The sequence below is a fragment of the Hyperolius riggenbachi genome, chromosome 11 (genome assembly GCF_040937935.1).
Source record: "Hyperolius riggenbachi isolate aHypRig1 chromosome 11, aHypRig1.pri, whole genome shotgun sequence".
NCBI classification, from domain to species: domain Eukaryota; kingdom Metazoa; phylum Chordata; class Amphibia; order Anura; family Hyperoliidae; genus Hyperolius; species Hyperolius riggenbachi.
The window spans coordinates 4663877-4785772 of record NC_090656.1 but is presented as its reverse complement, the minus strand read 5'-3'; the positions used below and the strand labels follow the sequence as shown (position 1 = coordinate 4785772).

The 121896-nt window shown below is 47.1% G+C and overlaps 2 protein-coding genes across 5 annotated transcripts in view; both read left to right on the top strand.

Moving 5' to 3' along the window:
- Window positions 1-282: 282 nt before the first annotated feature.
- On the top strand, window positions 283-70591 carry EXOC3L1 (exocyst complex component 3 like 1). The gene is made up of 13 exons (XM_068261074.1): window positions 283-357; window positions 5688-5842; window positions 11452-11671; window positions 21598-22306; window positions 24336-24453; window positions 26058-26183; window positions 39008-39108; window positions 43709-43819; window positions 48955-49096; window positions 51874-51996; window positions 54769-54924; window positions 55838-55962; window positions 70279-70591. Exons 1-13 carry the CDS (start codon window positions 345-347, stop codon window positions 70463-70465), a joined length of 2286 nt encoding a protein of 761 aa, XP_068117175.1. The 5' UTR covers window positions 283-344; the 3' UTR covers window positions 70466-70591.
- Window positions 70592-95776: 25185 nt separating this feature from the next.
- The window catches only part of MATCAP1 (microtubule associated tyrosine carboxypeptidase 1), a 38187-nt gene continuing 12067 nt past the window's right edge, over window positions 95777-121896 (top strand). Inside the window, exons 1-5 of one of the 4 annotated variants that reach the window (XM_068261239.1) lie at window positions 95777-95897; window positions 107408-107954; window positions 111778-111921; window positions 114954-115086; window positions 116425-116730. In XM_068261239.1, the coding sequence (XP_068117340.1) occupies window positions 107448-107954; window positions 111778-111921; window positions 114954-115086; window positions 116425-116730 (1090 nt within the window). In that variant the 5' untranslated portion in view covers window positions 95777-95897; window positions 107408-107447. Of the gene's footprint in view, window positions 95911-95945; window positions 96066-107407; window positions 107955-111777; window positions 111922-114953; window positions 115087-116424; window positions 116739-121896 lie in introns of those variants that run through there. The other 3 variants (XM_068261238.1, XM_068261241.1, XM_068261240.1) reach the window with 3 other exon arrangements.

The window sequence follows — 121896 nt, the reverse complement described above, 5'->3', positions numbered from 1 at the left end:
GTATCATCACACCTGATTCCCTCCCCTCTGAAGATGGGCCTTGTAGTGACACACTATACTTTATTCTTATCCATCCCTCTTGTTGTACCAAAGGTTATAACTGCACTAGAATTACTTCTGGAGCTGGCAGCACACTATTGATATGATAACTGCTCCTCTCTCTCCTGCAGATAGCGTCGGCTCCGGGATAAGTTTCACGCTTTAATGTAAGTGTGTGGATGGAGTAGTCCATTAGTTCCCCCCACACCCCCCTGCACATCCTGTCATCTCTGCAGAGGATGTTGTGCTGGATATAGCTGGGGAACACTCCCTTCCCTTGCTAGTCAGGCTGGGAGAAGCTGAGGATGGCAGCGGAGGGTAAGTGACTTATTACTGTAACCTTACTGTATGAGCTGTCACTCTGCTAGTTATGATGTCATTGTCATGTCACACTGTGGGGTGTGTTGTCACTGTACGACTGACATGTCATTCTGAGGAGTGTGATGTCACTGCTACAACTCTCACTGACCACTTAACATTGTGAGCTGTGATGTCATATCACAGAAATATGATGTCGCTGTTATACACATGTCACAGCTTGAGTCACAATCTGTGTCACTGCTATACACAGATTATGTCACAGCCTGGGGTGTGATGTCACTGTTATACACAGATATGTCACAGCCTGGGGTGTGATGTCACTGTTATACACCGATATGTCACAGCCTGGGGTGTGATCTCATTGTTATACACCGATATGTCACAGCCTGGGGTGTGATGTCACTGTTATACACCGATATGTTACAGCCTGGGGTGTGATGTCACTGTTATACACCGATATGTCACAACCTGGGGTGTGACGTCACTTCCGTATACAGATACTGTATGTCGCAGCATGGACTGTGATGTCACTGTTATGCACAAATATGTCACAGCATGCGGCGTGATGTCACTGCCATGCAGATATGTCACAGCTTGGGGTGTGATGTCACTGTAATGCAGAGATATGTCACAGCTTGGGGTGTGATGTTATACACAGATACAGTTGTGTTCAAAATTATTCAACTTGAAATTGAGGGTTTTGGCCAGCTTTACATTGATTTTGATCATTTCAGACATGTAATAATAAATGTTATGTTATATTTGTCTGACTTACAAGTGCCTCTTTGATTTAATTGTAAACAAGATGACTGAAATTATCAAAATCAATGTCAAACTGGCCAAAACACTCAATTTCAATGGGTGTTGAATCATTTTGAACTCAAATGTATGTAACAGCTTGGGGTGTGATGTCACTGCCATACACAGATATGTAACAACAACAACAACAACAACAAATAACATTTGTAAAGCGCTTTTCTCCCGTGGGACTCAAAGCGCATAAGCATGGCTCCGACCATCGTGGTACAGAGGAAGAATTTTATAAATCTGGAAATGCCAGGCTAAACAGGTGGCTTTTCAGTCTGGATTTGAATAGCTCCAGGGATGGTGCTGTCTTTACTGGGTGTGGTAGGGAGTTCCAAAGAGTAGGGGCAGCATGACAGAAGGCTCTGTCTCCAGATTTTTTGAGGTGCACTCTGGGAGTGACCAAGTTTATAGAACTTGCTGATCTGAGGTTGTGAGAGGTGTGGTGCAGCTTCAGCAAGTCCTTCATGTATCCAGGGCCCAGATTGTGCAGGGACAGCAGGGGGGTGTGATGTCACTGTTACACATGGATATGACCGAGCATGAACTGTGGTATCTGTGATAAATGCCCAGGTATTAAGCTCCGTACACACGCTAGGCTGCAGTCCTTGGAAACAATAAACGATGGGTGGGCTGAGAATCCTTTTTTTAAAAAGTGTCCAAACAACGGTACGAGACAGCGATTGTCATCCATGTAGTCGGAACCACCCTCAGTCATTCGTATCGAACGATAACAAGCGATTCATTCAAACTCGTGTTCAGAACTCGCACTTCCAGGTCATTTTCGCACTTTCGGTAACGATTAGACCAGAAGACCATTGTTGTGTTGTACCTGAATTTAAAATCCTTACTCTCGCCTACAAAGCTCTCCACAACATAGCTCCTTCCTATATAAATCGGCTTTTTTCCAGATACCATCCTACACGCAATCTCCACTCTACTAACGATATCCTTCTGTCTTCTTCCCTGATCACGTCTTCCCACTCCCGATTACAAGACTTCTCTCGATCCTCTCCCCTCCTCTGGAACACTCTCCCTCAACACATCCACCACTCACCCACACTTACTATTTTTAGGCGCAATCTGAAAACTCACCTCTTCAGGCAAGCATACTCTCCTACCTAGGACTCTGCCCACTAACCACCATTTACACCACTCCTCACACAGCTTCCCTTACATAATGTCCTATCCTATACCTTATATGTTTACTGTAAGGCCTTTTGGCCAGGGCTCTCTTCCTGTGTAATGGGTGTACACACCTCCCACCCCTGTGTAAATATATGTAGTTAATTTGTTCTCTGCATCAGCTGTTATCCACTCTTGTATTGTATTGAGGGCTGGTTCACACTAAGGGCGTTTTCGGCCTCTTTTCAAGCGCAGGTGATTATCAAAATCGCCCACAAAACGCTTGTGCAATGATTCTCTATGGGAAGGTTCATATCAGTGCCTGTACCATTTTGGGGGCGATTTTGCTCTAATGGAAGGTATAAGAAGAGCGCTAAACGCTCACAAAATCACTTTATGCGGCGATTGCGTTCGCGCTTTCATGAATAAATACATTGTATTTATTCATTTCCGGGGCAAAGAGTTCACTTCCTGATTTGCGTCAGGGAGTGAATAAACAAATCGCTCTACAAAAGCGCTTTAGAAAAGTGCTTGATAAAATTCAGAGAGCGCAGGTGAGCACCGGGATGCGCTAAAAAATTGCGCACAAAATCGCAAAACTCTTGCTTTTGCGATTTCGATTTTAGATGGCGAAAATTTTTAATTTTAAATATTTTACATTTTAATTTAAAATATGTGCAGACATAGACAAATAAGAAGTATGTTTTTTTTTTTTTTTTTGTAAAATGAGCCATAAATTACTTTTCTTCTATGTTGCTGTCACTTACAGTAGGTTGTAGAAATCTGACAGAAGCGACAGGTTTTAGACTAGTCCATCTCTTCATAGGGGATTCTCAGCAAGGCTTTTATTCTTTATAAGATATTCCCTAAAATGATTTAAAGAGGAACTCCAGTGAAAATAATGTAATAAAAAAAGTGCTTCATTTTTACAATAATTAGGTTTAGTCAGTGTTTGCAGATTGTCAAATCTTTTAAATCCCAAATTTACATTCTGACATTTATCACATGGTGACATTTTTACTGTTGGCAGGTTATGTAGCTGCTGCATGCTTTTTTGGCAGTTGGAAACAGCTGTAAACCGATATTTCCCACAATGCAACAAGGTTCACAGACAGGAAACTGCCAGGAGTACCACGGTCCTCAGTTTCTTGTGGGAGGGGCTTCAACACAATATCAGTCATACAGTGCCCCCTGATGGTCTGTGAGAAGGAATAGATTTTTCATGTAAAAGGGGATATCAGCTACTGATCGGAGTTTCTCTTTAAACAATGATGCTGGCCAGCTTTCCTGCTCGCTACACAGTTTTTTGGCAGTTGAACAGAGCGACTGTCATTCACTAAGTGCTTTTGAAAATAAATCCCTGAGAATCCCCCATGAAGAGATGGACTAGTCCAAAACCTGTTGCTTCTGTCAGATTTCTACTACTTACTGTAAGTGACAGCAACATAGGAGAAAAGTCATTTATGGCTCATTATACTCTGGAAAAAAAACATACTCCTTAGTTGTATGTTTGCACATATTTTAAATTTTAAAATTTTTCACCATAGTGCCCCTTTAATTGCTTTAGTGTGCATTTTTTGAGCCATAGGAAAATTTGAGCATTACTTTGAAAATCAGTTTTCTTTCCGTTTTAACTGAGAGCAACTGATTAAGGCCTCTTTCACAGTGCAACGTTAAAGTCGCACGTTAGAAAATGTTTTAACGCGGACTAACGCCCAGCAATACAAAGTCTGTGCGACATTCACAGGGCACACGTTGCGTTGTGTGTAACAGTAAGCGTTTTTAGAAAGTGCTGCATGCTGTGCGTTATACACGTTATTAGCTGCGGTGGGCTGTTTGCACATGCTCAGTAATGACCTGGAAGCATACTTGTCATTGCCTGTATGCCTACTGTATGCGACCATAACAGGGCATAGAGTTGTGTTGTGTGTAACGTGTAGTGTTATTAGAAAGTGCAGCATGCTGTGCGTTATACACGTTATTAGCTGCGGTGGACTGTTTGCACATGCTCAGTAATGACCTGGAAGCATACTTGTCATTGCCTGTATGCCCTACTGTATGCGACCATAACAGGGCATAGAGTTGTGTTGTGTGTAACGTGTAGTGTTATTAGAAAGTGCTGCATGCTGTGTGTTATACACGTTATTAGCTGCGGTGGACTGTCTGCACATGCTCAGTAGTGACCTGGAAGCATACTTGTCATTGCCTGTATGCCTACTGTATGCGACCATAACAGGGCATAGAGTTGTGTTGTGTGTAACGTGTAGCGTTATTAGAAAGTGCTGCATGCTGTGCGTTATACACGTTATTAGCTGCGTTGGACTGTTTGCACATGCTCAGTAATGACCTGGAAGCATACTTGTCATTGCCTGTATGCCCTACTGTATGCGACCATAACAGGGCATAGAGTTGTGTTGTGTGTAACGTGTAGCGTTATTAGAAAGTGCTGCATGCTGTGCGTTATACACGTTATTAGCTGCGTTGGACTGTTTGCACATGCTCAGTAATGACCTGGAAGCATACTTGTCATTGCCTGTATGCTGTACTGTATGCGACCATAACAGGGCATAGAGTTGTGCTGTGTGTAACGTGTAGCGTTATTAGAAAGTGCTGCATGCTGTGCGTTATACACGTTATTAGCTGCGGTGGACTGTTTGCACATGCTCAGTAATGACCTGGAAGCATACTTGTCATTGCCTGTATGCTGTACTGTATGCGACCATAACAGGGCATAGAGTTGTGCTGTGTGTAACGTGTAGTGTTATTAGAAAGTGCTGCATGCTGTGCGTTATACACGTTATTAGCTGCGGTGGACTGTTTGCACATGCTCAGTAATGACCTGGAAGCATATTTTTTATTGCCTTTATGCTCTACTGTATGCGACGATAACGGGGCATTTACGGTAGTTGCATTGCAACTTTTTTGGGGCGTTGTAATTTTGCGCTGCGACTTTAACTCCGCATCAAAACGCAACGCCCTACTGTGAAAGAGGCCTAAGTGTAAAAGGGGCCTAACTGTTGTATTGTATGTTTTGTATTGTTATACCCTGTATGCTGTTGTACAGCGCCATTGAAGATGCAGGCGCTATATAAATCAGTAATAATAGAATGTGCAACAACGTTGTCTGCTTGTTGCTGAACAGTCGGGGATTGCTCATTTTCCGACGGCCGCGGTCTAGCGTGTGTACGGTGCTTTCGTTGTGAATCTAGGAATCGGCCATATACAGATAATAAATAGCGTGTGTACGGTGCTTTCGTTGTGAATCTTGGAATCGGTCGTCCTCCGCCATATACAGATAATACATAGCGTGTGTACAGACCATGCTTGCTGCGGGCGTCAGGTGCACTTTCTTTTCCAGCCGCCTCTGAATCTCACCCGGTGAATTGTGTGTTTGGCAGAAAGCGACGCGCTGGACAAAGCCGAAAGTTTGGCGAGAGGGGCGGCTCTGAAATGGGCGTCCGGAATATTCGCCCGCCCCGACCAGCTGGCACACCTGGGTCAATATCGCAGACGGGAGACCCAACGCAACAACTCCATCCAATCGCGCCTAAAGGTGAGTGACAGGTGACACTGGCCCCTCCTACACACAGCCAGCCCCAGAATTCCTATAGCCGTGCCCCTCACTGGTGAGCCCAGAGAAGGGTTAAACCTTCCAGTATTGCCACTTGTCCCCTTAAAGGACCACTATAGTGAAAAAAGTAAGCAGTTCAAATCAGACAGAACTGACAGGTTTTGGACTAATCCACCTCCCCGTGGGGGACTCTCAGGGTTGTTGGTTTTTTTTTTTGGTTTTTTTTAATTCAAAAGCATTTCCTGAACAGCAGTTTAACTGCCAAACCAATAAGAAACCAGCCAGCCTCCCTACTTACTTGCACACTATTCTGGCAGTTGGACTGAGCAACTGCCGTTTAGGGAATGCTTTTGAAGACAAAGAAAACCCTGAGAATCCCGCATGAGGAGATGGATTAGTCCAAAACCTGTCGGTTCTGTCATTTTAACTGCTTATTTTTTTGCTGTAGTGGTTCTTTAATTACTGACACATATAAATAATATAGCCCCAGAACAAGCATAGCTTAGACTTGTCAGTAATTAAAGAGATGATATGGCCAGCCTTAATCCTACTTTATTACACACGGGAAGAAAAGTTGGCTAAATTGAACCTGCAAATTAACAAGTATAAAAAAAGAAGGACCAGATCAGGGAGGAGGAGAGCAGACCTCTATTAATGACCCCTGTTGTATTCACTTTTCTCCTACGTTTTGTCCTCAGGCCGGTTCTAGACCTTTTGCTCCCTGAACTAAACTTATGAGGATCCCCCCCGATTTGGAAGGCTCTCGCAGCACCCGGCAATTTACTCAGCTTCATTTAATGCTCTCACATGACATGCTGCAGCTTAGCACAGTAGCACACTGGCTGGCTGTGGGTCTTTTTCTCTTCCTACTCTGACTGCATGCTGTTAGTGTAAACACTGTACAAAAATGCTGCCCCTGTAATCTGTCGCCTTTTGCAAGTGTTTCACCTTGCCTCATGAGAGAACCGGCCCTGTTTGTCCTGAGAGATCAATACATTTTCAGCGTTCTGCAATTGAAAAATACCAAAGAGTAGGTGATAAAGTACTGATAAAATTACCGTATTTTTCAGACTATAAGACGCTCCTAGGTTTAGAGGACACAAACCAGGGGAAATGTACAGGATCTTCTAAAAAAATTAGCATATTGTGATAAAGTTCATTATTTTCTGTAATGTACTGATAAACATTAGACTTTCATATATTTTAGATTCATTACACACAACTGAAGTAGTTCAAGCCTTTTATTGTTTTAATATTGATGATTTTGGCATACAGCTCATGAAAACCCAAATTTCCTATCTCAAAAAATTAGCATATTTCATCCGACCAATAAAAGAAAAGTGTTTTTAAAACAAAAAAAAAGTCAACCTTCAAACAATGATGTTCAGTTATGCACTCAATACTTGGTTGGGAATCCTTTTGCAGAAATGACTGCTTCAATGCAGCGTGGCATGGAGGCAATCAGCCTGTGGCACTGCTCAGGTGTTATGGAGGCCCAGGATGCTTCAATAGTGGCCTTAAGCTCATCCAGAGTGTTGGGTCTTGCGTCTCTCAACTTCCTCTTCACAATATGCCACAGATTCTCTATGGGGTTCAGGTCAGGAGAGTTGGCAGGCCAATTGAGCATAGTAATACCATGGTCAGTAAACCATTTACCAGTGGTTTTGGCACTGTGAGCAGGTGCCAGGTCGTGCTGAAATATGAAATCTTCATCTCCATAAAGCTTTTCAGCAGATGGAAGCATGAACCCACTTTTGAACCAGAAACAGCGGCAGAAGCGCCTGACCTGGGCTACAGAGAAGCAGCAATGGACTGTTGCTCAGTGGTCCAAAGTACTTTTTTCGGATGAAAGCAACTTTTACATGTCATTCGGAAATCAAGGTGCCCGAGTCTGGAGGAAGACTGGGGAGAGGTAAATGCCAAAATGCCTGAAGTCCAGTGTCAAGTACCCACAGTCAGTGATGGTCTGAGGTGCCATATCAGCTGCTGCTGTTGGTCCACTGTGTTTTATCAAGGGCAGGGTCAATGCAGCCAGCTATCAGGAGATTTTGGAGCACTTCATGCTTCCATCTGCTGAAAAGCTTTATGGAGATGATGATTTCATTTTTCAGCCCGACCTGGCACCTGCTCACAGTGCCAAAACCACTGGTAAATGGTTTACTGACCATGGTATTACTGTGCTCAATTGGTCTGCCAACTCCCCTGACCTGAACCCCATAGAGAATCTGTGGGATATTGTGAAGAGAAAGTTGAGAGACGCAAGACCCAACACTCTGGATGAGCTTAAAGAGAACCCGAGGTGTGTTTAACCCTCCTGGCGGTTTGCTAAAAAATCGCCAGGGGGCAGCAAATCTTTTTTTTTTAAATTTTTTTTTTTTTTTTCATGTAGCGAGACAAAGTCTCGCTACATGATAGCCGCTGCTCAGCGGCATCCCCCCAGCCCCTCCGATCGCCGGCGGCGATCGGCGATCAGGAGATCCCGTTCAAAGAACGGGATCTCCTGGAGGGCTTCCCCCGTCGCCATGGCGACGGGGCGGGATGACGTCAACGACGTCGTGACGTCATAGGGGATTCCAATCCACCCCATAGAGATGCCTGGCACTGATTGGCCAGGCAGCGCACGGAGTCTGGGGGGGGGGCGGCTGTGGCGCGATGGATAGCGGCGGATCGGCGGGTAGCGGCGGCGATCGGGCACTGCACGCAGCTAGCAAAGTGCTAGCTGCGTGCAGCAAAAAAAAAATTATGCAAATCGGCCCAGCGGGGCCTGAGCGGTGCCTTCCGGCGGCATAGCCCGAGCTCAGCTCGGGCTTACCGCCAGGAAGGTTAAAGAATGTTATCTGCTTACAGAGGCTGGATCTGCCTATACAGCCCAGTCTCTGTTGCTATCCCAAACCCCACTAAGGTCCCCCTGCACTCTGCAATCCCTCATAAATCACAGCCATGCTGTGAGGCTGTGTTTACATCTGTAGTGTCAGTCTCAGCTGCTCCCCCGCAACCTGCATAGCTCCAGTCCCTGCCCCCGTCTCTTCCCTCCAATCAGCAGGGAGGGAAGGGATGTAGGCGGGGATCTGAGTTCTGCAGGAGGCGGGGAGAGCAGCAGACTGACACTATAGAGATAAACACAGCCAGCTCTGACAAGCTGTTTGTCAGCAGCGTGGCTGTGATTTATGAGGGATTGCAGAGTGCAGGGGGACCTTAGGGGGGTTTGGGATAGCAACAGAGGCTGGGCTGTATAGGCAGATCCAGCCTCTGTATGCAGATAATATTCTTCAAACCCACCTCGGGTTCTCTTTAAGGCCGCTATCGAAGCATCCTGGGCCTCCATAACACCTGAGCAGTGCCACAGGCTGATTGCCTCCATGTCACACCACATTGAAGCAGTCATTTCTGCAAAAGGATTCCCGACCAAGTATTGAGTGCATAACTGAACATAATTATTTGAAGGTTGACTGTGTCCTCCTCTATACTCCTTTGTGTCCCCCTGTGTCCTTCGTTTGTCCCTGTGTCCTCCTCTGCATGGGCACAGTACAGGGAGTCCCTCACATTGCGGTGGGTTAGAGGTTGGTATTGGCAGGCGTTCACAAGTCAGGAACTCCCTGCATTTGGAATATAAGACGCAGTGACTTTTTTACCCAATTTGGGGGGAGAAAAAGTGAGTCTAATAGTCCAAAAAATACAGTATTCTGAGTATTCTCTTGCTTGCTGGTGGCTGTAAAGGATACCTGAGATGAATGGAAACAAGGAATGTATACACACCTGGGGCTTCCTCCAGCCCCCTTCAGGCTGATCAGTTCTTGCCGTCCTCCTGCACTGCCTAGATCCTTCGCTAGGTGGCTCGTTAATTTTGCAAGTTGGCGTAGCCGCCGGTCCCGTGGCCAGGATCGTCCTGCGCAGTACTGCTGTGCAGGCGTAGAATGCTCCTGGCAATGGGGCGTGCGCATGCACAGTACGCCCCGACTTGGGAAGTTACTGAGCCAACTAGCGGAGGATCTAGGCAACGAAGGAAGAAGACGGCGAGGGAGTGATTAGCCTGAAGGGGGCTGGAGGAAGCCCCAAGTATGTATAACACTTTATTTTTTTTATTTATATTTTTTTTTTACTCATCTTCTTTTTCTGCCTGAAAGAATTAGCATTTCGCTATGCAAGTGACCGTTTCTGTCCCGTAAGGTTATAGCGTAACCCTCGCTAATAAGGAATTACAACCATAAGGGCCCTTTTCCACCAGCGCGTTTGCGCTGGCTGAATCGCAAAAACGCAAACCGCTAGCGATTTTACAATCGCTACGGTTTGCTTTTTAACATAGGAATCGCGGTAGGTAATTTCCACTACCGCGATTCGTTTTTTACTTGATCGCGATCGCGCCGCGGAGCGACTTTTGCCGCGATTTTGCTATGCAGTGCATAGCATAGCAAAATCGCGGCCGCGAACGTCGGGGAATCGCCGGTAATTGCGATTCAGCAATCGCTAGCGTTCAGCGTGAACGCTAGAACTGCAAGTGGAAAAGGGTGAACGCTAGCGACTGCAAGTGGAAAAGGGCCCTATTAGGGCCCTTTTCCACTAGCAGTCGCTAGCGTTCGCGCTGAACGCTAGCGATTGCTGAATCGCAATTCCGCCATTTTCCCGACGTTTGCGGCCGCGATTTTGCTATGCTATGCACTGCATAGCAAAATCGCGGCAAAAGTCGCTCCGCGGCGCGATCGCGATCAAGTAAAAAACGAATCGCGGTAGTGGAAATGACCTACTGCGATTCCTATGTTAAAAAGCAAACCGTAGCGATTGTAAAATCGCTAGCGGTTTGCGGTTTTGCGATTCAGCTAGCGCAAACGCGCTAGTGGAAAAGGGCCCTTAAAGCTCTTTCTTGACAGAGGGCTGGGCTTCTGAGAGCAGGAGGTAGATAAAAAAAAAAAAGGTCACTAGTGCATATATTTTAGCTCTCTGAGACAAAGTGAATTGAGTTAGGGCCTATGAGTGTGTTTTTAAATTAATTACAATGTACTGTACATATGAATGCACATCAAGTTCTGAAAATGGAAGTCTCTGGGCTGCAGGTAAAAAAAATATATAAAAACGCTTGTATGCATTTTCAAACCTTTTTTAAAAACGCTGGTTTTGTTGCATATTATGCAGGAAAGCTGCCAAACCGCCCATAATGAAAGTCAATGGGAACGCAATGGTATGCGTTTTTATATGCGTTCTTTCCCCATAAAATAATTTTCTTTGCTGTATTTTTGCTTCCTGTTGACTTCCAAGTGATTTGCATAAATGTAAATATGGAAAACGCATACAAAACGCATATATGCAAACAGCAAACCGCAAACACATTCAAACACACACAAAACGCACCAAAAACGCACACAACATTAACATAAAACATGACATAAAACGCAGCCTTTCACGCTATGTTTTGTGTGCTCCCAGCCTCCAGCACAATCCCCCCAACCCCCCGAATACACTCAACAAATGGCATTCCCCCCAGTGCATATGTGATATTCCCCGGAGGTCCCCTTTAACTTTTACAGAACAGCCTAGTAGTAGGACTGGGGCGGTACAGATCTCTGTTGCTGGTGGTGATTGGTCTTGTCTGCTTGCAGTCAGCTCTGCAGTCGTACCTGGAGGGGGTGGAGCTCGGACTGGCGCAGCTGCGGGCGGCACAGACTGACGTCCACCACGTCCAGAAGGCTCTCAGGGAGTCCCAGGACATCTGGCGGGCGGGCCAAGGATCGCTCGAGCACCTGGAATCCTTCCGACAGCTGGTGATGGAGCATATCCAGCTATCCGTGGTCATCCAGAGCTTGCCGCAGATCTATGCAGGTAAGAGGGAGACTGAAGTCATCAGTGGGTCCCTTGTCCCTGTGTTTAGTAGAATTATCAGGACAATAACACAGGAACTGTAGTGAAAGTAACTGTAATGCATACATTTGCTTTTTTTTTTTCAATATCCATTTATAAATGATTTAATCAGTTTTTGCCAGTTCTAAAATCTTTTCTTACCCTGATTTACAATCAGAAATGTATCCCATCTTTAGTCCTGTTAGATGCAGCTCTTCGGAAGGTTTGTTTACTGATAGTTCAAAAGCCAGTAAAAAATATCCCTGGTCTCACAGAATGCTCTGGAAGGAGAATTCTGCATAGCTAAACAGCCTAGGTTAATCACCGCTGGGAGGGCAGTGCTTACATAACAATATACAGCAATATACAGATATCGCACTTGTTTCTGATGCTGAAACCAGGAAAACTACAGTCAAAGTGGGTATCTTGAATAATTTACTGCATTCTCCTATATGTCACAGGATCTCTTTCAAATCTGCCTTATTTCCCATAATGAGCTGAATAAATGCCTCTTGCTACCTGACTTAACTTAAAGGGGAACTGAAGTAAGAGGTATACGGAGGCTGCCATATTTATTTCCTTTTAATCAATACCAGTTGCCTGGCAGCCCTGCTGGTCTATTTCTCTGCAGTAGTATCTGAAATACACCAGAAACAAGCATGCAGCTAGTCTTGTCAGATCTGACAATGTCAGAAACACCTGATCAGCTGCATGCTTGTTTAGGGGCTATGGCTAATAGTATTAGAGGCAGAGGATCAGCAGGGCTGCCAGGCAACTGGTATTGCTTAAAGGATACCACAACTGACATGTGGCATAATGAGATAGACATGTGTATGTACAGTGCCTAGCACACAAATAACTATGCTGTGTTCCTTTTTTTCTTTCTCTGCCTGAAAGAGGTAAATATCAGGTATGTAAGTGGCTGACTCAGTCCTGACTCAGACAGGAAGTGACTACAGTGTGACCCTCACTGATAAGAATTTCCCCCTTTTTTATCTCTTTCTTGCTCTCAGGAGCCATTTTCTTCTAGGAAAGTGTTTTATAGTTGGAATTTCTTATCAGTGAGGGTCACACTGTAGTCACTTCCTGTCTGAGTCAGCACTGAGTCAGCCACTTATACATGATATTTACCTCTTTCAGGCAGAGAAAGAAAAAAAGGAACACAGCCTAGTTATTTGTGTGCTAGGCACTGTACATATACATGTCTATCTCATCATGTCACATGTCAGTTGTGGTATCCTTTAAAAGGAAATAAACATGGCAGCCTCCATATACCTCTCTCTTCAGTTCTTCTTTAAAGGACAACTGTAACGAGAGGGATATGGAGGCTGCCATATTTATTACCTGTAAGCAATGCCAGTTGCCTGCCTGTCCTGCTGACCCTCCGCCTCTAATACTTTTAGCCATAAACCCTGACCAAGCATGCAGCATATCAGGTGTTTCTGACATTATTGTCAGATCTGAAGATTAGCTGCATGCTTGTTTCTGGTGTTATTCAGACACTACTGCAGCCAAATAGACCAGCAGGGCTCCCAGGCAACTAGTATTGTTTAAAAGGAAATAAATATGGCAGTCTCCATGTTCTTCTCCCTTCAGCAGTCCTTTAAAACCCCTATTTAGGACCGGACACACCCCATCAAGCCACATATCCTCAGCGACTGACAGCTGCCTGCTCTCACCCAGCCAGTTTGACATGCCTCTTCCCTTAGTCAGATGGTAGAGTGGGGTGTAAGTGTCCTGTTAAAGCCACGCCCCCCACGCTGGCTGACAGCCTAGCATGGCTACAGACTAGAGATAATCAGTTCCGACGCTACTCATTTTGAGTTGGTGTTAATTGTATGCAAATGTATGCAGTTTGGGCTTGGACATTTCAGAAATCATGTACTGCATTTGACGGGTCCTGTTCCAGGCTGCATGTATTTTCATAAAATTAACATCATGTGTTTACATCAATTTTAAATTGTTAGGACTGGGAGGGAGGGGTAGTAAGCAGAGATGGTCAATGAGATGTAAATAATTTCAGCTCGCATGCAAATTGTATGCAACTTGGAATTGGGACCAATCAAATTCTCTTCCTGATGATATTTACTGGCCCAGTTCCAAGCTGCATGCAATTTGCATGCAAGCCAGAATTATTTGCATGTCATTGACTATCTCTAGTTGGTGAGCAGGCAGCTGGTGAATGCTGAGAAGGAAATGAGGAATTAAGAATTGGCTCAGAATTTACACTGAGCGACCAAAAAATGAGAGACACCCTCTAATAATGAATTGTCTACCTTTAGCTCTGATCACAGCCGATATTCTTCTTGGCCTGGACTCTATAAGATGCTGATGCCGTTGTGGAGGAATGCTGGCCCTGCTGACATAATGGCAGCTCTAATCTGGGTCAGATTGGATGGGGGCGTTTCCAAGCTTTGAAGTGACCTTTTGATTTCACCCCACAAATGCTCAATAGGATTGAGGTCAGAGGACTGAGCTGGCCATGGACGCAGGTTAAACTCTTATGTTCCTCAAATCAATTTGAGACAGATCGAGCACGGTGGCAAGGGCCTGCAACAGGTGTCTTCCTATTTTTCTGTGATACCAAAGGCACTCTTGATGGTCTCCTGCTGCTAAAGATTATAGTACAGAAAGTAACCTGACTCTTGGGTGCATGTAAAAATATTCTGTTTTATTTGATCAAAAACACACACGCAATCCTCAGTATAAAAATACATATAAACTACAAAATACCCCACCCCTAATAACATCATAAAGCACCAAGATAAAAGATGGACATAGAATCCTAGGCGGCTAATTTGAGAGGCTGCAGTCCTCTGTTCACACCTACACTCAAAGATGCAAGTAGAGATGGTTATGCCAGCAGAATGTGAACTGTTGTGATAGCCAACATAAAATAAGCATTGATGCCAAAAATCACAAAAGTCCAAGTGTGGATTGCTCCATGGAAGCCAAACTGCAAAAGTCCAAGTTTTTAGGACCTAAAGGGAAGATGAGGGTGTTACTCCATAACTTGGTGACTCACAGTTCAGTAGCACCCAATCAATTGAAAAATGTAAAGGCAGGAAATCCTGGACCCACTCGCAGTCCAGAGCAAAACTTCCACAGTTTCACAAAGTTTGTGTATAAAGATTCCCACAGGACTTGACAAGCAGTTAGGCAAGGTCTGAAAGTTGTGCTAGGGTTCATAGACAGTACCACATAACATGGAGAATCGTATTAGTGCAGAAATAGCATCCATGCAGGAAGTTGTTAGTGGTTTGCAAGCAGTTCATATTTGTGCTCCTGCTGCTAAAGCCCATCCTCTGCAAAGTCCGTCTTGTTGTGTGTTGGGATATGCTTTGTGATGCACCTGCACTGAATTCAGCTGTAATTTGTCGTGGTGGTGTCCTTCTGTTACTGCGGACTATGCGTGTGCTGCTTGCCTTCCACTTCTCTTGATCACCATCCTTTTTCGACCAGAATAGTCCTTGTCACTTAAAGAAAATCTGTAACTAAAAAAAAATCCCTCTGGGGGATACTTACCTCGGGTGGAGGAAGTCTCTGGATCCTAACGAGGCTTCCCCTGTCCCTCTGTTGCTTTGCCGGGACACTCCGAAGAGCGGCGATGTAAATATTTATGTACCGCGACTCAGCGCAGGCGCAGTAGCTGCTCTTCCTTCGGGTACGGCAGAAATAGCAGAACCTGATCATATCTGCTCTGCTGAGCAGGTACGAGTCCTTTGCGTCTGCGCAGTACAATGGATACAATCGGGCTCAGCTTATTCCACCTTACCCGAACAAAGAGCCGCTACTGCGCCTGCGCTGGATCTCGGAGAGGTAAATAAATCCTCGCTTGTCGGGGGAGGATTCCGGGGAGCCAGAGCTGGATTCCTGCTAACTTCAGAGGACGGTGAAGCCTCATTGGGACCCTGAGGCTTCATATCCCCCCCCCCCCCCCCCCCCCAAGGTAAGTATCCCCCAGAGATGTGGTTTTTTTTGCATTTTGTTTTTTATTTTATTTTATTTTTTTATTTTTAGTACAGAGGGCCCATATGCAATTACCATTTTTCTACATTCTTCATTTTTTACTAACGCACAGCAATGCAAAGTCTGCGCGACATTCACAGTGCACACATTGCGTTTCTGTGTAACGTGTAGCGTTATTAGAAAGTGCCACATGCTGTGCGTTATAAAAATCAAAACGCAACGTCCCATTGTGAAAGTAGCCTAAAACCACCAGAAACGAGAAAATACTTAAAATAATTTTGATAGTAATTTTTCATTTACTTTGTAGTACTTTTTCAATTGAAAAGTGCTGAACAGTTATTTAAAAAAAAAAGTTGAAAAATCATCTCGTAGGAGAAAAAGTGAATTGCATATGGGCCAGAGTCTCTTAGAGTTTTTTTTTTCTCAACTGCCAAGCTCTGAACACCCGAGATACTGTTTGTCGAGAAAATCCTAAAACCGTCATCGTTTCAGAGATGCAGCACCAGTTCTTCTTCCACTGACGATCAGCCCTCATTCTAAGTCACTTAAATCTTTTGTCTTACCCATTTCTGACATTCATCTCTGTGATAACTACGTCGTCCGAAGCTGAACGTTCTTTATATAAGCAACTCTGCACTGTTACATCACTTTGTCACTGACTGTTGTTTTTTTCCCACTTAGTGTATGTTACTGCGACATTTTTTTTACAAAACTTTTTTAATGTATAACCTGTACACACTGCTGCGCTTGCGCTGCGTTTTTAAAAACGCATGCGTTTTTAAAATCGCAAGGTCTTTTGAAAAAGAATGAAAATCGTGATGACCTGTACACACTGATGCGATGCGTTTTTAGAAAAACGCAATCGCAGTGCCTGCTGCGCTTTTTTAAGCACAGCGCATGAAAAACGCATGCGCTTGCGTTTTTGCCTGTGTTTTTTAGAAGTCAGTATCCCAGAAGACTCTGCAATCTCCTGATTCCTGTTGAAATGTAAACTAGAAAAAAAAACAAAGGATTCTTTAGCCAATCAGCAATTACAAGAAAAACGCACAAAAAACGCAGGCAAAAACGCATGCGTTTTAAGGGCCCGTTTCCACTATCACGAATTCGCATTCGTTGCCCGCATGCGAATTCGCATAGCCAGTGCAAGTGGATGGGACTGTTTCCACTTGTGCGTTTCCCCGCACGTTTTTCTGTGCAGAAAAAATCTGCAGGGTAGGGCCCTCAGAATTCGCCTGCATGTGGAATGCAGTCGAATCGCACGCAATATATTTAATAGGGAAATCGCATGCGTTTTCCCCATGCGTTTTTGCCGCGATTTCGCATAGGTACCCATGTTAACCTCCTTGGCGGTAACCCCGTGTGTGACACGGGGTAAGCCGCCGGAGGGTGCCGCTCAGGCCCTGCTGGGCCGATTTACATAATTTTTTTTTTTGCTGGACGCAGCTAGCACTTTTTTTTGCTGGACGCCGCGCGCCCGATCGCCGCTATCCGGTGCGGCGCGCGCCCCCCCCCCCCCAGACCCCTGCGCTGCCTGGCCAATCAGTGCCAGGCAGCGCCAAGGGGTGGATCGGGTCTCCCAATGACGTCCCGACGTCTTTGAACGGGATTTCCTGATCGCCTATCGCCGGAGGCGATCGGCGGGGCTGGGGGGATGCCGCTGAGCAGCGGCTATCATGTAGCGAGCCCTCGGCTCGCTACATGATTTAAAAAAAAAATAAAGAAAAAACTGCTGCGCTGCCCCCTGGCGGTATTTTTCATACCGCCAAGGGGGTTAATTCACACAGGCAGTGACATGGTTAAAATCGCATCACCCTTACCTATGCGAAATCGCATGCGAAATCGCGGCAAAAAACGCATGCGGAATCGCACCCGCATGCGGTTTGCCTGCGGTGATTCGCCGGCGATTCCGCAACGCTATAGTGGAAACGGGCCCTGAAACTACATGCACTTTAAAAACGCATGCGCTTGCGATTTTGCTTGCGTTTTTCAGTGTGTACAGGCCCTTATGCTGATGAAATAATGTTTTAAGGCATCCATATAAAACTTCAAAGACATTTAAAAATTTGCTTAGGTACAACCTTTAATGACTAACTGTACAAGATGGACAAAAAGTAGGGATAATAAAAATTGCACCCCGCAGAAAGAAAACACAGAGACAACAGAAGCCCAAATGGTGGAGTATGTCCCAGTACCAGAAGTATGTAATATATGCGGATGGATTATACTTACACAGGTGGGATGCAGAAGGGCAACCGACCACTAGAAGCAGGTGGGGATGTATAACCCCGACTCCACTCGGGTGACCAGACAGGCGTACGTTAAAAAAGGGCGTCGGGAAAAAAGGGCGCACGGTTTTGAACGATAAGTATGAATAACGTTTAAAAAAAATTGTGCTATATTTCGTTTAAAAATAATGTTTTATAAAGTTATAAATCATGTGTATGAAATCGGCAATTGTAAAAACGTTAATCTTCCCTGTTTAAAAAGTGATATTTATAATAACGTTTTATAAAACATTAATAAGAATGTTACTAAAGCTATACCTAACCCTACTCTCACACAGAACCCTCCCTGTACCTATCCCTAACCCCTAGACCCCCCCTGGTGGTGCCTAAACCTAAGACCCCCCTGGTGGTGCCTAAACCTAAGACCCCCCCTGGTGGTGCCTAAACCTAAGACCCCCCCTGGTGGTGCCTAAACCTAAGACCCCCCTGGTGGTGCCTAACCCTAAGACCCACCTGGTAGTGCCTAAACCTAAGACCCCCCCTGGTGGTGCCTAAACCTAAGACCCCCCCTGGTGGTGCCTAAACCTAAGACCCCCCTGGTGGTGCCTAAACCTAAGACCCCCCTGGGGGTGCCTAAACCTAAGACCCCCCTGTTGGTGCCTAAACCTAAGACCCCCCTGGTGGTGCCTAAACCTAAGACGCTCCTGGTGGTGCCTAAACCTAAGACGCTCCTGGTGGTGCCTAAACCTAAGACGCTCCTGGTGGTGCCTAAACCTAAGACGCTCCTGGTGGTGCCTAAACCTAAGACGCTCCTGGTGGTGCCTAAACCTAAGACCCCCCTGGTGGTGCCTAAACCTAAGACCCCCCTGGTGGTGCCTAAACCTAGACCCCCCTGGTGGTGCCTAAACCTAAGACCCCCCTGGTGGTGCCTAAACCCAAGACCCCCCTGGTGGTGCCTAAACCTAAGACCCCCCTGGTGGTGCCTAAACCTAAGACCCCCCTGGTGGTGCCTAAACCTAAGACCCCCCTGGTGGTGCCTAAACCTAAGACCCCCCTGGTGGTGCCTAAACCTAAGACCCCCCTGGTGGTGCCTAAACCTAAGACCCCTTTGGTGGTGCCTAAACCTAAGACCCCCCTGGTGGTGCCTAAACCTAAGACGCTCCTGGTGGTGCCTAAACCTAAGACGCTCCTGGTGGTGCCTAAACCTAAGACCCCCCTGGTGGTGCCTAAACCTAAGACCCCCTGTGAAAAGCATTAATAACGTTTTAAAAAATATTGTGCGGTTTTTCGTTTAAAAATGTTTTGAAAAAGAAAAATTTTACAATTTTTCGTAAAAAAAATGTTTTAAAAATATTGTACTGTTTTTCGTTTAAAAATAATGTGTAAAAAATTATAAATCATTAAATAATGTGTAATCATGAGAAGCAGTTATAAAACTTTAAAAGTCTCCGGGCGCCGCTTTTAAAACGTTATTTTTCTCCGGCGCCCTTTTTTCCGGTTGGGCGCCAATTAAACGATATTTACTATGGGAGTGAATGGCGGCGCCCTTTTTGTCCACCTGCCTCATGCGCCCAAATTTCCTGCTTCCGACCAGACAGAGCTGGGGATGGTCAAACTCTTGGGAAAAAGCAAACCTCAAATGACCTAAAATAGTCAAAGAGGGTTGATCCCCCTCCAAAAGGAGGGTGAAGGCACAAAGTAAAGGGAGAAGAGGCGCCCGGAGCAGATAAAATACGTTAAAAACAAATAAAATGAAAAAAGTGAGGTTGCTTACCTCAATGAAGACAAATTCACGTATTGATAGAATTTTATTGCACTGGCAACGCGTTTCGTGGGTGCATACCCACTTCCTCAGGCCAAATAGCAGTGCCTAATAGTGCTTGTAGCCACAGAAAGGTGCCTTATTTGTGGCTACAAGCACTATTAGGCACTGCTATTTGGCCTGAGGAAGTGGGTATGCACCTACGAAACGCGTTGCCAGTGCAATAAAATTCTATCAATACGTGAATTTGTCTTCATTGAGGTAAGCAACCTCACTTTTTTCATTTTATTTGTTTTTAACGTATTTTATCTGCTCCGGGCGCCTCTTTCCCCTTTAAATTGTACAAGATTTCCTTCCATTCTTTCCAAACTTTACTTTTCTCCTCCAGGTGTGATACAAAACTGGATAAGAACCGAATAAAGCTATTTCTTACAACCGTAAGGACAGTGTGAAGCTATTTCTTGTAAGAAATAGCTTTATATGGTTCTGATCCGGTTCTGTATCACACCTGGAGGAGAAAGATGAAGTTTCAGAAGCTTGCAAGAAAATCTTGTACAGCCATTAAAGGTATCACCTAAACAACTTTTGTTATGTCTTTGAAATTCTATGACTAACACCAGACCGCATACAACTGGCTTTACCATATAAAACTTCTGCAGGAACTCGGGCTTTAGTCTGCTGTTTCCTATTAGTCAGGAAATCTGTTGTCCACACACAGGAAGTAAGGTGATGTAATGGACACACCATGATAGGCGTGTAAATATGGGATATTTCTGAGTACTGAATACAGATGGCTCCATCTAATGGACTATAGAACTGAAGTGAATGGTAGCACTAGGGTCATCCCCTTGGTGCTTAAAGTATTTTTATTTATTTATTGTATTTATAAAGCGCCAATATACTGTATTATGCAGCGCTGTACATTAGTTTAGGTTACAGACAATATTTATGGGTGACAAACAGCAATATGACAATACAGGAATACATGCAAACCAGATCACACAGCACAGTATGAGTACCAGGTAATGCTTAGTCACTGGATGGAGCATGGAGGAGATTAGGCAAGTCGAGTTTACTCAGATCCATAGGCTGGGTGTATGGTAATGGAGGTGCGTGATCAGGTAGGACACACAAGGAGGAGCCTGCCCGAAGGCTTACAATCTAGAGGGAGAGGTAGGGACATGAAGGTAGGGGACCTGAGTTCTGCTGCAGGTTTAGAGCACTAGTGAGGGGTGGTAGGCCAGAGTGAAAAGGTGAGTTTTGAGGGCCTTCTTGAAGACGTTGAAGAAGGGGGAAACCCTAACATAGTGTTGGAGCAGCTCTTGAGAAGTCCTGGAGGCGTGCATGCGACTGGGTGATGCGGAGAGCAGTCAGACGAAGTTCATTGGAGGAGCGGAGTGAGCGGCTAGGTGTGTACCTCTGAGTAAGATCGGAAATGTAGGTTGGGCAGGTTTTGTGGGCAGATTTGTAGGTCAGACACAGTATCTTGAATCGGTTCTGGACTGGATAGGAAGCCAGTGGAGGGATTCACATTTGCATTTGTAAATCAACAAAACAACCTGGGTACTTCCATTCTAAGAAAATCTCATTTTATTGCAATATTTACAGCTGAACAGTCATGGCCCACCATGATGTTTCAGACCAAACCTCTCTTCCTCAAGTGCCCAGCAAGGGAAGGCAGTTTGGCCTAAATTGTTGTGCTGGTTACTGTAACAATTCTTCTGCATATGCTGCTATAAAAATGAGATTCTCTCAGATTACAGTAAACCCAGGTTGATTTGCCGATTTCTCTGGAGAAGTTCAAGTTTCTACAGATTGATAGCTTGAGAGCTCATGATACTGTTGCTGAATAGGTTTGAGATGTAGACTCTGATTTTACAAGACCATTGTTTGAGCATTTAAGATTATGTTTCATTAAGACTAACTACCGGTATGTCCATCTCTCCACCCAGTACCAACGTTGATTGGTCAATCACGGGAGTTAATCGAAAACCAGCAATTACTGGAGGCTCACGTCCACCTCAGAGACCTGGAAAGTTTACGAGACGATGTGCTGTACAGATTACAGAGGGTTGGGCCATTGGTGAGCACCTGTGACGATGTCCAGGAAAGTGCAGAAGCTCTGGACCTGGTCAGACATTTTTTTGCTGGAGTTCAGGATTTGAGTGAAGAGCTGAGTCATTTAATCTTCTCGTTGGCTCGCTCAGCTTTGAATGTGGCTTCTTCTGACCCTTCTGTCCTGGTCTCCGCTGTGCGTATCATTGAACGAGAAGAGTTTCTGGACATTGAAGAGTCTAGGGGTCCTCCACAGCAGTTGTGGAGACCACCAGGAAGGCCCAAGCGATGGAGAGAGCAGTTTTTCCAGGCCTTGGAGAAGGGTGTCTGTGAGAGACTTATGGTGTCTCCCATGAATTGGGAGGAATTGAACCCGTCAGAACTAGCTAAACACTTGAAGGATGTTCAGCGGCGGATGGTAGAGGAGCTTCAGACTGTATCCTCGGTACTGGTGCCTTGTGTTCCTCCACACTATGAGCTGAGCCGAACTGTATCCATTATGTGTCACCAGATCATCTCTCGTCACCTCCGAGAAATTCTAAGCCATGACCTTCCTCACCCTGCTCTCTATCATATTCTCCACTGGATCACTATTGTATATCCCAGGTAAAAGACAGTGTATGGGTAGTTTGGCTCCACTCTTTTTGGTGTTGAGCTCGGCACAGCCTGAAGCAGAAAGGGGTACCACCCGGTGTTGTGCCAGCACCTGTACATATGCAGGTTTTGGTTATGTGTAGCCAGGTGTAAACACAGTACTAGTATTTCCTCTGCACAGCTTGGGCAGGTGGCCGGAGACAACTTATGTGCTGCTATTAGCATTTCCTTAAAGGACCACTATCGTGAAAATGCTAAAATTTAAAATTCATGTAAACACATACAAATAAGAAGTACGTTTCTTCCTGAGTAAAATGAGTCATAAATTACTTTTTTCCTATGCTGCTGTCACTTACAATAGGTAGTAGAAATCTGACATTACCCACAGGTTTTGGACTAGTCCATCTCCTCATGTGGGAATTCTCAGCATGGCCCTTATTATTTATAAAGGCACTCTCTGCAAAAAATGTATACAAAGATGCTGCCAAGCCTCACTGATCGCTGCACACTTTTTTTGGCAGTTGGACGGAGCAACTGCCATTTACTAAGTGCTTTTCAAAATAAAGAAAACCCTGAGAACCCCCCGTGAGGAGATGGGCTAGTCCAAAACCTGTCGGTTCTGTCAGATTTCTAGTACCTGCTGTAAGTGACAGCGACATAGGAAAAAAAGCAATTTATGGCTTATTTTATTCTGAACGAAACTTACTACTCATTTGTATGTGTTTGCATGTATCTTAAATTTGAGCATTTTCACGATAGTGGTTCTTTAAGGTGTGCTGCCGGTTTCCAGTAACCACTGACGTGTGTTTTGGCTTTTCAGTACCTTCCATAGGGGGTCCTTAGCGTTTAACGGCTACTGTAGCATGTCTTCTGGTTTCCAGAACTCCCCAAAGGGTTTCCCGGTGTTCTCTGGGGCATATACCGTGTTTCCCCAAAAATAAGATCGTGTCTTATATTAATTTTTACACCAAAAGGTGTGCTAGGACTTATTTTCAGGGGATGTCTTACAAGTTCCTGTGCTGTGTGTCCCCCTGCCTTCCCCTGTGCTGACTCTTCCTCTGCTGGCTCCACCTCTTGTGTGCCCCTGTGTCCCCCTTGTACCTTTAGTGTCCTCCTGGTATCCCCCTCGGTACCTGTGTCCTCCTCTACCCCTGTCCTCCTGTGTACCCCTATGTCCTCTGGTGTGTCTTTTACTGTCCTCCTGGAGTTCCCTGTATACTTCTGGTATCCCCTGCATCCTCCTCTTACCCATTCTGCGCTGTCCTCTGTGTCATTATTATTATTATTTACACTGTACAGCGTTGCGGTCTATGGCATCGATGTACTGGGGACAGGTGTGTGACACGGCTGTCCCCCTGAGAGGCACAGGAGCGATCGGCTGTCATGGGCTGGCAGGGGGAGGGAGGGGCCATATTTAAATAAAAAAAAGGCAACATATATATATATATATATATATATATATATATATATATATATATATATATATCCATATAAATAAATAAAAAAACAAACCTACATCCCTGCAGCGATCAGAGACCACCTACAGAAAGCTTGCAGAAAAGGTGGGAGGGGGATCACTTGTATGCTGAGTTGTACGGCCCTGCAGCAAGCCTTAAAACCTGCAGTGGCCTGAATTGTAAAAAATAGCCTGGTGGTCACTAGGGGGGTGTAAGCCTACGGTCCTCAAGTGGTTAAGTAAAAAAGTTTATTAGGTATAGTGGTCCATTTTGTTTGGTTACTTATGCAGTATTTTGCTTTGCCCTGAGGAAGGGGCCTGCGCATCTCGAAACAGTAGCTGAATGACATCATTAAAGTTGTTGAAAATGAAGGAGGTGCCAGCCTTGTTGTATACAGTAGAGTACTTGAGAGCCAGTAGATGATGCCAATAGTTGGTTTCCTAGTTCTGATTATGAAAGTTTGTTGCAAGTAGGAGGAGCATAAACAGCATGAGAAGGATTTCAGTGTCGTTATAATTATGGTGTAATAATCACACAGTCGTGTTGTGTCTTTTTCTGTCGCCCATTAAACATGCATTTTCCAGTGAAGAACTCATGGGACATCCTGAGCTGTCGCTGGAGATGGATCTGTCCGATATTGGGCCACTCATCCCTCAGGAGATGTTGGAGGATCAGCAGAATCGCTATACACGGGGCATGCGGGTGAGGCCACGCCTACAGTACAGGCGTCAGGGCGTTCACCATCCAGGATTTTACAAGCAAATTACCATCAGAGGCGTCCGGTATACATAAAATAGTAAAAACAACAGTCTAAAAAGAGAGAAGCAGTGTGGCAAAGCAAGTAAAAAGGGCACAGGAGCCCTTACGGAAAAACCGGCTGCGCCTACGATAAAGGCTGCAATTAGCGGCATTAGGGGGAAATTTGGGCGCATGGCGGCTGCTATTTATCTTTTTTACTGCAAAGCCGCGATATGTGGCTATGAAGGTAAATTTGGGAGCCCAATTAGCGGCAAGAAGGGCCATTTTTTGTGGAGAGGCTTTGCTGGAAAAAAAATGGCTTGCAGATAATTATCCACAAGCCATTTTTTTCTGCAAAGCCTCTCTGCAACAAATGGCCCTTCTTGCCGCTAATCGGGCCCCCAAATTTACCTTCATAGCGGCATATCGTGGCAGAGGGGGGTTTAAATTTAGGCACCACCAGGGGGGGGGGTAGGTTTAGGCATCACTGGGGGGGTTAGGTTTAGGCACCACTGGGGGGGGGGGGGCTAGGTTTGGGCACCTCCAAAGGGGGGTTAGGGTTTGGCACCATGGGGGAGGGGGTCCAGGGTTAGGCACCATCAGGAGTGATTTTAGGGTTGGACACCACTGGGGGGGGGGGGGGGGGGGGGTTGGGCAGGCTTAAGCATCAATGGGGGGTGGTCTAGGGTTTAGGCACCACCAGGAGGGGAATTGGGGTAGGGGAGGGTTCTGTGTGAGAGTAGAGTTAGGTTTAGCAATAGTAACATATCGGTACATAATACCGATATTCTACTATGGGTATTTAGTAGTAGACTATCGCTAATTTTAGCGAGATTATACTACTGCCAAACCCAGCACCCTTTTCTCCACATGCCTTTTTTACATGTATGTGTAGTGTGGATCTTAACTCTTCTGAAGAACTAGACCAGTATTTACTAGAAGAAAGTTTATTCAAGAACTCAAATTAGATAACGCGTTTCGTGGTGTTCTAACCACTTCTTCAGGTCAGTCTCACAGCAGTGCCTTACAACTACTGCCAAAAAGTGAACATCTCTATGGTAGACCTAGTAGAGGCGCTCAGACTGTTTGGCCGTAATGATCGTATCGCATGGACAATCGAGCATGAAAATCGAGTACTGGATGGGCACTTTAAGGGTGGGTACACACATCCAATTTTGATTGGCCAATTTTACCCCTTCCATGTAGTATGAGAGCTTATCTGCAGAATCTGTTCATACTATTCACAGTCTGTTGACCCTCGTACTACATGGAGATGGTAAAATTCTCCAGTCATCGGCCAATCAAAATTGGATGTGCAACCTATGACACCCTATGATCAATCACATGCTTCCCACAGATTCTCATTTATGAGAATTTGTGTAGGAGAAATACAGCATCTCTTTTGACCAATCAGAAAAGCCCCAGTTTGAGCACCAGTCATTGTCACCCAATCAGAAGTGTCAGAGTTGGAGCACTACTGAAGGTACGCTGTCCAGAAGCGGGCTGAGAGGCGGAGGAAGGACTCATGGTAGTAATGAGGTTTATTTTAACACTGCATTGCGTTTCAGACCTGCTTGAGCCAGTGGATACACAAAGCTCTGGAAGTGGAATACACTGACTGGCTGAGGGATCAGGAGCCGGATAAAGACCAGGATGGCTTCTACCTGTCCGGGCTGCAGCAGATTGTCATGCAGGTAAGACGGTCGTTTCTGTCTGTATGATGGAGGTGACACCACTGAACAGACACTTTATCTAGTAAACGTCCATTACCCACGTATAAATGTCCATTACCCACGTATAAACGTCCATTACCCACGTACCCACGTATAAACGTCCATTACCCACGTATAAACGTCCATTACCCACGTATAAACGTCCATTACCCACGTATAAACGTCCATTACCCACGTATAAACGTCCATTACCCACGTATAAACGTCCATTACCCACGTATACACATCCATTACCCACGTATAAACGTCCATCACCCACGTATAAACATCCATTACCCACGTATAAACGTCCATTACCCACGTATAAACATCCATTACCCACGTATAAACATCCATTACCCACGTATAAACGTCCATTACCCACGTATAAACGTCCATTACCCACGTATAAACGTCCATCACCCACGTATAAACGTCCATTACCCACGTATAAACGTCCATTACCCACGTATAAACATCCATTACCCACGTATAAACATCCATTACCCACGTATAAACATCCATTACCCACGTATAAACGTCCATTACCCACGTATAAACATCCATTACCCACGTATAAACGTCCATTACCCACGTATAAACGTCCATTACCCACGTATAAACATCCATTACCCACGTATAAACATCCATTACCCACGTATAAACATCCATTACCCACGTATAAAAATCCATTACCCACGTATAAACGTCCATCACCCACGTATAAACATCCATTGCCCACGTATAAACATCCATTACCCACGTATAAACATCCATTACCCACGTATAAACATCCATTACCCACGTATAAACATCCATTACCCACGTATAAACATCCATTACCCACGTATAAACATCCATTACCCACGTATAAACATCCATTACCCACGTATAAAAATCCATTACCCACGTATAAACGTCCATTACCCACGTATAAACATCCATTGCCCACGTATAAACATCCATTACCCACGTATAAACATCCATTACCCACGTATAAAAATCCATTACCCACGTATAAACGTCCATTACCCACGTATAAACATCCATTGCCCACGTATAAAAATCCATTACCCACGTATAAACGTCCATTACCCACGTATAAACATCCATTACCCACGTATAAACATCCATTACCCACGTATAAACATCCATTACCCACGTATAAAAATCCATTACCCACGTATAAACGTCCATTACCCACGTATAAACATCCATTGCCCACGTATAAACATCCATTACCCACGTATAAACGTCCATTACCCACGTATAAACGTCCATTACCCACGTATAAACGTCCATTACCCACGTATAAACGTCCATTACCCACGTATAAACGTCCATTACCCACGTATAAACGTCCATTACCCACGTATACACATCCATTACCCACGTATAAACGTCCATCACCCACGTATAAACATCCATTACCCACGTATAAACGTCCATTACCCACGTATAAACATCCATTACCCACGTATAAACATCCATTACCCACGTATAAACGTCCATTACCCACGTATAAACATCCATTACCCACGTATAAACATCCATTACCCACGTATAAACGTCCATTACCCACGTATAAACGTCCATTACCCACGTATAAACGTCCATTACCCACGTATAAACGTCCATCACCCACGTATAAACATCCATTACCCACGTATAAACGTCCATCACCCACGTATAAACATCCATTACCCATGTATAAACATCCATTACCCACGTATACACATCCATTACCCACGTATAAACGTCCATTACCCACGTATAAACGTCCATTACCCACGTATAAACGTCCATTACCCACGTATAAACGTCCATTACCCACGTATAAACGTCCATCACCCACGTATAAACATCCATTACCCACGTATAAACGTCCATTACCCACGTATAAACATCCATTACCCACGTATAAACATCCATTACCCACGTATAAACGTCCATTACCCACGTATAAACGTCCATTACCCACGTATAAACGTCCATTACCCACGTATAAACGTCCATCACCCACGTATAAACATCCATTACCCACGTATAAACGTCCATCACCCACGTATAAACATCCATTACCCATGTATAAACATCCATTACCCACGTATACACATCCATTACCCACGTATAAACGTCCATTACCCACGTATAAACATCCATTACCCACGTATAAACATCCATTACCCACGTATAAACGTCCATTACCCACGTATAAACATCCATTACCCACGTATAAACATCCATTACCCACGTATAAACATCCATTACCCACGTATAAAAATCCATTACCCACGTATAAACATCCATTACCCACGTATAAACGTCCATTACCCACGTATAAACATCCATTACCCACGTATAAACATCCATTACCCACGTATAAACGTCCATTACCCACGTATAAACATCCATTACCCACGTATAAACATCCATTACCCACGTATAAACGTCCATTACCCACGTATAAACGTCCATTACCCACGTATAAACGTCCATTACCCACGTATAAACGTCCATTACCCACGTATAAACGTCCATTACCCACGTATAAACGTCCATCACCCACGTATAAACATCCATTACCCACGTATAAACATCCATTACCCACGTATAAACGTCCATTACCCACGTATAAACGTCCATTACCCACGTATAAACGTCCATTACCCACGTATACACATCCATTACCCACGTATAAACGTCCATTACCCACGTATAAACGTCCATTACCCACGTATAAACGTCCATCACCCACGTATAAACATCCATTACCCACGTATAAACATCCATTACCCACGTATAAACGTCCATTACCCACGTATAAACGTCCATTACCCACGTATAAACGTCCATTACCCACGTATACACATCCATTACCCACGTATAAACGTCCATTACCCACGTATAAACATCCATTACCCACGTATAAACGTCCATTACCCACGTATAAACGTCCATCACCCACGTATAAACATCCATTACCCACGTATACACATCCATTACCCACGTATAAACGTCCATTACCCACGTATAAACGTCCATTACCCACGTATAAACGTCCATTACCCACGTATAAACGTCCATTACCCACGTATAAACGTCCATTACCCACGTATAAACGTCCATTACCCACGTATAAACGTCCATTACCCACGTATACACGTCCATTACCCACGTATAAACGTCCATTACCCACGTATAAACGTCCATTACCCACGTATAAACGTCCATTACCCACGTATAAACGTCCATTACCCACGTATAAACGTCCATTACCCACGTATAAACGTCCATTACCCACGTATAAACATCCATTACCCACGTATACGCGTCCATTACCCACGTATAAACGTCCATTACCCACGTATAAACATCCATTACCCACGTATAAACATCCATTACCCACGTATAAACATCCATTACCCACGTATAAACGTCCATTACCCACGTATAAACGTCCATTACCCACGTATAAACGTCCATTACCCACGTATAAACGTCCATTACCCACGTATAAACGTCCATTACCCACGTATAAACATCCATTACCCACGTATAAACGTCCATTACCCACGTATAAACGTCCATTACCCACGTATAAACGTCCATTACCCACGTATAAACGTCCATTACCCACGTATAAACGTCCATTACCCACGTATACACATCCATTACCCACGTATAAACGTCCATCACCCACGTATAAACATCCATTACCCACGTATAAACGTCCATTACCCACGTATAAACGTCCATCACCCACGTATAAACATCCATTACCCACGTATAAACGTCCATTACCCACGTATAAACGTCCATTACCCACGTATAAACGTCCATTACCCACGTATAAACGTCCATTACCCACGTATAAACATCCATTACCCACGTATAAACGTCCATTACCCACGTATAAACATCCATTACCCACGTATAAACATCCATTACCCACGTATAAACATCCATTACCCACGTATAAACGTCCATTACCCACGTATAAACGTCCATCACCCACGTATAAACATCCATTACCCACGTATAAACGTCCATCACCCACGTATAAACGTCCATTACCCACGTATAAACGTCCATTACCCACGTATAAACGTCCATTACCCACGTATAAACGTCCATTACCCACGTATACACATCCATTACCCACGTATAAACGTCCATCACCCACGTATAAACATCCATTACCCACGTATAAACGTCCATTACCCACGTATAAACGTCCATCACCCACGTATAAACATCCATTACCCACGTATAAACGTCCATTACCCACGTATAAACGTCCATTACCCACGTATAAACGTCCATTACCCACGTATAAACGTCCATTACCCACGTATAAACATCCATTACCCACGTATAAACGTCCATTACCCACGTATAAACATCCATTACCCACGTATAAACATCCATTACCCACGTATAAACATCCATTACCCACGTATAAACGTCCATTACCCACGTATAAACGTCCATCACCCACGTATAAACATCCATTACCCACGTATAAACGTCCATTACCCACGTATAAACGTCCATTACCCACGTATAAACGTCCATTACCCACGTATAAACGTCCATTACCCACGTATAAACGTCCATCACCCACGTATAAACATCCATTACCCACGTATAAACGTCCATTACCCACGTATAAACATCCATTACCCACGTATAAACATCCATTACCCACGTATAAACGTCCATTACCCACGTATAAACGTCCATTACCCACGTATAAACGTCCATTACCCACGTATAAACGTCCATCACCCACGTATAAACATCCATTACCCACGTATAAACGTCCATCACCCACGTATAAACATCCATTACCCATGTATAAACATCCATTACCCACGTATACACATCCATTACCCACGTATAAACGTCCATTACCCACGTATAAACATCCATTACCCACGTATAAACATCCATTACCCACGTATAAACGTCCATTACCCACGTATAAACATCCATTACCCACGTATAAACATCCATTACCCACGTATAAACATCCATTACCCACGTATAAAAATCCATTACCCACGTATAAACATCCATTACCCACGTATAAACGTCCATTACCCACGTATAAACATCCATTACCCACGTATAAACATCCATTACCCACGTATAAACGTCCATTACCCACGTATAAACATCCATTACCCACGTATAAACATCCATTACCCACGTATAAACGTCCATTACCCACGTATAAACGTCCATTACCCACGTATAAACGTCCATTACCCACGTATAAACGTCCATTACCCACGTATAAACGTCCATTACCCACGTATAAACGTCCATCACCCACGTATAAACATCCATTACCCACGTATAAACATCCATTACCCACGTATAAACATCCATTACCCACGTATAAACGTCCATTACCCACGTATAAACGTCCATTACCCACGTATAAACGTCCATTACCCACGTATAAACGTCCATTACCCACGTATAAACATCCATTACCCACGTATAAACATCCATTACCCACGTATAAACGTCCATTACCCACGTATAAACGTCCATTACCCACGTATAAACGTCCATTACCCACGTATACACATCCATTACCCACGTATAAACGTCCATTACCCACGTATAAACGTCCATTACCCACGTATAAACGTCCATCACCCACGTATAAACATCCATTACCCACGTATAAACATCCATTACCCACGTATAAACGTCCATTACCCACGTATAAACGTCCATTACCCACGTATAAACGTCCATTACCCACGTATACACATCCATTACCCACGTATAAACGTCCATTACCCACGTATAAACATCCATTACCCACGTATAAACGTCCATTACCCACGTATAAACGTCCATCACCCACGTATAAACATCCATTACCCACGTATACACATCCATTACCCACGTATAAACGTCCATTACCCACGTATAAACGTCCATTACCCACGTATAAACGTCCATTACCCACGTATAAACGTCCATTACCCACGTATAAACGTCCATTACCCACGTATAAACGTCCATTACCCACGTATAAACGTCCATTACCCACGTATACACGTCCATTACCCACGTATAAACGTCCATTACCCACGTATAAACGTCCATTACCCACGTATAAACGTCCATTACCCACGTATAAACGTCCATTACCCACGTATAAACGTCCATTACCCACGTATAAACGTCCATTACCCACGTATAAACATCCATTACCCACGTATACGCGTCCATTACCCACGTATAAACGTCCATTACCCACGTATAAACATCCATTACCCACGTATAAACATCCATTACCCACGTATAAACATCCATTACCCACGTATAAACGTCCATTACCCACGTATAAACGTCCATTACCCACGTATAAACGTCCATTACCCACGTATAAACGTCCATTACCCACGTATAAACGTCCATTACCCACGTATAAACATCCATTACCCACGTATAAACGTCCATTACCCACGTATAAACGTCCATTACCCACGTATAAACGTCCATTACCCACGTATAAACGTCCATTACCCACGTATAAACGTCCATTACCCACGTATACACATCCATTACCCACGTATAAACGTCCATCACCCACGTATAAACATCCATTACCCACGTATAAACGTCCATTACCCACGTATAAACGTCCATCACCCACGTATAAACATCCATTACCCACGTATAAACGTCCATTACCCACGTATAAACGTCCATTACCCACGTATAAACGTCCATTACCCACGTATAAACGTCCATTACCCACGTATAAACATCCATTACCCACGTATAAACGTCCATTACCCACGTATAAACATCCATTACCCACGTATAAACATCCATTACCCACGTATAAACATCCATTACCCACGTATAAACGTCCATTACCCACGTATAAACGTCCATCACCCACGTATAAACATCCATTACCCACGTATACACATCCATTACCCACGTATAAACGTCCATCACCCACGTATAAACGTCCATCACCCACGTATAAACATCCATTACCCACGTATAAACGTCCATTACCCACGTATAAACGTCCATCACCCACGTATAAACATCCATTACCCACGTATAAACGTCCATCACCCACGTATAAACATCCATTACCCACGTATAAACGTCCATTACCCACGTATAAACGTCCATCACCCACGTATAAACATCCATTACCCACGTATAAACGTCCATCACCCACGTATAAACATCCATTACCCATGTATAAACATCCATTACCCACGTATAAACGTCCATTACCCACGTATAAACGTCCATCACCCACGTATAAACATCCATTACCCACGTATAAACGTCCATCACCCACGTATAAACATCCATTACCCATGTATAAACATCCATTACCCACGTATAAACGTCCATTACCCACGTATAAACATCCATTACCCACGTATAAACGTCCATTACCCACGTATAAACGTCCATCACCCACGTATAAACATCCATTACCCACGTATAAACGTCCATTACCCACGTATAAACGTCCATCACCCACGTATAAACATCCATTACCCACGTATAAACGTCCATTACCCACGTATAAACGTCCATTACCCACGTATAAACGTCCATTACCCACGTATAAACGTCCATTACCCACGTATAAACATCCATTACCCACGTATAAACGTCCATTACCCACGTATAAACATCCATTACCCACGTATAAACGTCCATTACCCACGTATAAACGTCCATTACCCACGTATACACGTCCATTACCCACGTATACACGTCCATTACCCACGTATAAACGTCCATTACCCACGTATAAACATCCATTACCCACGTATAAACATCCATTACCCACGTATAAACGTCCATTACCCACGTATAAACGTCCATTACCCACGTATACACATCCATTACCCACGTATAAACGTCCATTACCCACGTATAAACGTCCATTACCCACGTATAAACGTCCATTACCCACGTATAAACGTCCATTACCCACGTATAAACGTCCATTACCCACGTATAAACGTCCATTACCCACGTATAAACATCCATTACCCACGTATAAACATCCATTACCCACGTATAAACGTCCATTACCCACGTATAAACGTCCATCACCCACGTATAAACATCCATTACCCACGTATACACATCCATTACCCACGTATAAACGTCCATCACCCACGTATAAACGTCCATCACCCACGTATAAACATCCATTACCCACGTATAAACGTCCATTACCCACGTATAAACGTCCATCACCCACGTATAAACATCCATTACCCACGTATAAACGTCCATCACCCACGTATAAACATCCATTACCCATGTATAAACATCCATTACCCACGTATAAACGTCCATTACCCATGTATAAACATCCATTACCCATGTATAAACATCCATTACCCACGTATAAACGTCCATCACCCACGTATAAACATCCATTACCCATGTATAAACATCCATTACCCATGTATAAACATCCATTACCCACGTATAAACGTCCATTACCCACGTATAAACATCCATTACCCACGTATAAACGTCCATTACCCACGTATAAACGTCCATTACCCACGTATAAACGTCCATTACCCACGTATAAACGTCCATTACCCACGTATAAACGTCCATTACCCACGTATAAACATCCATTACCCACGTATAAACGTCCATTACCCACGTATAAACGTCCATTACCCACGTATAAACGTCCATTACCCACGTATAAACGTCCATTACCCACGTATAAACGTCCATTACCCACGTATAAACGTCCATTACCCACGTATAAACGTCCATCACCCACGTATAAACGTCCATTACCCACGTATAAACATCCATCACCCACGTATAAACATCCATCACCCACGTATAAACGTCCATTACCCACGTATAAACGTCCATTACCCACGTATAAACGTCCATTACCCACGTATAAACATCCATTACCCACGTATAAACGTCCATTACCCACGTATAAACGTCCATTACCCACGTATAAACGTCCATTACCCACGTATAAACGTCCATTACCCACGTATAAACGTCCATTACCCACGTATAAACGTCCATTACCCACGTATAAACGTCCATCACCCACGTATAAACGTCCATTACCCACGTATAAACATCCATCACCCACGTATAAACATCCATCACCCACGTATAAACGTCCATTACCCACGTATAAACGTCCATTACCCACGTATAAACGTCCATTACCCACGTATAAACATCCATTACCCACGTATAAACGTCCATTACCCACGTATAAACGTCCATTACCCACGTATAAACATCCATCACCCACGTATAAACATCCATCACCCACGTATAAACGTCCATTACCCACGTATAAACATCCATTACCCACGTATAAACGTCCATTACCCACGTATAAACATCCATTACCCACGTATAAACATCCATCACCCACGTATAAACGTCCATCACCCACGTATAAACGTCCATTACCCACGTATAAACGTCCATTACCCACGTATAAACGTCCATTACCCACGTATAAACGTCCATTACCCACGTATAAACGTCCATTACCCACGTATAAACATCCATTACCCACGTATAAACATCCATCACCCACGTATAAACGTCCATCACCCACGTATAAACGTCCATCACCCACGTATAAACGTCCATTACCCACGTATAAACGTCCATTACCCACGTATAAACGTCCATTACCCACGTATAAACGTCCATTACCCACGTATAAACGTCCATTACCCACGTATAAACATCCATTACCCACGTATAAACATCCATTACCCACGTATAAACATCCATTACCCACGTATAAACGTCCATTACCCACGTATAAACGTCCATTACCCACGTATAAACGTCCATTACCCACGTATAAACGTCCATTACCCACGTATAAACGTCCATTACCCACGTATAAACGTCCATTACCCACGTATAAACGTCCATTACCCACGTATAAACATCCATTACCCACGTATAAACGTCCATTACCCACGTATAAACATCCATTACCCACGTATAAACGTCCATTACCCACGTATAAACGTCCATTACCCACGTATAAACGTCCATTACCCACGTATAAACGTCCATTACCCACGTATAAACATCCATTACCCACGTATAAACATCCATTACCCACGTATAAACGTCCATTACCCACGTATAAACGTCCATTACCCACGTATAAACGTCCATTACCCACGTATAAACATCCATTACCCACGTATAAACGTCCATTACCCACGTATAAACATCCATTACCCACGTATAAACATCCATTACCCACGTATAAACGTCCATCACCCACGTATAAACGTCCATCACCCACGTATAAACGTCCATTACCCACGTATAAACGTCCATTACCCACGTATAAACGTCCATTACCCACGTATAAACGTCCATTACCCACGTATAAACGTCCATTACCCACGTATAAACGTCCATTACCCACGTATACACATCCATTACCCACGTATACACGTTCATTGCCCACGTATAAACGTCCATTACCCACGTATAAACATCCATTACCCACGTATAAACGTCCATTACCCACGTATAAACGTCCATTACCCACGTATACACGTTCATTGCCCACGTATAAACATCCATTACCCACGTATAAACGTCCATTACCCACGTACCCACGTATAAACGTCCATTACCCACGTATAAACGTCCATTACCCACGTATAAACGTCCATCACCCACGTATAAACATCCATTACCCATGTATAAACATCCATTACCCACGTATAAACATCCATTACCCACGAATAAACGTCCATTACCCACGTATAAACGTCCATTACCCACGTATAAACGTCCATTACCCACGTATACACATCCATTACCCACGTATAAACGTCCATTACCCACGTATACACGTTCATTGCCCACGTATACGCGTCCATTGTTTGTTTTAGCCGACGATAGTTCTTTTTTTGTGATAATAAAATGTGAATTACAGTTATAATGATGCTCAGTCAGTAATTTGGATGCCGTCAAAAGATGGAGCCAAAATGACTGTAAAAACTGCGTAATTCAGCTGCTAGCAATAACTGACAGACAAATTACATCTTACCCCACAACGGTCTGGCGGGGGAATAGTAATTCATTCTGCCAGGACTTTTGCAGGAGCAGGGTGAGCTGTTTTTTGGCTTCACCCTGCTCCCAAATTTCCCGGCACCGGTTTTGCATGTATGCCCTGGTAGTACTGTAATGTGAGCTTTTACTTAATGGGAAGGTCTGAGGAGCATAAAAATAAAAAAATCCACTTACCTGGGGCTTCCTCCAGCCCTTGGCAGTCACCCTGTGCCCTCGCTGCAGCTCCAGTGGCTCCAGGTCACCTCGCCAGGTCATCTTACTGCGCTCTGGCGTGCGGCTCACGGAGTCACACTGGACCTCGGGCCACTGGTGGGGAGCAGAGCTGCAGCAGGGCACAGGACGGCTGGCAGGGGCTGGAGGAAGCCCCAGGTAAGTGGATTTTTTTATTTTTATGCTACTCGGACATGTCCTTTAAAGATATGTAAGAGAGGAGAACCGAGACCCCGATATAGTGTAGTAGGTATTGGCAATTGGATATATGGAACAAGTATAGATTTATACTCACAAAGCAGGGTTACCTCCAGGCAACCACTGTATACGCAGGTGAGGAGATTGACCTGTCCCCACTCAGGAATAAGAAGTCGCTCTCTGTAGATAGGAAAAAAAGGGGGTAATACCCTTCCACCAGGGGTGGATATTAATGATAGCTTAATGTAGAAAAGAGGCGCCAAAAGGATAAAAACAGTTATTAAAAAGTTTAAAAGTGCTTAGGCGGCAGTCGTGGACTTCTCCTACAAGCAGACACAACAACTGTGTATTCAAGACAAGAAAAAAAAAATTATTGGTACATTCCAGGAGTTTAGCAACTCGTTTCACAGGCTCACACCTGCTTCATCAGGCAATAAGTTAATGGAGTACACAACAGTACATGGTCCGGGTTACACCGTCTGCTTGTAGGAGGTAAGTCCACCACTGCCTCCTAAGCACTTTTAAACTTTTTAATAACTTTTTTAATCCTTTTGGCGCCTCTGTTCTACATTACGTTATGGCCTTTAAATAGGCTCTGTAGTGACATATCGTGGAATGCAGTACATTATTCAGGATATCCACTTTTACCGTAATTTTAAAACTGGAGGACAAATCTTTCCCTAGTCTTAGTTCAGTCTCCAGTGATGCCTCCCCTGACCCCAGTATAGGGAGCCAGGTCTGCCCAGAGTGTATGCAGCGGATGTGCCTCTCCCTCCCTTTGTATGCAGACTTGCGAACGCAGCATAAAGGAAGTTAATCATCTGCTTCCAGCTCCGATCTCCCTTCAGGTGCATGTCCAGCTTCCTCTCTATGGCTACAGGGTGTCCCTCTTCATGTGACCCACCGGCACGTACTGGTGGCAGGTCACATGACAGCACTGTAGCAATGGAGAGGGGACTCTGGACCCGCGGCTGAAGGGTGAACGTTGGGGGAAGCTGACAGCAAGTAACTTCAGCTCTGCACAGAGAGGGAGGCTGAATGTGGCCCTGTATCAGTGGGCGGGGCATGGAGCATGGCCGTCCTTTGCCCATGGCTGCTCTAGTGTATCACTAGGTATCAGTGTTTATCCCTGGACTGATATCTGCACACATTATGAATCTGATAATATTCTTTATGCAAAGCTTTCTGTTGTTCTGCAGAACTGCCCCCCTGCTGGCCATTCCTCTGCAGTAACGCATGTCTCTCTTCTGTGGCAGATGTTGCTGGAGAATGTTCAGCTGGCGTCAGTGCTGGGCGAGAGTCTGGAGAACCGGGTGAGGAACGCTGCCCTCTACGAGATGGACAACTGCCTGGTGTGGTAAGTGACGTCACTCTGGTACTGCTTCAGGTACTCTATGGTAAGTGACGTCACTCTGGCACTGCTGCAGGTACTCTATGGTAAGTGACGTCACTCTGGTACTGCTTCAGGTACTCTATGGTAAGTGACGTCACTCTGGTACTGCTTCAGGTACTCTATGGTAAGTGACGTCACTCTGGCAGTGCTGCAGATACTCTATGGTAAGTGGAGTCACTCTGGCACTGCTGCAGGTACTCTATGGTAAGTGGCGTCACTCTGGCATGCTTCAGGTACTCTATGGTAAGTGGCGTCACTCTGGCTCTGCTGCAGGTACTCTATGGTAAGTGGCGTCACTCTGGCACTGCTGCAGGTACTCTATGGTAAGTGGCGTCACTCTGGCACTGCTGCAGGTACTCTATGGTAAGTGACGTCACTCTGGTACTGCTTCAGGTACTCTATGGTAAATGGCGTCACTCTGGCACTGCTGCAGGTACTCTATGGTAAGTGGCATCACTCTGGCACTGCTGTAGGTACTCTATGGTAAGTGGTGTCACTCTGGCACAGCTGCGGGTACTCTATGCTAAGTGTCGTCACTCTGGCACTGCTGCATGTACTCTATGGTAAGTGGTGTCACTCTGGCACAGCTGCGGGTACTCTATGCTAAGTGTCGTCACTCTGGCACTGCTGCAGGTACTCTATGGTAAGTGGCATCACTCTGGCACTGCTGCATGTACTCTATGGTAAGTGGCGTCACTCTGGCACTGCTGTAGGTACTCTATGGTAAGTGGTGTCACTCTGGCACAGCTGCGGGTACTCTATGCTAAGTGTCGTCACTCTGGCACTGCTGCAGGTACTCTATGGTAAGTGGCGTCACTCTGGCACTGCTGCGGGTACTCTATGGGAAGTGGCATCACTCTGGCAGTGCTGCAGGTACTCTATGGTAAGTGGTGTCACTCTGGCACAGCTGCGGGTACTCTATGCTAAGTGTCGTCACTCTGGCACTGCTGCATGTACTCTATGGTAAGTGGCGTCACTCTGGCACAGCTGCGGGTACTCTATGGTAAGTGGCGTCACTCTGGCACTGCTGCATGTACTCTATGGTAAGTGGCATCACTCTGGCACTGCTGCATGTACTCTATGGTAAGTGGCGTCACTCTGGCACTGCTGCGGGTACTCTATGGGAAGTGGCATCACTCTGGCACTGCTGCAGGTACTCTATGGTAAGTGGTGTCACTCTGGCACAGCTGCGGGTACTCTATGGTAAGTGGCATCACTCTGGCACTGCTGCATGTACTCTATGGTAAGTGGTGTCACTCCGGCACTGCTGCAGGTACTCTATGGTAAGTGGCATCACTCTGGCACTGCTGCATGTACTCTATGGTAAGTGGCGTCACTCTGGCACTGCTGCATGTACTCTTTGGTAAGTGGCGTCACTCTGGCACTGCTTCGGGTACTCTATGGTAAGTGGCACCACTCTGGCATGCTTCAGGTACTCTATGGAACATGGCGTCACTCTGGCATGCTGCAGGTACTCTATGGTAAGTGGCGTAATTTCTTCCAGAAATCAAAATGGCCACACTTCCTGTGTTGGGATGACAACAGGTGTTAGTTACACTGATTACTCAGGTTTAAAGAGGCCCTGTAGTGATACATAGCAGAATGCAGTAAATTATTTAGGATATCCAATTTTACTGTAATATATATATATATATATATGTAATGTACTGTATATATAATATACAGTGGGTTGCAAAAGTATTCAGCCCCCTTGAAGTTTTCCACATTTGTCATATTACTGCCACAAACATGAATCAATTTTATTGGAATTCCACATGAAAGACCAATACAAAGTGGTGTACACATGAGAAGTGGAACGAAAATCATACATGATTCCAAACATTTTTTACAAATAAATATCTGTAAAGTGGTGTGTGCATAATTATTCGCCCCCCTTTGATCTGAGTGCAGTCAGTTGCCTATAGACATTGCCTGATGAGTGCTAATGACTAAATAGAGTGCACCGGTGTGTAATCTAATGTCAGTACAAATACAGCTGCTCTGTGAGGGCCTCAGAGGTTGTCTAAGAGAATATTGGGAGCAACAACACTGTGAAAGTCCAAAGAACACACAAGACAGGTCAGGGATCAAGTTATTGAGAAATTTAAAGCAGGCTTAGGCTACAAAAAGATTTCCAAAGCCTTGAACATCCCATGGAGCACTGTTCAAGCGATCATTCAGAAATGGAAGGAGTATGGCACAACTGTAAACCTACCAGGACAAGGCCATCCACCTAAACTCACATGCCGAACAAGGAGAGCGCTGATCAGAAATGCAGTCAAGAGGCCCATGGTGACTCTGGACGAGCTGCAGACATCTACAGCTCAGGTGGGAGACTCCGTCCATAGGACAACTATTAGTCATGCACTGCACAAAGTTGGCCTTTATGGAAGAGTGGCAAGAAGAAAGCCATTGTTAACAGAAAGCATAAGAAGTCCCGTTTGCAGTTTGCCACAAGCCATGTGGGGGACACAGCAACCATGTGGAAGAAGATGCTCTGGTCAGATGAGACCAAAATGGAACTTTTTGGCCAAAATGCAAAACGCTGTGTGTGGCGGAAAACTAACACTGTACATCACTCTGAACACACCATCCCCACTGTCAAATATGGTGGTGGCAGCATCATGCTCGGAGGGTGCATCTCTTCAGCAGGGACAGGGAAGCTGGCCAGAGTTGATGGGAAGATGGATGGAGCCAATTACAGGGCAATCTTGGAAGAAAACCTCTTGGAGACGGCAAAAGACTTGAGACTGGGGCGGAGGTTCACCTTCCAGCAGGACAATGACCCTAAACATAAAGCCAGGGCAACAATGGAATGGTTTAAAACAAAACATATCCATGTGTTAGAATGGCCCAGTCAAAGTCCAGATCTAAATCCAATCGAGAATCTGTGGCAAGATCTGAAAACTGCTGTTCACAAACGCTGTCCATCTAATCTGACTGAGCTGGAGCTGTTTTGCAAAGAAGAATGGGCAAGGATTTCAGTCTCTAGATGTGCAAAGCTGATAGAGACATACCCTAAAAGACTGGCAGCTGTAATTGCAGCAAAAGGTGGTTCTACAAAGTATTGACTCGGGGGCTGAATAATTTAAGCTCTCTGGGGAAAAAAAACACGTGCAAATTGCTGCCAACAGAATCACAATAACGTCACCTCCTAAATGTTTACCCGAAGCCACATTTCACAAAGATGAGGCTATAGTTTTGCTTCCGTCTTGCTTCAATCCATTAAATGATGGTGATGCTAAACTCATGTAAAGCCATGTGTTTTACAATAGTTACAAGGAATTATGGCTCAAAATGCCTCAAAAATACCCCCTTCATAAAACTGGTTACTATAAAAGCATAGGAAGTCTTATGGCCCATACTCACGGGCTACAAATGTCGCCCGTGAGTATGCGCCGTCGCACGGGCGCGCACCCCGAACCGTTGCTCGTCGCTGATGTCGCCGGGCGATTGGCGCGGTCAATCGCCTGGCGACAGTCGACGCCGCAACTGTCGCTAGTCCGCGTAAGTACGCGGACTAGCGACAGCAACCTCCATTGAAGTATACGGAGGTTCCGGCGGGGGGAGAAGGAACGTCGGCGACAGCTTCCGTCGCGCCGCTGGTCCCTCTTCCGCGTGTGTACGCGGAGGGACCTGGCGAGGAGCTGTCGCCGGCCTGTCGCCCACACGCTCACGTGTGCTGGCGACAGGCCCTAGAAGTTGCCCGTGAGTATGGGCCATTAGGAAAGGCTCCTCCAGCAGGGACGGATCTAGGGGGGGGTAGGGCAGCGGGTATCTTGCCCCAGGCGCAGTTTGTTGAATTCTTAAAAAGGCGGCAAAATTTGGATGGGGAGTGGCAGTTTAGGCGCCAGGAATTTCTACACAGCGACACAGATTTATGCCTCAGAGCAAACATTGCCTTGATAAAGGGGCCTTACGTGGCTCCAAAACATTGGCCATATGCTTTTACATAGAACCAATAAAGATTTACTTTGGCTGTACCAGTTCTTCTTTCTATTGAATACTGCACAGAGGACGTCATCCCTCTTTTCCAGCTGTTGCACTCGCCTTAAAGTGAACCTCCGGACTAAAAATCTACTCAGCAGCACTGAAAAGGCTTGGTGTTTCTTTAACAGTTTCACAACATCAGAACTGTTTTTCTTACCCAAGCCTCATTTTTAGCTGCACAGGAGCTAAGCTCCGCCCCATCAAAGAAATCTGCCCGGGCTTTTTCCCCCTGATGCTGTGCAAAGCATGATGGGATTTCTGTTGTTGTTCTCGTTGCCTAGCGCGCACAGCTGGGAGGGGTGATAAGGACACAGGGCAGTTGGAACTGTGTCTCATGCTCCGTCACCTCCTTTCAACCAAAAAGATGGCTGCCTCCATGAAATCATAAACCTTTTCCTGTTCTTTTAAAACAGGGTGGGTAAGATATTATATTACTTATCTATTTTAATTAGCATAACTAATGTAACTTAATGGCAGTATGTTTGTTTAGGCTGAAGTTCCTCTTTAAGGACTACATGTTTGATCCTTTCGTGTGTGCGAGACAATATTACAAATTGTGATGTTTCTTCTGCAGGTTGCGGGAGGCTCTGGTGAAGTATGGAATAGAACACATGAAGGATCACAGCTATCCAACATATTACATTCCCTACCTGCTGGCTATTATAAATGCATGCTCCGCTCTCAGGTAAAGAATTATAAGTATTAAAGAGGAACTGCTACAACTTTTAGTAGAATGCAGCAAATTATCCAGGATATCCACTTTTACATTAAACCAGAGCCTGGATCATCCACAAGGCAAACCTAGGCAGCTGCCCAGGGCCTGGAGAGAGTCTAGGAGCCTGCTGGATTCTACTCCCCACCAAATCTAACTAAAAAAAGCAAGGTGACAGTCAGTGGTGGGCAAAAACTGCTATCTTGCCTAGGACCTCACATCATCTTAAGCCATTCCTGCGCTAAATATCCTGAATTCCGCATCAGAAGCACTTCTTATAGCTATATAACAGTATATCAAGATGTAGCCCAGCCCTCCCACTGAGGCTTATCCTAGGCTGTTTATTATGGGGAAGTCTCCCCCCACTTCAGAGCATTCTGGGAGACAAGCTATGTTTTTGTACTGGCTTTAGAACTCTCAGTAACAAATCTTCCGCAGAGATCTTCTGCCAGTACTAAAGATATCGCTGCCCGTGATACATTTTAGAAAGTCAATCAGATTAGATTTTACAATGGGCAAACACTGACTAAATAATTTATAAATGAATACTGTAAAACAATAAGCAATGTTATTCATTAGGATTTTTTTGGGGGTTACAGTTCTAGCCGCTGTGCCACGCCCAGTGTTGTGGTCAGACGGAGATAGCTCCATTGATGTCAGATGACATAAATGTTGCATCCTAACAGACATACCCTGTTTACCCGAAATTAAGACATCCCCCGAAAATAAGCCCTAGCTCGAATTATAAGCCCTACCCTGAAAGCATGCCCTAGTGGCAGTAAGGGGTAAAAGTATGGCAGCTTGTGTTATTACTGGAGCCGATGGTCTTGCGGGTGGGACCATGGCTCCGTCACTAGTCCAATCACTGCAATTGCTGCTACTCAGCGAGTACAGTGATTGGCCTCTAATAGAGCTATGGTCCTGCCCGCAGACACAGCAGAATGGAGCTGGGGGAAGAAGAAGATGCAGGGGGACATCGGAGGACACAGGGGACAGCGCACCATCAGGCTGGGGGTAAGAGGAGGATTCAGGCAGACAGCAAAAGACTCAGCAGAGGGCATAGGGGGACACAGGACACCGGAGTACAGGGGATAGAGGAGGACACAAAACAGAGGGAGACTCCAGGAGGACAATAAAATACAGGGGCACACAAGAGATGGATCCAGCAGAGGAAGTGGCGGCACAGTGGGGAAGGCAGGTGGACACACAGCACAGGAACTTGTGTGTACATAGAAATATAAGACCTCCCCTGAACATAAGCCCTAGCACATCTTTTGGTAAAAAAATAATATAAGACACTGTCTTATTTTGGAGGGAACACGGTATCAAGGCACATACACAATACAGTACCGAGCATCACATCATGATTGATAACCTTCCCTTGTTACCCTGACTCCAGCTTTAATTATAGGAAGATTATGGTGAACTGCATTCCTGGTTCCTGTCATGTCAGCGGTGCAGTACCATTGCATCATCCATAGGGGGCAGCTGTGATGATGTGACCATGTTATGCTTGCACCAGCTCTTCAAACTTTCTTTCCCAGCAACAGTTCATTGGTTCTTCACACTTGCAGTCATCCTCAGACAGATTCACGCTATGTTTAAACTGTTAGGTTGCCCAAATATTATTCCGTTTTGTGAGCCGATCCGATCGACATTTCGATCCGATCAGAGAATCAATACCACAACTTGGCCCCCCGGATCGATCTTTCAATCAGTTTCTGTCCAAAATCGGTTGAAAGGATTGATCAGGGATGCTGGAAAATCTCGGTCACAAGGGCTCAATCAGGCGCGCGACGGTAATGGCGTTTGATCTGCCTTGACTGATGGACCCCCGGGTAATGACCCCCATGTGTATTTGTATACCCCCTGTGGCCGTGTGCAGTGCTGAAGGCTCACCTTTCATGGCGCTTTAAATCCCAGAGGCACAGCGAGCACCTGTGACACCCACACGTGTATTGCTGTCACTGAATGTTCCAGTATCACATGGTATTATAGGTGCTCCCGGTGACACCGGACACGCCGGAGGAGGGCAGTATCCACTGAAGCATGACAGGTGAGCCTCCAACACTTAAAGGACAACTAAAGTGAGAAGTATATGGAGGCTGCCATATTTATTTCCTTTTAAACAATACCAGTTGCCTGGCAACCCTGCTGATCTATTTGCAAGGATACAGAGGCGCCAGTAGGATAAAACGAGATAAAAGGTTTAAAACGGTTTAGGTGGCGGTGGTGGACCGTCCACACACAAACAGACCAAAATAGCTGTTGATTGTAGAAAAAATAATGTATTCACATACTCCTATATAAAAGTGCAACGCGTTTCACGGGCAAACATCCCGCTTCATCAGGCAATAAACGAACAGAGTATCTCACAGCTCTGAGTCTATGGATAGCTTGGCACCTCTGTGACAGAGGTGCCCGTGAAACGCGTTGCACTTTTATATAGGAGTATGTGAATAAATTATTTTTTCTACAATCAACAGCTATTTTGGTCTGTTTGTGTGTGGACGGTCCACCACCGCCACCTAAACCGTTTTAAACCTTTTATCTCGTTTTATCCTACTGGCGCCTCTGTATCCTTGCATATTAAGTTGTCCACCCTTGGTGGAAGGGTGATATACCCTCCTTTCTTCTATCTACAGAGAGCGACATCTTAGTCCTGAGTGAGGTCAGGCCTAATCTACCCACCTGCGTATACAGTGGTTGCCTTAGAGCAACCCAGGTTTGTAAGTATAATACTTACGTTTTACGTTTTCTCTATTTTCACAACATACTACACTATATTGGGCTCTCGGTCTCCCTTTTCTCTGCTGATCTATTTGGCTGCAGTAGTGTCTGAGTCTCACCAGAAACGAGCATGCAGCTAGTCTTGTCAGATCTGACAATAATGTCAGAAACGCCTGATCTGCTGCATGCTTGTTCAGGGGCTATGGCTAAAAGTAGGCAGTGTTAGCAGGATAGCCAGGCAACTAGTATTACTTAGAAGGAAATAAACATGGCAGCCTCCATATCCCTCTTGCTTCATTTGTCCTTTAAACACTGCAGGTGTGCAGTGTATGGCCAGGCTATAGATCCCTCTCTGATCAGATTTGATCAGAGAGGGATCTATGTAATGACCGATCTGGTGGAAGATCGAGCAATGTGTGGCCTCCGTTAGAGTACTTGTTCTTTAGTGTGCTTAAAGGATACCACAACTGACATGTGGCATAATGAGATAGACATGGGTATGTACAGTGCCTAGCACACAAATAACTAGGCTGTGTTCCTTTTTTTCTTTCTCTGCCTGAAAGAGTTAAATATCAGGTATGTAAGTGGCTGACTCAGTCCTGACTCAGACAGGAAGTGACTACAGTGTGACCTTCACTGATAATAAATTCCAACTATAAAACACTTTCCTAGAAGAAAATGGCTTCTGAGAGCAAGAAAGAGATAAAAAAGGGGGAAATTCTTATCAGTGAGGGCCACACTGTAGTCACTTCCTGTCTAAGTCAGGACTGAGTCAGCCACTTACATACCTGATATTTAACTCTTTCAGGCAGAGAAAGAAAAAAAGGAACACAGCATAGTTATTAGTGTGCTTGGCACTGTACATACCCATGTTTATCTCATCATGTCACATGTCACCTCGGGTAACCTTTAAATCATCTTAAAATCAGACTCCATATGATATGGCATCCTTGCCCCATTTTATAGTCCTGCCATGGCTGGCTATAGAGAGATTTTGGGGTGAGGGAAGTGTCACAGTACAGGGTTTACTGGAAAGTGTTGGGAATACTATGAAGAGCGCTAGGAGACAAGTATGGGAGGCACAAAGAAAGATTTCCCACATGGGGGCGCTAGAACTTCAGCAGACTGTTGGCCATGCCTATCGAACGGGCACATTTTCTACACAGATTCCGATCCTAAACCCTGTCCCGGTTTTGCTTGTATGTTTATTATTGATACTCACCCGCAGGGCCGGGCCGAGGCATAGGCTGGAGAGGCTCCAGCCTCAGGGCGCAGTGTAGGAGGGGGCGCAGAATTCATTCAGCTGTCATTCCTAATTGTGTTTGAAGCAGAAAGAAATAGGAAAAGGGGATACATGACAGTGGCTGCAAGCCAGATAACTAGAGATTAAGGTGTTGGGGGGGATGGGGGCCCTGTGGCACCTCTTAGTGTAATAGCAATCAGTGTGTGACGGCTGGGGTGGGAGGGATGGGGGAGGGGCCTCTTAGTGTAATAGCAATCAGTGTGTGACGGCTGGGGTGGGAGGGATGGAGGAGGGGCCTCTTAGTGTAATAGCAATCAGTGTGTGACGGCTGGGGTGGGAGGGATGGGGGAGGAGCCTCTTAGTGTAATAGCAATCAGTGTGTGACGGCTGGGGTGGGAGGGATGGGGAGGGGCCTCTTAGTGTAATAGCAATCAGTGTGTGACGGCTGGGGTGGGAGGGATGGAGGAGGGGCCTCTTAGTCTAATAGCAATCAGTGTGTGACGGCTGGGGTGGGAGGGATGGAGGAGGGGCCTCTTAGTGTAATAGCAATCAGTGTGTGACGGCTGGGGTGGGAGGGATAGGGAGGGGCCTCTTAGTGTAACAGCAATCAGTGTGTGACAGCTGGGGTGGGAGGGATGGGGGAGGGGCCTCTTAGAGTAATAGCAATCAGTGTGTGACGGCTGGGGTGGGAGGGATGGAGGAGAGGCCTCTTAGTGTAATAGCAATCAGTGTGTGACGGCTGGGGTGGGAGGGATGGAGGAGGAGCCTCTAAGTGTAATAGCAATCAGTGTGTGATGGCTGGGGTGGGAGGGATGGAGGAGGGGCCTCTTAGTGTAATAGCAATCAGTGTGTGGTGGCTGGAGTGGGAGGGTTGGAGGGGCCTCTTAGTGTAATAGCAATCAGTGTGTGATGGCTGGGGTGGGAGGGATGGGGGAGGGGCCTCTTAGTCTAATAGCAATCAGTGTGTGACAGCTGGGGTGGGAGGGATGGGGGAGGGGCCTCTTAGTGTAATAGTAATCAGTGTGTGACGGCTGGGGTGGGAGGGATGGAGGGGCGCACTTTGGTGTCTCAGCCTTGGGTGCTGGAGGACCTTGTCCTGGCTCTGCTCACCCCACCTCTCATTCCTCTCTTGCAGTTCATCTATTGCACAGCTGCAGCCGGAGGAGACGCCCGCTCCCGGGTTCAGGAAGGCTGTTCCCTGTCTGCAGGTTTCCCTGGACAAGACGCAGAAAAAGGCCTGTCACCTTCTCCTGGATGAGCTGCAGACTGATATCCAGGTACCAAAATACAGAACCAGGAGATGACTCCCCAGAGTATCCCCACTCCCCCCTGACAGTATGCAAATAAATGTTGCACAAAATGATCATTCATGAGCGATTTGGGTGAAAGTTTACCCCAGTCCATGGTGGGCCCAGTACTGAGCAGACCATCCTGCCTTATGGAGAGGGGAGGGGGAATGAGGAGGAGATGTTCTGTAGCTCACAGCAGGAATTACAATAGCTGTTGGCTGACCGAAGCCCGCAATGGTGTGTGTGTGCGTGTGTGTGCGTGCGTGTGTGCGCGTGTGTGCATGTGTGTACGCACGTGCACACCTATGTAAATTATCAGTGATGCAGCAACTGCTGCAATACAGGGCAGCACACCACAGAGTTGAATGTGTACAGAGTGCAGGGGTGTCAAACTCAAATACAAAGTGGGCCAAGATTGAACACTGGGAGTTAGTCGTGGGCCAACCTTAATGTCTACTGGCCATCTTCATCCCTTAAGGTCAACATCTTCAAGGAGTTTGTATGCTCTCCCCGTGTCTGCGTGGGTTTCCTCCGGGCACTCCGGTTTCCTCTCACATCCCAAAAACATACAGATAAGTTAATTGGCTTCCCCCTAAATTGGCCCTAGACTACAATAAATACACTACACAATACATACATAGACATCTGACTACGGTAGGGATTAGATTGTGAGCTCCTCTGAGGGACAGTTGGTGACAAGGCAATATACTCTGTACAGCGCTGCGGAAGATGTCGGCGCTATATAAATACATAATAATAATAATGAAGTTCCCTGATGTCTAATGGCTCCCTACAACCTCTATAAGTTCCCCAATGTCTAGTGATCCTCCTCTCTCCCCTATACAGTTCCCTGGTGTCTAGAGGCCTCCTGCCTCCCCTATACAGTTCCCTGGTGTTTAGGGAAAGCTTCTCTGGCAGTCTAGGGCTTCACCTCCACTATAGCTTCCCTGGTGGTCTAGAGTGGGCCAAAAAATGACGCAGAGTGGGGAAACCACTTGGGGGTCACATTTAATGGCTCTGAGGGCTAGATTTGGCCTGCGGGCCGGAGTTCGACATGTAAGATATTAGTGCAATCTTGATGTACTGTAAACCATAGTGAAACTGTGTTCGTTGAGCAACTGCAAGGTCAGATTGCTTGTGTGGAGATGTATCAATCAATAGAAAGTAAAATCTTATTGCGATTAACATTTATACCTTCAGAACACAAAGGGGTATCCTTGCTTGAAGCAGGTACAAAGGGCAACGGAGGCATGCTGTTAAAAACCGCGCCGCCATAGTCAGCAATGTGAAAAGCCATGAATAGCCTCTATAAACAGTAATTTGGGCACCCAGAGGTACCCGATAAAATAGGGGGCGTTAGCCACTTACAGCTGCTATTTACCACTTATAACCAATATTTAGCTGTTTATAGCCGCTGATTACAATGTTACAATGTTAAAAGTCCTGCAGCAAAAATATTGGGGGTTAGGAGGCAGGGGTCTTTAGTGTTAGGTGTGTGTGTGTTGGGGGGTCCTTAGGGGTTAAGGTTAGGCACAGAGAAGAGGGGGGGGGGTTAAGGTTAGGCACCACAATGGGGGTGTTAGGGTGAGGGAGGGTTCTGTGTGAGAGTAGAGTTAAGTTAGGTCATAGTAAAATACTGTTAAAGATTACCGATATCTTACTATTGTAATTAAGTAGTAGAATATCTGTAATGGTACCAACCCCGTGCCACTAAAATATGGTTTTCCCTGGTGCTTGGTACTATTCCCTTTGCTGTTCACAATATACATGCTGAACTTGTAAAAAAAAGTCCAAAAACACGGTCTGACATACCACCGCTATGCTGATGACACCCAGCTATGTTTGTCATTCAATCCCAGAATCTAATAACTTGGTCGCCTCTGGCCTGGATTTGTGGCAAGGACACATAGGCCAGCAGTGCCTAGGGTGGCAGGATAGAAAGGGCGGCCGGCACTCAGGCAATTAATAGCCGGCCACCAACAGCACACTGACCCGGTCTGCAGCCACCCCGCTCTTTGTGCATGGCAGTGACATGTAAGGACTGTGCATGAAAGCGACTTTTCACACGACATGTGTGCATCCTCTGAAACAATGTCGTTTGAATGACATTGTACACACCTGGCCGACTCCACGATATCTGCCAACCAGTCATGTGAATTGATCTACCAGTTGGAACGGGCATGATGTGCAATATCGGTCTTGTATCGTTTGATTGCGTCTGGCTATATTTTTTACACGATTGTCTTCCGATAAGGTAGTTCGTCTGACGTTTCAAATTACCTTTTACTGTGTGTACAAGACTTTAGTCAGAATGTGTCTAGAGATACCCATTAACGCGTTGGCAGCTTCAAGGGAATTATGTCTTTGAGATAAGTGCACTTCTTTTGACCTCAGAACTCGTAGTGTAAATTCTTGGAATGCTTTGATGTCTCTCTGCTAGCAAAGAATGTAGAAACTGAAAGCAGAAGTCCTCTGTTATTGTCGCACACTGCCCCCTAGTGACACGTGGCCAGAAGTACACATTGCTGCAGTACTAATTAGTATCAAGGAAATGTAACAAATAAGAAATGAAAAAAAAAATGCTAAAATAAATTGGCCTGGAGCACTAGCGAGCCTGTAAATAAATGGACTGCTAAACGATTAAAAAGCATTTCCTGCACCAACTTCTCAATCAATGAAAAGCAGAAATGTTGTTGTTCAGTTTTCAGCCCTATGGGATTTTCTTTTTGTATCTCAGTAATCCCCCCTCCTCTCTCTGCTTCCAGCCGCTCTTTCAAGTTATTGCCTCCCGGCCCTGGCTGTCCAGCTCAGACACTGTGCGGATAATCTGTGAGAAGATGGAAAACTTTGGCCATTACCTGCGTCAAATTCGCCCTCCAGTGAACGAGGTGAGAGCCATAGCAGACTCAACGTTTATTGGGCCAAGTAAGTTTAGACTTACAGGAATTTGTGCAGCTGTGACCAGGCAGGGGCTCTGATTGTGTCATATAACACAAGGGACCAGGGCCCATATGCAATGAACTATTTCTCCTGTGTTTTCTCCTGGGTGATATTTTTAAACCTGCCAATAAAATGCCCTTTAAGCCACCAGCAAGCAAAAAAAAAAAAAATACTCAAAATAATTTTAACAGAACTTTTTCACCTACATTTTGGTACTTTTTCAATTGCAGAGCGCTGAAAAGTTATTTAAAATAGAAGATGAAAAATGATCTCCTAGGACTGTGATCTGCAAACCTGGTTCTCTAGCTGTTAAGGAACTACAAGTCCCACAATGCATTTGCCTTTATGAATCATAACGGTGGCTGTAAGACTCCTGCAATGCATTGTGGGATTTGTAGTTCCTTAAAGCCAATGGTTACCAAATTAAAAATAAAAAAGTCAGATACTCACCTAATTATTATTATTATTATTATTATTTTTTATTTATATAGCGCCAACATCTTCCGTAGCGCTGTACATAGTACACACAAATAATGGGGAACAAATATACATAAGAAATACAAGACACTGTACAGTCATGACATTGAATAGAATAAATACAGATACATACATAGTTGATATGTAGTTGGTACATGTACATATGGTAAAATTACAGCAGTATGAGAAACACTAGGAGGAGGTCCCTGCCCTTGTGGGCTTACAATCTAGAGGGTAGTGGGGAGGAAACACTAGGAGGAGGTCCCTGCCCTTGCGGGCTTACAATCTAGAGGGTAGTGAGGAGGAAACACTAGGAGGAGGTCCCTGCCCTTGCGGGCTTACAATCTAGAGGGTAGTGGGGAGGAAAAAAAAGGGGAAGGAAACACAAGGATTAGTGGGTGAGCCAGTGTGCCTTCAGTGCTGCCTATAGCAAATTATAGGCTTGTCTGAACAGGTGTGTTTTCAGAGTACGTTTGAAGGTTTCCAGACTCGTGGCATGACGAACCGGCTGAGGGAGAGAGTTCCAAAGGAGAGGGACCGCCCGTGAGAAGTCTTGGATGTGAGAGTGAGAGGAGGTGACTAGGCTGGAGGACAAAAGGGTCTCCTGTGAGGAACGGAGGGTCTGGGCGGGGAGGTATCTGGAGATTAAAGAGGAAATGTATGGAGGTGATAGCTTGTGGAGAGCTTTGTATGCAAGTGTGAGAAGTTTAAACTGGATCCTTTGGGCAACTGGTAACCAGTGGAGGGATTGGCAGAGAGGGGCTGCCTCAGAGGATCTAGAAGAGAAGGAGAGGGAAGGCTCGGTCCTGCGCTGGCTCCCCCGTACGCGTCCGCCGCCGCAGGGACTTTGGAGGTCTTCGGGAGCACTCGGGCTTCCGAAGACGGGCCGCTCCATACTACGCACGCGCGAGTGCGTCATAGAGGGCGCTCGCGCATGCGTAGTATGGAGCGGCCGCGTCATCGGGAGCCCTAGTGCTCCCGAAGGCTTTTGAAACCTCTCTTCGGCGGCGGAAGTGGCAGTATTTGACCGAACTGGTCGAATACTGCTACGGGGGATCCTGCGCGGGACCGGGCACCGGGAGAGGAGAGGGAAGGCTCATTAGGACCGAGCCTTCCCTCTCCTTAGGTGAGTATCTGACTTTTTTATTTTTAAATTGGTAGACATTCACTTTAACAGCTGGAGAGCCAAGTTTGCATATCATTGTTCTAGGAGAAAACTCATGAGAAAAGTTAATTGCATATGGGCCCATTTCTCTTTACTTTTCTCCTAGGTGATAATTTACATCTTGTCAATTAATTGCTTTCTAAGCAGGGCTGTGGAGTCAGAGAATTTTTGGGTACCCGGATTCAGGGTCGTTGGATTCAGAAAGTGAGGAGTCGGAGTTGGAGTCAGTTGATTTTTGTACCTACTCCATAGCCCTGCAGGGGGTTGTGGAGTCCGAGCAATTTTGGGTACCTGGAGTCGGAGTCGGTGGTTTCATAAACTGAGGAGTTGGATGATTTTTGTACTGACTGCACATCCCTGGTTTTAAACTACCAGGATTAAAATCCAAAAAGATAGATGGAAAACTGGGGGTAAAACAGTAAGTAAAAAACATATCCAGAGGCTCCAGGGCAGAGCCGGGCCATCCACAAGGCACACTCCAGGTGGCGCTGTAACTCTGTAGTGAGATCAGTGATGGTGATATCACCAGAGTGATTCAGAGCCTCGGAGGACAGGAAGGAGAACGGCTACCGATGTCTGGATCCCCCAGGAGGTGAGTAAAAACGCCCGCTGTGCGCAATATTCTTCATAGAGCTCCCGGCGACTAGCCCTAGAGTAGCTCGGGCTTACCACCAGGGAGGTTAAGGAGATATTAGGCCCTAGGCAAGTATCAACTTTGGTCCCCTTCTTGATGGCCAGCTGGATTTTTTGGCAAGATTTTTTGGGGGCTAGCATAAACTGAGCCCCTAGACTCTCTCCAGGCCCCAGGCACATGCCTAAATTGCCTTGTGGATGATCCGGCTCTGCCCTGCAGCCTCTAGATATGTTATTTACTTACTGCTTTACCCCCAGTTTTCCACCGATCTTTCAGATTTTAAACTCATAAGAACCTCCGCTGATTCCTGCAGCTGGTGCTACGCAGCTCTCAGTATTAGTGTTGTTTATCTCTACATTATACCGTCTGTGTTCTTCATTATTCAGCATTATGAGTAAAGAAGGCACTATGTACATTCATCTAATACATTTTCCCATCTTGCAGTACCTGCTGGCCCACACAGAGAGGATGATAGCCATAGAATATGTGAAAACTTTGTTACACAGCAAACTGGTGTGCAAGAACTGCGCGGAGAGGCTTCAGCTGTCCCAGAGGATGTCCATGGATGCCGAGGAGCTGAACGCTGCCTTCCTCAGACTGGTGAGGAAGGCTGCGCCTGAGGGGCCAATGAGAGAGTCAGAGGAGCGTAGTTGTGTGCTGTATAACCAGGGTTGGGCCGAGGCGAGAGAGGCTCCAGCCTCATGGCGCAGTGAAGGAGGGGGCGCAGGGCCGGGCCAAGGCAGAGGCGAGAGAGGCTCCAGCCTCAGGGCGCAGTGTAGGACAGGGCACAGGGCGGAGCCAAGGCAGAGGCGAGAGAGGCTCCAGCCTAAGGGCGCAGTGTAGGAGGGGCGCACAACTCACACAGCTATCATTCCCCCATTGTGTATGAGGCAGAGAGAAATAAGAAAAGGGGATACATGGCAGTGACTGCAAGCCAGATAACTAGAGATTAAGGTGTTGGGGGCCCTGGGGAGCCTCTTAGTCTAGCTCAACACACACCATACAATCTTGGTTGTACAGATTTACCAAATCTATGTAGTATAAGGGCCAACAGATTGAAAATATCTAGTATGATTGATTAGATAAGCTCTTATACTACATGAAAGTGGTAAGATTGAACAACTAAGATTGTATGGTGTGTGTTGAGCCTAATAGATATCAGTGTGTGACGGTTGGGGTGGGAGGGATGGGGGGGGGGGGGGCGCACTTTGGTGTCTCAGCCTTGGGTGCTGGAGGACCTTGTCCCGACTCTGTGTATATCAGAGTGTGGATGGTAGAGTATGGAGATTGGATGTAGATACTGTATATGGAAATGGCATGTGGGCGCAGGGTGGAGTATGGAGATTGGTTGTAGACAATCTATATATGGAGTATGGAGATGGGATATGAGGCTGATCACACTATAAGCAGTGACTGGTGCATAAGCAGGAACGGCTGAAGCTCTAGGCTGGTAGTTCTGAATAAAATGCAACAGTTGCCCAGTTGGTTCAGTTTCCATATTTCATCCATACAGGGCCTGGAGGAGCCTCCCCTCTGCGTCCCTCTAATCCTTGCCCTCCAGGAACTCTTCGCTCTGAAGGATCCATCTTTGCTGAGTCTAGAAGTATCTGGGCTTATGACTGCTTTTCCTGACATCAGGTAACTGAGAAGAACATCTCTCTCTCTCTTTCACTCCTCCAGCCAGCAGGGGGAGCTGAGTAGACCCGAATCACAATGAGGCTTGCAGTTGTGCTTTTTTATTTCTTCAGTTATAGTGAACCCAAGGTGAAAATAAATTGATGAGATAAACAATTGTATGTATCCTCCTACTCCTAAAATGACCTTTTTTTAGATATTCCAGATATTCCCTGGTTTTATTTAATGTTTTCTTATTTTATATTTAAGCATTTACAAAGTAGATTGAATGTTTTCTTGTCTCTGCTCAATGGCAGTTTTCCCAGAGTTAAGATACAAACATTTGACCTTTTTCTATCTCTTGCCTGCCCTCAGTAGTTGAATACCGTCAGGAAAACTATAATTTGCTTATCAGTGAGGTTACTATATTCCTGGCAAGGTACTGACAAGACAGAAGCTGTCACTTGCATGCCTGAAAACTAAGTCTCTCAGGCAGCAAAATAAATTTTAAAAAAATCGAACAGCCTGGTTATTGATATGTTTTCACTGAAATACACGTTTATCTTATGATGTCACATGTTGCCTCCGGTACAATTTAAAGATAACCTTAAAGGGGAACTTCAGCCTAAACAAACATACTGTCCTTAAGTTACATTAGTTATGTTAATTAAAATAGGTAGGTAGTATAATCTCTTACCCACCCCATTTTTAAAGGCAAAGGTTTGTAATTTCATGTGGGCGTCCATCTTTTTTGTTAAAAGGAGGTGACAGGGAGCTTGAGACTGTCCTGTGTCCTGATCACCCCTCCCAGCTGCGTGTGCTAGGCTTCAAATCTCAAATTCAAAAGAGAAAAAACATTTGCGCCAAAACAGCAGAACGAGAACAACAACATCAGAAATCCCATCATGCTTTGCACAGCATCAGGGGAAAAATGCCCAGGCAGATTTCTTTGATGGGGCGGAGCTTAGCTTCTGTGCAGCTAAAAATGAGACTTGGGTAAGAAAAACAAAGTTCTGATGCTGTGAAACTATTAAAGAAACACCAAGCCTTTTCAGTTCTGCTGAGTAGATTTTTAGTGTAGAGGTTCACTTTAACTGAGGGGGAAAAAACCAAAGTTAGTACCTGCTAACGTTGTTTTGAACAATCCTTCAGGGCAAAGGTGAGACGTCGCTCCTCCCAGGAACAGGAACAGACAGCACTTCCCCTATAAAAAAGTCACATGGTTAGTCCACCCTCAGTGCGTTTAGCTAAGTACCGGACAGGTGAACATTCCACTAACCCATAACCGTGCAACTATCAGACACAGACAATTAACACCCGGGTGGGATCGTTGCCCTGAAGGATTGTTCAAAACAACGTTAGCAGGTACTAACTTTGGTTTTTTCCTACAATCCTTCAGGGCAAAGGTGAGACGATTAACAAGTAATACAACCTCAGGGTGGGACCACTGCTTGGAGAACCTTTCTACCAAATGCTTGGCCGTGTGCAGACATTGCATCAATTCTGTAATGACGGATGAACGTATAAAAGCTTGACCACGTTGCTGCTTTACATATTTGCTCAGGCGAAGCCCCTGCATTATTAGCCCAAGAAGCTGCCATAGCTCTAGTAGAGTGAGCTTTAAATGAGGCAGGAGCCTCACTTCCATAACTCTGTAAGCTTCTATAATAGCTAACTTAATCCAATTAGCTATAGTAGATTTAGAAGCTCTCTGTCCTACAGTTTTCTCTGAAAATAAATAAGGAATCTATCTTCCTGATTTCTGAAATTCTACTCGGGTATTCCAGAACACATCTTCTAACATCTAATGAGTGAAAAATCCTCTCCTTTTCACACTTTGGACTCACACAGAATGTAGGCAAAATATCTTGCGACCTGTGAAACCTAGACATAACTTTTGGACAAAACTTTGGATCCATCTGTAATACTAACCTATCCTGAAAATAAGGACTTTTCATAGACAAGGCCTGTAGCTCACCAACCCTTCTGGCTGTAGTGATGGCTACTAAAAATACAGTCTTTCATGTAAGAAATTTAAAAGAACTGTCCCGTATCGGCTCAAAAGGACGTTTGACCAGCCCCTCTAATACTAACGATAAATCCCAAGGAGAAACGTATGGCTTGTAAACTGGCAGATTCCTATATAGAGCCTTCCGAAATCTCACTATCAAAGCAGAGGAAGACAAGGGGATACCTGAAAAAAGCAGATAAGGCAGCAATCTGCACCTTACGCGTACTCACGGAAATATTTTTATCCCAACCGTCCTGGAGAAAATCCAGGACTGCTGGGACTGACAAGCTATCAAACTTAGAGCCAGATGACCAAAGATGGAAAGTCTTCCAGTATTTTAGATAGATCCTCCTAGTAACTTCCTTACAGCTAGTAATCAGTGTAGAGGCTGCCTTCTCAGATACTCCCCTTTTTGAGTAAGGCGAATTCAGGATCCAGACTAACAGATTCAATCTGTCTGGATGCGGATGCCACAGGTTCCCTTGCAGCAGTAGATCTGGCCTGCAAGGAAGTCTCCAAGGATCTTCTGATGCTAACCTCCTGAGAGCTGAAAACCAGCTCCTTCTCGGTCACCAAGCTTCAATCAAAATCACCCGATTGACAACCTCTCCATTTGCTGATGGCACCAGAATCAAATTGAGAGGATGAAATGCATACAGAAGTGGGAAGTTCCAATCTTGAATGAATGCATTCAACCCCAGGCTTTGATCTCTTGGATTGAGAGAGAAAAAAAGTCTGAATCTGGGTATTGTCTTCTGTTGCAAACAGATCGATTGACGGTGTTCCCCATCGTTTTATGATGTCTGCGAACAACTTGTTTAGAGACCATTCTGATGACAGAATCCTGCTTCTGCTCAGTTTGTCTGCCTCTATATTGAGTGTTCCCTTGAGATGAACAGCTCTCAAGGATAACACATTCTTTTCTGCCCAAGACAAGATGTCCTCCGCTTCCTCCTGCAACAACAGGGATCGCGTGCCACCCTGTTTGTTGATAAACGCTACTGCCGTAACGTTGTCTGACTGGATCAGAACATTGGACTGCAACAGTATCGGCTGCGCCTAAAGTAAAGCCAGCCTTACTGCTCTTAATTCCCTCCAATTGGATAACCTTTGAGACTCCGATTTTGTCCATTTCCCCTGAAAGGCTCTGTGAGCTATATGAGCTTCCCAGCCCCAGGCACTTGCATCTGTAGTTATTACGTTGTCTACAGGCTCCTTCCAAGGCCTGCCCTCCACAAGGTTGGATTCCTCCAACCATCATTGCAGAGACAACACACAGTTTAAGGGATTTTGACTTTGAAATCTAATGTTTGTGGACGACCGTCCCAATTTTCTAGGAGGAACCTCTGTAACTTCCTGATGTGCGCTAACGCCCAGGGAACTGCCACCATTGTGGATGACATTAACCCCAACACCGACGAAATCATTCTTAGGGAAACTTTGTCTTCCCCTTGTAATGATTTCACTGCCAAACTTATCTTCAGTAACTTCTCGGGTGGAAGGAAAATCTGTTTTACTGAATCAACTAGCATGCCGAGAAACTGAGTTCTCTGACTTGGAATCAGAGAGGACTTCTCCAGGTTGATGATCCAACCTAGGGATCGGAGATGTTCCGATACCAGATTCAAATGGCTTTTCAGCTGTTCTGCTGAACTTCCTAGAATAAGCAAGTCGACTAAATACGGAATGATTAAAAATCGATTGTTCCCTTAACGGAATTAATGCTTCTCCCAGAATTTTTGAGAAACTTCTTAGGGCAGAAGTGATCCCAAACAGGAGGCAAAAAAACTGGTAGTGTTCCACCATCCCATCTATTCTCACTGCAAATCTTAGGAATTTTTGCGATTTGTGGAGAATCGGCACATGCCAATATGCATCTCTTAGATCCAGATATGCCATAAAGGCCTCTGGAAACAATAACTCCCTTACATGAAAAGATGGATTCCATTTCGAAATTTTCATAAACCGATTCAGGTTTTTTAGGTTCAGAATCAGGCGAAACTTGCCCGACTGCTTTTTTACTACAAAAATAGTTGAATAAAAACCATGTTTTTGTTCTTTTACTGGCACAGGACGAATTACATTCTGTCTTAGCATGTTTTGCAATATGTTCAAATCTCTGGAACCAGAGTGGGATCTCTCGGGGCCTTTGAGATCACAAATCTTGATGGTGGAGGAAGGGCAAACTATTTGGAAACCAAACCTTATTGTCTGGCAAATAAATGGATTCTTTGCCACTTTTGCCCACCTGAGAGAAAAGTATCTTAGCCTTCCCCCCCCACCGCCTGACACGAGTCATTGGGATTTTGACTGGGTCTCTGGAGCTTTAGACTTAAAGGGACTCCGAGCTCACCCAAAAAAAGAAAGTTGTACTCACCAGGGGCTTTCTCCAGCCCAGTGCTGGTCGGGAGGTCCCACGCCGGCGTCCTGGCTCCTCTCCTTCTCCCCGCTCCGGAATGGCTGACAGGCCGTAGCCCGGGCGACACTCGGTAGAGTGTCGGGCTGCAGCTTCCGCGTATGACGCGGCTGACGTCACACGCCGGCTGCCTCGCGTCATCACGGCGGCCGGCGTGAAAACACTGCGCATGCGCGTTTAAAGCGCGCATGCGCAGTACTTTCACGCCGGCCGCCGTGATGACGCGAGGCGGCCGGCGTGTGACGTAATCCGCGTCATACGCGGAAGCTGCAGCCCGACACTCTACCGAGTGTCGCCCGGGCTGCGGCCTGTCAGCCATTCCGGAGAAGGAGAGGAGCCAGGACGCCGGCGTGGGACCTCCCGACCAGCACTGGGCTGGAGAAAGCCCCTGGTGAGTACAACTTTCTTTTTTTGGGTGAGCTCGGAGTCACTTTAAAGCCCCCTTTCCTGGACTTGTCAAAAGTCCACCTCCTGCCTTTACTTTCATCCTTAGAGGCATCCTTTTGATCACTCCTTGGCTTACGAAAAAACTGTTACCACAGTCTTCTGTTTCCTAAGCAAAACTTTCCTTTTATTCAATGTTCTTTCCAAAGCTGAATCCAGCTCTGGACCAAACAACAATTCACCTGAAAAAGGGACACCACACAGCCTGTTTTTGGATGAGATATTACCATCCAATTTTTTAAGCCACAGGGCTCTACGAAAAACAGAGCAATGGACCTGGCTGTAAACCTAATTGCTTCAGCAGAAGCATCTGATAAATATGCAGCTGTTTAAATGAGAATAGCAATAGAATTCAACAATTGCTAAACAGGTGCACCAGCCAGTATGTTAGCTTTGAGCTGATTAATCCACAGCTCCAAAGTTCTGGCCACACATGTAGAGGCAAAAGCCGGCCTAAACATAGCCGCACTAGCCTCCCACACCTTTTCAAATAAACATCCACCTTTTTATCAAGTGGATCCGTCCGCTTTGTATAATGGATTATGAATAGACAAAACAGCTACCACATCCTTACTCAACTCCAAAAGAGTAATTAATGGCAGCAATCAACGCCTCCGTATCCTCAATATGGAATTTAAACTTTGGAACAGATTCAGATTCTATTTATCTAGCGTCTGAATCCTCAGAACTAGCTGCAAACTCAGCCTGACTAATATCAACTTCAGTCACAGATACTCCAGATACAGCAACCTGAGAAGTAGATGGATTAGCATTCAATAATGAGGACTTAATTGATTCAAATGAAGCATTAATCACCTCTCTAAGGCCCCGTTCACACTGCACGCGTTTGTGTCCGTTTTTAAGGTGCGCGTTTTGTGTGCGTTTTGCGAGGGCCAGAAAAATCAATGCAAAGGTATGGCCCTCGTTCACATATACGCGTGGCAAACGTATGCGTGGCAGAAACGCATAGTTGGATGCATTTCTGTGCGTCGCGCACAGAAACGCATTATAATGAAAGTCAATGGGCGCGCACTAAAAACGCATGGCATGCGTTTTTGTATGCGTATTCGGAGGTGCGTTTCTCGTCGGAAGTAGCTGACTCTTCCAGGTATGATCAAAAACGCATAAGGAAAAAACGCATACAAACGCATTACAAAACCGCGTACAAACGCGTACAAACGCATGCGTTTTTCCAGTGCGTTTACTACATGCGTTCTGCACGTTTTCCACACGCACATAATATGAACAGGGCCTAAAAGGATTCAATGTATCCTGAACAGAGTGACCCGGCTCCTCCCCTACAACCCTCTGTATGCACAACTGACAGAGTTTTTGCATAGGGCAACATAAAATTGCACAAAGGGCATGTTTTATCAGTAGGAGGATGCTTATACGTATCTGCAGCAGCAGCAGATTTAGCAGAAGCCTTAGTATTGGCATAAACAACAACACAACAAGGCATGTAACTCTGCTCACACATATAGCACAATCAGCCCAGAAAGAGAAACCATTATCTCACCTTCTGGGCGGCCTGGTTGCTCTCAATCCTCTCAGCGTCTGACATGCTTCCAGCTGACACATCCAGCGCAGGACCAAACTCCCTCTGAGCAACAGTGCTACAGGCCTGCGCAGCTTCCCCTTTAAAACATATCCGGCCTGCCGCGAATGGATGAGTGGCGGACCGGAAGCTGCAGAGAGAGTAATGAGCCGGCACTACAAATTGTTACTTTCGGCATACCCGCCAGAAAGTACGCATCCGGACGCGGCCAAGCGTCCTAATGGCCGCAATGCGCTCCACGCTGCACATGGCCGCCGGCTTACCTCCGTCCTGCTCCTCTGCCGCAAGGCCGCCAAGGGAAACCCATGCCTTCCATACTTGCTCTCCCTGGCAGGGGGAGAGAAAGGTAGGCAAACCCCAGGAAAGCTCCAGCCTGGGGCGCATGGCCAGACTGCCTCAGTACCACAATCTCAGCCACCCAGAAGGATCCACCTGCAGCCCAGCACACAGGCTTCACCCAAAGGGGAGATGCCGACCTGCCTGGATGCAGGAACAAACAGCACTGAGGGTGGACTAACCATGTGACTTTTTTATAGGGGAAGTGCTGTCTGTTCTTGTTCCTGGGAGGAGCTACGTCTCACCTTTGCCCTGAAGGATTGTAGGAAAAAAAGTTACACTTACCTGGGGCTTTTACCGACCCTGGCCGCGCACGTCCTTGCTGCTATCGCTGTCCTGTGCATGCGCAGTACTAGATTTCTCGCACTGTGCATGTGCAGGATGGGGGCGGCGACAGGAGCGTGAACAAGGATATGTATGGCACATTGGCCACCAACTGGCCTGAAACAAAACTATCTTGCTGTGGGGGACCGGAGGATGGGTGTGTCTCAATGCGGGCACAGGACGTATGCAGGGGGCTGGTAGAAGCCCCAGGTAAGTGTAACTCTTTTCCCTTCCCCTCAGTTAAGGTTCCCTTTAAGATTTTTATTAAAAATATTTTAAAAATATAAGGCAACATAGATAATTACAGGCGTTACCAGTAGATCAGAGAAAAAAAAGAAACAGTGACACTCTCCATAAGAAAAGAGAGCAAGGACAAGCTATAACAGTACCTATGCAGAGTGTATCATACGTGACTAAACGGCAAAACCCCTAATTGGTACGCAAGCGGAAGAGCCAAACATGACATTCTACTAGGAAAGGTTCAAAATCCAATCTTATGACGAGAGACCCATGCAGGCCAGGGACCCCTGATGTCCAGAAATGTCTGATTATTGTCCTTTATGGAGGAAGTGATTTTCTCCATGTGGTAAATCTCATTGGGCCATATTTATCAATGCATTACTGATCGTTCTAACCAGCATGGAGAACAGTTCTGCATGATAAGAAAATTCTTAAATCCTATGTAATAGCGGCAGTTTAGCGTGAATTTCTAGATCTTCCTAAAATGCCACAGGGTAAGAAGTGCCTAATAGCAATTCTACAGATAGTGCAGGCTAGACATGATTTGTTAAGTGCTCCTCCCCCTTCTGAATTCCTCACTCAGAGCTTGCCAGTATCAATACAGCAGATGTACTGGTTACCTCAGCAACAGCAATTTCCCTCACACACTGCACTGTATGAGAAACATTCCTAACTCCTCCTATTTTACAACAATTTTAGAAGGAAACTGCACAATCTAGTTATTTCTTAAGATGTCTGAGACAATTCTGCATGGATTTCTAAAAATCTACCAATATTTTGTCTCAAACACTCTTGATAAATGTCCCCCACTGATTTTATGCAGTAGGGCCATTCGAGGAAGAGGAGAGGATTTCCAAGAAAGAGCAGTGATGAGCTATAATGTCACTTCTCTCTTACAGTGATGAGCTATAATGTCACTTCTCTCTTGCGGTGATGAGCTATAATGTCACTTCTCTCTTGTAGTGATGAGCTATAATGTCACTTCTCTCTTGCAGTGATGAGCTATGATGTCACTTCTCTCTTACAGTGATGAGCTATAACGTCACTTCTCTCTTACAGTGATGAGCTATAATGTCACTTCTCTCTTACAGTGATGAGTTATAATGTCACTTCTCTCTTACAGTGATGAGCTATGATGTCACTTCTCTCTTACAGTGATGAGCTATAATGTCACTTCTCTCTTGCAGTGATGAGCTATAATGTCACTTCTCTCTTGTAGTGATGAGCTATAATGTCACTTCTCTCTTGCAGTGATGAGCTATAATGTCACTTCTCTCTTGCAGTGATGAGCTATAATGTCACTTCTCTCTTACAGTGATGAGCTATAATGTCACTTCTCTCTTGCAGTGATGAGCTATAACGTCATTTCTCTCTTGCAGTGATGAGCTATAATGTCACTTCTCTCTTGCAGTGATGAGCTATGATGTCACTTCTCTCTTACAGTGATGAGCTATAACGTCACTTCTCTCTTGCAGTGATGAGCTATAATGTCACTTCTCTCTTGTAGTGATGAGCTATAATGTCACTTCTCTCTTGCAGTGATGAGCTATGATGTCACTTCTCTCTTACAGTGATGAGCTATAATGTCACTTCTCTCTTGCAGTGATGAGCTATAATGTCACTTCTCTCTTGTAGTGATGAGCTATAATGTCACTTCTCTCTTGCAGTGATGAGCTATAATGTCACTTCTCTCTTGCAGTGATGAGCTATAATGTCACTTCTCTCTTGCAGTGATGAGCTATAATGTCACTTCTCTCTTACAGTGATGAGCTATAATGTTACTTCTCTCTTACAGTGATGAGCTATAATGTCACTTCTCTCTTACAGTGATGAGCTATAACGTCACTTCTCTCTTACAGTGATGAGCTATAACGTCACTTCTCTCTTGCAGTGATGAGCTATAATGTCACTTCTCTCTTACAGTGATGAGCTATAATGTCACTTCTCTCTTGCAGTGATGAGCTATGATGTCACTTCTCTCTTACAGTGATGAGCTATAACGTCACTTCTCTCTTGTAGTGATGAGCTATAATGTCACTTCTCTCTTGCAGTGATGAGCTATAATGTCACTTCTCTCTTGCAGTGATGAGCTATAATGTCACTTCTCTCTTACAGTGATGAGCTATAATGTCACTTCTCTCTTGCAGTGATGAGCTATGATGTCACTTCTCTCTTACAGTGATGAGCTATAATGTCACTTCTCTCTTGCAGTGATGAGCTATAATGTCACTTCTCTCTTGCAGTGATGAGCTATAATGTCACTTCTCTCTTGCAGTGATGAGCTATAATGTCACTTCTCTCTTGCAGTGATGAGCTATAATGTCACTTCTCTCTTACAGTGATGAGCTATAATGTTACTTCTCTCTTACAGTGATGAGCTATAATGTCACTTCTCTCTTACAGTGATGAGCTATAATGTCACTTCTCTCTTACAGTGATGAGCTATAACGTCACTTCTCTCTTGCAGTGATGAGCTATGATGTCACTTCTCTCTTGTAGTGATGAGCTATAATGTCACTTCTCTCTTGCAGTGATGAGCTATGATGTTACTTCTCTCTTACAGTGATGAGCTATAACGTCACTTCTCTCTTACAGTGATGAGCTATAACGTCACTTCTCTCTTACAGTGATGAGCTATAATGTCACTTCTCTCTTACAGTGATGAGCTATAATGTCACTTCTCTCTTGCAGTGATGAGCTATAATGTCACTTCTCTCTTGTAGTGATGAGTTATAATGTCACTTCTCTCTTGTAGTGATGAGTTATAATGTCACTTCTCTCTTGCAGTGATGAGTTATAATGTCACTTCTCTCTTGCAGTGATGAGCTATAATGTCACTTCTCTCTTGAAGTGATGAGCTATAATGTCACTTCTCTCTTGCAGTGATGAGCTATGATGTCACTTCTCTCTTACAGTGATGAGCTATAATGTCACTTCTCTCTTGCAGTGATGAGCTATGATGTCACTTCTCTCTTACAGTGATGAGCTATAACGTCACTTCTCTCTTGTAGTGATGAGTTATAATGTCACTTCTCTCTTGCAGTGATGAGCTATAATGTCACTTCTCTCTTGTAGTGATGAGTTATAATGTCACTTCTCTCTTGTAGTGATGAGTTATAATGTCACTTCTCTCTTGCAGTGATGAGCTATGATGTCACTTCTCTCTTACAGTGATGAGCTATAACGTCACTTCTCTCTTGCAGTGATGAGCTATAATGTCACTTCTCTCTTGCAGTGATGAGCTATAATGTCACTTCTCTCTTGTAGTGATGAGCTATAATGTCACTTCTCTCTTGCAGTGATGAGCTATAACGTCACTTCTCTCTTGCAGTGATGAGCTATAATGTCACTTCTCTCTTGTAGTGATGAGCTATAATGTCACTTCTCTCTTGTAGTGATGAGCTATAATGTCACTTCTCTCTTGCAGTGATGAGCTATAATGTCACTTCTCTCTTGCAGTGATGAGCTATAATGTCACTTCTCTCTTGCAGTGATGAGCTATAATGTCACTTCTCTCTTGCAGTGATGAGCTATAATGTCACTTCTCTCTTGTAGTGATGAGTTATAATGTCACTTCTCTCTTGTAGTGATGAGTTATAATGTCACTTCTCTCTTGTAGTGATGAGTTATAATGTCACTTCTCTCTTGCAGTGATGAGCTATAATGTCACTTCTCTCTTGCAGTGATGAGCTATAATGTCACTTCTCCCTTGCAGTGATGAGCTATAATGTCACTTCTCTCTTACAGTGATGAGCTATAATGTCACTTCTCTCTTGCAGTGATGAGCTATAATGTCACTTCTCTCTTACAGTGATGAGCTATAATGTCACTTCTCTCTAGTAGTGATGAGCTATAATGTCACTTCTCTCTTACAGTGATGAGCTATAATGTCACTTCTCTCTTGCAGTGATGAGCTATAATGTCACTTCTCTCTTGCAGTGATGAGCTATAATGTCACTTCTCTCTTGTAGTGATGAGTTATAATGTCACTTCTCTCTTGTAGTGATGAGTTATAATGTCACTTCCCTCTTGCAGTGATGAGCTATAATGTCACTTCTCTCTTGTAGTGATGAGTTATAATGTCACTTCTCTCTTGCAGTGATGAGCTATAATGTCACTTCTCTCTTACAGTGATGAGCTATAATGTCACTTCTCTCTTGCAGTGATGAGCTATAATGTCACTTCTCTCTTGCAGTGATGAGCTATAATGTCACTTCTCTCTTACAGTGATGAGCTATAATGTCACTTCTCTCTTGCAGTGATGAGCTATAATGTCACTTCTCTCTTGCAGTGATGAGCTATAATGTCATTTCTCTCTTGCAGTGATGAGCTATAATGTCACTTCTCTCTTGCAGTGATGAGCTATAACGTCACTTCTCTCTTGTAGTGATGAGCTATAACGTCACTTCTCTCTTGCAGTGATGAGCTATAATGTCACTTCTCTCTTGCAGTGATAAGCTATAATGTCACTTCTCTCTTGCAGTGATGAGCTATAATGTCACTTCTCTCTTGCAGTGATGAGCTATAACGTCACTTCTCTCTTGCAGTGATGAGCTATAACGTCACTTCTCTCTTGCAGTGATGAGCTATAACGTCACTTCTCTCTTGCAGTGATGAGCTATAACGTCACTTCTCTCTTGCAGTGATGAGCTATAACGTCACTTCTCTCTTGCAGTGATGAGCTATAACGTCACTTCTCTCTTGTAGTGATGAGCTATAATGTCACTTCTCTCTTGCAGTGATGAGCTATAATGTCACTTCTCTCTTACAGTGATGAGCTATAATGTCACTTCTCTCTTGCAGTGATGAGCTATAACGTCACTTCTCTCTTGTAGTGATGAGCTATAACGTCACTTCTCTCTTGCAGTGATGAGCTATAATGTCACTTCTCTCTTGCAGTGATGAGCTATAATGTCATTTCTCTCTTGCAGTGATGAGCTATAATGTTACTTCTCTCTTACAGTGATGAGCTATAATGTCACTTCTCTCTTGCAGTGATGAGCTATAATGTCATTTCTCTCTTGCAGTGATGAGCTATAATGTCACTTCTCTCTTGCAGTGATGAGCTATAATGTCACTTCTCTCTTGCAGTGATGAGCTATAATGTCACTTCTATCTTGCAGTGATGAGCTATAATGTCACTTCTCTCTTGCAGTGATGAGCTATAATGTCACTTCTCTCTTGTAGTGATGAGCTATAATGTCACTTCTCTCTTGTAGTGATGAGCTATAATGTCACTTCTCTCTTGCAGTGATTAGCTATAATGTCACTTTTCTCTTACAGTGATGAGCTATAATGTCACTTCTCTCTTGCAGTGATGAGCTATAACGTCACTTCTCTCTTGTAGTGATGAGCTATAACGTCACTTCTCTCTTGCAGTGATGAGCTATAATGTCACTTCTCTCTTGCAGTGATGAGCTATAATGTCATTTCTCTCTTGCAGTGATGAGCTATAATGTTACTTCTCTCTTACAGTGATGAGCTATAATGTCACTTCTCTCTTGCAGTGATGAGCTATAATGTCACTTCTCTCTTGCAGTGATGAGCTATAATGTCACTTCTCTCTTGCAGTGATGAGCTATAATGTCACTTCTCTCTTGCAGTGATGAGCTATAATGTCACTTCTCTCTTGCAGTGATGAGCTATAATGTCACTTCTCTCTTGCAGTGATGATCTATAATGTCACTTCTCTCTTGCAGTGATGAGCTATAATGTCACTTCTCTCTTGCAGTGATGAGCTATAATGTCACTTCTCTCTTACAGTGATGAGCTATAATGTCACTTCTCTCTTACAGTGATGAGCTATAATGTCACTTCTCTCTTGCAGTGATGAGCTATAATGTCACTTCTCTCTTGCAGTGATGAGCTATAATGTCACTTCTCTCTTGCAGTGATGAGCTATAATGTCACTTCTCTCTTGCAGTGATGAGCTATAATGTCACTTCTCTCTTGCAGTGATGAGCTATAATGTCACTTCTCTCTTGTAGTGATGAGCTATAATGTCACTTCTCTCTTACAGTGATGAGCTATAATGTCACCTCTCTCTTACAGTGATGAGCTATAATGTCACTTCTCTCTTACAGTGATGAGCTATAATGTCACTTCTCTCTTGTAGTGATGAGCTATAACGTCACTTCTCTCTTGCAGTGATGAGCTATAATGTCACTTCTCTCTTGTAGTGATGAGCTATAATGTCACTTCTCTCTTACAGTGATGAGCTATAATGTCACTTCTCTCTTGCAGTGATGAGCTATAATGTCATTTCTCTCTTGCAGTGATGAGCTATAATGTCACTTATCTCTTGCAGTGATGAGCTATAACGTCACTTCTCTCTTGCAGTGATGAGCTATAACGTCACTTCTCTCTTGCAGTGATGAGCTATAACGTCACTTATCTCTTACAGTGATGAGCTATAATGTCATTTCTCTCTTGCAGTGATGAGCTATAATGTCACTTATCTCTTACAGTGATGAGCTATAATGTCACCTCTCTCTTACAGTGATGAGCTATAACGTCATTTCTCTCTTGCAGTGATGAGCTATAATGTCACTTCTCTCTTGCAGTGATGAGCTATAATGTCACTTATCTCTTACAGAGATGAGCTATAATGTCACTTATCTCTTGCAGTGATGAGCTATAATGTCACTTATCTCTTGCAGTGATGAGCTATAACGTCATTTCTCTCTTGCAGTGATGAGCTATAATGTCACCTCTCTCTTACAGAGATGAGCTATAATGTCACTTATCTCTTGCAGTGATGAGCTATAATGTCATTTCTCTCTTGCAGTGATGAGCTATAATGTCACTTATCTCTTACAGTGATGAGCTATAATGTCACTTATCTCTTACAGTGATGAGCTATAATGTCACTTCTCTCTTACAGTGATGAGCTATAATGTCACTTCTCTCTTGCAGTGATGAGCTATAACGTCATTTCTCTCTTGCAGTGATGAGCTATAATGCCATTTCTCTCTTACAGTGATGAGCTATAACGTCATTTCTCTCTTGCAGTGATGATCACGTCTTGGCATTGCTGGAGCTGAGGGGTGATGTGAATCGTGACACCCGTCACTCTGTCCTCGGCATGATGCAGCGTCAGGCCTTGTCGCTCCCTGAAGACTATCGCCCCATTTTCATCAGTATCCCCGTCCCAGTTCCCCCTCCCCCATTCTGCCTCCACCCCAGCTCCTGCGCCTGACCTCTGGAACTAGCTCTGTGACTGAACCATCCCAACTCACCCTCCAGCGGATGAACCTGTAAATAAGAGAATGATTTTGTACCTAAGTAATTCTATACAATGCAATAAAGAGATGTGGTCCGAGAATGGTGTGTCTGTGGATTTATGTATGAAGTTCTACAGAGGTACTTAATGTTGGACATGAGATGCTATTAACCATTTCAGCCCGCAGGTATTTTTTACCTTATGGACGAGAGGAATTTTCCCATTTCAGCGCTCCTCCTTTCATTCCCCAATAACTTTATCACTACTTATCACAAAGAAATGATCTATACCTTATTTTTTCCAACACCAATTAGGCTTTCTTTGGGTAGTACAATATGTTAAGAATTATTTTATTCTAAATGCATTTAATGGGAATAATTAAGAAAAAAATCATTATTTCTCAGTTTTAGGCCATTATAGTTTTAAATACCACATGCTACCGTAATTAAAATTCCCACATTTTATTTGCCCATTTGTCCCTGTTATTGTAACGTTAAAATTATATCCCTAGTATAATGTATGGTGACAATATTTTATTTGGAAATAAAGGTACATTTTTTTAGTTTTACATCCATCGCTAATTTTTAGCCCATAAATTTATAATATGCCCGCTTGACATACATATTAATTTTTTTTAATCTCTAAAGTCAGTAGGTGTAATTTTACTATTTGGCCACAAGCTGTCCCCACTGAGCAAATCCTATGTAGCGTACTTGTACACTACATAGGATTTGCTCAGCGAGGACAGCTTGTGGCCAAATAGGAAACAATGTGTTGCTACATTGTAACTAGGGAAGTGACGCAGGTTTCGATGGAAGCTTGCATCACGAGTGGCCTGCAGCAAGATTAATGAATGGCAAGTTTGTTCCCATTCATAAATATAATGATCGACGGCGAAAGGAAGCGCAGCTGCTCTATTTAAGTATAAACACTGCTTTTGAACAAAAACCGTGTTTATTCTCGGCGGACATGTACGGATTGGCACAGGGGACTTTTGTCCCCTGCTGCCAATCCCCCTGCTACCAGCAACTTTGAGATTGCATGCAAGCCCCCCCCCCCCAAACTGCAGGGACATGACTAGCGTGTCCTGCTGCTGCAGATGTGAGGCTCACAACCGCGCAGCATAAATGGTTAAAGGACCAGTATCATGTAAAATTTAAAATGCATATAAATAAAATGTGCATTTCTTTCAGTGCAAAATGCACTATAAATTACTTGTTTCGTAACAGTAGGGAGTAAAATGCTGACAGATATGACAGGTTTTGGACTAGTCCATCATGGGGGATTCTCACTATTCTCTATATTCTTTACAAAAGCACATCCTGGAATAAACAAAGAGGCCACCTTGCACAGTATTCTGGCAGTTGCACTGAATAATTGCTGTTCAGTAAGTGCTTTTAAATATAAAGAAAAAATTGAGAATCCCTTATAAGGAGATGCACTAGTCCAAAATCTATCATATCTGTCAGATTATTACTACCTACTGTAAATACCAGCAACATAGGAAAAAAATAAATTCATAATGCATTTTATTTTGGGACCGTTTATATGCATGCATTTTACAAATTTTTTTGCCATTGTCCCTTAAATTAGTATCATCGGGACATAATATTAAAGGAACATTTTAAGACACAACCACAAAAACATCTACCAAAGAAGACATTTTTCTACCGATTATTGACTTCCTGTCACTGATCTAACTGATGGGCAATACAAAGCTGAGGAGGACAGTCCAGACACTGAAGAAGAGACTGTTACAGGGACTGGAGAACAGGACAAAGGCGGGGCATCCAATGAGGAGGGTGCAGAAGGGGAACGCAGTACAGAGGGCTCAGCTGATGCCACGTGTGCCTTCTGCTTGCTGGAGACTCCATGTTACAAACAGGCCCACTCTATGTACAAACCATGAACTTTGTGTTGCCGTATTTTTCAGAATAAAAGATGCTCCCGGAATAGAAGAAAATATATATATATATATTTATGCTAAACATGGTGTGCCCATGTCCCAGGAGCGCCTTATGAATGTTCTCCCCTAATCTGTGTCCCCCTGTGTGTCCCCTCCATGTGGTCCTGTGTGTCTCCTCTTGTCCTCTGTGTGTCCCCTCTGGTCCAAATGTGTGTCCCCTTTTGTCCGATGTGTTGTCTTGTGTCCCCTCTGGTCCTGTGTGTCCTTTCTGGTTTGAATGTATGGTCTTGTATGGCCCCTGTATGTAAATATTTTTGCATTTTTTGTAAAATGTATAGTGACACTACATGCCCCAGCATCCCATATTACTGCACTACAAGTCCCAGCCAGCTCTCCTATAGCCTGTATGGTGGCACTACATGTCCCAGCAGCCCCTATTACTGCACTACAATCCCCAGCCAGCCCTCCTATAGCCTGTATGGTGGCACTACATGTCCCAGCATCCCCTATTACTGCACTACAATCCCCAGCCAGCCTTCCTATAGCCTGTGTGGTGGCACTGCATGTCCCAGCAGCCCTATTACTGCACTACAACCCCCAGCCAGCCCTCCTATAGCCTGTATGGTGGCACTACATGTCCCAGCAGCCCCTATTACTGCACCACAAGTCCCAGCCAGCTCTCCTATAGCCTGTATGGTGGCACTACATGTCCCAGCAGCCCCTATTACTGCACTACAATCCCATCCAGCTCTCCTATAGCCTGTATGGTGGCACTACATGTCCCAGCAGCCCTATTACTGCACTACAAATCCCAGCCAGCCCTCCTATAGCCTGTATGGTGGCACTACATGTCCCAGCAGCTCCTATTACTGCACCACAATCCCCAGCCAGCCCTCCTATAGCCTGTATGGTGGCACTACATGTCCCAGCAGCTCCTATTACTGCACTACAATCCCCAGCCAGCCCTCCTATAGCCTGTATGGTGGCACTACATGTCCCAGCAGCCCTATTACTGCACTACAATCCCCAGCCAGCCCTCCTATAGCCTGTATGGTGGCACTACATGTCCCAGCAGCCCTATTCCTGCACCACAATCCCCAGCCAGCCCTCCTATAGCCTGTATGGTGGCACTACATGTCCCAGCAGCCCTATTACTGCACTACAATCCCCAGCCAACCCTCCTATAGCCTGTATGGTGGCACTACATGTCCCAGCAGCTCCTATTACTGCACTACAATCCCCAGCCAGCCCTCCTATAGCCTGTATGGTGGCACTACATGTCCCAGCAGCCCTATTACTGCACTACAATCCCCAGCCAGTCCTCCTGTACCCTGTATGGTGGCACTACATGTCCCAGCAGCCCCTATTACTGCACCACAATCCCCAGCCAGCCCTCCTATAGCCTGTATGGTGGCACTACATGACCCAGCAGCCCCTATTACTGCACTACAATCCCCAGCCAGCCCTCCTATAGCCTGTATGGTGGCACTACATGTCCCAGCATCCCCTATTACTGCACTACAAGTCCCAGCCAGCCCTCCTATAGCCTGTATGGTGGCACTACATGTCCCAGCAGCCCCTATTACTGCACTACAAGTCCCAGCCAGCCCTCCTATAGCCTGTATGGTGGCACTACATGTCCCAGCAGCTCCTATCACTGCACTACAAGTCCCAGCCAGCCCTCCTATAGCCTGTATGGAGGCACTACATGTCCCAGCAGCTCCTATTACTGCACTACAATCCCCAGCCAGCCCTCCTATAGCCTGTATGGTGGCACTACATGTCCCAGCAGCCCTATTACTGCACTACAATCCCCAACCAGCCCTCCTATAGCCTGTATGGTGGCACTACATGTCCCAGCAGCTCCTATTACTGCACTACAATCCCCAGCCAGCCCTCCTATAGCCTGTATGGTGGCACTACATGTCCCAGCAGCCCTATTACTGCACTACAAGTCCCAGCCAACCCTCCTATAGCCTGTATGGTGGCACTACATGTCCCAGCAGCCCCTATTACTGCACTACAATCCCCAGCCAGCCCTCCTATAGCCTGTATGGTGGCACTACATGTCCCAGCAGCCCCTATTACTGCACCACAAGTCCCAGCCAGCCCTCCTATAGCCTGTATGGTGGCACTACATGTCCCAGCATCCCCTATTACTGCACCACAATCTCCAGCCAGCCCACCTATAGCCTGTATGGTGGCACTACATGTCCCAGCAGCCCCTATTACTGCACTACAATCCCCAGCCAGCCCACCTATAGCCTGTATGGTGGCACTACATGTCCCAGCAGCCCATATTACTGCACTACAAGTCCCAGCCAGCCCTCCTATAGCCTGTATGGTGGCACTACATGTCCCAGCAGCCCCTATTACTGCACTACAATCCCCAGCCAGCCCTCCTATAGCCTGTATGGTGGCACTACATGTCCCAGCAGCCCCTATTACTGCACTACAATCCCATCCAGCTCTCCTATAGCCTGTATGGTGGCACTACATGTCCCAGCAGCCCCTATTACCGCACTACAATCCCCAGCCAGCCCTCCTATACCCTGTATGGTGGCACTACATGTCCCAGCAGCTCCTATTACTGCACCACAAGTCCCAGCCAGCCCTCCTATAGCCTGTATGGTGGCACTACATGTCCCAGCAGCCCTATTACTGCACTACAATCCCCAGCCAGCCCTCCTATAGCCTGTATGGTGGCACTAAATGTCCCAGCAGCCCTATTACTGCACTACAAGTCCCAGCCAGCCCTCCTATAGCCTGTATGGTGGCACTACATGTCCCAGCAGCTCCTATTACTGCACCACAAGTCCCAGCCAGCCCTCCTATAGCCTGTATGGTGGCACTACATGTCCCAGCAGCCCTATTACTGCACCACAATCCCCAGCCAGCCCTCCTATAGCCTGTATGGTGGCACTACATGTCCCAGCAGCCCTATTACTGCACTACAATCCCCAGCCAGCCCTCCTATAGCCTGTATGGTGGCACTACATGTCCCAGCAGACCTATTACTGCACTACAATCCCCAGCCAACCCTCCTATAGCCTGTATGGTGGCACTACATGTCCCAGCAGCCCTATTACTGCACTACAATCCCCAGCCAGCCCTCCTATAGCCTGTATGGTGGCACTACATGTCCCAGCATCCCCTATTACTGCACTACAAGTCCCAGCCAGCCCTCCTATAGCCTGTATGGAGGCACTACATGTCCCAGCAGCCCCTATTACTGCACTACAATCCCCAGCCAGCCCTCCTATAGCCTGTATGGTGGCACTACATGTCCCAGCAGCTCCTATTACTGCACTACAATCCCCAGCCAGCCCTCCTATAGCCTGTATGGTGGCACTACATGTCCCAGCATCCCATATTACTGCACTACAAGTCCCAGCCAGCCCTCCTATAGCCTGTATGGTGGCACTACATGTCCCAGCAGCCCCTATTACTGCACCACAAGTCCCAACCAGCCCTCCTATAGCCTGTATGGTGGCACTACATGTCCCAGCAGCCCCTATTACTGCACTACAAGTCCCAGCCAGCCCTCCTATAGCCTGTATGGTGGCACTACATGTCCCAGCAGCCCTATTACTGCACCACAATCCCCAGCCAGCCCTCCTATAGCCTGTATGGTGGCACTACATGTCCCAGCATCCCCTATTACTGCACTACAAGTCCCAGCCAGCCCTCCTATAGCCTGTATGGTGGCACTACATGTCCCAGCAACCCCTATTACTGCACTACAAGTCCCAGCCAGCCCTCCTATAGCCTGTATGGAGGCACTACATGTCCCAAGCAGCCCCTATTACTGCACTACAAGTCCCAGCCAGCCCTCCTATAGCCTGTATGGAGGCACTACATGTCCCAAGCAGCCCCTATTACTGCACTACAAGTCCCAGCCAACCCTCCTATAGCCTGTATGGAGGCACTACATGTCCCAAGCAGCCCCTATTACTGCACCACAATCCCCAGCCAGCTCCCCTATACCCTGTATGGTGGCACTACATGTCCCAGCAGCCCCTATTACTGCACTACAAGTCCCAGCCAGCCCTCCTATAGCCTGTATGGTGGCACTACATGTCCCAGCAGCCCTATTACTGCACCACAATCCCCAGCCAGCCCTCCTATAGCCTGTATGGTGGCACTACATGTCCCAGCATCCCCTATTACTGCACTACAAGTCCCAGCCAGCCCTCCTATAGCCTGTATGGTGGCACTACATGTCCCAGCAACCCCTATTACTGCACTACAAGTCCCAGCCAGCCCTCCTATAGCCTGTATGGTGGCACTACATGTCCCAGCAGCCCCTATTACTGCACTACAATCCCCAGCCAGCCCTCCTATAGCCTGTATGGTGGCACTACATGTCCCAGCAGCCCCTATTACTGCACCACAAGTCCCAGCCAGCCGTCCTATAGCCTGTATGGTGGCACTACATGTCCCAGCAGCCCCTATTACTGCACTACAAGTCCCAGCCAGCCCTCCTATAGCCTGTATGGTGGCACTACATGTCCCAGCAGCCCCTATTACTGCACTACAATCCCCAGCCAGCCCTCCTATAGCCTGTATGGTGGCACTACATGTCCCAGCATCCCCTATTACTGCACTACAAGTCCCAGCCAGCCTTCCTATAGCCTGTATGGAGGCACTACATGTCCCAGCAGCTCCTATTACTGCACTACAATCCCCAGCCAGCCCTCCTATAGCCTGTATGGTGGCACTACATGTCCCAGCATCCCCTATTACTGCACCACAATCCCCAGCCAGCCCTCCTATAGCCTGTATGGTGGCACTACATGTCCCAGCATTCCCTATTACTGCACTACAATCCCCAGCCAGCCCTCCTATAGCCTGTATGGTGGCACTACATGTCCCAGCAGCCCCTATTACTGCACTACAAGTCCCAGCCAGCCCTCCTATAGCCTGTATGGTGGCACTACATGTCCCAGCATTCCCTATTACTGCACTACAATCCCCAGCCAGCCCTCCTATAGCCTGTATGGTGGCACTACATGTCCCAGCAGCCCTATTACCGCACTACAATCCCCAGCCAGCCCTCCTATAGCCTGTATGGTGGCACTACATGTCCCAGCACACCCTATTACTGCACTACAACCCCCAGCCAGCCCTCCTATAGCCTGTATGGTGGCACTACATGTCCCAGCAGCTCCTATTACTGCACTACAATCCCCAGCCAGCCCTCCTATAGCCTGTATGGTGGCACTACATGTCTCAGCAGCTCCTATTACTGCACCACAAGTCCCAGCCAGCCCTCCTATAGCCTGTATGGTGGCACTACATGTCCCAGCAGCTCCTATTACTGCACTACAAGTCCCAGCCAGCCCTCCTATAGCCTGTATGGTGACACTACATGTCCCAGCAGCCCTATTACTGCACTACAATCCCCAGCCAGCCCTCCTATAGCCTGTATGGTGGCACTACATGGCCCAGCAGCCCCTATTACTGCACCACAATCCCCAGCCAGCCCTCCTATAGCCTGTATGGTGGCACTACATGGCCCAGCAGCCCTATTACTGCACTACAATCCCCAGCCAGCCCTCCTATAGCCTGTATGGTGGCACTACATGTCCCAGCAGCCCCTATTACTGCACTACAATCCCCAGCCAGCCCTCCTATAGCCTGTATGTTGGCACTACATGTCCCAGCATCCCCTATTACTGCACTACAATCCCCAGCCAGCCCTCCTATAGCCTGTATGGTGGCACTACATGTCCCAGCAGCCCCTATTACTGCACTACAAGTCCCAGCCAGGCCTCCTATAGCCTGTATGGTGGCACTACATGTCCCAGCATCCCCTATTACTGCACTACAATCCCCAGCCAGCCCTCCTATAGCCTGTATGGAGGCACTACATGTCCCAGCAGCCCCTATTACTGCACTACAACCCCCAGCCAGCCCTCCTATAGCCTGTATGGTGGCACTACATGTCCCAGCATCCCCTATTACTGCACTACAATCCCCAGCCAGCCCTCCTATAGCCTGTATGGAGGCACTACATGTCCCAGCAGCCCCTATTACTGCACTACAATCCCCAGCCAGCCCTTCAATAGCCTGTATGGTGGCACTACATGTCCCAAGCAGCCCCTATTACTGCACTACAAGTCCCAGCCAGCCCTCCTATAGCCTGTATGGAGGCACTACATGTCCCAAGCAGCCCCTATTACTGCACTACAAGTCCCAGCCAGCCCTCCTATAGCCTGTATGGAGGCACTACATGTCCCAAGCAGCCCCTATTACTGCACTACAAGTCCCAGCCAGCCCTCCTATAGCCTGTATGGTGGCACTACATGTCCCAGCAGCCCCTATTACTGCACTACAAGTCCCAGCCAGCCCTCCTATACCCTGTATGGTGGCACTACATGTCCCAGCAGCTCCTATTACTGCACTACAATCCCCAGCCAGCCCTCCTATAGCCTGTATGGTGGCACTACATGTCCCAGCAGCCCCTATTACTGCACTACAAGTCCCAGCCAGCCCTCCTATAGCCTGTATGGAGGCACTACATGTCCCAGCATCCCCTATTACTGCACTACAAGTCCCAGCCAGCCCTCCTATAGCCTGTATGGTGGCACTACATGTCCCAGCAGCCCCTATTACTGCACTACAATCCCCAGCCAGCCCTCCTATACCCTGTATGGTGGCACTACATGTCCCAGCAGCTCCTATTACTGCACTACAATCCCCAGCCAGCCCTCCTATAGCCTGTATGGTGGCACTACATGTCCCAGCAGCCCCTATTACTGCACTACAATCCCCAGCCAGCTCTCCTATAGCCTGTATGGTGGCACTACATGTCCCAGCATCCCCTATTACTGCACAATCCCCAGCCAGCCCTCCTATAGCCTGTATGGTGGCACTACATGTCCCAGCAGCCCCTATTACTGCACTACAAGTCCCAGCCAGCCCTCCTATAGCCTGTATGGAGGCACTACATGTCCCAGCATCCCCTATTACTGCACTACAAGTCCCAGCCAGCCCTCCTATAGCCTGTATGGTGGCACTACATGTCCCAGCAGCCCCTATTACTGCACCACAAGTCCCAGCCAGCCGTCCTATAGCCTGTATGGTGGCACTACATGTCCCAGCAGCCCCTATTACTGCACTACAAGTCCCAGCCAGCCCTCCTATAGCCTGTATGGTGGCACTACATGTCCCAGCAGCCCCTATTACTGCACTACAATCCCCAGCCAGCCCTCCTATAGCCTGTATGGTGGCACTACATGGCCCAGCAGCCCCTATTACTGCACTACAATCCCCAGCCAGCCCTCCTATAGCCTGTATGGTGGCACTACATGTCCCAGCACCCCCTATTACTGCACTACAATCCCCAGCCAGCCCTCCTATAGCCTGTATGGTGGCACTACATGTCCCAGCAGCCCTATTACTGCACTACAATCCCCAGCCAGCCCTCCTATAGCCTGTATGGAGGCACTACATGTCCCAGCAGCCCCTATTACTGCACTACAATCCCCAGCCAGCCCTCCTATAGCCTGTATGGTGGCACTACATGTCCCAGCAGCCCTATTACTGCACTACAATCCCCAGCCAGCCCTCCTATAGCCTGTATGGTGGCACTACATGTCTCAGCAGCTCCTATTACTGCACCACAAGTCCCAGCCAGCCCTCCTATAGCCTGTATGGTGGCACTACATGTCCCAGCAGCTCCTATTACTGCACTACAAGTCCCAGCCAGCCCTCCTATAGCCTGTATGGTGACACTACATGTCCCAGCAGCCCCTATTACTGCACCACAAGTCCCAGCCAGCCCTCCTATAGCCTGTATGGTGGCACTACATGTCCCAGCAGCCCCTATTACTGCACCACAATCCCCAGCCAGCCCTCCTATAGCCTGTATGGTGGCACTACATGGCCCAGCAGCCCTATTACTGCACTACAATCCCCAGCCAGCCCTCCTATAGCCTGTATGGTGGCACTACATGTCCCAGCAGCCCCTATTACTGCACTACAATCCCCAGCCAGCCCTCCTATAGCCTGTATGGTGGCACTACATGTCCCAGCAGCCCCTATTACTGCACTACAAGTCCCAGCCAGCCCTCCTATAGCCTGTATGGTGGCACTACATGTCCCAGCATCCCCTATTACTGCACTACAATCCCCAGCCAGCCCTCCTATAGCCTGTATGGTGGCACTACATGTCCCAGCAGCTCCTATTACTGCACTACAACCCCCAGCCAGCCCTCCTATAGCCTGTATGGTGGCACTACATGTCCCAGCATCCCCTATTACTGCACTACAATCCCCAGCCAGCCCTCCTATAGCCTGTATGGAGGCACTACATGTCCCAGCAGCCCCTATTACTGCACCACAATCCCCAGCCAGCCCTCCTATAGCCTGTATGGTGGCACTACATGTCCCAGCAGCCCCTATTACTGCACTACAATCCCCAGCCAGCCCTCCTATAGCCTGTATGGTGGCACTACATGTCCCAGCAGCCCTATTACCGCACTACAATCCCCAGCCAGCCCTCCTATAGCCTGTATGGAGGCACTACATGTCCCAGCAGCCCCTATTACTGCACTACAATCCCCAGCCAGCCCTCCTATAGCCTGTATGGTGGCACTACATGTCCCAGCAGCTATATTACTGCACTACAATCCCCAGCCAGCCCTCCTATAGCCTGTATGGTGGCACTACATGTCCCAGCAGCCCCTATTACTGCACTACAATCCCCAGCCAGCCCTCCTATAGCCTGTATGGTGACACTACATGTCCCAGCAGCTCCTATTACTGCACTACAATCCCCAGCCAGCCCTCCTATAGCCTGTATGGTGGCACTACATGTCCCAGCAGCCCCTATTACTGCACTACAATCCCCAGCCAGCCCTCCTATAGCCTGTATGGTGGCACTACATGTCCCAGCATTCCCTATTACTGCACTACAATCCCCAGCCAGCCCTCCTATAGCCTGTATGGTGGCACTACATGTCCCAGCAGCCCCTATTACTGCACTACAAGTCCCAGCCAGCCCTCCTATAGCCTGTATGGTGGCACTACATGTCCCAGCAGCCCCTATTACTGCACTACAATCCCCAGCCAGCCCTCCTATAGCCTGTATGGTGGCACTACATGTCCCAGCAGCTCCTATTACTGCACTACAATCCCCAGCCAGCCCTCCTATAGCCTGTATGGTGGCACTACATGTCTAAGCAGCTCCTATTACTGCACCACAAGTCCCAGCCAGCCCTCCTATAGCCTGTATGGTGGCACTACATGTCCCAGCAGCCCCTATTACTGCACTACAATCCCCAGCCAGCCCTCCTATAGCCTGTATGGTGGCACTACATGTCCCAGCAGCTCCTATTACTGCACTACAAGTCCCAGCCAGCCCTCCTATAGCCTGTATGGTGACACTACATGTCCCAGCAGCCCCTATTACTGCACCACAAGTCCCAGCCAGCCCTCCTATAGCCTGTATGGTGGCACTACATGTCCCAGCAGCCCCTATTACTGCACCACAATCCCCAGCCAGCCCTCCTATAGCCTGTATGGTGGCACTACATGGCCCAGCAGCCCTATTACTGCACTACAATCCCCAGCCAGCCCTCCTATAGCCTGTATGGTGGCACTACATGTCCCAGCAGCCCCTATTACTGCACTACAATCCCCAGCCAGCCCTCCTATAGCCTGTATGGTGGCACTACATGTCCCAGCAGCCCCTATTACTGCACTACAAGTCCCAGCCAGCCCTCCTATAGCCTGTATGGTGGCACTACATGTCCCAGCAGCCCTATTACTGCACTACAATCCCCAGCCAGCCCTCCTATAGCCTGTATGGTGGCACTACATGTCCCAGCAGCCCCTATTACTGCACTACAAGTCCCAGCCAGCCCTCCTATAGCCTGTATGGTGGCACCACATGTCCCAGCAGCTCCTATTACTGCACTACAACCCCCAGCCAGCCCTCCTATAGCCTGTATGGTGGCACTACATGTCCCAGCAGCCCCTATTACTGCACTACAAGTCCCCAGCCAGCCCTCCTATAGCCTGTATGGTGGCACTACATGTCCCAGCAGCCCCTATTACTGCACTACAATCCCCAGCCAGCCCTCCTATAGCCTGTATGGTGGCACTACATGTCCCAGCAGCCCCTATTACTGCACTACAAGTCCCAGCCAGCCCTCCTATAGCCTGTATGGTGGCACTACATGTCCCAGCAGCCCTATTACTGCACTACAATCCCCAGCCAGCCCTCCTATAGCCTGTATGGTGGCACTACATGTCCCAGCAGCCCCTATTACTGCACTACAATCCCCAGCCAGCCCTCCTATAGCCTGCATGGTGGCACTACATGTCCCAGCAGCCCCTATTACTGCACTACAATCCCCAGCCAGCCCTCCTATAGCCTGTATGGTGGCACTACATGTCCCAGCAGCTCCTATTACTGCACCACAAGTCCCAGCCAGCCCTCCTATAGCCTGTATGGTGGCACTACATGTCCCAGCAGCCCCTATTACTGCACCACAAGTCCCAGCCAGCCCTCCTATAGCCTGTATTGTGGCACTACATGTCCCAGCAGCCCTATTACTGCACCACAATCCCCAGCCAGCCCTCCTATACCCTGTATGGTGGCACTACATGTCCCAGCAGCCCCTATTACTGCACTACAAGTCCCAGCCAGCCCTCCTATAGCCTGTATGGTGGCACTACATGTCCCAGCAGCCCCTATTACTGCACTACAAGTCCCAGCCAGCCCTCCTATAGCCTGTATGGAGGCACTACATGTCCCAGCAGCCCCTATTACTGCACTACAAGTCCCAGCCAGCCCTCCTATAGCCTGTATGGAGGCACTACATGTCCCAGCAGCCCCTATTACTGCACTACAATCCCCAGCCAGCCCTCCTATAGCCTGTATGGTGGCACTACATGTCCCAGCAGCCCCTATTACTGCACCACAATCCCCAGCCAGCCTTCCTATAGCCTGTATGGTGGCACTACATGTCCCAGCAGCCCCTATTACTGCACTACAATCCCCAGCCAGCCCTCCTATAGCCTGTATGGTGGCACTACATGTCCCAGCAGCCCCTATTACTGCACTACAATCCCCAGCCAGCCCTCCTATAGCCTGTATGGTGGCACTACATGTCCCAGCAGCCCCTATTACTGCACCACAAGTCCCAGCCAGCCCTCCTATAGCCTGTATGGTGACACTACATGTCCCAGCAGCCCTATTACTGCACTACAAGTCCCAGCCAGCCCTCCTATAGCCTGTATGGAGGCACTACATGTCCCAGCAGCCCCTATTACTGCACTACAATCCCCAGCCAGCCCTCCTATAGCCTGTATGGTGGCACTACATGTCCCAGCAGCCCCTATTACTGCACCACAATCCCCAGCCAGCCCTCCTATAGCCTGTATGGTGGCACTACATGTCCCAGCAGCCCCTATTACTGCACCACAATCCCCAGCCAGCCCTCCTATAGCCTGTATGGAGGCACTACATGTCCCAGCAGCCCCTATTACTGCACTACAAGTCCCAGCCAGCCCTCCTATAGCCTGTATGGAGGCACTACATGTCCCAGCAGCCCCTATTACTGCACTACAATCCCCAGCCAGCCCTCCTATAGCCTGTATGGTGGCACTACATGTCCCAGCAGCCCCTATTACTGCACCACAATCCCCAGCCAGCCCTCCTATAGCCTGTATGGTGGCACTACATGTCCCAGCAGCCCTATTACTGCACTACAATCCCCAGCCAGTCCTCCTATAGCCTGTATGGAGGCACTACATGTCCCAGCAGCCCCTATTACTGCACTACAAGTCCCAGCCAGCCCTCCTATAGCCTGTATGGAGGCACTACATGTCCCAGCAGCCCCTATTACTGCACTACAATCCCCAGCCAGCCCTCCTATAGCCTGTATGGTGGCACTACATGTCCCAGCAGCCCTATTACTGCACCACAACCCCCAGCCAGCCCTCCTATAGCCTGTATGGTGGCACTACATGTCCCAGCAGCCCCTATTACTGCACTACAATCCCCAGCCAGCCCTCCTATAGCCTGTATGGTGGCACTACATGTCCCAGCAGCCCCTATTACTGCACTACAATCCCCAGCCAGCCCTCCTACAGCCTGTATGGAGGCACTACATGTCCCAGCAGCCCTATTACTGCACCACAAGTCCCAGCCAGCCCTCCTATAGCCTGTATGGTGGCACTACATGTCCCAGCAGCCCCTATTACTGCACCACAATCCCCAGCCAGCCCTCCTATAGCCTGTATGGTGGCACTACATGTCCCAGCAGCCCCTATTACTGCACTACAATCCCCAGCCAGCCCTCCTATACCCTGTATGGCGGCACTACATGTCCCAGCAGCCCCTATTACTGCACTACAATCCCCAGCCAGCCCTCCTATAGCCTGTATGGTGGCACTACATGTCCCAGCAGCCCCTATTACTGCACTACAATCCCCAGCCAGCCCTCCTATAGCCTGTATGGTGGCACTACATGTCCCAGCAGCCCTATTACTGCACTACAATCCCCAGCCAGCCCTCCTATAGCCTGTATGGTGGCACTACATGTCCCAGCAGCTCCTATTACTGCACTACAATCCCCAGCCAGCCCTCCTATAGCCTGTATGGAGGCACTACATGTCCCAGCAGCCCCTATTACTGCACTACAATCCCCAGCCAGCCCTACTATAGCCTGTATGGTGGCACTACATGTCCCAGCAGCCCCTATTACTGCACTACAATCCCCAGCCAGCCCTCCTATAGCCTGTATGGTGGCACTACATGTCCCAGCAGCTCCTATTACTGCACTACAAGTCCCAGCCAGCCCTCCTATAGCCTGTATGGTGGCACTACATGTCCCAGCAGCCCCTATTACTGCACCACAATCCCCAGCCAGCCCTCCTATAGCCTGTATGGTGACACTGCATGTCCCAGCAGCTCCTATTACTGCACTACAATCCCCAGCCAGCCCTCCTATAGCCTGTATGGTGGCACTACATGTCCCAGCAGCTCCTATTACTGCACTACAATCCCCAGCCAACCCTCCTATAGCCTGTATGGTGGCACTACATGTCCCAGCAGCCCCTATTACTGCACCACAATCCCCAGCCAGCCCTCCTATAGCCTGTATGGTGGCACTACATGTCCCAGCAGCCCCTATTACTGCACTACAATCCCCTGCCAGCCCTCCTATAGCCTGTATGGTGGCACTACATGTCCCAGCAGCTCCTATTACTGCACTACAATCCCCAGCCAGCCCTCCTATAGCCTGTATGGTGGCACTACATGTCCCAGCAGCCCTATTACTGCACTACAAGTCCCAGCCAGCCCTCCTATAGCCTGTATGGTGGCACTACATGTCCCAGCAGCTTCTATTACTGCACCACAAGTCCCAGCCAGCCCTCCTATAGCCTATATAGTGGCACTACATGTCCCAGCAGCCCCTATTACAGCACTACAATCCCCAGCCAGCCCTCCTATAGCCTGTATGGCGGCACTACATGTCCCAGCACCCCCTATTACTGCACTACAAGTCCCAGCCAGCCCTCCTATAGCCTGTATGGAGGCACTACATGTCCCAGCAGCCCCTATTACTGCACTACAATCCCCAGCCAGCCCTCCTATAGCCTGTATGGTGGCACTACATGTCCCAGCAGCCCCTATTACTGCACTACAATCCCCAGCCAGCCCTCCTATAGCCTGTATGGTGGCACTACATGTCCCAGCAGCCCCTATTACTGCACCACAATCCCCAGCCAGCCCTCCTATAGCCTGTATGGTGGCACTACATGTCCCAGCAGCCCCTATTACTGCACTACAATCCCCAGCCAGCCCTCCTATAGCCTGTATGGTGGCACTACATGTCCCAGCAGCCCTATTACTGCACTACAATCCCCAGCCAACCCTCCTATAGCCTGTATGGTGGCACTACATGTCCCAGCAGCCCCTATTACTGCACCACAATCCCCAGCCAGCCCTCCTATAGCCTGTATGGTGGCACTACATGTCCCAGCAGCCCTATTACTGCACTACAATCCCCAGCCAGCCCTCCTATAGCCTGTATGGTGGCACTACATGTCCCAGCAGCCCCTATTACTGCACTACAATCCCCAGCCAGCCCTCCTATAGCCTGCATGGTGGCACTACATGTCCCAGCACCCCCTATTACTGCACTACAATCCCCAGCCAGCCCTCCTATAGCCTGTATGGTGGCACTACATGTCCCAGCAGCCCCTATTACTGCACTACAAGTCCCAGCCAGCCCTCCTATAGCCTGTATGGTGGCACTACATGTCCCAGCAGCCCCTATTACTGCACTACAATCCCCAGCCAGCCCTCCTATAGCCTGTATGGTGGCACTACATGTCCCAGCAGCCCTATTACTGCACTACAATCCCCAGCCAGCCCTCCTATAGCCTGTATGGTGGCACTACATGTCCCAGCAGCCCCTATTACTGCACTACAATCCCCAGCCAGCCCTCCTATAGCCTGCATGGTGGCACTACATGTCCCAGCAGCCCCTATTACTGCACTACAATCCCCAGCCAGCCTTCCTATAGCCTGTATGGTGGCACTACATGTCCCAGCAGCCCCTATTACTGCACTACAATCCCCAGCCAGCCCTCCTATAGCCTGTATGGTGGCACTACATGTCCCAGCAGCTCCTATTACTGCACCACAAGTCCCAGCCAGCCCTCCTATAGCCTGTATGGTGGCACTACATGTCCCAGCAGCCCCTATTACTGCACTACAATCCCCAGCCAGCCTTCCTATAGCCTGTATGGTGGCACTACATGTCCCAGCAGCTCCTATTACTGCACTACAATCCCCAGCCAGCCCTCCTATAGCCTGTATGGTGGCACTACATGTCCCAGCAGCTCCTATTACTGCACCACAAGTCCCAGCCAGCCCTCCTATAGCCTGTATGGTGGCACTACATGTCCCAGCAGCCCCTATTACTGCACTACAATCCCCAGCCAGCCCTCCTATAGCCTGTATGGTGGCACTACATGTCCCAGCAGCCCCTATTACTGCACTACAATCCCCAGCCAGCCCTCCTATAGCCTGTATGGAGGCACTACATGTCCCAGCAGCCCCTATTACTGCACTACAACCCCCAGCCAGCCCTCCTATAGCCTGTATGGAGGCACTACATGTCCCAGCAGCCCCTATTACTGCACTACAATCCCCAGCCAGCCCTACTATAGCCTGTATGGTGGCACTACATGTCCCAGCAGCCCCTATTACTGCACTACAACCCCCAGCCAGCCCTCCTATAGCCTGTATGGTGGCACTACATGTCCCAGCAGCCCCTATTACTGCACCACAAGTCCCAGCCAGCCCTCCTATAGCCTGTATTGTGGCACTACATGTCCCAGCAGCCCCTATTACTGCACCACAAGTCCCAGCCAGCCCTCCTATAGCCTGCATGGTGGCACTACATGTCCCAGCAGCCCCTATTACTGCACTACAATCCCCAGCCAGCCCTCCTATAGCCTGTATGGTGGCACTACATCTCCCAGCAGCCCCTATTACTGCACTACAATCCCCAGCCAGCCCTCCTATAGCCTGTATGGTGGCACTACATGTCCCAGCAGCCCCTATTACTGCACTACAATCCCCAGCCAGCCCTCCTATAGCCTGTATGGTGGCACTACATGTCCCAGCAGCTCCTATTACTGCACCACAAGTCCCAGCCAGCCCTCCTATAGCCTGTATGGTGGCACTACATGTCCCAGCAGCCCCTATTACTGCACTACAATCCCCAGCCAGCCCTCCTATAGCCTGTATGGAGGCACTACATGTCCTAGCAGCCCTATTACTGCACTACAACCCCCAGCCAGCCCTCCTATAGCCTGTATGGTGGCACTACATGTCCCAGCAGCCCCTATTACTGCACCACAAGTCCCAGCCAGCCCTCCTATAGCCTGTATTGTGGCACTACATGTCCCAGCAGCCCCTATTACTGCACCACAAGTCCCAGCCAGCCCTCCTATAGCCTGTATGGTGGCACTACATGTCCCAGCAGCTCCTATTACTGCACCACAAGTCCCAGCCAGCCTTCCTATAGCCTGTATGGTGGCACTACATGTCCCAGCAGCCCCTATTACTGCACTACAAGTCCCAGCCAGCCCTCCTATAGCCTGTATGGTGGCACTACATGTCCCAGCAGCCCTATTACTGCACTACAACCCCCAGCCAGCCCTCCTATAGCCTGTATGGTGGCACTACATGTCCCAGCAGCCCCTATTACTGCACTACAATCCCCAGCCAGCCCTCCTATAGCTTGTATGGTGGCACTACATGTCCCAGCAGCCCTATTACTGCACTACAATCCCCAGCCAGCCCTCCTATAGCCTGTATGGTGGCACTACATTTCCCAGCAGCCCCTATTACTGCACTACAATCCCCAGCCAGCCCTCCTATAGCCTGTATGGTGGCACTACATGTCCCAGCAGCCCCTATTACTGCACTACAATCCCCAGCCAGCCCTCCTATAGCCTGTATGGAGGCACTACATGTCCCAGCAGCCCTATTACTGCACCACAATCCCCAGCCAGCCCTCCTATACCCTGTATGGTGGCACTACATGTCCCAGCAGCCCCTATTACTGCACTACAAGTCCCAGCCAGCCCTCCTATAGCCTGTATGGTGGCACTACATGTCCCAGCAGCCCCTATTACTGCACTACAAGTCCCAGCCAGCCCTCCTATAGCCTGTATGGTGGCACTACATGTCCCAGCAGCCCCTATTACTGCACTACAAGTCCCAGCCAGCCCTCCTATAGCCTGTATGGAGGCACTACATGTCCCAGCAGCCCCTATTACTGCACTACAAGTCCCAGCCAGCCCTCCTATAGCCTGTATGGAGGCACTACATGTCCCAGCAGCCCCTATTACTGCACTACAATCCCCAGCCAGCCCTCCTATAGCCTGTATGGAGGCACTACATGTCCCAGCAGCCCCTATTACTGCATTACAATCCCCAGCCAGCCCTCCTATAGCCTGTATGGTGGCACTACATGTCCCAGCAGCCCCTATTACTGCACTACAAGTCCCAGCCAGCCCTCCTATAGCCTGTATGGTGGCACTACATGTCCCAGCATCCCCTATTACTGCACTACAATCCCCAGCCAGCCCTCCTATAGCCTGTATGGTGGCACTACATGTCCCAGCAGCCCCTATTACTGCACCACAATCCCCAGCCAGCCCTCCTATAGCCTGTATGGTGGCACTACATGTCCCAGCAGCCCCTATTACTGCACCACAAGTCCCAGCCAGCCCTCCTATAGCCTGTATGGTGGCACTACATGTCCCAGCAGCCCTATTACTGCACTACAATCCCCAGCCAGCCCTCCTATAGCCTGTATTGTGGCACTACATGTCCCAGCAGCCCCTATTACTGCACTACAATCCCCAGCCAGCCCTCCTATAGCCTGTATGGTGGCACTACATGTCCCAGCAGCCCCTATTACTGCACTACAACCCCCAGCCAGCCCTCCTATAGCCTGTATGGCTGCACTACATGTCCCAGCAGCCACTATTACTGCACTACAATCCCCAGCCAGCTCTCCTATAGCCTGTATGGTGGCACTACATGTCCCAGCAGCCCCTATTACTGCACCACAAGTCCCAGCCAGCCCTCCTATAGCCTGTATGGTGGCACTACATGTCCCAGCAGCCCTATTACTGCACTACAATCCCCAGCCATCCCTCCTATAGCCTGTATGGTGGCACTACATGTCCCAGCATCCCCTATTACTGCACTACAATCCCCAGCCAGCCCTCCTATAGCCTGTATGGTGACACTACATGTCCCAGCAGCCCCTATTACTGCACCACCATCCCCAGCCAGCCCTCCTATAGCCTGTATGGTGGCACTACATGTCCCAGCAGCCCTATTACTGCACTACAAGTCCCAGCCAGCCCTCCTATAGCCTGTATGGTGGCACTACATGTCCCAGCAGCTCCTATTACTGCACCACAAGTCCCAGCCAGCCCTCCTATAGCCTGTATGGTGGCACTACATCTCCCAGCAACCCCTATTACTGCACTACAATCCCCAGCCAGCCCTCCTATAGCCTGTATGGTGGCACTACATGTCCCAGCAGCCCCTATTACTGCACCACAATCCCCTGCCAGCCCTCCTACAGCCTGTATGGTGGCACTACATGTCCCAGCAGCCCTAGTACTGCACTACAAGTCCCAGCCAGCCCTCCTATAGCCTGTATGGTGGCACTACATGTCCCAGCAGCCCCTATTACTGCACCACAATCCCCAGCCAGCCCTCCTATAGCCTGTATGGTGGCACTACATGTCCCAGCACCCCTATTACTGCACCACAATCCCCAGCCAGCCCTCCTATAGCCTGTATGGTGGCACTACATGTCCCAGCAGCTCCTATTACTGCACTACAATCCCCAGCCAGCCCTCCTATAGCCTGTATGGTGGCACTACATGTCCCAGCACCCCCTATTACTGCACTACAATCCCCAGCCAGCCCTCCTATAGCCTGTATGGTGGCACTACATGTCCCAGCAGCCACTATTACTGCACTACAATCCCCAGCCAGCCCTCCTATAGCCTGTATGGCTGCACTACATGTCCCAGCATCCCCTATTACTGCACTACAATCCCCAGCCAGCCCTCCTATAGCCTGTATGGTGACACTACATGTCCCAGCAGCCCCTATTACTGCACTACAATCCCCAGCCAGCCCTCCTATAGCCTGTATGGTGGCACTACATGTCCCAGCAGCCCTATTACTGCACTACAATCCCCAGCCAACCCTCCTATAGCCTGTATGGAGGCACTACATGTCCCAGCAGCCCCTATTACTGCACCACAAGTCCCAGCCAGCCCTCCTATAGCCTGTATTGTGGCACTACATGTCCCAGCAGCCCTATTACTGCACCACAATCCCCAGCCAGCCCTCCTATACCCTGTATGGTGGCACTACATCTCCCAGCAGCGCCTATTACTGCACTACAATCCCCAGCCAGCCCTCCTATAGCCTGTATGGTGGCACTACATGTCCCAGCAGCCCCTATTACTGCACTACAAGTCCCAGCCAGCCCTCCTATAGCCTGTATGGTGGCACTACATGTCCCAGCAGCCCCTATTACTGCACTACAATCCCCAGCCAGCCCTCCTATAGCCTGTATGGTGGCACTACATGTCCCAGCAGCCCCTATTACTGCACTACAATCCCCAGCCAGCCCTCCTATAGCCTGTATGGTGGCACTACATGTCCCAGCAGCCCCTATTACTGCACTACAATCCCCAGCCAGCCCTCCTATAGCCTGTATGGTGGCACTACATGTCCCAGCAGCTCCTATTACTGCACTACAAGTCCCAGCCAGCCCTCCTATAGCCTGTATGGTGGCACTACATGTCCCAGCAGCCCCTATTACTGCACTACAAGTCCCAGCCAGCCCTCCTATAGCCTGTATGGTGGCACTACATGTCCCAGCAGCCCCTATTACTGCACTACAAGTCCCAGCCAGCCCTCCTATAGCCTGTATGGAGGCACTACATGTCCCAGCAGCCCCTATTACTGCACTACAAGTCCCAGCCAGCCCTCCTATAGCCTGTATGGAGGCACTACATGTCCCAGCAGCCCCTATTACTGCACTACAATCCCCAGCCAACCCTCCTATAGCCTGTATGGAGGCACTACATGTCCCAGCAGCCCCTATTACTGCACTACAATCCCCAGCCAGCCCTCCTATAGCCTGTATGGAGGCACTACATGTCCCAGCAGCCCCTATTACTGCACTACAATCCCCAGCCAGCCCTCCTATACCCTGTGTGGTGGCACTACATGTCCGAGCAGCCCCCATTACTGCACTACAAGTCCCAGCCAGCCCTCCTATAGCCTGTATGGTGGCACTACATCTCCCAGCAGCCCCTATTACTGCACCACAAGTCCCAGCCAGCCCTCCTATAGCTTGTATGGTGGCACTACATCTCCCAGCAGCCCCTATTACTGCACCACAAGTCCCAGCCAGCCCTCCTATAGCCTGTATGGTGACACTACATGTCCCAGCAGCTCCTATTACTGCACCACAAGTCCCAGCCAGCCCTCCTATAGCCTGTATGGTGGCACTACATCTCCCAGCAGCCCCTATTACTGCACTACAAGTCCCAGCCAGCCCTCCTATAGCCAGTATGGTGGCACTACATGTCCCAGCAGCCCCTATTACTGCACCACAATCCCCAGCCAGCCCTCCTATAGCCTGTATGGTGGCACTACATGTCCCAGCAGCCCCTATTACTGCACCACAATCCCCAGCCAGCCCTCCTATAGCCTGTATGGTGGCACTACATGTCCCAGCAGCCCTATTACTGCACCACAAGTCCCAGCCAGCCCTCCTATAGCCTGTATGGTGGCACTACATGTCCCAGCAGCCCCTATTACTGCACTACAAGTCCCAGCCAGCCCTCCTATAGCCTGTATGGTGGCACTACATGCCCCAGCAGCCCCTATTACTGCACTACAAGTCCCAGCCAGCCCTCCTATAGCCTGTATGGAGGCACTACATGTCCCAGCAGCTCCTATTACTGCACCACAATCCCCAGCCAGCTCCCCTATACCCTGTATGGTGGCACTACATGTCCCAGCAGCCCCTATTACTGCACTACAAGTCCCAGCCAGCCCTCCTATAGCCTGTATGGTGGCACTACATGTCCCAGCAGCTCCTATTACTGCACTACAATCCCCAGCCAGCCCTCCTATAGCCTGTATGGTGGCACTACATGTCCCAGCAGCTCCTATTACTGCACTACAATCCCCAGCCAGCCCTCCTATAGCCTGTATGGTGGCACTACATGTCCCAGCACCCCCTATTACTGCACTACAATCCCCAGCCAGCCCTCCTATAGCCTGTATGGTGGCACTACATGTCCCAGCACCCCCTATTACTGCACTACAATCCCCAGCCAGCCCTCCTATAGCCTGTATGGTGGCACTACATGTCCCAGCATCCCCTATTACTGCACTACAATCCCCAGCCAGCCCTCCTATAGCCTGTATGGTGGCACTACATGTCCCAGCAGCCCTATTACTGCACTACAATCCCCAGCCAACCCTCCTATAGCCTGTATGGAGGCACTACATGTCCCAGCAGCCTTATTACTGCACTACAATCCCCAGCCAGCCCTCCTATAGCCTGTATGGTGGCACTACATGTCCCAGCAGCCCCTATTACTGCACTACAAGTCCCAGCCAGCCCTCCTATAGCCTGTATGGTGGCACTACATGTCCCAGCAGCCCCTATTACTGCACTACAATCCCCAGCCAGCCCTCCTATAGCCTGTATGGTGGCACTACATGTCCCAGCAGCCCCTATTACTGCACCACAAGTCCCAGCCAGCCCTCCTATAGCCTGTATGGTGGCACTACATGTCCCAGCAGCCCCTATTACTGCACCACAAGTCCCAGCCAGCCCTCCTATAGCCTGTATGGTGGCACTACATGTCCCAGCAGCTCCTATTACTGCACTACAATCCCCAGCCAGCCCTCCTATAGCCTGTATGGTGGCACTACATGTCCCAGCAGCTCCTATTACTGCACTACAATCCCCAGCCAGCCCTCCTATAGCCTGTATAGTGGCACTACATGTCCCAGCAGCTCCTATTACTGCACTACAATCCCCAGCCAGCCCTCCTATAGCCTGTATGGTGGCACTACATCTCCCAGCAGCCCCTATTACTGCACCACAAGTCCCAGCCAGCCCTCCTATAGCCTGTATGGTGGCACTACATGTCCCAGCAGCCCTATTACTGCACTACAATCCCCAGCCAGCCCTCCTATAGCCTGTATGGTGGCACTACATGTCCCAGCAGCTCCTATTACTGCACTACAATCCCCAGCCAGCCCTCCTATAGCCTGTATAGTGGCACTACATGTCCCAGCGTCCCCTATTACTGCACCACAAGTCCCAGCCAGCCCTCCTATAGCCTGTATGGTGGCACTACATCTCCCAGCAGCCCCTATTACTGCACCACAAGTCCCAGCCAGCCCTCCTATAGCCTGTATGGTGGCACTACATGTCCCAGCAGCCCCTATTACTGCACTACAATCCCCAGCCAGCCCTCCTATAGCCTGTATGGTGGCACTACATGTCCCAGCAGCCCCTATTACTGCACTACAATCCCCAGCCAGCCCTCCTATAGCCTGTATGGTGGCACTACATGTCCCAGCAGCCCTATTCCTGCACCACAATCCCCAGCCAGCCCTCCTATAGCCTGTATGGTGGCACTACATGTCCCAGCAGCCCTATTACTGCACTACAATCCCCAGCCAGCCCTCCTATAGCCTGTATGGAGGCACTACATGTCCCAGCAGCCCCTATTACTGCACCACAAGTCCCAGCCAGCCCTCCTATAGCCTGTATGGTGGCACTACATGTCCCAGCATCCCCTATTACTGCACTACAATCCCCAGCCAGCCCTCCTATAGCCTGTATGGAGGCACTACATGTCCCAGCAGCCCCTATTACTGCACTACAATCCCCAGCCAGCCCTCCTATAGCCTGTATGGTGGCACTACATGTCCCAGCAGCCCCTATTACTGCACTACAATCCCCAGCCAGCCCTCCTATAGCCTGTATGGAGGCACTACATGTCCCAGCAGCCCCTATTACTGCACTACAATCCCCAGCCAGCCCTCCTATAGCCTGTATGGAGGCACTACATGTCCCAGCAGCCCCTATTACTGCACCACAAGTCCCAGCCAGCCCTCCTATAGCCTGTATGGTGGCACTACATGTCCCAGCAGCCCCTATTACTGCACCACAATCCTCAGCCAGCCCTAAAATCTAGATATAACTATGGTAGAGACATCACATGGAGTAAGGGGGGGGGGGGTAACCACAGATACAGTTAGACTAGTAGGAATAAAGCATTTTTTAAAAATATGGGCGAGGTTTCTACCCCACCCACCCTATCATTCTACAACCGTCCTCGTGTGACATCCGGGTACCGCCTCCAGCTCCGCCCACCCGGCTAGCAGTCTGTCGGCGGCCTATCATGCAGGAGGCGGAGCTAGCGGACCTTTTCCTCTCCTCTCTTGCTCCAGGCCCCGCCCACCCACCGCCTCTCTGTCTGGCGGCCTGTCATGCAGGAGGCGGAGCTAGCGGACCTCTTCCTCTCCTCTCTTGTTCCAGGCCCCGCCCCCGGTCAGCTGTCTGGCGCATGTCATGCAGGAGGCGGAGCTAGAGGACCTCTTCCTCGCCTCTCTCGCTCTTGACCCCGCCCCCCGGTCAGCTGTCTGTCTGGCGCTCTGTCATGCAGTAGGCGGATCTAGCGGACCCCTTCCTCTCCTCGCTCGCTCCAGGCCCCGCCCCCGGCCAGCTGTCTGTCTTGTGTTCTGTCATGCAGGAGGCGGATCTAGCGGACCCCTTCCTCTCCTCTTTGGCTCCAGGCCCCGCCCCTCCATTCTTCTCTCCGGCTGCTGGCCGGGCGGGGCACGTGACGTCACTGGCAGAAGCTCCGCTGGCCGGACCCGTGGTGTGTATCTCCGGTAGGGCGCCCGTTATGCCCGCAGAGTGTGTGTAGTGTGATGTGAGGCTCAGCAGTGCTGTGTGTGTCGCTATACCGGGCGGTGCTGCATGCTGTGTGGTCACCCTTTAAGTGCTTCATTATAGCTGCATGGCTGTCATGTGAGTGTCTTATATGGTGAGTTCATTGTCATTGTGCCTATTATTCTGTATGACTGATGCTGCTCCAGCATAGTGTCTATAATATTACATCTGCCCCCTGTATGTATTCTATTACATGACGTGTACCATTCCTTTGTTCTATTACATACACTGTATTATAGAACTGTAATAGTATTGTTATATTGTAACCATCATTGTGACCTCATTATTATAGGACTTCCCCATAGGCATGGCTCCCAATTGACCCTCTTTTGGGGGGACAGTCCCTCTGCCCCTCTTTCCTCATTTGTCCCTCTTTCAATGTAAATATATGTATTTCTGTACTAAAAATGTGTTTGGTTGACTCTAAACTTTATTCCCATACTTTAAATTGATATATTACTAATTTCAAAATGTTAATATGAAGGAAAATGCATCAGGATAGGATAAGGACCAGTGTGGTTTGAATGATAAAACCTATTTTTCTTATGAAATCTTGATGGTATGTGTGACCTGGTGTGGCAGGGGTATGGCTTAAAGGAGAACTGTAGAGAGAGGTGTATGGAAGCTGCCCTATTTATTTCCATACCAGTTACCTGGCAGTCCTGCTCATCCTTTGCCTCTAATACTTTCAGCCACAGCCCCTGAACAAGCATGCAGCAGATCAGGTTTTTCTGACACTTTTGACAGATCTGACAAGATTAGCTGCATACTTTTTTCTGGTGTGATTCAGCCACAACTGCAGCCAAATAGATCAGCAGAGCTGCCAGGCAACTGGTATTGCTTAAAAAGGAAATAAATATGGCAGCCTCCATATACCTCTCACTACAGTTCTCCTTTAAGTGTCCCTGTTTCTCATCTCAAAAAGTTGGGAGGTATGTGGATGTAATGTATATCTCACAATGCCTGGAGCCAGCATAGCCCTCTCTACTCCCTGTTCTGTACTCTCACTGGACTTACTAATGCTCTATTATGGGTCCTTATGGTATATCCCTCTGTGTTGTGTATTCTATTAATACCTATGACTATTTTACATTATAGTGTCTCCCTGGTCACAGAAATGGGGGAGTGTAAGCATTACTTATCACATGGGTGCTGCTCTATTCAAATTCAGATGCCTATAGATTTTCTACTACCGTAAAGGACTCACGAAGTGACATGGTGAGATAGACATGTGTATGTACAGTGAGTACATTTGAAATCGGCGCCGGTAGACTTGGGCGCAGGACACAGCCAGTATATGGCTGATCCAGCTTCTGCACAAGTCCGGGCCGATTTAATTACTATTCTCCCTCCAGGCCGACATGGATAGTGGGGGAATGAAATAATTCCTGAATTATTATGTTTGTAAGCAACTTCGGCTCCGTCTTCTGACGGCCCCGACGTTACTCACTGAGCGCTTCTATAGGAATGATTCCTATTGAAGTCTATGGAGGCGCGGGCTGTGCCCAAATCGAGCAGCGCTGAAAAGCACTGCTCCGTGTACAGTGCCGAGCACACAAATAACTAGGCTGTGTTCCTTTTTTACTTTCACTGCCTGAAAGAGTTAAATATCAGGTATGTAAGTGGAAGTTCCTGTCTCAGTCAGGACTGGGTCAGACTACAGTGTGACCCTCACTGATAAGAAATTGCAACTATAAAACACTTTCCTAGCAGAAAATGGCTTCTGAAAGCAGGAAAGAGATAAAAAGGAACAATAGTTCATAGATTTTAGCTCTGACATACTTCAATGAATGTGTCATTCAGCAAAAACAATAAAACAGTAAAACCTTAAAAAGTAGATTTAAAGAGACTCTGAAGCGAGAATAAATCTCGCTTCAGAGCTCATAGTTAGCAGGGGCATGTGTGCCCCTGCTAAAACGCCGCTATCCCGCGGCTAAACGAGGGTCCCTGACCCCCCAAAATCCCCTCCGTGCAGCCGGGGATCTTTTCCTGATTGAGGCAGGGCCAACCGCCGCAGCTCTGCCCCACGCGCGTCTGTCAGCGCGTATCTCCGCCTCTCCCCGCCCCTTTCAGTCTTCCTTCACTGAGAGGGGCGGGGGAGAGGCGGCGATGCGCCGCTGATAGACGCGACTGGAGGCAGGGCTGCAGCCGTTAGCCCTGCCTCCAGGAGCAGCAAAATCTACGACCAATTTGGTCGTTGATTTTGTGGGGGGGGGGGGGGGGTGAAGGGACCCCCGTTTAGCCGCGGGATAGCGGTGGTTTAGCAGGGGCACACACGCCCCTGCTAACTATGAGCTCTGAAGCGAGAATTATTCTCGCTTCAGTGTCTCTTTAAATATAAAATAAAATGGAGTAATTTTTAGGAGAAGGAGTATAGATACAATTGTTTGTTTCATTAGTTATGTCCTTTAACCACCCTGGCGTTCTATTAAATGTGCCAGGGTGGATGTGTAGCACTATTTTTTTTTCTATCATGTAGCTAGCATAGCTATATGATTCCCTGCTCCCTGCGGCGTTCACCCAGCCCCTCCGATCGCCGCCGGCGTGCCTTCCCCTAAGGAAATCCCATTCTGAACGGGATTTCCTTTAGGGATTCCCCCGTCGCCATGGCAATGATCGGAGTCCCGATCCACCCCTCAGCGCTGCCTGGCACTGATTGGCCAGGATGCGCACTGGGTCTCGTGGGGGGGGGCCCTATAACACGGCGGTTAGCGGCGATCGGTGTAAACACGCAGCAAGCAAAGTGCTTGCTGCGTGTTTTAAAAAAAAATTATCAAAATTGGCCCAGCGGAGCCTGAGCGGCGCCTTCCGGCGGTAGTGGACGAGCTGTGCTCGTCATTACCGCCAAGGAGGTTAAATGGAACCTGAGGTGCGAGACATATAGAGACTGCCATATTTGTTGGTTAGGAGATTTGTATCAGTTAGTGGTACCGAATGATTGTTCGTACGAAAGTTTATACAATGAATTATATCGTCAGTGGCTACTTTAACCACTTGATAACGGGACAGATATATTTGTCCCTTGTATTTGTGGAGAGTGCACCATCAGTTTGTCACTGAATGAGGCACCTGTGGTGTCATTTTAACCGTGACAAGTTGTAGAATACATTTTGGTTTGTCTTAAAGGGGTTCTGTGAATATAATTACAAACAAAAACTGACACTTACCTGGGGATTCTAGCCGCCCCCTGCAGCTGTCCTGTCCCCCGCCGTCCTCCACGATCCTCCATTCCCCGCTGCCGGTTTCGGTCCAATTATTCGTCTAACAAGACGAATGCAACTGCGCCAGCGCGGCCACGCACATCCTAGCTCACCCTCTCGTCCCCGGGAGCTTACTGCGCAGTATGAAGTTTTTGCGTACTGCAAAGTAAGCTCCTGGAGACGGGAACTAGGTCGCGCGTAGCCATGCAGTCGTATTCGTCTGGTTAGACTATTAATTGTACCGTGAACGGTGGATCGTAAAGGACGGCGCAGGACAGCTGCAGGGGCTGGTAGAAGCCCCAGGTAAGTGTCAGTTTTTGTATGTAGTAATATTCACAGAACCCCCTTTAAAGCTTGGATCCATGTCACATAAAAAATTGGCAAACATAAAAAAAGTCATTTTCAAAATTATGATCAAACTTGGGAAAGTTTTAGCAAAACTACAATGGTACCATTTTAACTGTCATAAGTAGTAGTATAGAGTTTACTGTGTTTTAAGGTTGAGGCCCATGTCTTGTGTCATAAACTGAATAAAAAACAATTACATTTTCACATATTCTGTACCAAAATAAATAAAAAAAACTTGTAAAATGAAAACAAAGTAACAGAATATAAAAGAAAAAAACCTATATCGTTACCTTAGAAACTTAGCTTTTTAAATATCTATGCCATGAGGGTATATTGATAATATTTTTGCCATTAAGATCTTGTAATCATCGATAGTGTACAATGAGGAAGCAAAAACAAACAAACAAACAAAAAGCATACCTTTATTTCCCAATACAATATTGTCACCATACATTGCATTAGTAACATAATCTAAATGTAATAATCAGGGTGGATAAGCAAATAAAATGTGTGGATTTAACGTATAGTTAGCACTGTTTATTGTAAAGCTATAATGGATGTAATGGAGAAATAGTTCTGATCTGAGAGGGGATCAATCTTTTGGCCACATAGGTTTGCCATCTATTAATGTATGGGGCAGTGGTTAATTTGGGTGCTGGCTATGCCTGATAAATATCGGGAAGGCTGCCAGCGCCCATTAATTAGCGTAAGGGAGGAAGTATTCAGTGGCGAAGGCGGTCAGTTATGGTTAGGTGTTGGCACGGGGACAGTTGGGGTTAGGTTAAAGGGGAACTGAAGAGAGAGGTATATGGAGGCTGTCATGTTTATTTCCTTTTAGACAATACCAGTTGCCTGGCAGCCCTGCTGATCCTCTGCCTCTAATACTATTAGCCATAGCCCCTGAACAAGCATGCAGCAGATCAGGTGTTTCAGTGGTTCAGACTTATAAGTCTGATCTGACAATACTAGCTGCATGCTTGTTTCTGGTTTTAATCAGATACTACTGCAGAGAAATAGACCAGCAGGGCTGCCAGGCAACTGGTATTGATTAAAAGGAAATAAATATGGCAGCCTCCGTATACCTCTCTCTTCAGTTCCCCTTTAAAGGAGAACTGTAGAGAGAGGTATATGGAGGCTGCCATATTTATTTCAATTTAAGCAATACCAGTTACCTGGCTATCCTGCTGATCCTCTGCCTATAATACTTTCAGCCATAGACCCTGAACAAGCATGCAGCAGATCAGGTTTTTCTGACAATTTTGACAGATATGACAAGATTAGCTGCATGCTTGTTTCTGGTCTGATTCAGCCACTACTTCAGGTAAATAGATCAGCTGGCTGCCAGGCAACTGGTATTGCTTAAAAGGAAATACATATGGCAGCCTTCATATACCTCTCACTACAGTTCTCCTTTAAAGGGAACCAGAGAGGAAGCACCCTTGTGTATTTTACCATATATATCAGTAGGAACATTAGAGAAAACACTTACCATGCTCTCTGTTTCATCCTCACTGCTAAAAGTGTTTGTTATCAGCTGTGATAAAAATCTCGGACTGAGCATTCAGTTTGGCTTTGCAGGGAATAATTATAGCTGAGTCATTATCAGGGCTGTGGAGTCGGTCCAAAAATCCACCGACTCCGACTCCTCAGTTTAGGATTCCACTGACTCCGACTCCTCGACTCCGACTCCTCTAATTTGCATATTACAATTTTGTTGATTGCAAGTATGTAACATGAAATTCTTCTCAACTGCCAACGCTTAGGAATTTTACAAGACAACTGAAGTGAGAAGGATATGTAGACTGCCATATTTATTCCCTTTAGTCATAGACTAAAACTAGTCCTTGGTAAGAGTACTTGTAAAAGGTAAAGACCAGAAGAAAGAACATCTATCAGGCCCTAGGCTATGTAAGTGTGGGTACATGTAAGAGTGATGTGCAGGTACTCTGCAGGGGAATAAGGAGATTCTTCCTCTATTACACATTCTTCATGCACAATCTGAACCAGGTTTATGAGTGATAGACAACACCTCTGTGTTCAATGTGCACAGCATTCTCAGTGGATTCCCTGCAGCTCTGTGGGGAGTGCATATGTAGAGTATAGTACTACTGTGTAACAAAGTAAACCTGAGACAGATGAAATTAAAGTTTTATACATACCTGGGGCTTCCTCCAGCCGCCTTCAGGATAATCAGTCCCTCGTTGTCCTCCTCCACCACCTGGATCTTCTGCTATGAGTCCAGGTACTTGAGCCAGTCAGGCGTAGTGCGCATGCACACACTCCGCCGCCAGGAGCATACTACACCTGTGCAGCACTATTGCGCAGGTGCAGAATGTTCCTGGCTGTGGAAGCGGCATGCGGCCGGACAGCGCTGACTGGCTGAATTACCAGGACTCATAGCAGAAGATCCGGATGGTGGAGGACAGCGAGGGACTGATTAGCCTGAAGGGGGCTGGAGGAAGCCCCAGGTATGTATAAAACTTTACTTTTCATCCGTCTCAGGTACCCTTTAATTCGTAGTCACCAAACCAAATTTTAACAACATATCAAATTATTTGATTTCATCAGCAAAGGGAGTGCATACATTTGCATAAATCAGCATCAGTGCAGAATTATTTCCATCTCATTGACCATCTCTATTAGTGACACAGCTACACGTCAGGCTTTATTCTTACAGCATAGATGTTATTTAGTATATATGAGATTCCTGTGTACACATCGTATATACAGTCACAATCAGATATGTATATCTGACCTTAAAAATACGGGGACTGCTTTATTGAAGCAGCACAAGTAACTAATTTTGATTGGTTTATTTCATTTTTGTGGACTAAGCACAGCTATTACTGTATATATACTGTATATATACATTATTTTTAATGACTATTATCTGAGAAATAGAACATTTTATCATATTTTCTATTTTAATTACAGTTACAAATTCATTAGGAGTCGGAGTCGGTGCATTTTTTTCCGACTCCGACTCCAGGCACCCAAAATTGCCTGACTCCACGACTCCGACTCCACGACTCCGACTCCACGACTCCGACTCCACAGCCCTGGTTATTATAGCAGAGCCACAAGGGGGCAGGCTTGGGCTTGAAAAGACACCAGAGAAGATAGACTCTGCTATAATCTTTCCGTAGCAAAGCTAGACTGAGTGCTCAGTCGGGGATTCTTATCAGAGGTGATAACAGTCGGATTAAACCGAGAACAATGAAACAAAGAGCAGATTAGGTGTTTACTGTCATGTTTCCGCTGATTTATAAGGTAAAATACAAGAGGGTGCTTCATCTCTGGTTCTCTTTAAGGAGTGGGGGTCGGTTAGGCATCAAGAGGGGGTCGGTTAGGATTCGGCATCAGTGGGGGGGCTGGTAAGGGTTAGGTATTGAGAGAGAGAGAGGGGGGGCTCTTGTGAGAGTAAAAGTCAAGTTAGGCCATAGTCTAATTCAGGTAAAAATGACCAATAGGTATTCTACTATTGGAATTTCCCAGTGATACATAGTAGAATATTAGCAATTTACCGATATTCTACTTGCGGGGCTCACATTCCTGCGGCACCCATTTTAAACGTATGCCTTGCATCAAATGCCTAAACTGGCAATACTTACCTTTTTAGTCATGGAAGTAGCAAGTCTCCTCCATGGTATATACACATGCCATCCAAATGTCTTTAGCTGCCAGGCAGAGACAAAAGATTTCAGCGTGTGGGCACAAGCGACCATTCGCCCCAGCGTTGAATGTACACGTGAGACAACATCCGTAGCGATATCACAGCGGAAGCTGTCTGTCAGGGACCATGCAGAGACGATTGTCTGCCAGATGTTTCGCATATGAATTTTGGAAATGATTCTGTGTCTCTAGCAAACAGTCGTACACACGGCACAACTTGCCAAATCTGCGCAACAAAAGTCGCGAGTGATTGGAAATTTCAGTAGCTCGAACGAGCTAGTCTGCAGACAGTCTTTGTCGCTCGCTGCATACACACAGTACAATTGTCGCATGAACCGTTGCTTGTCTCGTGTCTGCAGAGATATTTGTCTGCCATATATATGGGCCTTTAGAATAACAGTTACTCCTTTCCTCTCATCCTTCCTGCAGAGTGGAGAGCAGTTGCAGGGGTGTGTGTCTGTGCTGAGGTCTTTGATTAGGAAAGAGGAATAACAGCCTGATTGTGATGTCATGTGACATCAGCGCGATTTTGTGAATTGGGGAGGATTGAACACACAGGGCTTTGTTCAGCATCCTCATTCAGACTCGCTGTGGAAAAGGACAGCTGGAGGATTAAACTTTGGTTTGATGTCTATCAATATATTTCCATTGATTTGAAGGCATAGCTCCATCGCTGCTCAGTTGCAACGGACGGTTTCTGACCTTGCAGATATCTGATGTGATCGATTATCAGGGGAATTAGGACAGAAAATTGTACAGCAGTTGGAAGTGGTCTGCTGCCTTTCTTATGTTGGTGTAGAGGGAAGCCTGGTGTGACAGACCCAACTCTAACTATAAACGCCTGCTTACATGAACTACAGCAATGGATGAATGACACCTGGCTGAAACTAAATGCAGACAAAACTAAAGTCCTTCTGATTGGAGGGCAGCGCATGACAACAAAACAACTTAACTGGCAGTCTTCACCACTGGGAATAGGAGGCATGGATCTTCGCAGCTCCGATCATGTGCGTAGCCTGGGAGTTCTAATTGATGGGGATTTAAAGCTAATGTAACCCGGTTTGTTAAAAAAAAGTCAGAGACTCACCTAAGGAGAGGGAAGGCTCAGTCCTAATGAACCATCCCTCTCCTCTCCCGGTGGCCCCGGTGCTGCGCTGGCTCCCCCGTTCTAGTCCCACGCCGAGGGGACTTCGGAAGTCTTCGGGAGCCGAGTCCTCCCGAAGACAGGCGGTGCGAACGCGTCATAGAGGGCGTGCGCGCATGCGCAGTGTAGAGTGGCCCGTCTTCGGGAGCACTCGGGCTCCCGAAGCATCTCCGAAGCCTCCCTTCGGCCGGGAGACAGCGGTATTTGACCGAAACGATCGATAACCGCTACGGGGGAGCCAGGACAGCAGCGGGAACCGGGAGAGGAGAGGGAGTGCTCTATGGGACCCAGAGCCTCCCTCTCCTTAGGTGAGTATCTGACTTTTTTTTTTCTTTCGACTCTGTGGATTCAGAGTCGAGGGGTCTGAGCCATTTTTGGGTACCTGAAGTCAGAGTTGGTGGTTTCATAAACCAAGGGGTCGTAGTCAGATGATTTTTGTACCGACTCCATAGCCATGCAAGGGTTGTGGAGTCTGAGCCATTTTTGGGTCCCTGGAGTCAGAGGTTTCATAAACTGAGGAGTTGGATTATTTTTGTACCGACTCCACAGCCCTGTTTGGATGTAGAGATACGGGGCTGAATTAGCACTTTCTACCCCCCCCCCCTTCTTTATAGGCACCCCCCACTTTGTGTAGAAGCTTCCTGATGTGCAGCAGGAGCCCCCATCCCATTTGCAGCCCTCCTTTCCATGTACATCCTCCATGTATGTGCAGCTGCTGGCAGTTCCATGTAGAGTGGATCCTCTTTGCACAGGCAGGGCCATGCCTGCTGACCCCTGGAAGGATTTATCAGGGTGGCCCTGCTTGACTCCCCTTTCTCCATGCAGTGATTGTAATTCTATCTTATCACACATTCCAGCCCTATTGGGCACCAGCTTCCCTCTTCCAGGTTCTCCCTAAAGCTCCATACACACACTCCACCACTGTTACCCGCAACGTATGACGGGCCTGCTGAGAATCATTTAATAAAAGTGTCCCAATGACGGTAAAGAACAGCGATTATCACCCATGTACCCCGATCCATCCCGGGTGATTGGTTTGGAGGATAATCTGTGTTCATTGTTTAAACCAAATGATAAGACAACGATCCATTGAAAGTACTCACATGTGACAAATTCCAGGTCCTTCTATTCCACGGTTCCTCTGACGTTCTGACCAGCGTTGTCGTCGCTGACATTGTTCGCTTGTTGCTAAGCGACAGTAATCACTAGTTTTTACCAACAGTGATGGAGCGTGTGATAAGATATAATTACAGTCCCTGCAGGGAGGAAGGATCACCCTCTCTCGCGCATGCGCATTACAGAGCCGCCCGTCTGCTCAAGACTGAGTTCTTCCAAAGTCTCCCGCAGCGGGAAATTTGAACGGGGGATCCTGCGGGGGAACGTTGGGACCAGGAGGAGACCGGGCAGGCTCTATAGGACCCAGAGCCTTCCCTCTCCTTAGGTAAGTATCTGTTTTTTATTTTAACTACAGATTTACTTTAAGATATCAGCATCTTCTGCAAAGGCAAAAAAAAAAAAAAAGTATAATTGTATCATTTACACTTAAAAAATGATTGTAATGCAGAGTCCGTATTTTTCGGACTATAAGACGCTCCTGGGTCTAGAGCAGGGCTTTTCAGCCTGTGGTACGCGTACCACCAGTGGTACTTTGTTGTTGGCCAGGTGGTACACACCAGGTTTGTCTGCCACTTGTCATCGTCCCATCTTGCCTCCACAAAGTTCAGCTCCCCTCGTTTGCTCCCCGCTGTGCTGCCCTGCGGCATACTTCAGACCTCAGATCAGTGGTGAAGAGACAGCCAGGCAATTGGTGCACAGTGACAGTCGGGTTACTGCTGATCTGAGGTCTGAACTATTCTGCAGGGCAGCACAGCGAGGACCTCAGGGGCTAAAGAGGCTTCCACCTTCCTCCACAGTAGAGGGGATCCAGCGATAGGACGCCCAAAGATCTCCTTGTCCGCATACCAGCATACGCCGTAGCAGCTCTCCGCTTTGATTTCGGTGGAAAGAGCCGAGCCTGATCGGGTCCGCTCTACTGCGCAGGCCCACAGGTGGTACTTCTAAATTTTCAGGTGATAAAAGTGGTACAATTAGTGAAAAGATTGAAAAGCCCTGATCTAGAGGACAAAAAACAGGGGAAAAATGTATAGTAAACCTGGTGCATTCATGGTGAAGGGGCATCTTGTAGATTTTACCTACTTTATACCTCATGCCCCTATATACCTCGTGTCTTCCTGTGTCCTCCTCTGTCTCCCTTGTGTCCTGCTGTGTCCCCCATGTGCCCTCCTCTTTCCTCCTTGTTGGGTTCTAAGCTCTCCAAACCCTTGGATATGTTCCTCCAAATCATCACATGGTAAGTCTCTTCAGGGTCATATGGAGTATCTTAATCTCATCTTTCTGAGCCAAAGACGTGGCAAAGAGTTTTTTGAGAGGGCCTTTCGGAATGATTGGGGTGTTAAAGGAATTTGGCAAGGCAATGCTAGTGATGTTAGTAACATGGCAGAATAGCCAATCGCCTTTTGCCTATGAGCTTGCCAGCTTCTGTTGTGTTCGGTGCTCTGTGGTGTATGGACATATGAACAAAGCCTATATTTCTTCCAGAAGAACCTCGTTAATATTCCCTCCTGACCTTAAGTGAACCAGAGACGAAGCACCCTCATGTATTTTACCATGTATATCAGTGGGGACATTAGAGGAAACACCTACCCTGCTCTGTTTCATCCTTCACTGCTCAGCCTGCTTGTTATCAGCCCTGATAAAATCCCCGACTGAGCATTCAGTCTGGCTTTGCTCAGGAATCATTATAGCTAAGTCTGTCTGCTCTGATGTCTTTTCAAGCCCAAGCCTGCCCCTTTCTGACTCTGCTATAATGACTCAGCTATAATGATTCCTGAGCAAAGCCAGACTGAATGCTCAGTCGGGGATTTTATCAGGGCTGATAACAAGCAGGCTGAGCAGTGAAGGATGAAGCGGAGAGCAGGGTAGGTGTTTTCTCTAATGTTCCCACTGACATATGTATATTTATATCTAGAAGTGTGTTGGACATCAGTGACGCTCTGTGTCTGTTCCTCCCAGGGTTCCTCCAAGGACCGGACTTCACATGTGACGTGACAGAATGGTGCTGGACTCCGGTCGCCAGTCCTGTAGCAGAGCGATGTCATCTACCTCGGCCCCGGGCTCTGCAGCTAGACGTAGCAGAACGTTGTCCGAGAGCAGCAGCCTCCACCTCCCTTCTCCTCGTCTGGCAATAACTCGGACTAGGACTCCAGCCTCGGAGCCGGCCGCCACCAGGAGGTTGTCGGGATGTTCTCTGTATATGGGGACATGTAGCTGGATGCGTCGCAGCGAGAGCTCCTGCACCATTAATAGCACCAGCAGTCCTCGTGGCAGGCTACGCAGCTCAGGATCCTTGCCTTCCATCAGTAGAGTCACCACCAGGGACCGCACCATCAAAAAGAGCTCCTGCCTCCTCGTCGCTCTTCGGCCAACCAATGTAGAGCAGGAGCGGGACAAGTTCTTCCTGTCCAATTATACCCACAATCCTCAGTTCCGGTATGAAGAGCCACTACCGGTCAGCGTGTTGGAGAAGTACAGCGAGGCATCGGACCAGTTCCTTGCACAGGTACCTTATATCAGAACTCCAGCAGGAACCCAACACATCCATCTTTCCTTAAAGAGGAACTGTCGCGAAAATCTTATAATCTAAAACACATACAAATAAGAAGTACATTTCTTCCAGAGTAAAATGAGCCATAAATGACTTTTCTCCTATGCTGCTGTCACTTACAGTAGGTAGTAGAAATCTGACATTACTGACAGGTTTCGGGCTAATCCATCTCTTCATGGGGGATTCCCAGCATGGTCTTTATTCTTTAAAAAGACATTTCCTGAAAATGATTAATACAAAGATGCTGGCCAGCCTCCCTGCTCGCTGCACACTATTTTGGCAGTTGGAACGGAGCAACTGCCATTTACTAAGTGCTTTTAAAAAAAAAGAAAACCCTTAGAACACCCCCCCCCCCCATGAGGAGATAGGCTAGTCCAAAATCTGTCACTTCTGTCAGATTTCTACTACCTACTGTAAGTGACAGCAACATAGGAGAAAAGCAATTTATGGCTCATTTTACTCTGGAAGAAATGTACCTCTTATTTATATATGTTTTAGATTTTCGCGACAGTTCTTCTTTAAAGGATACCCAAGGTGAGCGTGATATGGAGGCTGCCATATTTATTTCCTTGGAGACAATGCCAGTTGCCTTAGATCATTCTAGCATAAGTAGTGTCCGCGTCAAAACCCAGGAACAAGCATATGTCTAATCCAGTAAAACTTGCAGCGTTTTCTGCCAGCATTTTGAAAAGCTCTCCTATTCACTTGAGAATCGCTGGAAAATCACTGCAATTTTACCACGATTCACATTCAAGTGAATGGGAGAGCGCTTCGAAAATACAAAACACAGGCAAACACCGCTGTAAGTGGGTCTGAGCCCTTACATTTGTTTGTAAGATGGAATTATATGAATCTCATTGACCCAATTCTGCTGACCCCTAGATCCCCAATCGGGCACCGGCCCACCAGTATTACCCATAGTTCTCCAGGGACTGGCCCACCAGTATTACCCATAGTTCTCCAGGGACCGGCCCACCAGTATTACCCATAGTTCTCCAGGGACTGGCCCACCAGTATTACCCATAGTTCTCCAGGGACCGGCCCACCAGTATTACCCATAGTTCTCCAGGGACCGGCCAACCAGTATTACCCATAGTTCTCCAGGGACTGGCCCACCAGTATTACCCATAGTTCTCCAGGGACTGGCCCACTAGTATTACCCATAGTTCTCCAGGGACCGGCCAACCAGCATTACCCATAGTTCTCCAGTGACCGGCCCACTAGTATTACCCATAGTTCTCCAGGGACCGGCCAACCAGCATTACCCATAGTTCTCCAGTGACCGGCCCACCAGTATTACCCATAGTTCTCCAGGGACTGGCCCACCAGTATTACCCATAGTTCTCCAGGGACTGGCCCACCAGTATTACCCATAGTTCTCCAGGGACTGGCCCACCAGTATTACCCATAGTTCTCCAGGGACTGGCCCACCAGTATTACCCATAGTTCTCCAGTGACCGGCCCACTAGTATTACCCATAGTTCTCCAGGGACCGGCCAACCAGCATTACCCATAGTTCTCCAGTGACCGGCCCACCAGTATTACCCATAGTTCTCCAGGGACTGGCCCACCAGTATTACCCATAGTTCTCCAGGGACTGGCCCACCAGTATTACCCATAGTTCTCCAGGGACCGGCCCACCAGTATTACCCATAGTTCTCCAGGGACCGGCCCACCAGTATTACCCATAGTTCTCCAGGGACCGGCCCACCAGTATTACCCATAGTTCTCCAGGGACTGGCCCACCAGTATTACCCATAGTTCTCCAGGGACCGGCCCACCAGTATTACCCATAGTTCTCCAGGGACCGGCCAACCAGTATTACCCATAGTTCTCCAGGGACTGGCCCACCAGTATTACCCATAGTTCTCCAGGGACTGGCCCACTAGTATTACCCATAGTTCTCCAGGGACCGGCCAACCAGCATTACCCATAGTTCTCCAGTGACCGGCCCACTAGTATTACCCATAGTTCTCCAGGGACCGGCCAACCAGCATTACCCATAGTTCTCCAGTGACCGGCCCACCAGTATTACCCATAGTTCTCCAGGGACTGGCCCACCAGTATTACCCATAGTTCTCCAGGGACTGGCCCACCAGTATTACCCATAGTTCTCCAGGGACTGGCCCACCAGTATTACCCATAGTTCTCCAGGGACTGGCCCACCAGTATTACCCATAGTTCTCCAGGGACTGGCCCACCAGTATTACCCATAGTTCTCCAGTGACCGGCCCACTAGTATTACCCATAGTTCTCCAGGGACCGGCCAACCAGCATTACCCATAGTTCTCCAGTGACCGGCCCACCAGTATTACCCATAGTTCTCCAGGGACTGGCCCACCAGTATTACCCATAGTTCTCCAGGGACTGGCCCACCAGTATTACCCATAGTTCTCCAGGGACCGGCCCACCAGTATTACCCATAGTTCTCCAGGGACCGGCCCACCAGTATTACCCATAGTTCTCCAGGGACCGGCCCACCAGTATTACCCATAGTTCTCCAGGGACCGGCCCACCAGTATTACCCATAGTTCTCCAGGGACCGGCCCACCAGTATTACCCATAGTTCTCCAGGGACCGGCCCACCAGTATTACCCATAGTTCTCCAGGGACCGGCCCACCAGTATTACCCATAGTTCTCCAGGGACCGGCCCACCAGTATTACCCATAGTTCTCCAGGGACCGGCCCACCAGTATTACCCATAGTTCTCCAGGGACCGGCCCACCAGTATTACCCATAGTTCTCCAGGGACCGGCCCACCAGTATTACCCATAGTTCTCCAGGGACCGGCCCACCAGTATTACCCATAGTTCTCCAGGGACCGGCCCACCAGTATTACCCGTAGTTCTCCAGGGACCGGCCCACCAGTATTACCCGTAGTTCTCCAGGGACCGGCCCACCAGTATTACCCGTAGTTCTCCAGGGACCGGCCCACCAGTATTACCCGTAGTTCTCCAGGGACCGGCCCACCAGTATTACCCGTAGTTCTCCAGGGACCGGCCCACCAGTATTACCCGTAGTTCTCCAGGGACCGGCCCACCAGTATTACCCGTAGTTCTCCAGGGAGCGGCCCACCAGTATTACCCGTAGTTCTCCAGGGAGCGGCCCACCAGTATTACCCGTAGTTCTCCAGGGAGCGGCCCACCAGTATTACCCGTAGTTCTCCAGGGAGCGGCCCACCAGTATTACCCGTAGTTCTCCAGGGAGCGGCCCACCAGTATTACCCGTAGTTCTCCAGGGAGCGGCCCACCAGTATTACCCGTAGTTCTCCAGGGAGCGGCCCACCAGTATTACCCGTAGTTCTCCAGGGACCGGCCCACCAGTATTACCCGTAGTTCTCCAGGGACCGGCCCACCAGTATTACCCGTAGTTCTCCAGTGAACGGCCCACCAGTATTACCCGTAGTTCTCCAGGGAGCGGCCGACCAGTATTACCCATAGTTCTCCAGTGAACGGCCCACCAGTATTACCCATAGTTCTCCAGTGAACGGCCCACCAGTATTACCCATAGTTCTCCAGTGAACGGCCCACCAGTATTACCCATAGTTCTCCAGGGACCGGCCCACCAGTATTACCCATAGTTCTCCAGTGAACGGCCCACCAGTATTACCCATAGTTCTCCAGGGAGCGGCTGACCAGTATTACCCATAGTTCTCCAGGGACCGGCCCACCAGTATTACCCGTAGTTCTCCAGTGAACGGCTGACCAGTATTACCCATAGTTCTCCAATAAAAAAAATATCCCTTCGTTTTTCATCTGTTTGTGTTCTGTGTTGCAGGCTCTGAGAATCCTCGCTCTCGTAATCAATAAATATGGAAATTATGAAAATTTTGAGTCCATAACTGGAGGTAAATTGCTCAGCAAGAGTCAGATCTGGGCGTGCTGCCGGCGCTATATGCAGAAGGAGGGGTGCAGCGGGGAGGTGAGTTGGGGTACAGGGAGGAGGGAGGGGGTGGGGTACAGGGAGGAGGGAGGGGATAACTGATATAGATAGCAGGACAGTGATGTGACTGAATGGTGCAGAGGAATTTGTGAAGGGTGCAGCGAGATAAGTGAGACTGGGATGTGTGGACGCAGAAGGCAGTGGAAGAAGGAATACTGTACATACTGTCTCTCTCTCTCATACGTGGCGCTGTTTCTCCTTTTTTTTCTGCCTGTGTGAGTTATTTTTTTCTCTCACCCTCTGTATATCTTGGTGTATCTTTCGCCTTTCCTCCTTACTTTTTTTTAATTTTATCTGTAATGTTTTTCTTTTTTCTTACCCCCCCCCCCCCCCCCCCCTTCCTTTTTCATTTCATGCTGTGATATAGTGTGCAGCTATTTGTCACTGTGCATTCCTCCTCTCAGTCTGTGGCATGCTGTGACATAGTGTGCAGTGATTGTCACTATGGATTCCTCCTCTCAGTCTGTGGCATGCTGTGATGTAGTGTGCAGCGATTATCACTGTGGATTCCACCTCTCAGTCTGTGGCATGCTGTGACGTAGTGTGCAGTGATTGTCACTGTGGATTGCTTCTCTGTCTGCGGCATGCTGTGACGTAGTGTGCAGTGATTGTCACTGTGGATTGCTTCTCTGTCTGCGGCATGCTGTGACGTAGTGTGCAGTGATTGTCACTGTGGATTCCTCCTCCCAGTCTGTGGCATGCTGTGATGTAGTGTGCAGCGATTGTCACTGTGGATTCCTCCTCCCAGTCTGTGGCATGCTGTGATGTAGTGTGCGGTGATTGTCACTGTGGATTGCTTCTCTCAGTCTGCGGCATGCTGTGATGTAGTGTGCAGTGATTGTCACTATGGATTCCTCCTCTGTCTGTGGCATGCTGTGATGTAGTGTGCAGTGATTGTCAGTGTGGATTCCTCCTCTCAGGCTGTGGCATGCTGTGATGTAGTGTGTAGTGATTGTCACTGTGGATTCCTCCTCTGTCTGTGGCATGCTGTGATGTAGTGTGCAGCAATTGTCACTGGGGATTCCTCCTCTCAGTCGGTGTTATGCTGTGACATAGTGTGCAGCAATTGTCACTGTGGATTCCTCCTCTCAGTCTGTGGCATGCTGTGACGTAGTGTGCAGCAATTGTCACTGGGGATTCCTCCTCTCTCAGTAAACCGTATAGTTTCCTTTCGTCCTCTAAAAAGCATGGGCTGAAGTTCAGCAATTTCTTGAAGTGGGTGTCCCTAGTGGCCTTATATTTGGGGCAGTCCAGCAGGAAGTGAGACTTGTCCTCAGAGGTTTTCTGGACACGATGCATAGTCATCCATTTCTTGTGTGCCTGTTTTTGCAGCCATTGTGGTCTGGCTGAAGGCTGTAGCTCTCCTTCTCCAGTCCCAGCACTGCCCATTTTTTAAGATGTATGTAGTCAGTTTGTTTCTCCCTGGACATCTTAGATTGATTTGTGTGCATGCATGTGCTCCCTAGAGTGGTAGAAGCATACAGGCCTCAGCATGTATCTCAGTTTGAAGAGCATGGTAATGGTATAGGTAGCGTTGGGACCCTTTCTAGAGGAAACCTCAATGCTGGTGAAAGGGTCTAATAAAAATACTTCATGTTGTTGCATACATCCACATTGAAAGCTAATTATTATGTAGCTAATAATTTGCAACATGGTGTCTATTGCTGCTAGTGTTCCAGCTTGTTGTGAGTGTCTTGAGTGCAGAGGGTTAATGATTGTTTCCATGTAAATTGACCACTCCCATCAGAACCTGCTTTACCCTTCAAAATCTTCGTCCCAGCAGGATGAGCATAGCTCCCTTTTATTGTGGTCACAGTGCTGGTACAGTCTATACTCCCTGAGTTTGTATATCTATCGCCTCTCTCCTACATCTGTCTTTCTCACATGTCTATAACTACTTTTGTCTCGCTGTCCCTCAGGGCAGGACTGTGGAGTTGAGGAGTCGGAGCAATTTTGGGTACCTGGAGTCGGAGTCTGAGTTGATGGTTTCAATAACCTGAGGAATTAGACTAAAGGTGGCCACTAACAGTCCAATTTCTAGCGAAAAATTGTTCAAGCGATCAGAAATTCTGATCAGATTGGTTGTAAATAATCTCAATTGATGGGCACAATTGATTACAAACGATTATAAAAATAGTCGTCCGATTGGATTTTTGTCAAACCAAAATTTGGATTTGCTTGTTGGTTGTGATAGATAGGAAGCAAAGATTGGTTCGTTGATGGTGTAGTGAAGGATTTCACTTCCCATCAGAATTTCTGATCGCTCGAACAATTTTTCGCTGGAAATTGGACCGTTAGTGGCCAGGTTAAGGAGTCTAAGTCTGAGCAATTTTGGGTACCTGGAGTCGAAGTCTGTGGTTTCATAAATTAAGGAGTCCGAATCGGATGATTTTTGTACCGACTCCACAGCTTAGCCTCAGGGGTGTCCCCTTTGTCTTGCTGTCCCTCGAGGGTGTCACTTTTGTCTCGCTGTCACTCAGGGGTGTCACAATTGTCTTGCTGCCCCTCAGGGGTGTCACCTTTGTCTCGCTGTCTCTCAGGGGTGTCGCATTTCTCTCACTGCCCCTCAGGGGTGTCACTTTCGTCTTGCTGTCCCTCAGGGGTATCACATTTGTCTCTCGGGTGACACCTTTGACCTGCTGTCCCTCAGGAGTGTCACCTTTGTCCTGCTGTCCCTCAGGAGTGTCACCTTTGTCCTGCTGTCCCTCAGGAGTGTCACCTTTGTCCTGCTGTCCCTCAGGAGTGTCACCTTTGTCCTGCTGTCCCTCAGGAGTGTCACCTTTGTCCTGCTGTCCCTCAGGAGTGTCACCTTTGTCCTGCTGTCCCTCAGGAGTGTCACCTTTGTCCTGCTGTCCCTCAGGGGGGTTACTTTAGTCTTGCTGTCGCCTCAGTCTTGGCTTGGGTCCTTTCTCAGAAGTCCTCCTTCTGCCTCTAGCTCAGCTGTGTTGTGGGTTCTCGGTGTGGCATTGGTATATCTCTTTCTCTCTCCTTCTCTCTCTGGTGGTCTCCAGGTGGTGGTCCAGCTGACAGAAGACCTCCTCTCTCAGGCAGTCATGACGACTGAGAATAGCCGGCCCACATTAACCATCAACTTGCTGGGTGCTCGGCAGCATTGGCTGGAGGGTGTGCTCCGACATGAGATAGGTGTGTGGAGAGGGGGCTGGGCCAGTCTGTGGTGGTGGGGGGGGGGGGGGGCATCAATTGTTCTATCTCCTTGGAATATGGTACCATAGCATTCTCCATGTTTAGGGGACAGAATGCAGCAGTTTGCTTACCAGGATATGTCAGAACAACTACAGTCAAAGCAGCAGCTGTGAGGCCCAGAGATAATGTGGGGACCCAGCTAGTATAACTTGCAGACATTACTTCTACTTACATCTTTGGTGCAAGTTACAGTACTGTGCCAGCTTGTCTAATTATCCCTCATCTGCAAGTATGAGCCAGTGTAATTTGAGCTGTCAGCTCTCTGCAGAGTGTGCTGAGTTGTGAGCTAATATATCATCACAGGAGGTTAGCCCTTTCAGTGATCCCAGCAAACCAGGAAGCAACTACACTGCAGCATCTCTGAAGGAGCTCTATAAGCTGTAACAAGGAAATGTTTTTTCTGTAAAGGTTATTATGCTGTTGCTTATATTATAGAGCAGAGAGGAAGTCTTGAGTTCAGATCCATTTTAAAGCAAACCCATACGCAAAGGGAAAAAAGTATTGTGTTTCAAATGCATAGTAAATAACGTAATTATTAATAATAATAATAATAATAATAAAAAAAAACATTCACAAAAAGCCTAGTTTTTCAAAGAAAAAAAAAATATATAGATCATTTATGTGTGATAAGTAGGGATAATGTTATTGCCAAATGGGGGCAGCATTGCAAAGTGAAAATTGTTATTGGTGGTAAGGGTAAAACAGCCTGTGCTATCCACTGGTTAGTGTAATGCACTCTGTGGTGCCACTGGAGTGCATATTGCCATGGTGGTGGAAAGTGGTCTACCTACATGGGGCTAAAGCAAGGTGTTGGTCTGCATATGAAATAGAGGGAGGTGCCAGGCCTTGAATGCGATGACTTTTGGCACTAGTCTGCATATCAGTTTGCAGTACAGTGCCAGTCTGTATAACGAAGTAACACGGGGCTCTGTTCTGTATGTAGCAGTGCAGTGGAATCAGAATCTGTGTGTCTAGGGGACATTTTGCAAGTCATGGTGGAGTTGTGGGATGCAATTCTGCATGTAGGGAGGAGTTGGGTACCATTGTGCATGTTGGGGTGGCCTTGGGCGCCTGGTTGCATGTTGGGATGGAGATGGGGTGCTATTCTGGCCATTCTGCATGTTATGCGATGGACTTGGGTGCATGTTTTGGAAGGGGCTGGTTGACTGCATGTTGTGATGGAGTTGACTCTCTTGGGGTGGACCAGATTGGTTGTTTGGATATTTTGGGTGGCAATGGATGCCTTGCTTCCAGCTTCATCTCGCCCTCCCATTTCAGGCACACACTACTTACGGGGGGTGAATGATGCCAACCAGCCCTGGCACGGCTCTGAAGGACGCAAGCAATTTGGACTAAAGCCAGCGAATCCGACCGAGGAGGGCTTAGCCAGCCTGCACAGCGTTCTCTTCCGGAAGAACCCGTTCCTGTGGCGCGCCGCCCTCCTCTACTACACTGTGAGCCGCGCCGCCAGCTGCAGCTTCTCCGAACTCTTCCAGGACCTGCAGCAGTTTGTAGAAGGGCCTTCGGTACGATGGGAGTACTGTGTGCGTGCCAAGCGTGGCCAGATAGACACCGCTCAGCCAGGCAAGTGACGCCGCTCAGAACAGATACCAGAAAATGGCTGGCAGGACAGGAAACGGGCACTTTCATTATTTCTAGAGCATTGCTGGTCCTGGGAACCTGAGGGCCTGCTGTACAATAAGAATTTCATGAGTAAATCAGTTACGCCTATCTGAACTCTCCCTGTGGAGAATTAATGGAGAACCATGTGATCAGGTGATCGATTTGTCAGGCTAGGTTTCCACTTGTGCGTTTTGTTTCAGATTTTTTTTTTCTCAGAAAATTTGCATTGATTTGCCAACTAAGGGCTGGTTCAGATGGACGCTTGCGGAGCGTTAACCACAAGCGTTCGGAACGTCACAGTGTGGGAGTGTTTACACCGAGCTTTTGCGCGCGTTTACACGTACGCGGCGTTCGGGTCCCGATTTCCATTAGCATTCGAGCTACCCCTGGAAGCGACATGTAGCTTCCAGGAGGCGGCCAACCGCGACGGCTAATGTCCCCCTAGGGGAAGAAAAAACGCGACCACATTGGAAAGCGACGCGAAGGCTACTGAAAGCCTGACCGCGCAGCCGCCGCAACACCCCCAAGCGCAACGCCACGCATACGTCCGTCTGAACCAGCCCTTATGGTAGTAAATGGGGCTGTTCCATTCAATACGAATTTTCCTACGCATTTGTTTGCATGAAAAAATCCTGCATCATTATTTCGGACATCGCGTACCATTCACGTACAATGCTTTGCATAGGCAACACATAGTAATGCGATTTTACGCGTTGTCAGCAGTCATGACTAAGCTGTTACTAGGCAGATTGTTATATTTGACTAATGCAAATTTTCCTGTACGAAAATTTGCATAAAACTCGTACAAATTTACAAGCGAATTTTCGCCAATCAATTTTCACCAAGATTTTATGGGCGCGATGATTTCACCCTACAGTGGAAACGTAGCCTAACTCTCTGATTGGCAGTTTGAGATGATGCGATCATGCCTCACTTCTGCCTCCTTGTGGCATGATAGTATGACCCATTGCTAGTCCTTGTGATACCCTGCTAGTACCCCCCCCCCCCCCTCCCCCCAACCTACTCTTGTCTATCTCATTCCCATCTATCCTGTGCTGGTTACTCCCTTCCACCCACCCAGGGCTGTGGAGTCGGTACAAGAATCTTCTGACTCCGACTCCTCAGTTTATAAAATCTCCGACTCCACAGCCCTGCTCCAACCAACTCCCATGTAACCCTGATCCAGTCCTCCTCCAACCCACTAGTAACAGACCCCCGGAGAGCACAGCACTAGATCTATAAACCAATTATTCATTAGAGACCCAAACTGCGTATCTAGAGATATGAATAAATAACATGCACAAAACCAGAAGGATCTCATAACGCACCAGTGGGTGAAAGTACAAAATGTATTATCTTTATTTGTATTACACGTAAATAGTAGTGGATAAAAATCACAAACAACCCACTCTCATCGGTAACCCCCCCCCTTCCTTCCTCCACTTAGTGAAAACACAATCATTGTTTTAAAGATAAAGAGCTATGTATAACGGCTTTGCTGATGGCCAGTCTGGAGTATCCTTTGAGATTCTTCAGCTGTTTTGTTCATTGTGTTTGGGCAGCATGGTGGAGTAGTGGTTAGCGCTCTCTCACCTTGCAGCGCTGGGTCTCTGGTTCCAATCCCAGCCAGGGCACTATCTGCACGGAGTGTGTATGTTCTCCTCGTGTCTGGATGGGTTTTCTCCCAGCACTCCGGTTTCCTCCCACATCCCAAAACCATACAGATAAGTTAATTGGCTTTACCCTAAGTTGGCCCTCGACCGGGCATGGACAAACTTGGCCCTCCAGCTGTTGAAGAACTACATGTCCCATGATGCATTGCAGGAGTCTGACAGCCACAGTCATGACTCATAAAGGCAAATGCATTGTGGGATTTGTAGTTCCTTGACTGTGGCTGTCAGACTCCTGCAATGCATCGTGGGACTTGTAGTTCCTCAACAGCTGGAGGGCCAAGTTTGCCCATGCCTGCCCTAGACTATGATACATACATACACTACACAATACATACATAGACATGTGACTGTGGCAGGGATTGGATTGTGAGCTCCTCTGAGGACAGTCAGTGACATGACTATGTACTCTGTAATGTGCTGCAGAAGGTGTCAGTGCTATATAATACATAATAATAATATGGTAGGACATTACACTATGACTATGGTAGGATTAGAGTGTGAGCTCCTCTGAGGACAGTTAGTGACATGGCTATGTACTCTGTAATGTGCTGCAGAAGATGTCACTGCTATATAAATACATAATAATAATATGGTAGGACATTAGACTATGACTATGGTAGGATTAGATTGTGAGCTCCTCTGAGGACTGTCAGTGACATGACTATGTACTCTGTAATGTGCTGCAGAAGATGTCAGTGCTATATAAATACATAATAATAATATGGAAGGACATTAGACTATGACTATGGTAGGATTAGAGTGTGAGCTCCTCTGAGGACAGTCAGTGACATGACTATGTACACTGTAATGTGCTGCAGGAGAGGTCAGTGCTATATAAATACATAATAATAATATGGTAGGACATTACACTATGACTATGGTAGGATTAGAGTGTGAGCTCCTCTGGGGACAGTCAGTGACATGACTATGTACTCTGTAATGTGCTGCAGAAGATGTCAGTGCTATATAAATACATAATAATAATATGGAAGGACATTAGACTATGACTATGGTAGGATTAGAGTGTGAGCTCCTCTGAGGACAGTCAGTGACATGACTATGTACACTGTAATGTGCTGCAGGAGAGGTCAGTGCTATATAAATACATAATAATAATATGGTAGGACATTACACTATGACTATGGTAGGATTAGAGTGTGAGCTCCTCTGAGGACAGTCAGTGACATGACTATGTACTCTGTAATGTGCTGCAGGAGATGTCAGTGCTATATAAATACATAATAATAATATGGTAGGACATTAGACTATGACTATGGTAGGATTAGAGTGTGAGCTCCTCTGAGGACAGTCAGTGACATGACTATGTACTCTGTAATGTGCTGCAGAAGATGTCAGTGCTATATAAATACATAATAATAATATGGTAGGACATTAGACTATGACTATGGTAGGATTAGATTGTGAGCTCCTCTGAGGACTGTCAGTGACATGACTATGTACTCTGTAATGTGCTGCAGAAGATGTCAGTGCTATATAAATACATAATAATAATATGGAAGGACATTAGACTATGACTATGGTAGGATTAGAGTGTGAGCTCCTCTGAGGACAGTCAGTGACATGACTATGTACTCTGTAATGTGCTGCAGAAGATGTCAGTGCTATATAAATACATAATAATAATATGGAAGGACATTAGACTATGACTATGGTAGGATTAGAGTGTGAGCTCCTCTGAGGACAGTCAGTGACATGACTATGTACACTGTAATGTGCTGCAGGAGAGGTCAGTGCTATATAAATACATAATAATAATATGGTAGGACATTACACTATGACTATGGTAGGATTAGAGTGTGAGCTCCTCTGAGGACAGTCAGTGACATGACTATGTACTCTGTAATGTGCTGCAGAAGATGTCAGTGCTATATAAATACATAATATTAATATGGAAGGACATTAGACTATGACTATGGTAGGATTAGAGTGTGAGCTCCTCTGAGGACAGTCAGTGACATGACTATGTACACTGTAATGTGCTGCAGGAGAGGTCAGTGCTATATAAATACATAATAATAATATGGTAGGACATTACACTATGACTATGGTAGGATTAGAGTGTGAGCTCCTCTGAGGACAGTCAGTGACATGACTATGTACTCTGTAATGTGCTGCAGAAGATGTCAGTGCTATATAAATACATAATATTAATATGGAAGGACATTAGACTATGACTATGGTAGGATTAGAGTGTGAGCTCCTCTGAGGACAGTCAGTGACATGACTATGTACTCTGTAATGTGCTGCAGGAGATGTCAGTGCTATATAAATACATAATAATAATATGGTAGGACATTACACTATGACTATGGTAGGATTAGAGTGTGAGCTCCTCTGAGGACAGACAGTGACATGACTATGTACTCTGTAATGTGCTGCAGAAGATGTCAGTGCTATATAAATACATAATAATAATATGGTAGGACATTACACTATGACTATGGTAGGATTAGAGTGTGAGCTCCTCTGAGGACAGTCAGTGACATGACTATGTACTCTGTAATGTGCTGCAGGAGATGTCAGTGCTATATAAATACATAATAATAATAATATGGTAGGACATTAGACTATGACTATGGTAGGATTAGAGTGTGAGCTCCTCTGAGGACAGTCAGTGACATGACTATGTACTCTGTAATGTGCTGCAGGAGATGTCAGTGCTATATAAATACATAATAATAATATGGTAGGACATTAGACTATGACTATGGTAGGATTAGAGTGTGAGTTCCTCTGAGGACAGTCAGTGACATGACTATGTACTCTGTAATGTGCTGCAGGAGATGTCAGTGCTATATAAATACATAATAATAATATGGTAGGATATTACACTATGACTATGGTAGGATTAGAGTGTGAGCTCCTCTGAGGACAGTCAGTGACATGACTATGTACCCTGTAATGTGCTGCAGAACATGTCAGTGCTATATAAATACATAATAATAATATGGTAGGACATTAGACTATGACTATGGTAGGATTAGAGTGTGAGCTCCTCTGAGGACAGTCAGTGACATGACTATGTACTCTGTAATGTGCTGCAGGAGATGTCAGTGCTATATAAATACATAATAATAATATGGTAGGACATTAGACTATGACTATGGTAGGATTAGATTGTAAGCTCCTGAGGACAGTCAGTGACATGACTATGTACTCTGTAATGTGCTGCAGGAGATGTCAGTGCTATATAAATACATAATAATAATATGGTAGGACATTAGACTATGACTATGGTAGGATTAGAGTGTGAGCTCCTCTGAGGACAGACAGTGACATGACTATGTACTCTGTAATGTGCTGCAGAAGATGTCAGTGCTATATAAATACATAATAATAATATGGTAGGACATTACACTATGACTATGGTAGGATTAGAGTGTGAGCTCCTCTGAGGACAGTCAGTGACATGACTATGTACTCTGTAATGTGC

Bases quoted from the DNA above. Each gene is read 5' to 3' on its own strand.
- EXOC3L1 (XM_068261074.1), top strand. The intron at 5,843-11,451 runs GTGAGTGACAGG...GTCTGCTTGCAG, and splicing joins CCATCCAATCGCGCCTAAAG to TCAGCTCTGCAGTCGTACCT. The intron at 43,820-48,954 runs GTAAAGAATTAT...CCTCTCTTGCAG, and splicing joins AATGCATGCTCCGCTCTCAG to TTCATCTATTGCACAGCTGC.